This window comes from Magnolia sinica, chromosome 16, assembly GCF_029962835.1.
Source record: "Magnolia sinica isolate HGM2019 chromosome 16, MsV1, whole genome shotgun sequence".
Lineage (NCBI taxonomy): Eukaryota > Viridiplantae > Streptophyta > Magnoliopsida > Magnoliales > Magnoliaceae > Magnolia > Magnolia sinica.
This window is the reverse complement of record NC_080588.1, coordinates 69252728-69377338: the sequence shown is the minus strand read 5'-3', so window position 1 is coordinate 69377338 and position 124611 is coordinate 69252728. Positions and strand designations below refer to the sequence as shown.

Below are 124611 nucleotides of genomic sequence, written 5' to 3'. Positions count from 1 at the left end.
GAACGGTTTGGTGAAGCCAAATAGGACACTTACTATTTTTGGCCGAAAACCTTGCGCACTAGTAAACATCACGACCGTCTATAAATAGTAAGTTTACTATTTATAGTAAGTCGCGGATTCTAGGAGTTTGTGTTGTAGTTTGATTATGATTTCTTTCCCATTGCTTGATACCCTTATTTAAAGGCTTGTGAACTCGTTTTTAATTATCAATCAATCAATTCCGAATTTATTAGAATTTATTTCTATTTTCTGCTTTCTTTCCTCGTGGATTCGAGAAGTCTCTGTGAGGAGTCCAGAGAAGTTCTGTGGATTCAGAATAGTTATCCTCTTGAGGAAAACGGTGCTCGACCTCACGTCCTCCCCTGCGTCAGTTTGGTATCAAAGCGAGGTTTCTCGTCGGATTGATGGCTTCTAACGACAGGTCGGGCAACAATCCCATGAGCGGTGCTCCATGGAATTTACCTTAACGACGGCAGCTTTCGAAGTAGCACAATGAGAGAATCAGCAAGCCATGCAAGGGCTGCAGGCTTCCATCGACCGCATAGCGGATCTCTTGACGGAAAATCTAAGGCAACTCCGTGTTCCTGGTGGCAATCCTCCACCCCCAATTAATCGCCCTGATCGCAAGATAGTACTGGCAGTGCATCCAAGGGTCATTCCTGAGGAAGGGGGCTCCAGTGAGGAGAAAATTGACGACATAATCTTTCAACACCCCAGACATGGCGGCGATCGAGTAGATCGAACGGATCGAGAATTCAAGATGAGGGTTGAAATTCCTAGCTTCAATGGCCAACTACACATTGGGGATTTCCTCGATTGGCTTTCTGAAGTTGAGCGATTTTTCGACTATATGGACATCCCTGAAGCAAAGAAGGTCAAGCTTGTGGCCTACAAGTTAAAAGGAGGAGCTTCAGCTTGGTGGGAACAACTGCAACTCGCGCGAACCAGGCAGACGAAAGCACCAATCCGCACCTGGCAGCGGATGAAGCAACTACTACGTGCCCGATTCCTCCCTAATGATTATGATCAGACATTATTCCAACAATACCAAAATTGTCGATAGGGTAGTCGGTCGGTGAGAGAATACGCAAAAGAATTTTACCACCTGGCGGCGTGTAACGATTTGGTCGAGACTGAATCGCAGCAAGTCGCCCGATTCAACCGTGGATTGCGTATGGCTATCCAGGATCGGGTCCAGATGCAGTTCGTCTGGACGATGAATGATGCGATCAAGTTGGCTACTCGGGCAGAAGCGCAACTTGAACGTCCTAACACATGGACCTATCCTACTGTAAGGATCCCTGTGGCAGGTCTGCCCCAGGGAACTGCACAGCCTAAGGGGAAGGAGCCCGTAGGAGCACGCACTCAACCTCCTACGTTTGAGAACCGAGATCAGGAAAGCAGGTAAGCTAGACCCCAAAGGGGAGTATCGACTGCTGCTGGTCCAACTAGAATCCTGAACCCCTATGCTCAGCCAAGGCTAGATAACTGCTATCGTTGTGGCCAACCGGGCTACCTATCAAATACTTGTCCCCAACGAAAAGTGGCAAACCTCGCCATCAATGATGGTAGTGCTCATAACGCTTATGAAGATCCAAATATTGAAAAGCAGGAACATACCACCGAGGACGAGGCAGATGATTCAGGTTGGATTCAGCAAGATCACGGCGAGCCGCTCGTCGTGAGGCGACTATTATATGCGCCAAGAAAAGAAGTGTATCCATAGCGGCATAACATCTTCCGCACTAGGTGTATGGTGAATCGAAAAGTTTGTCACGTGATCATTGACAGTGGGAGTAGTGAAAACATCGTCTCCAAGGTCATGGTGGAAAAATTACAATTGAAAACGGAGCATCATCCCTCTCTATATACAATCGGTTGGATCAAGAAGGTCAGCGAAACAAAGGTAACTGAACGGTGCACCATATCCTTTTCAATTGGCAAACATTATAAGGATGAAGTAGTATGCGATGTGGTTGACATGGAAGCATGTCACATACTACTCGGTCGGCCCTGACAATCTGACCGTGACGCAACTCATAAAGGGCGAGATAACATATATATCTTCGTCAGGGACGGCCGGGAGACCATATTGGCCCTTATGGATCCAAAGGGACCACCTGAAACTTCTAAAGTGGAGGGCCATTTTCTTTTAACCATACGGGACTTCGTGGAAGAATCAAAGGAAACAGGACAGACTTATGCATTGAGTAAAAGGGGAAGAGCTCGAGCCTACCAACATCCCTGAAAGACTAAGGCCCCTACTACATGAATTCAAAGAAATCTGGCCCGATGACCTTCTCGATGAGTTACCCCCCATGCGGGATATCCAACACCATATCGACTTTATCCCTAGGTCCAGTTTACCGAATCATCTCCATTATCGAATGAATCCGAATGAGTGCGAGATTCTGCAGGGACAAGTAGAGGAGTTGATCCGTAAGGGTCTTATTCGAGAGAGCATGAGTCCATGTGCTGTACCAGCTCTATTAACTCCAAAGAAAGATGGGAGTTGGCGCATGTGTGTCGACAGCTGGGCCATCAACAAAATCACCATAAATATATAGGTTTCCTATACCACGGTTGGACGATATGCTAGACATACTAGAGGGTGCAAAAATATTCTCTAAATTGGACCTAAGGAGCGGCTACCATCAGATTCGAATATGGTCGGGTGATGAGTGGAAAACAGCCTTTAAGACCAAGGAAGGATTATACGAATAGATGGTCATGCTCTTCGGTCTTTCAAATGCGCCTCGCACATTTATGAGATTGATGAACCAAGTTCTGAAACCTTTCATTGGGCGGTTCGTTGTGGTTTACTTCGATGATATTTTGATATATAGTCAAGACGAAACCACCCATATAGAACACCTCAAGAAGGTCCTTCAAGTGCTCACTAAAAATAAACTGTACCTCAATTTAAAAAAGTGCAGCTTCATGACTGATAGCCTATTGTTTCTAGGTTTTGTCGTCACATCCACGGGCATTCGGGTGGATGAGGAAAAGGTGAAAGCAATCAGAGAATGGCCGGTTCCTACAAATATTCACGAAGTGCGAAGTTTTCATGGACTGGCGACATTCTATCGTCGGTTCGTGAAAAATTTCAGTACCATTGTGTCACCAATCACAGATTGCATGAAGAAAGGGCAGTTTCAGTGGACTGATGAAGCCGACAGGAGCTTTGCCGAAATCAAGTGCAGATTATCCACGACCCCGGTTCTTGTACTTCCCAACTTCGACAGATTGTTTGAAGTCGAATGTGATACCTCATATGTCGGAATTAGGGGAGTTTTATCTCAAGAAAGTAAGCCGGTAGCCTTCTACAGCGAGAAACTTAGCGATGCATGTAAGAAGTGGTCTACATATGAGATCAAGTTATACGCGGTGGTCCAGGCACTGCGGCACTGGCGACATTATTTGATTCAAAGGGAATTCATACTTTAAACGGACCATCAAGCTCTCAAATTCATTAATAGTCAAGCTAACATTAACCGTGTACATGCTAGATGGATCTCGTTTTTGCAGGAATTCACGTTCGTACTAAAACATAAGTCAGGGCAACAGTACAAAGTAGCTGATGCACTGAGTCGTCGTGCAACTTTGTTAGTCACTATGAGCAATGAGGTTGTCGGGTTCGAGCACCTTAAAGACATATATGCCGATGACGACGACTTCAAGGACGCATGGGTTAGATGCCAAGAAGGTCACCCCGGCGACTTACATATGCAAGACGGGTTCCTTTTCAAGGGAAATCGACTGTGCATCCCAAACAGTTCGCTAAGGAAACAGATAATCCAAGAGCTACATGGAGGTGGCTTCAGCGGACACCTTGGGCGAGACATGACACGATCTCTTGTGGAAGAATGGTATTACTGGCCGCAATTGGTACGTGATGTGGGAAAGGCAGTCCAACGTTGTTATATTTGTTAGACCTCTAAGGGGCAATCTCATAATACGAGCCTTTACACTCCGTTACCCGTGCCTGACGGCCCTTGGGAGGATTTATCTATGGACTTCGTGCTTGGTCTCCCACGAACACAACGCGGCATGGATTCGGTGTTCGTGGTAGTAGATCGTTTCTCCAAGATGGCGCACTTTTTTCCATGCAAGAAGACTCTCGATTCAACACACGTGACGAATCTATTCTTTAGAGAAATTGCGCAACTACATGGGGTTCTTAAGACTATTACTTCTGACTGTGACACGAAGTTCATAAGCTACTTTTGGCGGACTTTATGGACTCAATTCGATACACGACTTCAGTTCAGCAGCGCCTACCACCCACAAACTGATGGTCAAACTGAGGTTGTGAATTGCACGTTGGGAAACCTCCTTCGATGTATTTCAGGAGAAAAACCGAAGCAGTGGGATTTGGCCTTATCTCAAGCGGAGTTTGCATTCAACAACATGATGAACCGCTCGACAGGAAAATTCTCGTTCCAGGTTATTTATGGACGAGTACCTTGCCACACAGTAGACTTGGTCCCTCTGCCCAAGCTCCCAGGCATGAGCATTGCAGCGGAACATATGGCCGACAAGATCATGGGCATTCATACGGAAGTACAAACCAAGCTACATGCCTCGAACGAAAAATATAAGGAGCAAGCCGACAAGCATCGGCGACAAAAAGTGTTCGAGGTGGGTGACCAAGTAATGGTCCATCTGCGCAAAGAACGATTTCCGACCGGAACGTACAACAAGTTAAAGAATAAAAAGATTGGACCGGTACCAATCATCCGAAAGATCAATGACAACGCTTATGTTGTTGATCTTCCAGATGACATAGCAATCTCACAGACTTTCAACGTCGTGGACTTGACCGAGTATCATGAACCAGCGCAAGATGAGAACTCGAGGACGAGTTCTTTTGAAGTGGAGGGGACTGATGTAGAGCGAGTCGCGGACAGTTTCATGGCCAAGATGGATCAGAAAAGGCCCGGTCGACGACAGAAGTGATCCGGGCCATCGGACCTTAGATCGGGCGTATCTCGCAATCTGAAATGAGTTATCTGATGTTAAATAAATGATTTTGGGGTAGAACGAGCTACTTTAGCCAACCAACCCAGCTATGTCGGGTTGTGCAGCCCATAATTGTGAAAAACCCCTTGATCGACGGTCATTTCCCTGTTTTAATTTCGTTTTTACTATAAATAGTAAGTTTTAGTTTGATTATAACTCTTCATCCGTCGGGCTTTAGGAGTTGCGCCCAACGTGAGAAGAGCTTAGAATAATTAGGAGAACGGTTTGGTGAAGCCAAATAGGACACTTACTATTTTTGGCCGAAAACCTTGCGCACTAGTAGACATCACAACCGTCTATAAATAGTAAGTTTACTATTTATAGTAAGTCGCGGATTCTAGGAGTTTGAGTTGTAGTTTGATTATGATTTCTTTCCCATTGCTTGATACCCTTATTTAAAGGGTTGTGAACTTGTTTTTAATTATCAATCAATCAATTCCGAATTTATTAGAATTTATTTTTATTTTCTGCTTTCTTTCCTCGTGGATTCGAGAAGTCTCTGTGAGGAGTCCAGAGAAGTTCCGTGGATTCAGAATAGTTATCCTCTTGAGGAAGACGGCGCTCGACCTCACGTCCTCCCCTACGTCAATCTCCAATTTGTAAAGGTAACAATTGAAAGGAATAGAAAAGATAAAATGGAAAAGGAATAAGAGAAAAATATGCTTTAAAAAAATACGAGAAAGGGGTTGTTGGCTTTGCAGCGGTAACAACCTGCCACACAATTGTTTTGTATTATAGTTAAGTCTCCGCTGCATCTAACAACAACAGCCATTACCACCGTCACTAATAGGCATGACAACAGCAACCATCATTGACCACAGCCACTGGAGATGGGTTTTTCTATGAACCCTAAGGGAGAGATATGAAGAAGGAATTTGGGGCATGGGCTATAGGCCTAAGATATTGGTTTTACCGGCCTGCTCGAATTTAGGTTTACTCCAGCTGGTTTTCTCACCTCATTTTCTAGACAAAATTGTAGTCTATCATGGGTCACACTCATTTAAGCCCATGGGCGACAACATCAATGTCTAATCGCTATACATGGGATGTTTAACATTGTGGCCCCAAATCTGGGCTTGGGACCATCAACCTTTAATGTGGCATTTTAATCTTCTTTGATACCATTTATTTCCATTTTCTAAGCGAAAATTAGGAAACATAGTAGGTTGTCCATGGGCATTGGCGTAATGCAAGTCTGCCCCACATTTATGCATAAAATGCATTGGGCCCATATTGTCTATTGTCTTTCTCTAGTCAAGATTAAGTGAATCTTGTTAGAGCCTTTAATCGGTCATTAGTGGGCTTATTTAGGACTTGACTAGAGAAGTGACTTAGAATTTTAACAAAATCTAACCAATGGTGTAATCCTGCTTGTGATTACTGGTTCAAGTCTCTAGTGATAATGATGATCAATATATAAATTAAAAATGAAAGGTATTAAACAATGAAATTGTGGATTCTATCAATATAATAATAGATTTTGATACTGTAATCATGTCTCTATGTGAAAGTAAAAAGTCGGCCACCCAATTGTACTTTGGCAGAGTGGTGATAAGTGCTCCACGCCTCGCAGGCTTTAGTGAAGGAATTTTCTACAGGGTAGGCACAAACGATCGAGGAATTTAACCACAGTATCTTGAGACGGTGTAGATCGGTGCTTTGACTATCAAAGGTCTCAAAATCCTTCAATTTTTATCCTAAAAAGCTTGGTATCCCACGCTACTAAGTAAGGGAAAGCAATAAGGATTAAAATATGGAAAATACTTGCAGAAAAAGGTAGCCATGGACCATGGCTTTTATTAAATTTTGGTTGCATAAATGGTCCCCCCGTGTTAACCTTGACTTCGGGGCAAGATGGAAAAGAAAATCTTCTTGTGTCAACAACCATTAAAGGGTGACATCACATAGTAGATGATCGATATCAACGGTCTAACATATCCCCCGGCCCGGGCCATCTGGGGGAGGCTAAATCTGCATAAACTTAGCCAGCAATATGTTATTTGCTTTCTCCTCAGTTTACGGTGTTGGGACAAATAACAAGGCTGAGCTCCGTGCAATTCACGACGGGATGATGTTATGTGTCTCTCATGGATTCACGCAGGTGATCTTAGAATCTGATTCTATATTTGCAGTGGATGCATTTAGGGGTATTTCTAGTCCCGCGTGGAAGTGGAAATATTGGTTGGTCAAGATAGAGGGGCTCAGTAGAAAATGCAACTTTTCCATCTCCTTGATTCCTAGGGAAGGGAACGGGCCGGCTAGGAAAGGGGCGACAACTCAGAGGAACGTTCTAATTAGGGATGTAACTGTTTTACCTCGCTTTATTAGAGGTATGATCATGTTGGACAAGGTTGGTTTGGGTGCTATTAGAGAGGCTAGCGCATAAATAGGCTCAGGTTGGGGAGGTGTGTTTTTGTATATGGATATGATAGGCAGCCCATGTGGTTTTTCATTTGATCCTCGGGTTGCCCAAAATATTGTAATGTTTCCACTGATATATATATATATATATATATATATATATATATATATATATATATATATATATATATATATATATGGAAAAGGTACTATGCACTCGACCTCACGATTTGCTCCCATGAGGTTGAGCTATGTGGGCCCCACCGTGATGCATGTCGACCATCAACACCGTGCATTTGATGGGTACCCTCTAAATTATGGGATATCCCAAAAATCAGCCGTATACGGAACTCAGGTGGGCCATACCATCTAAAATCATGTGAAACACCGTTAAAACATATAAAAGCACTTGGTGGGGCCCACCTGAGTTTTGAATGCTGTTGAAACTTGGTCTGAACCCTCATGCAAGTGGGACACACATAATGGATGGGCTGGATTTGCAAACCACATCTCGGTGGGCCCAAAAAATGGATTATGAATGTTTTAATGGTGCACGGCCCCTCCCCACTTCTGTATGTGGTGTGGCCCACACAAGTCACAGAATGACTTGATTTTTGAGACCTAGGCCCACGATGGAATGGTGCATCTGACTGATGGGTTAGATGTTCAAAACGCATCACGGTGGGGCCCACACAGCTCGACCTCATGGGATGGGCTCGTGAGGTCGAGCGCATAGTACCTTTTCCCCTATATATATATATATATAAAGGGTCTAACATATCTAGTGTCATCAACATGGATAATCCATCACCAAACCATTGATGAAATGATTAGGATCATTTACTCAAAACAGTTCTTACAAGGATTTTCCATCAAAGGATGGTCTCACATGGTGAACGGTCCACATCAATTATGAAATCTTTTCTACCATAATCAATATGTTCCATCCATTCTCCAATACTACGTAGTAGGGCAACCTCGCAAGGGCCAAGCGAGATGGTGGATTGATGCATTCTAGCCTTTCAATACAAAGGTTCATTCATGAATAGTTTTTATGGTTCACCATTCACTTGATCACGTATATTCCAAGAAAATAACTACCAAAAAGAACTTTAAAAAAATAATAATAACAATAATGCAAACTCCCAGTCATACACAAGTGTAGGGGTGTACATCGAGTCGAACCGAGTCAAGCTGGCCTCAGCTTGACTTGGCTCGGCCACTGGTTGACCTCAGCTTGGCTCGGTCCTTGAGCCTGACTGGCCAGCTCGGCTCAGTTCGGTCAGCAGCTCAGGCCGAGTTCGAGCCAAGATCAAGCTGAGTTCGCCATTTAGGCATTTCCACAAACACCTGTACTGCACCTTCAAAATCCCTATGTATGTGAAACAGAAGCAATGGTTTTATAGGTATTTTATCAAACACCTTCTAAGCAACATAAAAATTAAGAAAACCAAGAAAAAAAAAGGGTATTTGTTTCATGTACTTACCTTCTTTGTCACCACTATGACCTAATCCACAGATTAGATGGCAAATAAACGTTACAATGGGCCCTGGGAAATTTTTAATGGTGTGCCTTCAATCACCTCTTTTCCTGTGATGTGCCTCACCTGAGATATACATCGGCTTCATTTTTGGCCTACGTGTGTGTTAATATCAACTGTCCGCTTCGTGGGGGCCGTTGTGGGAGATGAGAATGACATGGTGCAGCTATTCAACGGCCTAGTGAAAAAAGAAACTCTCAGTTCTCCAATCTCATTAGGGTACAGGTGGACGTGACTTTTGGGTAACCCCACTAAATTAGGGAGTCCCTGTAGGTGGGAGCTCGGTGGGACCCATATGATGTGGTGGGACATCTACTCCACCCATCAGTTTGGCTAGCTCATGTCAGTGTATGAGCCAAAATGATATGGGATTCGCCATACGAAAAAGTTGCATTAAATCTCTGCTATTGAAAACTTTGTGGGCCACACTTCGTTGAGTTATTTTATCAAACACTTCAGCAATATCAATGGCAAAGTAATTGAGTCACCGAACTAGTTTGATCCGAATTCAATTTAAGCTGGATTCAATCCAAGTCGAGTCGAGTCAAGCTAGGGCCTGCTTGAACTTGGCTCGAACTCAGCTTCGAACCAAGTCGAATCGAGCTTTTTCGAGTCGAGTCGAGTCGAGTCGAGCTAACCGAGCTAGCTCGGTTTGTGTACACCCATACACAACTGAAAGAATCTATTACTAGCTCCCAAATAGGTCTTATATTACATCAGTTTTTAATGCAGGAGCAATTTCACACCGGGCTCGAATGGGGTGGCCTTTGGGTTGCAGGCGCACACTCGGGGTGGGTGGCTCGTAGAACTCATGAATTTAGGGGCCATGTAAGGCGGGTATTGAGGGTCAAATATTGCATATTAAACCCTAGTTATTATCATATTTTAGGAACACAATACTGTTTAATGCCTTATTTTAATCATGTTTGTGTTGGAAGGTGAATTTAGGAGCCTAGACCGAAAAATGGTACTAAAAGCATGGAATTAATGCTCTGAAGTCACCAAGGCAAGGGAGGGACTCCAGGGAACCGAGTTCGAGGAAAGTACATGCCAGAAATTCGAGGAAATCTGGCCATTCACGTTATACGGGCCTGAAAAGCGTCCAGAATGCAAGATCATAGGGTTTCCACCATTTGTTCCGCTTAAAAATTTATATCTAGCCTGAGGACCATAAATGAACCGTACATATAGAATTTCAGCCACTAGATCTCTGTGGAAGTGGCCCAACAGACAAATTAGCCCATAAACTATTGATTTTGGGCCCGCGTGATACCTAGATACACTTCAAATTTTGTCTCAACATCTTAATTGAGGTGGTAAGAGGAATGGACGGAGCGGATCTCTATGAACATCTCCGTAGGATCTTCACTTACATCACGTGTGCACAGTACATAAGTGCACCGGCGATGCACCAAATCTCTCAAAATCGGTCAGCGCACCATGACCGACTCTCTTCTTCCAAATCAAGAAAGGCCACAGTGTCTAACGCACGCAGGCCATTTTTATCTTGTGGGACCCACTCATCACGCATTCTGATGATCAGAACCTTCCATTGTGTCCAACGGGTGTCTATGACCCTCAAATAGGTGTCCTTTTGGACCCATGAATGTACGGACATGCAAATTATCGTCCAAACGGAAGATGGACGGCAGAGTAAAAGAACCTATGGGCCACATCAACAGATGGCCAAAGACATCCATTTCTGACCATAATTTCGAGCCTCATCCAATGGAAAGAGTGGATTTTTCCTTCGTCACCAATCATGGACGCCACCAATCATTACAGTGCAAGAAAGTGCGCAGGCCCCTGTTTTCGCAAGCCAGCGAATTCCGGACGTTCCGGGATGCTGTGGGCCACCATCTTGGGACGGTTGGCAAATCCAAACCGTCCAGAGGGAAGCCCAGTCAGAGCAGATCCCATCCAAGGAAGCAAAATGGAGGTTGAGATGGTCCGCTATGTCAAAAACAGATCCCAAACGCAACCCTGTTTGCGTTTTCCATTGCCGTTATGCAAGTGCTGCATAAACCGACTTCACCACCGACTGGAAACTCCTATAAAGGAGGATGCACGAGCATGTAAGAGAGGATCGTTGGGAACGTGGAGCAGCCATGGAGGCATTTGGTGCACTAGGAAGAGTTTTTTTTCTTTTCTTTTCTTTTCATTTTTATTTAAGAGATTATAGCTTGATCATATCCATGACTGGCTAAACCTCTTAGCTAGGGCGAAGAGGTGAAGCTTATTTTTATTTAAGAGAGTATAGCTTGATCATATACATGGCTGGCTAAACCTCTTAGCTAGGGCTAAGAGGTGAAGCTTGTAGTGTGATGAGATTCTGTCTACGGTTTTGATTCATGTTGAACTGATTTTGATGCTAGTTTGATTAATAGGAATACTTTCAGTGTTTAATGGTTTGTTGTGACCAAAATTACAATAGATCTCCGATGGCTTTAAGTCTTTCCTTTCTCTTTTATGATTATGAAATCAGGAAGCCCGGTTGTTCACCATCACCCCTTGGACATGGTTGGATAATGAAAACCTTCCTAACATTCATACATCACTCAAATTGGCCATGGATTGGTGTAATTCCGTTGTTTACTTTGTCTCATGGGCATAGTCTTGTGATGGAATCCATTCTAATTTACATCAGTCTTATCTCTTGAAAACTAGATTAAAAGAAGTTCAGATTGATTTTCATGGTTATATCTTCCAACTAGATGAAGATGGGACTCGAAGACCAGTTGTATTCATGAATCAAGTGTAGATCTCCCTGATCTCAACAAGTGGATCCTTGACATCCTAGTTTCCTACCTTTAAATTTCACTAGTTTTAGATTAATATTTTCACCATTATTCCTTTATATTCACTTGGTTTAGATTTCATCTTATTCTAGTTCTAGTTCTCATTATTTTCAGAATACGTACAGGTTTCAGTCCCTGTGATTCGACCTCGGTCTTACCGAGTTTATTACTACATCACAACCCTTTACTTGGGGTGTGAACAGCGGGTGGCTTATGTGAGGTGAAAAAGATGGATTTGGAGCTCATGAAGGGGTAGAACCCATGAATTTGGAGCCCCATGAGGAGGGTTCGGTTGAAAACCGAACCTATAGATTTGAAGCCTGGTTTATGAGATAAATGGATTGATTTGTCATGCTCTATTAGTTTGAACTTTTAGAGCAAGTGATTAATTGTCATGCTGTTGGGATTTATGCTGCGGAATCACATAGATCTAGATCTAGGATAGCAATACAATGACACCAAGCACACACAAGAGAACACAGATTTAACATGAAAAACCCTTATAGGAAAAAATCACGGCACAAAGCGACAGATCTCCACTATGAAAATAGAAATTACAAAGAAAGAGGACTTACCCGATTCGAACAACCTCGAATCTCACCCTTGCTACACCCTTTAATTTCCCTAGAACCCCTTTAGAAAGCCTTAGAATTATTTCTTATACCTTAGAAAAGCCCTAGCAACACTTATTTATAGTTTAGGCAACTTCCCTTTCGCATCCCAGTTGTGAAGGGATCCTTTCACATCCCAGTTGCGAAAGGACTCAGATTTAAGACATATTGCAACAATCTTCACCATGTCTTCAATCTTCAACCGTGTAGCTTTTTGACCTCTTCTCTTATTTCTGCATCACATCATAGCTTCTCTTGCACACTCTGTCTTCCTTTTACACCATCGCCAAGCCCAGAAACGTTTTACAGACCTTGAACTTCTCTATAGGAACGATCTAGGAGAGCATGTCCATTGGATCAGAATCCACATGCCCAACCATTTTTGTTCCTAACTTCTCAAAAGGAAAGACGCAGTCTTCTTACCATCTCACCGCTACCCAATATTGCTTACTGGGGTACTTGCTCACAACACTGACAGCCTATGAAATAACCGGTCTAATCCAGACTATGGCATACACTGCCAACCACATTCGAATAAGGTTCATGAGATATCCTGTTTTTTCTCATCTGTTTTAGGACATGTCCTAAGGAAAACTTGAGGAGAGACGTGTAGGGAACACTCTTCGGCTTTACCTGACCTATCACATCCCTGATCAATACCTACACACAAGGTATTCCTCTTGTGATTACCAAAACCTACTTCTTCAGTCTCAATGCCGAGAATCATCTTTGCAGCCCCCCGATCCTTCATCCTGAATGTCCCACTTAACCAAGTCTTTAGTACATTGATTTCAGACATGTCATAATTGGCGATCTATATGTCATCAATTCCTGACTCACCATGAAGGAATCAAACCACTGCCTAGGCGACAGGTCAAACCACGACCTCCTGCAAAGTCTTTTCTCAGCCCCTTTAACTTCGAACTGCTCTGGTTGCTTCATGTAGATCTGCTCTTCACTTTCCCTTACAGAAGTGAAGACTCCACATCCATCCTTTCAGCTCAAGATCACATTGGCCAACTAGCGCCAATCACGGATCTAATAGACACCTGCTATACCGTCGGCGCGAATATCTCTGAGAATCCGATCTCTTCTCTCCGAGAATAACCATTCGCTACCAACCTCGCCCTGTATCTATGTTGTATCCTCCTGAAGATCCACCTGCATCCAACCGCTCTCCGGCCCACTGGAAGCTCCACCCGCTCCCATATGTCAGCCTGGTACAACAAATCCATCACATCGCCTATAGTCACCTTTCACTTCTCAGCATCAAGCTCACCTAGAGCCATCTAAATAGAAGATAAATCCCTTGCGATATTGGAGTCGTCCATGTACCTTGCCGATATCTTATGATCATGCCGTGTGATTCTTCTCACAGGTGGCTGCTCCACCTGCTCTGTGTCCCTGTCCACGCGTCTCAGCCTTCCTGCCCTGCCTGCTCATGTGGCCATGCCCAACATGCCACACACATGCAAAGGTGAAATCCGTTACATCCACTGCAACGCTCCACCTTTTGAAGTGCTCCCGATCAACCTATACATGTTACCGAGTCGTTGCGCTTTCATGATTACATGTGCCCTCTTAGATACCTTAAGAGTAGTATCAATACCTGTGTACTTACATCCTTTTGTCTCAAGTACACCAAGAGAAATTAGATTCTATTTCAAATCAGGAACGTGCTTGACATCAGTCAAGGTACGCTCCACCCCATCAAAGATCCTGATGCACACTGTACCAACGGCCACAACATTACAGGCAAAGCCATTGTCCATAAACACCTGTCCACCATCGCACTCCCTGTAGCTAGCGAACCAACTCCGATGATGAGTCATGTGAAAAGATGCCCTTGTGTCTAGCATCCACTCATGCTTACGATCATCGTATGGCCACATGATAGTAAACACAGAAAAAACATCACCATCACATCCACTCGATTCATCTGACGTGGCAACATTAACCTCCCTGTATGAAGCCTCAGAATCTTCTCTCTTTGATTTTGGATTTTCACAATCCTTCTTCACATGTCCTTCATTCCCACAATTCCAGCACTTTACCTTTCCTTTACCCTTACCCTTGGATTTGGATCTAAAACCTGAAGAACCTGTACCTTGTTCAGAATTCCTACCCCCTATAAACAGTGCATCAGAAGATATCCCCATGTCGACGTTGAGCTTTCTCATGGCCTTCCCTTGAAGGGCCGAGATAACGGTGTCGACACTCAGGGTTTTATTCGCTGAGCACATTGTGTCCTTGAATGATTCATAAGACGCCCGAAGAGAATTCAGCAACATACATACTTGTTCTTCATCTTTCATCACTTCTTCCATATCCAGTAATTTGCAAACCAATTTATTAAAGTTACTGATGTGAGCCTCCAGATCTCCACCCTCTGCCATCTTGAAGTTATACCACTACCGCTTCAAGTGCAGGCGATTTTCAGAGGATTTTTTCACATAAACATCCTCTAACTTCGCCTATAACTTAGCCGCAGTTTTTTTCCTCATGACATTGTAGAGAACCTCATCCGTGAGACATAAACGGATCGATGATAAAGCTTTCTTATCAAGAGTATTCCAATCATCATTAGTCATAGTAGACTTCCGCTCCTCAAGAGTACCATCTTCGCCTACTTGATTAAGGAACTCATCATCTTGATTTTTCATAACTCAAAATTATTTTTTCTTGAGTACTTCTCAATCTCATACCTAGTGCTCGCCATTATTACTAATCCCTCAGATTCAGATCTATGCCCCAACGATATTTCTGATACCACTTGTTGGGATCTATGCTGCGAAATCACACAGATCTAGATCTAGGATAGCAATACATTGACACTAAGCACACACAAGAAAACACTGATTTAACGTGGAAAACCCTTACGGAAAAAAACCACGGCACAAAGCGACAGATCTCCACTATGAAAATAGAAATTACAAAGAGAGAGGACTTACCCAATTCAAATAACCTCGAATCTCACCCTTGCTACACCCTTTGATTTCCTAGAACCCCTTTAGAAAGCCTTAGAATTATTTCCCATACCCTAGAAAAGCCCTAGAAACACTTATTTATAGTTTAGGCAATTTCCCTTTCGCATCCTAGTTGCGAAGGGACCCTTTCGCATCCCAGTTGCGAAAGGACTCAGATTTAAGACATATCGCAACACATGCATCAGTTTCCATCACAGTTTCCCAAACTTCATAGTAGAATCTGACTCTCTTCAGGAGGTGAATTTTCTTTCTGGGTTAGCTTGCCAGGTTAAAAATGGAAGTACTGGGTAGATAGAATCAAGAATCTTAGCCTCATTAGCCATGTAAAGTTTGTTCATATTTGTAGAGAAGGTAATGGGCTGGCGGATGCGTTGGTCAGAATGATCAGCGAACAATAAAAATTGGCCCTGTTTATAGCCGAAGTCGACCTTTCTGGCCACTGGAGGAAGTTAGGAGTGAAGGTTGGGGATAGAGCACCACTGTTGTCTGTCGTTTCATTTTTTTCCCTTTCTTTATGATAGCCCTTATTAAGGGTAGCTCGAACCTAGGATTCTGAACATTTAGCATTGTAAATCCTATTGATCCTATGAAATAAATAGATCCTTCTGGAAAAAAAAAAAAAAATGTATCAGTTTCCAATATTTTAACGCAAGAAAAAGGATTTTATTATATATATATATATATATATAGGGAAAAGGTATTATGCGCTCGACCTCACAAGACCGTCCCATGAGGTTGAGTTGTGTGGGCCCCACCGTGATGTGTTTCGAACATCTACCCCATCAGTCAGATGCACCATTCCATCATGGGTCTAGGTCTCAAAAATCAAGTCAACCCGTGACTTGTGTGGGCCACACCACATACAGAAGTGGGGAGGGGCCGTGCATCATTAAAACATTCATAATCATTTTTTGGGCCCACCGAGATGTGGTTTGCAAATCCAACCCATCCATTATGTGTGTCCCACTTGGATGAGGGTTCAGACCAAGTTTCAGCAGCATTCAAAACTCAGGTTGGCCCCACCAAGTGCTTTTATTTGTTTTTGGCATGTCTTCACATGATTTTAGATGGTATGGCCCACCTGAGTTCCATATTACGGCTGATTTTGGGATATCCCATAATTTAGAGGGGATCCATCAAATGCACGGTGTTGATGGTCGACACGCATCACGGTGGGGCCCACACAGCTCGACCTCACGGGAGCTTATCGTGAGGTCAAGGGTTGATGGTCAACACGCATCACGGTGGGGCCCACACAGCTCGACCTCACGGGAGCTTATCGTGAGGTCAAGCGCATAGTACCTTTTCTATATATATATATATATATATATATATATATATTCTATGAATGGACTGGCTGCATAGGGCCCACTGTGACACGTCTACATGGCCCCATCTCCAATTCTACCTGCAACTAAGCAACATATTACAATATTGTAAAGACCCCAGTCAAGCATATCTCTCAGCAACCTCCAAGAGGCAGTCGCACAGTTCTCGAGGCTTTGAGAGCATGACCATGTGATCAGATCCGTCAATCTCCATCACCTCTTTGGGTGGGTTGTTCGCAATAATCCAATGCTGTAAATCCTCTTTTATCAACTCATCTTCCTTGCATACTATGTAAACTCGGCTAACTGACCCGTAATTCTCCTTTGAAAGCATGTTTTCCTTGGATGTGTCTTCTTGGAATGGCTTCCCAGGCCTCACCAACATCGTGCCCAATGTATGATCCTGTGATGCCACCAATCGCACAATGTAAAGAGATTATTTATCTAACAACAGATAGATTAATTAATAAAGTTACTTTTTCATAACCCATCAATCCGTGAGGGGAAACCGCAGATAAGGTTACTTTTTTTTTTTCAGATTTATTTTTTAATTTCCTAAAAGTGCTTTAAGATGTGACACGGCAAATTGTGATTGGTGGCTTACCAGATTGTGCTACACCTTGCCTCAGTGTATCATTTTCCACTTAGTTTGTAAGTTAGACTTAGGTATACTTAGGCATTATCCAGAGAAACAAATGAAGTAATCTATACCATATATAATGGATCAGTCCTCAACATTTCTATCCTTGATATTAGTTTTGGGATGCATGGGCAACCTTGGTTAGGATGGTTCACAAGGAATTTGTGCTTGGATATATCATATCGTCCAATAAAATTGAGGTGAATAAAGACAAAATTAATCTTATCTCTAGCCTACCTCCACCCAAAAGTATTAGCAATCGTGCGTTTCTTTTTATGACATGCCGGATTCATTAAAGACTTCATCTTCATATCTCGTCCTTTGTATAATCTTTTTCAGAAGGATACCTCGTTCGAATGATCTGAAGAATGCCACATGGCATTTTCCAAGCTTAAATGCATGTTGACTAGCACTTTAATTATGCAGCTACCTGACTGACTAGAGCCTTCCTTTTGAATGTGTGACCCGAGCGATTATGCTATTAGGATAGTTTTAGGCTAGAGAAAAGATAAAAAGCCATATGTGAATGTTTTTTTAAAATATTTTAAGGAAAATAAAAATAAAAGCATAAATGGACCCTTATTAAAATCATAAGTAGAATATAAATAATTTATTAGTGCGTGTGGATCACACTGTACCAAAGCATCAATATTAGTCTCTACACCACACTATTTTCATTACCTACTATATACACTAAAGCCTTTGGGTTGAGCTAGGCAGGGCTATTCATTGTTGGCCTTGGCCCAACCCAACTTGGACACTGGGCTTAGATTTTTAGTCCACACCCAGTGTTCAGGCCAAGTTTAGGATTTCAAGCCCTAGCCCTTCAAGGCTAACCCCAGATGCTCAATCCTACAAAGGGTTACTCCTCAAAAGAAGTCAAAGTCATCACCTACAAGATGTTGCCTTTGGTACGGAATGGTTTAGATTTTTCTCCCACACTACAACAGTATGTAGATTGTAGCAATTTTCCCCTTCTTTGGGTGTAGTCCTTTAGGACTCTCCCTCTTTGCATATATCTGGCACAGAAGTGCAGTATAAGGGAGATGTGCAACAATGGATTTGTGGGCCCACTGTGATGGCTGTGTAACATCCACACCAAACATCTATTACAATGGCTTATGAGCGCTAGCTCAAAAATAAGGCAGGTCTAAACTTCAAGTGGGCCAGAGCAATAGAAAAAGTGGAGAATGGTTGCCCATCATTGGAAATACTTCATTCTATCCTCTCTCTCTCTCTGTAGCCCATGCCCTTGAGTAACATATCCTTCCCCTCCGAATCTCTCACCATTTCTCCCTCTCCTCTCTTAGACGAAAATCACCTACAACCAATTTTATGCATACTTTAAAACTCAAAAATTCAACAAGGTTCAAGCTGATTCGACTCACTACTTAATTAACTATAAGCTAAAAATAGCATACTGTTAGAAACTATTTAAATTACCAAACTTTGTATAACTAGTAAAAAATATGAAAACAAACAATTAGTTATTGCATAGCTTACCTCTTTATATTTACAACATGATGGGCCTCACCTTTGTCCTCTCTCTCTCTCTCTCTCTCTCTCTCTCTCTCTCTCTCTCTCTCTCTCTCTCCTGTACTTTAGTCCTACCTACATGCTCCACACGAATTTAGCATTTCTAGTCCAACTAGTGCGTGTAACACAGTTGAAGCGCACCACACATATATGATTTTAGACTAATCATTACTTTAGTAGGGTCCAACGGTATGCCTGATTATGGTATCTAACCCTTATGGGAGATCCAAACCGTTGATCAATTAGGCCCACCTCGTAGAACTCTTACATTTTATTAGTATTCTATTTTACAGATGGCTAATATTAACTACCAAAAGGCAGGTCCAATCAACCGTCCTGCGATCTATTTTGTTGCCCCTTTTGTGGATTGCTTATTGTTTCAAATGATTACTTTTATAAGAACATTGTAACCATTCCTTCAATAGCTTGGAAAATGAACGATTATAAGAAAAGAAAGAAAATCAAATTATAGCGCTCAGAAAGAACTGTAATTTGAATGGTCGAGTTCATTTTCACGTCCATCAATTGCACTATGCAAATGTCCCAATGCAAGTAGGACCAGTAGTTCTGTAGTACAGGATTTTTCTCACATGCGAAGACGTATGAAATCCGACCACTCATCTTCTAGCCCTAATAGACAGTGGTGATCCTTGCAGCACAAGTAATCCCATGGTGACGCACACCGGATGAACAGCCTGGATTTTACATGTGTGCAAAGTGTATAGAAATAAAGTTCTTGATGACTTAGACACAGCGTGTTGATCGCCTAGGTTGGACGCGGATTTGGACTGCCAAGGCCTTTTGCAGGAACTTTCAGGAGTAGCGGGAAGTTAGGTGGGGGCCTATTGTGATTTTTGAGAGAAATTCACCTGCTCATCCATTTTTTTCAAATGGTATAGGCTCACCAAAAAAGAGAAAGATACAAAACTCAAATGGACTAAATGACTGAAAAAAGTGGGCAGTAAAATGCCTACAATTGAAACCTCCCCAAGGTCAATTGTAATATTTATATATGCCATGTATACTCTTAATAAGTTTATTCCTACTGAGATGAATTTAAAACACATGAATACTAGCCTAATCCATAACTTCTTTAGCCCAAGAGTTTCAATGTTGGACATTCAATATCCTCACTGTTTCTTGTCAAGCAGCCCACTTGAGTTTTGGATCTGTTTCATTTTTGTACTCCTGTCTCAACATGATCCAGCAAAATGGATACACATAGTGGATGTTTCACGTACATGGTGGTGGGCGCCACTTAGCTTTCGCAGGCAATACAAGTTGGCCATATCCTCTCTACTTAAGAAGGGAAGGACTTTTGTGTGCTCCCTGCACTCTCAGAAAATGGGTGCAAGTGCCAGGGGGACTAGGATTTTGACAATGCCCCTTTTCAAATTATTAATAAATAATAATTAAAAAAGTGCATCAAAATTCATTTCAATTTGTTGTTTGTAGGCACCACACATGCCCTTCTTTCAGTTTCAAATCATTGTTTTCAAGACCACCCAATGAAATAATTATCAGAAGTCATAGAGAAGGCCAAAAGGTGCAAAAACGTCGCTTTGGCACAAAAAGACTTTTCAGGAGATTCCAAAATAGTCCCCTATCAATTAGAGACGTGACCTACTTTAGCTTCCACATTTTAGTACGTGGGGGAATTGATGTGTCCCACTTCCATTATTGTTACGGCCGTGCATGAACCGAGTTAGCTCGGTTAGCTCTCTCGACTTGACTCGAAAAAGCTCGGTTCAACTTGGTTTGAAATTGAGTTCAAGCCTAGTTGAGCTGATTTTTTAAGCTCAAAAAAATTTTGAACCGAGTTCGAGCTCAACTCAACTCAAATTGAACCCAACTCAAATCAAACTTGGATCAAACCAGTTCAGTGACTCGCTTACTTTGATATTGATGTTGCTCACCAAGTGTTTGATGAAATTACTCAACGAAATGTCAACTGGTGGCAAGGAAGGTATGTATATGAAACAAATACCTTTTTTTCTTGATTTTGATGTGGCATACAAAGTGTTTGATGAAATATATGTAAAAATGTTGTTATTGTTTTACATATAGTGAAAATTTGAAGGTGCAGTCTATGTGTTTGTGAAAATGTTGCACAAGCAAACTCAGCTCGATCTTGATTCGAACTTGGCTTGAACTGGCCTGAGCTGCTGATCGAACCGAGCCGAGCTAGCCAATCAGGCTCAAGGACCAAGCCGAGCTCCAGGTAGGGTAAGCTAGTGGCTGAGCTGAGTCGAGCTATGCCAAGCTCGACTCAGTTCAACTTGTGTACACATCTAATTATTGTCAAAGTTTAGAGGAAAAAAAATTGCTTAGAAATATAAGCCTTTTCTATAAATCAAAGAAAATTGAGCATCATTTTGCAAAAGTTAAAAAATAAAAAAAAATAAAAAAAAAAAATTTTAAAAAAAAGAGAAGGGCTTACTTTGAACAAACTTGTAAAGCGTATATATGTATTTGACTACTTTATTTTTTGTTGTTTACCCCCTAACCTCTTTAGTGTTTGTATTTTACCCTTTGAAATTTCTGCAATTAATAAAAGCCATCTAAAATAAGAGTGATAGAAAAGAAGATGTAGAGAAGATATGTTTTTAAAATGACCCATAAATAGATTTTTATAGACCAATAAAAAGATAAATTCTTGTAATTTAAAAAATCAATTCATTCCCAAATGGCCCATTTGAGAACTTAGATTTGGAATACATCGGAATCCAAATTACAATTATATTGAGATCAAGTTGATTCTAAATCCTCATTTATGTTTGGCTAGATTTTCTCAATAATAACCTGAGAGACCCCTCATAATTTGAAAATCTCCTTGCTGATATATCGGTGTAAACGAAAATTGTCACTATAGTGGTAGGGTGTATTGGAAAATATGAATTGCTCTTTGACACGTAAACTCTTTCTTCTTTTTTTTTGTTTTTTTTTCTTAAATACCTCGGGTGAGCAGCATTGATAAAGCTTTGTTGCCATGAACGTGGGGCCAAAGATCACTGAGGTTAGAGCGTTCTCCAGCCTTTCATCATACTCAAATCGGCAATCCAACAGAGTGTCCAATCTTTGGAATACCTGTCCTTTCACTAACAAATGAGGGTTACATCTTACAAATATAATTAAGAAGGGAATCGATTACATACAATGGTTGTAGGTGAACTTATCCTACAAGGCTACAACCCTTTTCTACATGGATGCATCTTGTTCTAAGGAGATAAGACCATCAGTTAAGTAACGTTACACTGTGGATAATGAACCCAGGTTTTATTTGGCCGTATGTGAGTTTCCTGCAACACCCATCTCAGGAAGTTCATGCAAAATGGAACTTTGGGGTCCACTGCAATTTCTGTGTGATCCAATCCATCCATCAGTTTCATCGGATTATGTTAGGATGAGAATCTAAAACTGAGATAGATCCAAAATCCAAGGCCACATCATAGGAAACAGTGGGGGATGAAAATTTTTGCCATCAATGGAAATGACAAATAGCAGCAAGACCCAAATCTTTTATGGCCCAATAAGATTTCAACAGTGGGTGTTCAGTCCCCAAAATTTTCCCTGCCGCTAAAAAATGGCAGGCTAATTAAACGCCTAAACTGCATGACGGAGGGACATGGTTTGGATAGTAATGTTGCCACTAGCCAGGTCGCTAGTCGTCGTAATGTTTATTTATTGATTAGGTCATACAGACCTGGATGAAGGAAAAAATAAAAAAATAATCCAGCTTGATGTAAAACTTTTGTGGCCCAAGAAGTTTTCAATGGTGGGCACTCAACCAACACTATTTCCTGTGATGTGGTGGAACTGAGATTTGGATCTACCTCAGTTTTGGGCTCCTACCATAAAATGATCTTAAAATATAGATTAACTGCGTGGATGAAACAAATATATCATGATAGCCCACAAAGCACCGACCACTAGCCACTGGCTAGTGGCAGCATCACCAGCTAGTTGGCGTTCAGGACTTTAGTTGATTTTACACGGACATCGCGCGAGATGGTTCCACCAAGGTTTGTGTAAAAAGAGTGGATTAGGTGAGACCCCGGCCTCGCCCAAGATGGTGCGGCCATTACCGTAGGGTTACTATGGGCCCACCTTGATGCATGTATTATGTATCCACGCCGTCCATCCGTTTTTTCAGATCATTTGAGAGCATTATTCCATAAATGAAGCAGATCCAATTTTTAGGTGACAGTGGTGATTAACCATTAATGGGCCACAAAAGTTTTGGATGAAGCTGATATTTGTTTCCTCCCTTCATCCAGACTCATGTGACCTTATTAACAGATTGGATGGTAAATTAACACTATGGAAGCATTAAGGTCTGCCCTATGAATATTTTAATGGTAGGACGTTCAATTGCCACTGTTTCCTATGGTATGGTCCACTGATAATTGGATCTGCTTACTTTTTGGAATAACTCTCTAAATTGATATGTAAAAACGGATGGACAGCGTAGATACAGAATAAATACAACAAGGTGGGCCCCACGGTAAGGTCTGCACCGTCTTGGGTGAGTCCGGTGACCTAATCCGCTCCTTAGCGTCACCACCGATATCTAAAATAGGAAAAGTTCACACAGATTAGTCATGGATGCCTGTACACACGCATGCAGATCCCAGCCCCCATACACGCCCCATGCAAAACATCAAAGCCATTCAAAAGGTGGGACACGATCTTTTTGATGCCATGGCCCAAAAATCAGGCCACTCCTCTCATCAACTGGGCCACAGTGGACCAAAAAAAAAAAAGGACGGCCATACTAACTTTTTTCGTTATCTACTTCTCATGGAAAAGAACCTTTCTCCTACCATATACTTTTATTCTTTCTGATGGATCAAGCAATCATGATAAAACCCACGTCTCTTGTACTTTCTAAGGATTAAAAAAAGAAAAAAAAAAAAAGAAAAACAAGGTGTAGATGATCACATATACCTCTTTCACGATAATGGACGGTGGAGATGCAAGATTCGGCATAACGGCGGTGACGAAAACGGCCACCAAGATCTTTTCTGGAAATCTCTCCATAGCTAGAGAAATGACAACACCACCGAAGCTGTGGCCCACCAGGATCACCCTTTTGTGAGGTGAAAGAGAAGCCATTAAATCCATCAATGGTTGAGTATAGTCGTGGAATGAGCCGATCTCGTTGATTCGCTTCGGGTGGACCCCACAAGCGGCAAGATCAATGGCTGTGACTTGGTGACCGGCTGACGTGAGCAACGTTGAGAGTTTGAACCAGCTCCAAGCTCCATGGCAGCCACCATGCACTAGTACGAAATGTGTATTGCTGTCTGCCTTCATCTTCTACGGTTGTGTTTTGCCTTTTCTGAGATCATATACGTAATCAAATGTATATGTTAGTTTTAGGTGATACAGACCATTGATATAATAGCCCAGCTATGATAGGGACGTGATCGCCTGTGCACTTGGGTCACAAAAAGTTCCTTTGGTTAGAAGTCATCTGGGGCCGCAGTGAGAAATCCACTCAGTGTATCGGTTTCTCAAACTAAGAATAAGATAGGAATAAAAATATCAAGCAGATTCAAAACCCAAGTGGGCCACACGACAAGAAACGGAGGGGATAGAGAGAAAACAAGTCGTTTAGCTGGAGATGGGAGAACAGCTGGCGTCACATGCATCATTGCTTCTGATGGATGTTATCAGATTGTACATATAATACGTGGCTGTAAAGCTATCAACCAGCTCTGAGTGCCTGTTTCCTTCATCATTTATCACAGTAAATGTATGCAAATGGGTAATGACTAGTTACCTGGGAAAATTCATGTAAATTAGGGCTGGAGAAGTTGATAGTTTCATAAAAATTGAGGTGGGGAAGAACGAAATACATAAAATTAATGGCCTACAGTATGTATGCGTCTGATCCAGACCGTACATTCATTAATTATCAACTCATTTTAATGCATTATCAAAAATATGAGGTAGATCCAAAGTGCATGTGGACCATAAAACACACTACAAGAGGTAAATCCAAAGTGGATCTGGACCATATAAAACACACTGCAAGGGAATTGAACACCTACTGTTGAAAATTTTTTGGCGATAAAAGTATTGGATCAAGCTGAAATTTGTGCTGGTGCTTCATATGTCTCTCTAACCTTATGAACAAGTTGGATGATAGATATATGTGTGCCCTACATAAATTTCTTTTTTTAACTGTGGACATTATTATCCTCCGTTTCCTAAGATGTGGTCCACTTGAGATTACAAATCCGCCTCAGTTTTTTGGCTCATGCCCCCAAAATAAGCCAAAAAAAATGGATGGTTGACATAAATAAAAACATATACATCATGGTGGGACCCACAAAATTTATGCAGCTAATGGGCGCGATGCAATCCCGTTTCTTGAGATGTTTATCTCTTAGAATTTCATCTCTCAAAACATAGATTAAAAATAATCACTATCTAATTAGTAGCATTTACCATAGTAAAGGGTTAAAAAACAAGCCATAAGGCCTCATCTTCACCAATGCTTGAAAGCTTTTTTAAAAGGAATAATTAGGGAAATCCACTTTCTTTTAGTCTATATTCCGAGGCCCACCTATTTTTAAGTTATTTAAAGTAATACGGCTATTGTATGAAAAAGATGATGAGAAAATCGCCTAACTGAATTTTATTAACCATGGCAGATGGAAACACACCATTAAGGCATGAAAATGATTATTTTACTATTAATTAAAGGCACATATTTTCATGAATCTACAAGATCTTTGGACACCTTCAGGCATGTTTAATCACTCGAACATGCTAGGCTTAATTGATTGAGGATTGCTTGATCGGTGTTGTCCAATTGATGCTTGGATCAATGGCGCATAAAATTTTGTGGAATTGTGGGAATTGTTTCACGGTGCGACATATATATTGTGTGCAACTTTGTTAAATTGTGGGGATTGATTATTACATCCTAATAGAAGCTAATTGAGGGCTAATCATTTCTAGAATTTAGAAAGATGAAAATGAGGGTTTTATTGACTTTTTCGTAGTGATTCGTTGTCACTTTACTCCATAGTTTTTTTCCTGTAAGGATTTTTGCACATAAAATTCATAAATTTCATGTGTGCTTAAAATTACTTTGTTTACATTTGCTTAATCTTTTATAATTTAAATTTGGGATTTACTTTTGTGGATTCCCAATAAACACAATGCACACTACTGATACCCCAAAACAATCAAATAATCGGCTACAATACTAAAATCACATCAATTAAATGATCTAAATCATCCAAATGTTGGACATGTAAATGAACGATTAAAAACGTCAATGAGTCACTTGTTTGTGATCCTTGCATTAGTGGCCCGCCTAAGGCTCGAAATTTTCTCTTTTTGGCCGACGTATATATTTTAATGAGATTATTACAATCATTCTATCAAATATTACATTATATATATACTAATTTGGAATATGAAAGTTGATTTAGTTAATCAAATCTAAGTCTTGTCAATATGTTAAAGAATTCAAATGCCCTCCAAATACTAGCTCCCAAATGAAAGATTTAGATTCCACTGCATTTCAACCAAACACAAACGAGAATTCGGAATCAAGTTGATTCCAATATAATTATGTTTTGGATTTTAATGCATTTCAAATCCAAGCTCACGAACAGGCCGTTACATTACACATTAAAGGGTAATTAGCAAAGCAAACAGATTAGGGTAATAAATGACCAGTGGTATATCTCAATCTTTTCTGGTCTGCAACTAAATTTACATGTGAGCCCAACATGATGATCCAAACCGTTCTCATGGTTTACCCCGATTCATCCCCTACTTTGGGACATCTAACCATCTCAAGCACTGCTAAATAAATACCATTGGCAATGCTTATTGGATAGCTACATCATTCGCCTGAGGAGATTTTTGGCCATGTAGGCTTAGCTAGCCTACTCCCCAAACATAAATCTGATTTGTAGGCCGGCTGCAATTTGACACTCCGGCCCCATGTGACAGTCGATACACAGGCACTCAAAAATAGTTTACATGGTATATATATGTTAAATTGTTCAAATTTTGAGACCAAATTGTAGGTAGGCCATCATCCAAAATTAACGATGATTGGTTGATCCTAAACTCCCATCAACTATCATTTAGTTGTTGAATCTGGACTCCCAGCTGATATGACCCAGCCCATTGTCACCCTGAAGTCAAGAAACAAATCCGAACCTTTCATCAGAACTGCCGTCGCAGAAAACACATGCGGGTGAAATTTCAGCGCCCCAGGTACTTGACTGGCCCACAATCTCATTTTAATTGTAGCCTTTAGTCCACTTCTCATGCCCTGAATCTTGTTTTTTTTTTTTCCATCTAAAAAGAGAAATTTGAGAAATTTTATTAAAAGCTTGACAATATATAGTTAGTATTAGACATAATCAGATTAAGCATATTTCCCTGCAATCTCCAGGAGACAGGCGCAAAGCTCTTTGGGCTTTGATAACATGACCATATGATCAGATCCTTCGATCGCTTTCACTTCATCCGTTGGATTATTCTTGATAATCCAGTTTTGGAGATCCTCCTCCATCAGCTCATCCTCCTTACATACGATGTAAACCCGACTCACTGACCCATAATTCTCCACCGTAAGCATGTTTTCCGCGGATATATCTTCTTCAAACAAACTCCCCACGCGTACCAACATGGTTGCTAGTGTAAGATCCTACACAAATTTTTTTTAAAATAAAAGAAAAGTGAGAAGATAGAAATTACTCATTGATGCCACGTACGTACAGGATCTGGGCCATTCATTGGGTGGGCCCCATCATGTATGAGGTGCCAAAGTCCTAAAAAAATTACTGACAGTTAGAAATGGATTGACCAAAAGTCCACATTAATGGCCTGTTTGGATAGCATCAAATGAGTTATTTTTTCTACTTACAGCAACATATAGATAAGTAACTTATTTATGATAAGTTTGGTTTATAATCAATTATAAGTAGCTTTTTTATTTAAAGTTACTTAACAAATAGAAATCAAGATAAGTTACTTAAAGCATAAGTAACTTAAGATCCAAACACCTCCTAAGTGGACCAAATGATAGACTGAACGATTGTTACTTTAGGACCATGGTATTTATGGAAAGAGACCCACTTGATGAATGGCTCAGATCCTGCACCCATAGCCTCATTGGCACATGTAGCCAGAATAAGATTAATCCCTTTGAAGGGCAATGAGAGCTTTATTACCTGACGTTGACAGCGTTGATACACCTTGGATGACATGAACTTGTGCCCGAAGGTAACTGATGTTGGAAGGTTTTCTGGCCCGCGATCGAACGTGAATTGGCAATCCATAGGATCATCCAATCTCCCGAAAAACTATATATATATATATATTTTTCAAAATATAATAGTTTTTAGATGAATGAATTATCATAGTTTCGATTGTGTTCGTATAGCAAGATTACTTTGGACAACCAACGAAAGAGAAATTAATTTCCTTTGATTGAGGTGACAGGTAATCAAATCACATCTGGTGGAATCCAAGGGAATCCTGTGTAAGATTTTCTGGCGGAGGCAGAATCAATGAAACCAAGCAAAATAGTACTGCGAAAATGGAATTCAAGTTAGAAAAACAAGGGCTGTTTAGAACGCTGGGTTAAATGGCATGGGAGTGCGTTTAATGGAATTAATACCATTATTTTACAATGATTAAATGTCTTGATATACCATGGTGTTTTGACCATCCAATCATGTTTGGGATCAAATTCATGTAATATTTGAAACTTGCATTTATTAGACCATGAATTTGTAATCAACAAATCAGATTTTATAACTAATACAAGTCACCTATAATCATATGCAACTCAAATATCATGTATAAAAGATGCATTTGGATGGATGGCAAGGATCCCAGCATTCAATGGATTTCAAAATCCATTAGATCCCAACATCTACTATTGAGACTACATGATATGATACTTAATCCAATACTTCCCATGGGATCACATGCAATTTCATACCACCTAATCTGACATTTCAAATAAGCCCCATACCGTGGGAACCATGATTGGCTAGCAAAATATGAACTTTGCGTTCTTTGGATCCACAGGTGAATTTGATCATCATGCATCCAAACATAGCCTAAAGCAAAATCTTCAAATGTGCCATCCTTTCTTACACGATAAGTTGGAAAAAAATGGAAGGTGAAAATAGGGCATGCACGTTGAAGAGTGGGCCACATATGTTAGAATATCCACAGGTGAATTTGATCATCCATGTAAATCTGTTTGAATGTATCTTAACCTCTTGCGTTCTTTCCTCCTTTATCCATATAAATAGGAGTTGTTTATTATCTTTCAGCATATACATAAAGAATAAATAATTTATAAAAATATAGTAGTGTAGTCCTTCAGATTACTAGGGCTGAAATTTGTGCGGGTTCAACCTGACTGACTTGTGACCGACCTAACATTGGGTTGGGATTAGGCACAATGTATCAAGTTTGGTCTCGATCTTGGGCTATATAAACACCAACCCCATAAAATTTGGGTTAAACTCAGGTTACAGTCTCGAGTTTGCTTGACCCAACCCGAATCCGATTGATATATAAATTATAAATTATAGTTGAGTATGGATAGTCTATGTTGAAGGCACAGGAAGTTCTAGTGTCATCGGGTCTCATTGGTCCACACCATTTCCGATGACTCAAGGTAACAAGATATGCTGGAATGTCTCTCCTAAATAGATTGCATGCTACACAACATTACTTTTAAAGGAGTAATTGTCTTATATTTTAGCTTGTTTGTTCAGAAAAATGAAATTCTTTACTATAAATAACTATATATGTAATTAATAAAATCATAAGTACAAAAAATAGGATGTGTATTGAGATATAATAGACTAATGTAATTATGAAAATATTAGCGTATATCCACCCGTCCAAGCTGACAAACCTAACCGAGTCCCCTTGGGTTAGGCTTGGGTTGAGAATTCCCAACCGGACGTTGGGTTGGGTTGGGTTGGGTTAGGGTTGAGGTATAGAAACCTCATATTAAAATAGGGTGGAACATGAACGTGCGTGACTTTCAGCCCCACGCAACCCTATGCTTCTATGTATACAAATAGAAGGGGAAAGAAGAAACTCTTGTTAAGGGGGTTCTTATTTATAGTTGAAAATAAAAGTAAATAAATAATTATTATTTTACTTCATAAATACACCCGCCCATACACAATGACATTTGATTTGACTTGCCACTAATATCATGAAATTTTTTTTAAAGTTTTGCAGGCCCACCAAACCTAAAAGCATACACGTGTTAAACCAGGCTAGGCATGGGTTGACCTAAAATTATCTGAATTCAGTCCGACTCGAAAATTAACCAATGCTTAGAACAAGCCCAATATCCAGAAACCAAGCTAATAGGTCCAACGCTAGGGACCAGACGTGCAGCCTAGCTGACCACAGGCCAAGCTAATAAGTCCAACCATACGGACCAGGCGTGTGGCCTAGTTATTACCCAATAAACAGTCTCCCACCTTTTCTTTTCTTTTCTTTTTTAAATTTAATTTTTTTAATTTTTTTTTTAAAATTTTGGAGTTATTTGATACCTTGACGAAGTGTAACTCTCGGGGCCCACATGCTAAAAAAATGTACACGTGGGATGCATTAATTCAAATTGAACCAATCAAATATTTGAAATGTTTTTTTTTAATTAAAAAAAGAAAAAAAAGAAAAAAAGAAAATCTCCAAATACTCTCACATACTGAGATAGATGATAAGCAGGAAAAATTGGACATGTTGCATACAAATAGTCAAATTAAACCGTTCAAATTATGATACCTAGTGTAAATATATTATCAACTAAAAATTAAACTTATTTGATAATTGGAATATTCGATAGGAGATCATTCATTAGACGGTTAAAAATGAAAAGTTACCAACCATCCTATTTCCACAAACAAGGGTCCAAAAATCAGGGGTTATAAATGTTTAACCAATCTGATGTTGGGATTCTGACTTGGCCAGTGGGATCCACAATCTATTTTGTTTTATTTGAGTTAATATATGACACGTGTATGATTTATGAGTGTACGTGTATCAATGGTCACAGACGGCCTGCGTATCTTATAAATCATCATTTTGAAACTCGTGTTAAAATTCTCATCCTGGTTTGTTAGACGGAAGCGAAGTCTCCGGGCCCACCACAATATATTATTTATCCATTTCATCCATCAGATTTACCAGAAAATTGTAGTTTATACATTGAAAAATCAAACAGATCCATAGATCAAGTGGACCACAATACAGGAAACAATAGCCACAATAACACTCACCATTGACACTTTTCTAGGTTCCACCGTAATATTTATTTTCCATCCAACCTGTTCATAAGGTGGCACATATCTGGATGAAGGGAAAGCACAAATATCAGCTTGATCTAAAACTTTTGTGGCCCCTAAGATGTTTTTGACGGTGGGCATTCATTCACCACTGTTTCCTGTGTGGTGCACATGAGCTTTGGATGTACTTCGTTTTTATCTCATGCACTAAAAATAATCTAACAAAACAGATGGACGGCGTGGATAAAACACGTACATCACGGTGGATCCCACAGCGCCTACCAGGGTCACCAGGAAGTCCGCTTCCTGGTTGGACGGATGGATGTGCCACTGTACCCGGGCAACGTGTGATTTAATTCCGGTAAAGAATAAAGGGGGAAATCGGATTTCGTACTGAGTTACTCTCTTATCGTACTGTGTAAACTCTGTTGGGCCCACCGTGAATGTATTTGGTCTATCCACACCGTCCATCCATTTTTTTCATCTTATTTTAGCGATTGAGACCAAAATTTAAGCATATCCAAAGATCAAGTGGACCATACCATAGGAAACAGTTGGAATAATGATTTCCACCATTGAAACCTTTACAGGGCCCACAGTGATGTTTATTTCTCATCCAACCTGTTCATAAGATCACAAAAACATGGATGAAGGGAAAAAACAAATACAATCTTGATCCAATACTTCCGTGGACCCCAAGAAATTTTCAATGGTAGATGTTCAATTCACACTTTTTCCTGTGGTGTGGTCCAATTGAGTTTTGGATATACTTCATTTTTGGGATCAATTCCTAAAATTATCCGGTAAAATGTTTGGACGGAGTGGTTAAAATACATAAATCAAGATGGACCCCACAGAGTTTACTCAGTACGGTTAGCGTACTGAGTTATTCAGTAGAGTTACTCAGTACGCAATCCACATCAAAGGGCAAAACAGTAGTAAGAAAACGTCAGTGAGGAAATGGTGATAAGGTGTGGGACCCACACATGCAACCGCACTAAATTTCAGTGCGCTCGAGTCGCAATCGCAAAGGATCTGATTGTGTAGGAGATTTATTTAGTGGACCCTGCACACCATATAGCTTACACATTAGGCGTAGGATGGGCTAGATGGATTTAGACCATAGATCTAATGGCCCACTTTCAAAAGTCATATCTATCAAATGATCGAAGTCATCAATCGTCATGTGGAAAGAAATAACTTTTACTGGTTGACATGCAACAAGGAAAAGCTGTGGCTATGATCACCTGATCGGTGTGGTTTTCAATGTGTGATCCATCCACAGAATGGTCCACTAGGTGGTCGGTCCAGATTCATCGATCTCCTGGCCACGTGAACAGCGAAAGGTAGGTTCTAAAGGAGATTCCGGAAGAACATGCCTCCTAAAATACCACCCATTTTAAGTGGATCACGCTGACAATTTTCAATACAGATATGGAAATCCTAAATGGGATCTCCACTACCGGGAAATGATACGGTACAACCGGGAGGACAATAATATACTAGAGACATCTCTCCACATCAGATATGGTAGGTTAATATACCAATCCGGACCCTTCATCTATGATAATATGTCAATCAAGACTGACCGTTCGATCCTTCCCATCAGACTTTTTTCATTTTCAAAGAAGAATTCTGAAAGTTGATTGTTTTGTTTATTTTGATTGGTAAACTGCTAATCGAACGGATCAGATCATTCATTGTGTAGTTTGAATCATGGTCAATTCACAAATCTAGTAAAGTAGCTTTATGGTCTAGATTGCGAATTAACTCTGCCGTGTGTATGGCGTAGTTCTGGCTATACCGTATCCCGGATTATACGCTATTAATTTTCTCTGTTGCCGTCCGAAAGTTAAATGCGTTTTCGCTTATCCACACCGTTCAACTATTTTTTAATACCATTTTATATAATAATATTAAAAATTAGATAGATCCAACGGTCATGTGGACGACACAGACGGTCCAAAAGTCCAGGCGTGACCATCTGATTTCTTCCATTAAACTAAGACCAAACCAATTTAACTTTTTCCGTTGATATGATGGCCACATATTGAAAAGTCTTGACCGTTCAATCTTTATAAGTTTCTTCATCCATCCATCCACAACATGCCCAACAATTTGAACGGCATGGATTTCCGTACGTGTCAGCCATGTGTAAGATGATGAGCCACAAATTGAAAATCATACTATGTCAGCATAAATAAAACAAAGTGAAGAGAAGAATAAATCTACTGTACATAGGGCTATACGTAATTACATGTACCTCTTTGATGATAGCCAAAGGTGGGCCACCAAGACCCGGCATCACAGCGGTGGGAAAAACTGCCACCAAGATCTTCTCAGGGTACTTCTCCATCGCTAGTGCAACACCGATGCCTGCGAAGCTGTGGCCTACGACGATAACTCGTTCATCTGGATTAAGAGAGGCCATGATCTCCATCAACGGCTGAAAATAGTCATGGACAGATTGGACCTCATCGAGTCGCTTCAGATTGATCCCAGATGCAGCAAGATCGGGTACCGTGACCTTGTGACCGTCTGATCTTAGCAGTGTGGCGACCTGGTACCAACACCATGCTCCATGGGACAGTCCATGGACCAAAACGAAATGCATGCGACTCTCCTTCTCCATTTTTCTGTATGTGGAGTTTCGGGTTGTTTTGATTTTGTTTGTGTGAAAGAGAATATATACCGAATGAAGTCGGTGTATATTCCTTAAAGGCTTACAACTGTATTGTGATTTCTGTCTATGAATATGGCTTTGATCCCTATGATTGATGCTTTTGGTGGGCCTAATTGTTGACTTGAAATGAAGAGGAGAAATGCAAGGCTGATGGGTGTGGAGAGAGATTATAGCAATTCAAGGGCGTGGTTTGAGACAAACGTGTGGGAGATTAGGTCCATTCATCTCGTGGACATAAGAGAGATACTCCAGTGCTATCAGATTACTATAATTTATAGTTCTCGTAGTTGCACCGGTTCGCTTGAGCAGTTCAATCGATTGAACACATTTCATTCACTGACAATGCAAAAATTGCACCAATCAGATGATTCCATTCATTCTTTATCCGGGACGCACATTGGGTGATGACCATCCATTTGTATGTGACCGTGATGTATGTGTTTATCTTGAGTGTCCATCCATTTTGCTGGCTCATTTTAAGGCGTGAGCCTAAAATTGAAGCAAATCCCAAAGCTCAAGAGGACCACACCATAGGAAACAGTGGGAATGATGATACCCATAATTAAAACCTTTTTAGGACCCACAATAATATTTATTTACATCCAACATGTTCATAAAGTCTCACCCACATTGATAAAAGGAAAACACGTTTATCAACTTGATCCAAAACTTCCCTATGCTTATTTACCATATGCTACATTCATAAGGTCAAGAGAAAAGAAAAAGATAAATACCAGCTTGATCCAAAATATCCGCTGTCCTTATTTGCCATCTGATATATTGATAAAGTTACACAAAGAGAAAGTAAATATCAACTTGATCCAAAAATTGTGGCTGAAGAAGGTTTCAATGTGTATGTTGCCATCCTCATTACTTCTTGTAAAGGGGTCATCTTGAGTTTTGGATATTTGCCAATTTTAGGCTCATGCTCTAAAATTAGAGATAGGTACAAGATGACTCAACTCATCCGACTCATTTAGATCTAACTCGATCTGGCCAAGTGGGTGAGTCAATCTGAATCGAGTTAACTTCATCCAATCCGAACTCAAATCGAGTTGAGTTCGAGTCACCCAATAACTCTACTCAACTTGACCCAAAATTCCAACTCCATATTGACTCGATTTGATCCGAAACTCAACTCGTGTGATTTGACTCGGTGCTGACTCGCCCCGACTCGGTACTTGTGACCAGATCCGATTCGGTTTGGATTAGTTAAGGTCAGACCTGCACTTAGATCGAGTAACGCATGCTGAACTTAATAAAAAGTTGCGTCGAGTTCAGGTTTAGCTTATTTCAAAATTAAATCAAATCAAGTTAGCACTAACTTAGCCTGACTTGACTTGACTTAATGCCCACCTCTACCTAAAATGAGCCAACAAAATAGATAAACTGGTGGCATGGATAATATATATATATGGGAAAAGGTACTATACGCTCGACCTTACCATGGCACTCCGTAAGGTCGAGCGCTGTCAGCTTGCTGGCCGTCGGATGGAGGCGATTGCATCCAACGGCTGATGATTTAACGTCACTTGGAAGAGAAAAACCGGTGATACATATATATATCACAGTGGGCTCAAAGTGGCAATAGTCTCACCACACAATCCGTCCCTTTCTTTGACCTTATTTAATGTAGCACCCTTCTTCCCATTAATAAACAGGATAGTTATATGATTGCCTTATCAGAGTAAATCTTTAGGATCAAGAGCAATCCATGATGGACCAAATTTTTATTGTACCTAGTTTTATACAGATGACTTTGGCAGTCCATGTCAAAGAATATTGATCAAATGGTCAATATTTATAAAATCAATGTGATGTTCGCATGGTAGCCAGTGAAATGTGCTTGGGACCTAATAAACAGTATAGATCAGTGGATTGTATTATCCGGATGCACCTAGGAGCACTCTGACTGGCAGTGTTACGAGAGCATTGGAGCATGTCTCTTTATATAATATTGACCAATCAAAAACACAAGTATCGAAAAATTCCCCATTTGCACCATTACAACGTAGAAAACAGCGTTACGTATCTATCAAATCCTTCCAAAGTGGAAGCAGATTGGCCAGTGTACCACACATCAGCTATATAGCCGTTGTAGGTGCGTGTCGTGCGAAGACGAGCACGGACGCTCCTCGAGCTCTGAGTTGTACGAACGGTTTAAAGGAGATCAAAGTTATATGGCCCCATAGTGATGTATTTATCGTATCTACACCATTCATCTATTTTTAGAGATCATTTTAGAGCATTATCCAAAAAATAAATTATATCAAAAGATCACCTAGACCACACTACAAATAACAGCGGCGATAACGATTTCCACCTTTAAACAATTTGTAAGACCCACCATAATGTTTATTTCCATCCAATCCGTTTAAAAGGTCAAAAAGACCTTGATAAAGAGGAAAAACAAATTTTATATTGATCCGGAACTTCTGTGACCCCAAAAAGGATTTCAGTGGTAGAGTGTCAATCCCCCACTGCTTTTTTCAGTGTGGTCCACTTGATTGTTAGATCTGTCTTATTTTTTGTTTCAAGCCTTAAGACAACTCTCCAACTGAATGGACGGTTTGGATATAACACACCCCTCATAATCAGACCCACATAACTTGCTGACGTCAATACATAAGCTGGTGTGAGGTACATCAGCCAATCCGCTTCCTTCCAAAGTGGAGAATTACATCACATCAAGATATACTGTAAAAATCCATCTCACGTGAGAAAGAGTTTTCTTCACGGGAAAAATGAAATCCGTCTCAACTAGAGAAAGTGATATACTGTAAAAATCCATCTCACGTGAGAAAGAGTTTTCTTCACGGGAAAAATGAAATCCTTCTCACCTAGAGAAAGAGTTTTTCTGGAAGGGGAAAATACTTCCTGCGCCGTCCAAGGACAAAAACAAGGAAGGATTGCCTGTCACCCCATGGCAGGGATCGCAAGCTAGGTGGGGCCACTGATGTCTGTAAGGCAGAGCGCGCAGGCGGATTGGATACTACCCCCACCTGGACCTAGCTAGAGACGGATGGTCCTGTTAGGGATTATGTGGATCTTATGTAACATATATGTTTTATCCATGCTGTCCATCTATTTTCAAAAATTATTTTAGAGCATGACCTCAAAAAACGGGTAGATCTAAAGCCCCAGTGGACCATACCACAGGATGTAGTGGGGATTGAATTCCTATCTTTTCAAACTTTTAAAAAAAAATAAAATTTAACAGGAGCTTTGAATATATACGAGGTAGACTTTACAGCACCATATGAGAGAGGCATCCCAAGGCCAAAAACAGGGAAGCCAGTTAAGAGGATCACCCACCACGGCCTCCCCAAACACCGAAAAGCCCAAAAAGGAAAAACAAGCTATACACTACACATGAGAGGATCTAACTGAGCCTAGCCCTGCTCTGTCCAAGAATAATAGCCCACGGACATAAGGATTTAGCTCCCTGATATGCTCAAAAACTGATGTAACCTGCTTTTGACTACCCTCCCTTGCCATCACATCCGCCGGACCATTACCTTCTCTTGGAATCACCAAAAACACTAAGGACACGATCTGCCCCAGCCTCTTAATTCTGCTAACCGACGGACGCCATTGCCAAGGGACAATGGAATTTGCAGAAATGAGGCCCACCGCCACCGTGGAGTCCGTCTCAATCGCAATATTTTCAAAGCCACGCTCCATGCATAAAATAATGCCATCGTAAATAGCTTTCACTTCCGCCCTGTTGTTCGTTCCCACTCCGTAGCCGGCAGAGAAGGCGAAAAGCAACTTACCATCCTTTTTTTTTAAAAGGAAGAGATTCATTTCATTGATATACCAAAAATTTACAGGTATAAGGATGCTGGTAGGACCAGGGACAAAAAGATCCTGGACCACCATGAGAGAAACAAGCAAACGGGCTCAGAAAGTCATCCTAACTGAACCTAGACTTGCTTTGTCCAGCAGAAAACGACCCTGGAGCAAGCGAGGAAGGCTGGAAACTTGTAGGAAGAGAGAATCTGCTTGAGTTAACTACCCAACTTTGCTAAACCATCGGCTGGACCGTTAGCCTCTCTAGGGATGAGCGAGCATTTAAAGGAGCCTTTCAGGGAAAGCTTTTGGATCGCAGAAAACCAATACTTCCATTTCCATGCAAATGAGGACCTCCCATTGATGTAGTCTACCACTCATTTTGAGTCTGATTCAATGGAGACTCTAAGCAAACCGCGGCTGATGCATAGCTCCAGGACGCCGTACAACACACGAAGCTCGACCCTATTGTTCGAAGAGGACCCATAACCTTTGGCGAATGTAAACAGAAGGTTACCGTTGCTATCTCGGCAGATACCTCCTCCTCCCACTAGCCTTGGGTTAGACAGGGCAAATCCATCAACATTGAGCTTCAAGCTGCCCGCCATTGGTCTGACCCACCTAATAATAGTGAAGGAGAGAGGAGTTTGGTGTCGGCGTGTAGGATCCACGGGTGAAGAAGAGGAGTGGAGGGAGGAGGACCAACCTCCAGCGTGTTTGAGACGAGACAGGGAGTCCATCCAGCTCAACGATTTCCTGAAAACACCTGAAGAGGAGACGGACGAACTGTCATACCTGGCAGCGTTTCAAGCCTTCCAGATTTCCTTAAGAAGAAACGCAGGGGCTAGCCGAATGATCTTGGATGCGAAAATCCGAGGGGAGGCTAGCTGCCACCACCAGAGAAGATGGTCCATGAGACAGGAGTGAGGAGGCAGCGGAACACCAATAAAATCTGCCAGCTGATTCCATGCACCAACAGCCAGCGATCCTTCCTGGAAAAGGTGGAGCAGGGATTCGAGTAAGGGGGAGGAGCTCTGACTTACCAAGCAACATGAGCATCTAGAAGCAAGCTGAATGCATCTGGTTTGGATCCCGGCATTGACTGGGAGAGCTCCAAGAATCACCCTCCATAAGAACAGGGAAATCTTTGGAGGAATGAGAGGGTGCCACACCCATTTAACCCAAACCTTCTTCCGCCCGACAACTCTAATCACCCCCCAGGCTGAATTGACAGTGAATTTCCCATTGGGATTAAATGACCAAATCCGATTATCATCTGAGTTGGAAGTACAAAATCCGCCCTGCATAATATGCCTCCTTAACCAGCTAGGAAGATGTAGAGGAATCATCAGCTTCAGTCCATCAGTGTCGATGAAATCTGATACGGAAAGGGGTCTCATCTCCTCTGGAATCACGAGGGAAGGGATTGAAGCTAGAGGGCCCAGCCCAGTCCAGTTGCAGCTCCACATATTGCACAGGCCCTTCCCAACTTCTCATTGAATCAATTTGTCGAGGATTGGGAACAGCTTAAGCATTGTTTTCCAGATTGGAGAAGCCAGGCGCAAGGCTGAAGCCGAAGGAGTGGAACGGGCTGAGGATAGCCGATATTTAGCTGACATGTAAGAAGCCCAGAGGCTGCCCGGGGACCTAAATTTGATGCTCCAAGCCATCTTCAGGTGAAAGGCCTTTAAAACATCTGAAAATTTTCTGATGCCAATCCCCCCCTCTTCCTTAGGGACAAAAATGGACGCCCATCTGTTCCAGTGGAGTTTTCTTTTACCATCTTTCCAGCCCCAGAAAAAGTTGGCAAGTAACCTCTCCAGGGAATGGAGGACTTGAACCAGGATCATCGTGGCTACCATAGAGTGGACTGGGATACTGCTAAGGACCGAGGAGGATGAGAGTGAGTCTTCCTGCTTGTGAGAGGAGCCTATCGTTCCACCCTTGAATCTTAACTAATATCTTCTCTAGAAGAGGGCTGAAGAGGCTGCACTTAATCTTGCCTTGAGCAATCGGGACCCCCAAATAAGTGAAAAACCCTGTAAAGTGACGGAAACCCAGGACGTGCTCGATGCTCCTAATCCGACTGATTGGAAGGTTTGAAGTGCAGACGAAAGAATTTTTCCCCACATTAACCCGCTGGCCTGAAGCTAGCTGGTAGGCAGACAGGAAGTGATGGAGGGTGGCCAGGGATCTCCGGGACCCGTTAGAGAAAATAATTGTATCATCAGTGTATAAGAGATGGGAAATTAGAGGACACCCGGCCTTCACTTTGAATGAAGAGTATAACCCTTGACCCAGTAGGTGGGAGAAATCTCTGCCAAAAGCCTCCGCTACTAGGATGAAAAGACTAGGGGATAGAGGGTCTCCTTGCCGTAGGCCTCGAGAAGATTTGAAAAATCCACAATTTTCTCCATTGACAAGGACCGAGAACCAATTATTATTCCAGCATGCTTCGACCAACCCGATCCAGCTAGGCCCAAATCCAATTTTTTGTATGACTTGCTTTAGAAAATGCTAATTCACCATTTCATATGCTTTTTCCATATTGAGCTTAAGGACCAGATTGCCTCCCCGGACCTTCCTGTTAATATCTCTGAAGACTTCTTGGGCGATGGCGATGTTTTCGGCAATGGAGCGGCCCTTAATGAAAGCCCCTTGCTCCTAGGATATAAGTTTCGAGGGAAGGGAACTTAGCCTATTAGCCATCACCTTGGCGAAGATCTTGTAGACACAATTACATAGGCTTATTGGCCGAAAATCGGAGAAGGATTTTGGGCTAAGAGATTTTAGCACTAGGGCGATGAGGGTGGAGTTGAATGCCCAGGAGAGAGCACCGCCCTAAAAGAAATGAACCACCGCAGCGACGATATCTCGCTCCACAATCTCCCTGCAGTTAGTGAAAAATGTCCCAGACATCCCATCTGTGCCGGGAGCACCATCTTTTGGGAGGGACAAAGCAGCTTGCTTCACTTCCTCCCTGGATGGGAGACCCATTAGGATACCGTTGTCAGCCTCGGAAACTAACGAGGGGATGTATGATAAGAGGGGGGCTGAAACGGATGAGGGAGAGGACTGGTCTGACATTAACTTTTGGAAAAAGGAAATAGCTTCCTTCTTGATAATGGTTTGATCTGCGGTGGAAACTCCTGATTCTAATATGATTTCTTTAATCCCGGATCCTCCGATTTTTTCAACTATAGAAAGGTCGAAGAATTTGGTGTTCCTGTCACCTTCAGACAGCCAGTTGTTACGGGCCTTTTGCTTCCAAAAAATCTCTTCTGCTAGCTCCCAATGAGCCAACTTTAACTTAGCTTTGGAGATGGCTGACGAGCTAATTTCGGAGCCAGGAGATTGAGTTATCGACTCCAGCAAGCACACCTCCTGTTCTGTCAACTTGATGTTTTGGGAGATGTTTCCAAAAACATCCCGGTTCCAAATCTTCAAACGAAGTTTGACTCTCTTGAGCTTCAACAATAGATTTATCATGGGCTGATCAGAAGTTGGGTAGCCCAAGCTTCTTCGATCACCTTTAGGAAGGAGCAATCGAGGAGCCACATCCATTAGAAACGGAAAGGCCTAGGAGGGAGAGGGGTTGGGATAGGAAACGAGATCAGAAGAGGAGCATGATCCGATTGAATCCTAGGCAGAATCTTCACCTGGAAACCTGGGAATTGATTGATCCAAATCCCATTACAAAGAACTCTATCCAATCTGGCCCACACTCTGGAAGAACTTGCCTAATTGTTGCACCAGGTGAAGCAACTCCCCACATACCCTGCATCTATAAGGCCAGCCCTATTGATCGCATCACGAAATTCTACCGCACTTATTGGGTCAAAATTCCTACTACTCCTCCGTTCTGCAGCTTCTGTAACTGTGTTGAAATCCCCACTTACAGCCCATGACCCATTCGAAAAAGCTGCAAGGGACACAATGGAGTCTCAAAGTGCTCTCCTACTAATTCTTGAGCACTTAGCATACACAAATGAGTATCTACAGCTAACCGGGCAATTAGAATGTGAAACATCTATAATGATAAATTGATTAGACATTTCAAAAACAGAGACAGCAAGAAGGTTTCTGTAGAAGATCCATACTTTACCTCCCACTGCATTGCTAGAGATGGAAGCATGAAAGCCAAGCCTTAGGTCGATAGAAACACGCCTGTTATCACTAGCCATGGGCTCCAAGATGGCTACAATAGAAGGAACATGCTCTTTGATAATCCTATTTGTTCTGCGTATTGTGGCCGAGTTGGTCAAGCCATGGGCATTCCAAATGAGGATGTTATCCATTATTAACTAGACCAGAGATACCAGCCCGACTGACTTGCGCTGATGTAAAACTCTCCCTTCTAGGTGTGCGAAGTTTCGATCTAACTAACTGCTTGTTCAGAAGAGCTGTCTTCCCAATCCTGAGGGGAGCTCTAATTTTGGATCTCGGGTCACCTTAGAGGGTAGACAGGACCCCTATTTACTCGACAGTCTGTTCAAGTAATTGAGAATGTGATGGACTGGGACTTGGGAGTTGGTTGGAGAAACTGGGGTCTCTACAGAGTGATCTCTGGTCACTCCATCTGCAGACTGAGGGTTGATGCACCTGATACCCCTATCGCTACGAGTAAGACGATCGGTGAGAAATCAACTGAGAGGTCGAGTTTTCTGTAGACCGAAATTCAGCCATCCATGAGACCTTTGAGAGGCAAGGAAATTCCTTCTTCATTCGTCGAAAGAGAGGGGGTGTGGATAGGGGAGTCCTCGAAAGGAGGGTCTTCTGCGGATTCATAATTCCCCATCGGGCTAATGGGGGAGTCACCAGTTGATCTGCTTAATTTACCACCTTGAACCTTAGGATAGTCTGAACAAAGGGGCTCTACCGGGAATATAGGATGGTGGAAAGGAGGATTTGACAATGTTCGGCCTGGAGGGTGTTGGGGAGCTAACAATGGGACATGGGTTGGGGAAGGAGCCTAATCAGAGGACCGGGATCCTAACTTGGGAGGGGAGGAAGCGTCTGAGGTGTCTTGGGGCTTGAGAGGATGAGGTCGGAATAAACTTAACTGCAGGTTTGGAGGAGGACTGGTGGAATGACTGGTTGATCCTTGTCTAAGAAGGAGGTGGGCAGCAGGGGTAGTAAGCCTTAGGATGAGGGAATCCACAGGGCAAGGAAGAGGGAGCAGGGGTACGAAAAGAGTGGTAGGCTTAGTGGGCTGGGCATTTTCACAAACACCCACCAGGCACTTGCTGCTGAGGGTTGGTGACGGGGAAATGCTTTCGAGACCCATTCCGTTGTGGACTCTTTGGCTGACCTCTGCCTCAGCCTGGTCTAGGAGGGAAAGGACGCTGCTACAGAATGAGAGAGGTCTTCTATTTGGACCAAAATACTGAAAACCTTACCAGAGACTTGTAGGAGTTGTGGTGGCTTGATGCTGGATCCTACTTCCTGCCTCACCTTTACCCTTTGCGAACTTCTGAAAAATCCCATATCTAGAGAGTGTATCGATCTGCAGGACCTGTCTGTAAGCAGTGCCAATATCTCTGAGCATAGATTTAAACCAAGTGTGTACAGGAATCCCGAATATCCGGATCCACACCTCTACCCAGGATGGGTGCATGTCAGGAGACCATGGGGAAATCTCTGTTAGCCCTAGCTCTTGCCAGAGAGGGCGATCCTCAACAAAATCTCATAGCTCAATTTTGGATTTGAATAGAATGAGGAATCGGGAATCTGAGATCCTCGATACGTCAATGGTTGAGGACTGAAATCTAGAGACTCTTAGGTCGTCGATCAGACGAAGGATGGAGACGTTCTCCTTGCCAGAGGTACCTACTAACCCCAGATCTATATCTCTAAGTTTCCTGGCAACTTCAAATGGGTCTGCAACTATCAATCCATGGGGGTAAGGATCCTTTGACCAGTTTACTGCAGGATGCTCCCAGCCTCTCCTGGGCGACTCGCGCGCTGATGCGATGCTCTGGTCAAGAGTTGTGGGCCAGCGTTCGGTGAGAGGAAACGCCGCGCGTGCGAATTTCGAGGGAATCTCGCCGGGGTGTCACAGCAATCAATCAATCCCATCAATCCCATCATGTCAAGTACACATCACTTTTCACCCTTTCCCAAGCAAACCCCAAAAGTCAAAAAGTTCTTACAACCCTCATACCTCTCTTACAACATTTGCCAAAAAGTCATAAAGTTCTTACACACCCATCCCTCTCTCTCCCATCCATCACTCCATCACCCATCACTCCCTCTCTCTCTCTCCCTTACAAGTCTCTCTCATTTTCAACTCTCCCATAAGCAAGAAATCTCATACGTATGAGTCCTCCCATGGTGAGAAAATTTCATTTGTGAGGCCCACCTTTCCATCCTTAGATCTCTCATCTCAACCATCCATTTCTCATCTTCCTCCATCAAAGAGGAGCACAAGGAGCTAAGGAAGCCAAGGGAGCAAGAAGATCAAGTGGTGGGTGCCTTGATAGGGTAGATTTTGATGTTTTTAAGATGGGCCAAGTGAGGCCAACCGATCAATGGTTTGGATCTCACTTTGGACCCTAAGATGTGGCCAATGGCCCACTTGGATCATCATGATCATTCCATGATGGGGCCATTCTCCATGGACCCCATCATGATGTTTATTTTCTTGCATGCTTAGGGTCATCTAGACCGTCTATTTTAGTGGAGAAGGGATCTCCACCGTTGGATTTCAATTTCATGGACCCACATGTAATGGAACCCACTTGATGTATGATTTGGTGCAAGGGAGGGCCCATAGTGCCGAGGTCCCTCCATCACGCGGATCTCATTCTCTATCTCTCTCCTATCTTTTCTTTTCCTTATTTTCTTTATCTTGATATGATTGTGTGGCCCACTTGAATGGACCCCACCATGAAGCATGCATTTTGTTTAAGACATCTATAAGTGGGGCCCACCTTATATGTGTAGTACCCACACCATTCATCAGTGGTGGCCCACCTGAGCAGGCCCACCTTGTATGGCAGAATGGGAAAACACAAATGCTAGCTTGGTTCAAGCTTTGAGTGGCCCATTCATGTAGGCCCCACCTTGATGTAGGTATTTAATCTACCCCGTCCATTCCTTTTCCAAGATTATTTTAGGCGTTGAGCCAAAAGATGGGACCGATCAGATTTTCAGGCGGGCCATAATATGGCAAACAGTGGGTTTACCATTGAAATATCCCATATTGCTTCTATACGTCGAAACAGGCCCAATATTGGGCTTGTTTTGCTTGTCTGGAGCCATGGAGCGCCGTTGGACGGAGTAGATTGTTTGGATGTGGACCCCACTGGTAAAAACCTCAGAAATAACAAAAAAATCAAAAAATGAAACTCAGCAGCAGCAGCTGCTGCGCACAGCGTCCGGGCGGACTGGCCGACGTACAACCCAGCACGGCTGTAGCCGTGGGCCCCACCTTGATGTTTATTTGTCATCTAATCCATTCATACGGTGGGCCCTAAGGTCAGTGGACCACCCTCCAAAAATCAGCCTGATCCAAGACTCAGGTGGCCCACACCGTAGGAAACAGTGGGATTGAGCCTCTACCTTTGAAAACCTTTTTGGGCCCACAGAAGTTTTGGATCAGGGTGAAATTTGTTTTCACCCTTCATCTAGGCCCACTTGGCCTTATTACCGGGTTGGATGGCATAGTAACATTTTGGTGGGCCCCACATGGAGCCCACAAAGATGTATGTGTTTCGTGTCCACCGTCCGCCTGGACGGTGGAGCCCACTGTGATGATTTTTGTGGAGTCCACTGTGATGTTTGGGTGCCTTATGCGTGCGTGTGTGGGTGTGTACGTGTGTGTGTGTGTGTGTGTATATATATATATGGATATACCTAATATTATATTATATATAATATTTTATGTACTATATATATATTATATATTATTTTATGTATATTTTGTTGATGATGGGAGGCCCATCTCAGTACTTATGGCCCATGGTTGAGGTCCACTTTGATTTATGTGCAAGGCCCATGGGTCGAGGCCCATTTGATGTGTTAGGGGCCCATGGGTTAAGGCCCGTTAAGATGTATTAGGACCTATGGGTTGAGGCCCATTTGATGCACATGTGGGGCCCCATTTGGCGAGGCCCATTTGATACACATAAGGCCCATGTGAGTAGGCCCATTTGACGCACTCTAAGGCCCACGGGTTATAGCCCATTGCAATGTACATAAGGCCCATTGGTGCGGCCCATTGATGTGGCCCACTTAATGAATATAAGGCCCATGTGATTTGGCCCATTTGATGTATTTAAGGCCCAATGGGATGTACCTAAGGTCCATTGCAATGTGTGATCCCAACATGATTTATGTAATGATGTTTACGACGGGCAGTACCTTGGGAGCAATGGCGGTTTGACGTCCCCATTGCAAGTATAGTGTTGGTTAAATGTCCGCATTATGACTTTCCCTTGGGCCCATACGTGTAATGTGTAGGCCGTCTAGGCCCATCTTCATTATGAATATCATCTATCCCATATAACATGTTTAATTTCATGATTCATGATCATATGCATCATACGTATGCTTGATATGAGAAATGACTGATCATAGCATATGCCTTCGGGCGATTGTTTAGGAGCTCAGGGGGTGTTGCCTACATGAGCGCACGATACGCGCAGGATTGCCGCATGACCGAATAGTGTGATTCATGCATTCGCATTGTGTGATATGGTTAGTACGCCCTAGCGACATCAGTGGCCGTAGCCTTCCATGCACGTTTATCGTGGTGGCGGGATCGATACCGAAAATACTGCTCTACATGGGGTGCGATAGATATCCCGGGTGAAAGTCCCTAAACCCTTATGGTACCAAGAGGTTGCTCCAACGTCCTAGACCGAGTGGATGCATGAGCGCCGAGTGCCGATTACGGACGGTTGCGCTTTCCACCGTGTCGTAGTCGATTGGAAGGGGGTGCGGCCTTACCCGCCCGAGAGTAGGGGGCAATGCTAGGCCGAGTTGGGTCCGCTATCGACGAGCCGAGCCCAATATTGGCGGCGGATAGTGAGGTCTTTTCCACTCACCTTATTGCGCGCGATGGGGCGGCAATCGGCTTGGAGTGTACTAGACCCCAGTGATATTTGATTTTGAGCTGTATTGATATATGGACTTAGATGAGGATTTGCATGCTTGAGTTGCATTTCGCATTGCATGGCCTTGGTATGGCCGACATCATTCTTTGCACCGCATGGCCTTGGTACGGCTAATGGTATTCTTGACATTCATCGGCTTGTTCCGCATTCACTGCATAACTGTATTATCACCTTAAGCATACACTTTCACCACCCTCTAAGCTTTTATAAGCTTATGCACGACCGTGCAGGTAGTGTTTCGCAGCAGCGCAGAGGCTTGGGCGCGTAGCTTATCTTTTTGAGCTTTTGTTCTATCATCATTGTATTTCCCTTATGCTCATTGTACTTGTAAAGTTTTTGATTATAGTGGAAATGTGATGGAGTTTTTGGTTGTTGTTTGTGGGTTATGCCTTTGGTTATCCTTATTACGAATCAAACTAATGTTGAAAATCCTCCTTGTAGCATCCCAGGATCGGAACCTGGCGAATGGGCGCTGGGAGCCGAGGACTGAAATCTAGAGACTCTTAGGTCGTCGATCAGACGAAGGATGGAGACGTTCTCCTTGCCAGAGGTACCTACTAACCCCAGATCTATATCTCTAAGTTTCCTGGCAACTTCAAATGGGTCTGCAACTATCAATCCATGGGGGTAAGGATCCTTTGACCAGTTTACTGCAGGATGCTCCCAGCCTCTCCTGGGCTGGAGTTTCTCTGTATTGGGAAAGTCGTTGAGGGAGACTAAGCTATCCAGCGCAACTGCTTGTGACCTAGCATCCCTGGATGGTGGAAGGTGAGGGGGAGGAATGGGATGAGCGTCCTTGACAGAGACAATCCTACCGTCAATTTGTTTCCTGTCAAGAACCCCCTTAGCCGCTCAGGTGTCGTCTTCGTAGAAGAATCGAACAAACGCATACCTGCGAGGTTTACCTATACCCGGGAAATGGGGAAGGTAGACGTCTGATATTCTGCCATATCTCTGGAAAATTTTTAAAAGATCAGATGTGGCAACGGAGAAAGCTAGGTTGCCGACGAAGAGGGATTTTACCCCTTCTCTCGAGTGCCTCATCTATTTTTCTCTTTCCAGATACTCCTCAACCGACCCAGCAACTTACCATCCTCACTCACTCCTACAAACACCCCCTCCACCTGAACGGCCTGGATTGCCACATGCCGAGCCATCAACGTTTAATTTTACCCATCCTATGGCTGATTTTCTCCATTTTATGACGTGAATAGAGCAAGAGAGGCCAGCCTTTGGATGGCCACTGAAACTGGTCCCAGAAAGCCTCTGCTGCACTTCATCATGGCCCTCTAGCAGGTTGAGCCCACCACCTGATGCGAGCGATAGCAGCATTCACCGACGTTGGGTGATCATTAAATCTGACCCCATTATGGCTTGTCCATAGCTCTCATATAATCAGGGCCAGTAGAACACGTTTAATGATGGCAGACGCTGTACCTGGAGCATCCGCGCACTTCCAATGTGTGAGTCGATCCTCAACTGCGAGGTGACGGAAGAAGGTGATGCCGCAGACAGCTGAAAAATAGCGCCATATTATGTTCGCCTGCTGACCGAACAAGAACAGGTGTGGGAGAGTTTCCACCTGTGGGCTGGAGGTGGAACTGTCATTACAACAAGAACATCTTGATGCAATCTGAATGCCTTTGCTTTGCACCCGACCATCCACAAGAATAGCTCCCTTCATCAGTCTCCCTTCATCCTTTCAAACTTACTAGGGCCTCCGTTATGTTTATTTGCCATCCAATATGTTCATAAGATTATATAGACCTTAGGTGAAACATGAATATCAGCTTTATTCAAAACTTCTATGGCCTCTTTTTAATGGTAAGCTTTCAATCCCCACTACTTCTCATGGTGTGGTCCACTTAAATCTTTGATTTGCCTACTTTTTTGGCTCATGCCATAAAATCATATGAAAAAATAGATGGACAAATTGAATAAAACATTTATACCATGGTTGCTCCACAAATCCCTAACAGGACAGTCCATCTTTAGCCAAGCTCCAGTGGAAATAGTACCCAATCCGTGTCCTGAGGCAAATCAAAAACTCAAGTGGACCTCAGGACAAAAATAAAAAATTAAAAAAAATGCAGACTGAGCATTGGCAGGGAACACAAGTTTTGGATCAAGCTAATATTTAATGCTTTTCAGCTCATCTGATTGAAAATGACATGACAAACGGTTCAAGCTCCCTACTTTTTCCAGTCATGCAGCCCACTTCTGTTTTAATCTACCTCATTTTCTGGAACATGTCCTACATGGGTCAGTAAAATGGATGGACAAGGTGAATTTCTCACAATTACTGCAAGAGCATCCTGTGGTCCAGGTTCCATTGTCCCGAAAAAAAATCACAGGAGGCTGCTTGTTGATAGAAAAAGATCATAGCTATAAAGAGAAAAGAATATTCAGTGGATCTGAGAAACCACCTAGCATCATGGTCCCTGTCATGATAGAAATTGACTATGTTATTTGACTGGTCACAAGCAGAGGTCAGAAATAACATCAATACATCAAATTTCAAAGTTGCTATTCGATGCTGTATTACAATCTTGAATAGCAGTACATCATCCAATCAAGCCTTATTTTACTTTATGGTCCTCGTATCCATTAAATCCACTTCCTCTAGAGAAGCTGTTCATTCACGCGTTGCTTGCTGTGGTCTACTTCTCGATGGCTTCTTAGGTCAGTAGTGGTGCTGTGCCCTTTGTCGTTCGCCCAAAAGGATTAAAATAAAGCCATGGTTATCATCCGGTCTTATATATACGTTGAACCGGATGAGTCGGGGCGGAGTCACCCCATATTTCCATTTTTGACTAATGGAGTACGTGGTCTGACGTGGAAAAAAAAACAAAAACAAAACAAAAAACCGACGGATATCATTCCATCTGAACAGCTATTGTTGTTATTAATTGTCCAAAGTACATATGGAAATTATTTGGAGGGTGGTCTATCCATAAGGATCCATGAAATATCAACCATTTAAATTGCCAACCACAGGGTCCATTTGCCAAAACTAAAAACTCAGGGTTATAATATAATATAAAACATGGCACCGTTATTTTCCTAGCATGGTTGGACCAAAAGAAGATGGACCATAAATTGATTATAACTTTTGATCAGGGTATCATTATGGGGTGCATAATCTATCAATATTTATTGAAAAGAGTCATCCGAGGTAAACGACCCACTGTCCGTTTTGTCAGAAAACGCACACTTTCAACTCAAAAATAAAATTTTAAGTAAATTAGTTAGTTTTTGTAATTCTAAAATTTTTAACATTTTTTAATTTTATTTTTAGAGTTTTAGATTTTTTGTTTTTTTTCTTTCTTAGAAACAACTTATAATTATGTTAGGACTTTTTGAGCAAAAGTTTATTTGAAAATTTTATTTTAAAAAATTAGACTTTAGAAGAATTTTACTATAATTAGGATTTTTATTAGAGTTAAAATTTTATTATTTTTGATAATTATGAATTTTGTTTTTTTTTTTTAATGATGTAATAGACATATACATATTAGTCCATTATCAAGCAATTTATTTCAAATTTTCTACAATTATTTCTTATTTCTATCTTTTCGTGTGGATTTGAGTCATCCCTATGGCCTTGAGGAAGATAGTGTTCCTCATCACGCCGATCCCTACGTCATAATCGGGTGTGCAAAGTGTCTATGTGGCAGCGCGTGACATTCAAATGAAAGATGCACAGCATTCTGCTATTTCGTATGACTTCTCTGCAGGACTTCTTTGCAGGACAAGTGGGTCAGGTTGGCTCCACCAAATGTCCAAGGTTCGTAAACGGGTAGTTCCAGTCAGCTCCATGAACCGGATCGGCATCCACAGAGTCCGAGTCGACTGGTCAGTTCCGAGTCGCATTAGAATCGGACAAGTTGTGAATACAGTGACCGTTTGTGAAGAAATCTACCTCTCCTTGAACCAAAATCATGCCCAACTCGGAATGAATGAATGACCGTATTTTGATCAGACTACATCAATAAGTGGACCCAAACATCTTCCTCAAGGGGAACTCAGTGGCGGATGCTCTAGCTAGATTGGCTAGTGACGGGTGCCCGGATCATACTTACATCAGCAGTTCCTCTCTCCCGAGACATGTTAAAGGCCTGCTTTTGCTGGACAAAATGGGTTTGGGCGCCATTAGACCTCCATGAGCTGCGCCCTTCGTCCTGCCTCGTTTTTTTCGCTTTCCTTTTGTTCAGTCTGTGTTTACACGATAGGTGTGGTCCCCTCCCTTTTTGTAGGGACCTCCCGAATGGCTGTATTTGTTGATTGATTAATGAAAAATTTATTCACCAAAAAAGAAAAAAAGAAAAAAGAAAAAAAGTGGACCCAAACATCTGTCCGGTAGGGTAGTTATAATTAGAAAAGAAAATGACATGCTTGTTTTATTCAATGTATACGTGTGGAAATAAAATGCCTAGAAATGTTTAATTATTGGTGGACGGTTCCGTGTGAATGCTCGGTTTTTCAAAGAAGTGGAGCCGGTGAATGGAATGTCCGGGTCATGGCTGTGTGCACCGAGTGGATGGTGTACAATTATAAGATTGGATGATTGGTTCAGTCACAGTTCCGGTGCCTGCGAAAGGCTTTTGCCGATAGTTCTTGTGCTGTGAAACTAGGTGGGGTCACCGTAATGTTTATGATAAATTCACCCTATAGATGTGATGTAGAGTGGGTGGTATGCAATTTCATGGCCAAGATGGACCATAAAAGGCCCGAGTGGAGATGGAAGTGATCCGGACCATCAGAACTTAAAATTGATATATTTTGCAAACCGGAATGAGTTATCCAACATGCCATATATGATTTTGGAGTAGGACGAGCTACTTTAGCCACCCAACCCCATTATGTCGGGTTGCCCATGCCGAATTTGCAAGATTCCATTAGATCCGATGGTGAATTTTGGTTTTATTTTCATTTTACTATTTATAATAAGTTTTAATTTGATTATATATAATCTTCATTGTTGATCTTTAGGAATTGCATCCAACATAAAAAGTGCTTAGAATATTTAGGGCCCGTTATTGGAAGGGATTGGAAGTTAAATCTCGGGATTGGCCGGGCATGCCAAACAGAGTCGGTGATCTGATCCCAATCCCATGGATCTTAAGACAATCCACTGACAACACCATCATTACCTTTAAATCCCATCCAATCCACCGTAATCCGTTCAAATTTGCCTGGGACGTGTTTGGTTCGTAGGATTGGAAGGGATGGGAAAGTTTAATCCCCGGATTGGCCGGGCATACCAAACATATGGGATATAGCAATCCAGGAATATAGCAATCCCATGGATCTCAAGACATTCCACTGACAACACCATCATTACCTGAAATCCATGCCATCCACCCTAATACCATTCAATCCCTTCCAATCCACCCGGCCAAACGGGCCCTAAGAGGATAGCATGGTTGAGTCAAATAGGACAGTTACTATTTTTGGCCAAAAACCATGAGGTCTAGTGGAAATCATGACCATCTATATAAATAGCAAGTTTACTATCTATAGTAAGTCACGATATCTAGAAATTTTAGTTATAATATAATTCTGAAACTTCTTCCTCGCGTTTATGTTATTATTTAAGAGTTCGTTTTTTTATCATCAATAAAGTTATTTTGAACTTCTTAGAATTAATTTCTATTTTTCCTTGTGGATTCCAGGCATTCGGAGTAGTTATCCTTGAAGAAGACGGTGCTTGACCTCTACACGTCCTTCCCTGGGTTAAGATTCTTTTCAGATAGGGGAATTTTGACTATACTAACCTTGTAGTACTGCCAAATTTCATAATAGGAAGATTGGAAAAATCTCGCTAAAACCCTTCAATCCTCCATTCACAGATCCAAATGGCTAGTAGAAGGCCGGCTAAATTTTTGATGCAGAACTGGACCAGGGTGGTATGCTTTTGAGAGCAGCGACAGGTCCTATCCCGGACGACCTCATGAAGTGCACCCTCTTGAGGGATTTTTGGGATCCTACTATGTCATGGAACTTCTCTCCTGTCGAGAACTTGATTCAGCTTGCGGCCCTCAACACTATTAAGAATAGCTCCATCTCCATATCTCCAAGGGAGGATAGGTTCATCTGGAGCCGGACTTCTTATAGGAAATTTGAGCTGTCCTCAGCTTGGAATAATGAGCTGAGCCACCATCTTTCAGATAATTCCCTGGACTAAATGGATCATTGCTATTTTTGTGTGGAAATTGATGCATAGAGCATACTGGTCTATTCTTTGGTCCAACGTATGGGAATCTGTCTGGCGTGGGCCACAATCTCGTTTTAATTCTAGCCTTTAATCAACTTCTCGTGCCCTTGAACAAATTTTATTTTCATATAGCAAGAGAAATTTGGGAAATTTTATTAAAATCTTTATAATAGCTAGTATTGTTCATCAAATTAAGTATACTTCCCGCCAATCTCCAGGAGACAGGTGCAAAGCTCCTTGGGCTTTGATAACATGACCATATGATCGGATCTTTCAATCGCTTTCACTTCATCTGTTGGATTATTCTTGATAATCCAGTTTTGGAAATCCTCATCCATCAGCTCATCTCCCTTACATAAAATATAAATCCGACTCACCGTCCCATAATTCTCTGCTGTAAGCATGTTTTCTGCAGATATATCTTCTTCATACAACCTCCCCACACGTACCAACATGGTGGCTAGTGTAAGATCCTACAGAAATTTAAAAAAAAAAAAAAAAAAAAAACAAAACAAAACAAAACAAAACAAAACAAAACAATACAAAAAGAAAAAAAGAAAAGAAAAGTGAGAAGATAGAGATTACTCATTGATGGTACGTACAGGATCTGGCCTCACCATGTATGTGGATGCTTAAGTCCTTAAAAATACTGGCAGTTAGAAAAGGATTGACCAAACGTCTGTATTAAGAACAAGTGGACAACTGATGAATAGAAGTACCAGTTTTACTTTATGACCATGGCATTTATGGAAAGAGGCCCACCTGATGAATGGCCCAGATCCTGCATCCGTTGCTGCATTGACACATGTAGCCAGAATAAGATTAATCCCTTAGCAGGGCTAGATCTTTATTACCTGAGGTTGACAGCGCTGATACACCTTGGATGACATGAACTTGGGCCCGATGGCGACTGAGGTTGGAGGGTTCTCTGGCCCACGATCAAACGTGAATTGACAATCCATGGGATCATCCAATCTCCCGAAAAACTGTTTTTTTTTTTTTTTCAAAAAAAGAAAAAAGTTCATAAATGAATGAATCATCGTAGTTTTGATTTTGTTTGGATAGCAAGATTCCTTTGGAAAACAAAGGAAATAGAAATTATTTTCCTTTGATATGAGAGATACTAAAATCATGTCTGGATATTCTGGAATCCGAGGGAATCCCGTGTAAGATTTCCTTACTGTGGTAGAACCATAATAAAATTAAAAAACATAGTACTGTGAAAATGGTATCCGTTCGAACAGTAACGGTCGAAACAATTATTGGCCAGCTACCAACTTCTCCATTTCCTTCCTTTGGATTTCGTGTATCCAAACATGGCCTAAAATCTTCAAATGTTTCATCCTTTTATTATAAGACAAGATAAGGAAGAAAAAAAATGCAAGGTGAAAATAAGGGGAAAGTGTGCAAATTGAATAGTGGGCCACATATGTTAGGATATCCACGGATGAACTATTTAAGATTGACTCTTCCGTTTTGTGAGAGGTTTAATTCAATGTTTTTGTAATTTGAATTTGATTATCCGTGTAGATCTGTTTGAATATAACTTAAACTCTTGCGTTTTGTCCTTTATCTAAAATCTTAACCACTTAAAGTGTTGTGGAATATTGAGAGAAACATCCCGTAGTTGTTTTGTTATCCATATACATAAGGATGCATAAATTATAAAATAAAAACTAAAGGTCTACATGCATATAGTAATATAATGTATTAGTAATAATGTATTATAGCAATATAATGCGTCACAACACAATATGCTTTTATGTATTTAAATAGAATTGGAGAAGGAGAAATTCTAACTCTAATTCTCACTAGAAATAAAATGCATTTGCGGCATAACTAGAACACATATGCATATTAAACTAGGCCGGGCATGGGTTGGGCTAAAATTATCCAAATTCAACCTAACTTGAAAATTGAGCCATTCTTGCTTGACGCAAGCCCAACTCACAGACCAAGCTAATAGGTCCAACTCTACCTAGGGTTTAGTTCCATGGCCCAGTAGCATACAAGTTGCTTTACAATACTGAGATGATGGGTTCGAGTTCCCATGTAGTGTAGGTGGGCATATGAGTGTGTTAAAAAGAAATAATAATAATAATAATAATAATAATAATAATAATAATAAGGTCAAATTCTATGGATCAGGTGTGCGGCCTAGCTGATTGCCACCCATACACACTATACCACCTTTTTTTTTCTTTTCCTTTTTTGAGTTGTTTGATACATTGGCAAAGTGTGACTCTCCACACCCACAAGCTAAAATAATTATACACCTGGGATACATTAATTCAAATTGAACTAATCAAATTGTGGCTAAGCTAGTGCCAAAATTAGATTTCTATAGAACAACCGTAACTTGTAAATGATGGCCACTTGTTTGTTGAGACAGGGGATTGTATATTTTTCATTTTTATTATATAGCTCATCCTTTAGATTGATAATAAGATGTATTTGTTTACACCCATTTTCAACATATCCTAGCGTGGACTAATAAAAAGCCACCATATGTTGACACAAAGGCCATAGTACTGGTGGAAACCATACTTGCGAGTATCTTTGGTTGATCTTCGTTCGACGATACACATTCTATTATTAATGCATAGGCACATATCCTTACGCATGCCTTTAAATGAATGAATTGACAATCCAACATGACTATGATTAAACGTGCCAATTAATAAGGCAGCATATTCAACACGTTTATAAAAGACTTATCTTATCACATATTTGGCTATGATATAATTGGAGAAGCCATCTCTCACACTCCTTTCAAAATGTGAGATATTCCTAGAAATGTTTGGAGAGTTTATAGCGTTAGAAAAGGTTCTGAGTATCGGAAAATCAGACCAATATCTAAATAAATCCGGCTATGCTTCAGACCCAAATTGAAAAAAAAAAAAGAAGGATAGTTTCTAGCTCAGGTCCTAAGTTGTACATTGATTGGAATAAAAAGAATAGAAGAGCCTAAGAACCCGATCCTATGGTTCTGCTTAGATTGGAGTCAAGAGAATGAGAGAACTAGATGGAAGATCCAGTTGGACCCATTTCTGATAACAAATCAATATTGGGTGGATTATGTCCATCTATTCTCTCAAACACTCTAAACTATCATATAGTGAATGCTTAAATACAAGAGGTGGGCAACCAGATGAATGACCACAGTGAACCCTGTTGCACCTACTAAGGTCACCAAGCAATCCACTTCCTGGTTGGACAGATGGATGTGTGCCTGTACCGGTGTGGTCCACGTGTGATGTAATTCCTATAAAGTATAAAGGGAAAAACAACAGTGAGGGAACATCGATGTCTACCGGTTCACTTACTGTTGTAAGGGAACGCTATGTCTACTAGTTCCCTTACACTTATGCGGGGACAAGGGATACTGATGCTCGGGGAAGCAGATTGGACTGGTTTGGGTCCTCTGTCGGAGTGGGTCCGAGCTCCAATTCCTCCCTCGGCTCAAGGATTTTGGGTTAATGATTTCTTGCAGTGTCAACAAATGCATCTGGTCGTGGTCAGTTTTCGGGGAATTCATGGTGAAATTGGCGCGGAACCTTTGATGTTATGATGTAGAGCGGGTCGCGGACAGTTTCATGGCCAAGATGGATCAGAAAAGGCCCGGTCGATGACAGAAGTGATCCGGACCATCGGACCTTAGATCGGGCGTATCTTGCAATCCGGGATGAGTTATCTGACGTAAAATATATGATTTTGGGGTAAAACGAGCTACTTTAGCCAACCAACCCAGCTATGCTGGGTTGCGCAGCCCGAAATTGCGAAAAACCCCTTAATCGATGGTCGTTTCCCTGTTTTAATTTCGTTTTTACTATAAATAGTAAGTTTTAGTTTGATTATAACTCTTCATCCGCCGGGCTTTAGGAGTTGCGCCCAATGTGAAAAGAGCTTAGAATAATTAGGAGAACGGTTTGGTGAAGCTAAATAGGACACTTACTATTTTTGGCCGAAAACCTTGCATACTAGTAGACATCACGACCGTCTATAAATAGTAAGTTTACTATTTATAGTAAGTCACGGATTCTAGGAGTTTGAGTTGTAGTTTGATTCTAATTTCTTTCCTATTGCTTGGTACCCTTATTTAAAGGGTTGTGAACTCATTTTTTATTATTCATCAATCAATTTCGAATTTATTAGAATTTATTTCTATTTTATGCTTTCTTTCCTCGTGGATTCGAGAAGTCTCTGTGAGGAGTCCAGAGAAGTTCCATGGATTCGGAATAGTTATCCTCTTGAGGAAGACAGTGCTTGACCTCACGTCCTCTCCTGCGTCATGTTACATTTTTAGAGGGCCAGTCCAAGATAGGGAGAGACAATTAGTGGTGGAGGGAGGCTTCGTTGACAGACTGTTTTGCATAATTATGCAACCTTTTACCTTGCTTCACTCTCTAAGAGTTATGGTTGGAGAGAAATGGTAGCTGATTTGAGGGTATCTCCATTAGTTGAAAGGGTAATGGCAAAAATGAAGAATTAGTTATGGATGTTTATCCCTCTCTTTTGTGGAAAATATTTGATATATATATATATATATATATATAATGTAATGTAATGTTTATAAGTATGGTGTTGAGTACTTTACATGTTTGCTTGGTGAATCAGTTGAGTATCGAGATTTGCGTATTCTAGTGCGCATATGCACGCACTTAGGTACGGTCTCGGACAGGGCATGGGCATATGAGGTAGTGTAGTTGTACACATGCGCATTGTGTTGCTCCGTCGTGACCTTATGCAAATCAGTGCGAGATGAGTGCAACTCACGGTGCGATAGTTATGGGTCAGGTGGCTGCAGTGTTGTGGGTAAAAAGTCTGAAAGAAACATGTCCCTCTTACATAGAGGTTGGAATTAGCCGTTTAAGAAGTGGTGTAATTCTTCATGCAGTATTAAACCAAACCATGCAGAAACTGTTGCATGTGTGGCTAGCCAAATAGCTATAAATGACTAGCCACTGAGTCTAAATGGCTAGCATGCAACTAATTTTTTCACATGCAAAATGATCAGAAACTGCCAAATAATGGCTAGTTTCTCGCCAACAGTCAGAAATGGTCATGTGGAGTAATTGTGACCATTGACTAAAACGTTCAGCAATCCTAGGTTATATAAACAGTGCTTAGGTGGTTCATTAGACCATGACCAACCACTTGAATAACTCTCTCAGACAACCCAACAAGAAAAGCTTAAGTGATCTCTGATCAAGTCAGCAAGGTTCAATACGAACCTTAGTCAACAAGTCCTCAAGAAATAGATTAGTTTAGTGGTCTAAGCCAGCAACTTCCTTTCTAATCTTCTCTCTGATTTGAGATTATTTTTATTTTTATTTTTTTAAAATTTATCTACTAGCAAACTTGTATGTACACAGAGTTCCATTAGTGGTTTATTCGTTCTTGCTGAATGCAAAACCACATACAGGCTTGTTGTATCCTAAAAGTTATTTGCCTACAATCTATCAGTAATCTCAATTACTTTGAGAAAGGGAAAATAACACTTTAAGGATAGTGTGATCACACCTGCTTCAATCTATCCTTAATATTTTCGATTTCTTTTAATATTTTACATAAATTATAAATATGTAATATGAGAATATCAGGTTTGTAACACTCTCTTCATTGGCCCAAACCCCTAAGATATAATTGCCAGCTTGCCCTTCAAGCCATGACGGGTATCAACATCTAAGAAAGCAATGTGGTCGGTAGTTAAGTGGATGAAATCGTCCGATAGATGGATCACAGTTAATGTTGATGGATCAATGAAAGGAAAGCCTAGCCAGTCAGGTAGCAAGGGAGTGTGTAGTGAAAGTAGATGGAGGGCCAGATTTGCTTCCCTCAAGCTGGGAGTAAATGTCATTGTTTCTTTTACTTTAAAGGAAGCTAATGGTGTTGCGGACCGGCTAGCTAGGTTGAAGAGTTTCTTTCTTGTTTAAGCCATTTTTTCCCTGAGCCAAAGTTTTTACCCCCTCACATTCAAGGTACTTTTCTTAGATAAGGTAGTGTCTGGTAGTCTTCGTGGGGGCTGATCTCATCGTAGCTTAGGTTTTTTTTTTTTTTCCTCGAGTTTTCATATTATGTGGGGTATAGGATAGGTGGGTTCTGGCGCCTTTTGCAAGTCGTGATCCAACCCAAAAATTCTCATTAAAAAAAACATCCATAAGGTATGAGCGGTACACAAGTCGAATCAAGTCGAGCTTAGGCTACCCTAGCTCGAACTTGACCTGGCTCAGATCCTCGAGCCTGATTGGGTGGCTCGACTCAGCTCCATCAATGGCTTGAGCCAATCGAGCCAAGTTCAACCCGAGCTTGACCTTTATCTTTCAAGCCGAATTTGCATTCAAGACCATGAGTGGAGTTTGAGTTTAGGTTATATATAATTTATTTAAACATATAATTATATACAAAATATTTATGTTAAGTGAACCTGATCCAAGTCAAATCATTTCGAACCGAGTCAAGTCAAACTTGTTCTCGATTGGATTCGACTCAAAAAATAAAAATAAAAATAAAAGCTAAAACAATCAGCTCAATTTACCCAATTTCAAACCGAGTCAAGCCATGCCTTTTCAATTAGAGTCGGACCAGTTAACCAAGGTAACTCGGTTCGCGTACAGCTCTTACTACGAGGAAATGGCGATAAGGTGTGTGACCCGCCACCTCGAAGTGAGGCCACACAAGTCGCACTAAATCTTAGTGCGCTCAATCGCAATCGCAAAGGAGCTGATTGTACGTTAACTTAGCGGACCCCACATACCATTCATCTAGCTTCCACAATAGGCCCAGTATGGAATACGTGGATCTAGAGCTAGATCTAATGGTCCACTTTCAAAGCTTACACACACACACACACACACACACACACACACACACACACAAAATGATCGAAGTCATCAATTGCATGCCTCGCGGTAGAAAGTAATAGCTTTTACATGTTGACACGCAACAAGGAAAAACTGTGGCTATGATCACATGATCGATGTGGTTTTCAACGTGTGACCTATCCACAGTATGGCCCGCTAGGTGAACGGTCCCGATGCACCGATCTCCTAGCCTCGTATACAGCGAAAGGTAGGTTCTAAAGGAGATTCAGTGATTAAAAAAACCACCTGAATCATTACCTATTTTAAGCGGAGAAAGCTGTCAATCTTGTCGACGTTCCACATAAATGGAATTTAGAAATTGACCACGGTTAATACAACCTTTTACCCAGCGTCTTTTCAACATGCTCTCAAAGTAAACCATTATGCATGGGCACACTATTTGCGGTAAAAATACTCTTGCATTCAGGATCTTTAGCTACGGATAATAACCGTAGCCATAGGTATTTAGCCACCGTGAATGCAGGTGCATTTTCGACTGCAAATAGTATGTCCTACAAGTTTACTTTGGAAAAGTAAAGTTTGGGAGCGTACTGAAAAGACGCCGGGTAAAAGGTAGCGTTTATAGTGGTTGGAATTCGCACACCTGGGAAATGATACGGTACAACCGGTAGGACTAGAATATGTTGGAACCGTTTCTCCACACCAGATATGGTAGGGTAACCTACCAATCCGGACCGTCCATCTAGGAGAAACTGTAAATAAAGACTGGGAAAGTAGATGTACGGTGAAGATTGGGAGGTGAATCTGCCGCGTGTATGGCTGTCCCGTATCCCGGATTATACGCCATTAATTTTCTATTTTACCGTCCGAAGGTATGGCTATCCCGTATCCCAGATTATACGCAATTAATTTACTATTTTGCCGTCCGAAGGTTTAAATGCGTTTTCGCTCGACGCGGTTTGGGACAGGCTGGTGCTCCGAATGGTCACCGTGATGTGATGATTTTATCCACACCGTCCATCTATTTTTCCGTATCATTTCAGATTATAAAATAAAAACTTAGGCAGATCCAGGGCTCAAGTGGACCATGCATATGGAATTAAACGTTACCATTGAAAACTTCTTGGGGGCCACAGAAGTTTTGAATCAAGTTGATATGATGACCTTATGAACAGGTTGGATAAAAAAAATAAATAAAAAATAAAAAATCAAGGCGGGCCCTAGGAAGGTTTCAACGGCGGACGTCATCAGCACCGCTGCTTCCTTGTGGTGTGGTCCACTTGAGCCTTGGATATTCCTCAATTTTAAATTTATTTCTAAAATGATATTAAAAAATGGATGGACGGTGTGGATGAAAGACATACATCATGATAACCTCTTAGAGCCCTAGGTGATACCAATCCGCGTCCATATTGGCTCGCATGACATGTACCTATGTCTTCTCGGAAAACTTGTGGACGTGGAAAACACGCACGAGATCAGGACGATTCATCACTTAGATATTCACAATGAAAAAGCCATGCTACAATGATAATGTTTACTCGTCGTCACATGGACTACTTTTACGTGTATATTTTGATGAACGGTCCATATCTCACGAAACCGAAAACGAAAAAAACCACTTCAAAATTCCTCTACATGGAAAGAACCCCAACCACGGAAGAAACCGAAAACGACACAGTACCCACCTATTAGACTCTTACCGAACATGGAAGCGGGTTAGGTGGGGCTGCGAAGCCCACCGTAATGTATGCGTTTTATCAACTCCGCTCATTATCCACTGTTTCTCGTGGTGTGGTCCACTTGAGCTTCTGATCTGCTTCATTTTTGGGCTTACATACTAAAATGATCTGGAAAAATGGATGGACGGCATGGATATAAAAAAAATACATCAAGGTGGACCCCAAAGCGTTGAAGTCACCACCCAATCTGCTTCCAGCATGGTCAGCATGGCATGGGCCGTTCAACCGCTGGGCCCCACAATGGATTGGTCCTAGGCCAAAAATCGCTTTGTTCGATCAATCATAACAGTACAATGGAAGGGCTTCACTCGTGCCGTTCATCATACAATCAACGGTGGATTAGCAAAGAAAGAGAAAACACATCTTGCCAATAGTTTCTCGGTAGGCTACAACGAACCTTCCGCCCCCACTTTTTAGATGGCCGTGATTCATCTCTTTAGAACATGGAATCCATGTAAAGCAATCTAGACCGTCCAAATCATTTGCCCTATTATGGACAGAACAAAGTTAAAAAGTCCAGGAGCGACCATCTGATTTCTTCCATTAAACTTAGACCAATCCAACTTATCTTTCTCCGTTGATTTGATGGCCACACATTGGAAAGTTTTGACCGTTCAATCTTTATAACTTTCATCCTTCATCCACAACAGGCCCAACAATTTGGACGGCATGGATTGCCTGTACGTGTCAGCCACGTGTAAGATGATGAGCCACAAACTGAAAGTGATACAAGATAATCAGCATAAAAGCAAGGTGTAGAAGAGAATAACTCTACTGTATTACCTCTTTGATGACATTGAATGGTGGGCCACCAAGACCTGGCATCACAGCAGTGGCGAAAACTGCCACCAAGATCCTTTCAGGGTACTTCTCCATTGCTAGTGCAAGACCAATGCCAGCGAAGCTGTGGCCAACAAGGATCACCCGTTCATCTGGATTAAGAGAGGCCATGATCTCCATCAACGGCTGAAAATAGTCGTGGACAGATTGGACCTCATCGAGTCGCTTCAGATTGATCCCAGACGCGGCAAGATCGGGTACCGTGACCTTGTGACCGTCTGATCTTAGCAACGTGGCGAGCTGGTACCAACACCATGCTCCATGGGATAATCCATGGACTAAAACGAAATGCACGCCTCTCTTTCAACATTTTTCTGTATGTGGAGTTTTGGGTGGTTTTGAGTTTGTTTGTGTGAGAGAGAATATATACCGAATGAAGTTGGTGCATGTATATTCCATAAAGGCTTACAACTGGATTGTGATTTGTGTCTATGAATGTGGTTTTGACCACTGTGATTGATGCTTTTGGTGGGCCTAATTGTTACCTTGAAATAAAGAGAAATGCAAGTTTGATTGGCGTGGAGAGAGATTATAGCAATTCAAGGGCGTGGTTTTCGATAAACGCGAAGGATATTAGGTCTATCTATCTAGTGGAAACAAGAGAAATGCTCTACTAACATCAGATCACTATAATTTCTCGTTCTAGTTGTGCCGGTTCAGGTGGCCAGTTTGATAGATTCAACACATGCATTTCTGCACTACCAATTCAAAAAATGCACCGGATCAGTTGATTACTTTTTTTTTTTTTTCAAAAAAAAAACAACACTTACAGCATTATGTAAGTGACTTATTTTATATAGGTAACCGAAATTGAAAGTCTGAATCTGAAATCAGTATCTAAAGTCTAAACTTGAAGTCGAATCCCAGTATTGAATTTAGAACAACCCGTTTGTTAACCGATGTCTGAAATGTTTGGAATATGTTAATTTGACACGTATGCCCTCGTGAAACAATCATGATTGAATTCCTACCATTAAAATCTTAATGAATTTGATCAAAATGTTTATTTACCAACCTGTTAACAAGGTAAAAAAAAAAAAACACCTAGATAAAGATACCGCATAAATATCATCTTAATCCAAAGCTCTTGTAGCTTGCAAGAAATTTTTAGTAGTTATTTACCAATTTTTCTTGTATCGTGGCTCTAGATTTGGATTTGCTTCATTTTTTGGATCATGCCCAAAAATGAACTTTCAGTATGGTTGGATAGCATGAATGTAGTCACATACATTACGGCAGGCCTCACGGTCCCACCCAACTCAGTGGATCCAGATTGCATACTAACGACGCTAATAGCCCCTAGCTATTGGTCAGTATAGTGGTCCCCATCATAATGTTTGTGTTTTATCCACGCTGTTCATCCATTTTTTCAAGTCATTTTATGAATTGATCCCAAAAATGAGGATGATCCAAATATCATGTGGCCTAGAACTTTATTGGCTCATTAATAGTCACTCACCACTATTTCCTACGATTTGGCCTACTTGATAATTGGATTTGATTCATTTTTTGTTTAATGCCCCATAATGATTTGAAAAGATGGATGAACCGAGTGGATATAGGATACAAACATGGAGGTGAGCCCCACGGTCAGGGCCAAGGTGGGTGGCATGTGGCACAACACGCAATCCGCTAAACCTAATCGGGCGTGGATTAGTTGTTGTGAGGTTGAGTATCCATATGGAAGTGACGTCAAGATCCCATCATGATGTATATGTTGTATCCACACCGTTCATCCATTATGAGAATTCATATTAGGGCATTATCCAAAGAATGAGTAAGATACAAACCTTGAGTGGACCCCACCACAGAAAACAGTGGGAGAGTGACGCACACCATTAAAAACTTCTAAGGGCCACAAAAGTTTTCGATCAAGCTAATTTTTTCCATTCTTTCATGTCTGCGTTAACACGTGAACAGGTTTGATCTCAAATAAATATCATGGTGGACCTTAGGGAGGTTTCAACAGTGGGCATCACTCTCCCCACTATTTTCTATGGTGGGGCCCACTCCAGCTTTGGATTGGCCTCATTCTTTGGATAATACCCTAAAATGATCTCTCCAAATGGATGGACGGTGTGGATACAACACATACATCATGGTGGGCCCACATAACTTGGTGACGTCACTTCAGTAGGAGCTTGCTACTCAACTTGGCAGTAGCTAATCTGCGTCCCTCAAAATCCGGGAGCAAATTAGGTGAGATCCAGGATTCACCACCGTGGGTGGGACCCATGACTATGGGCTCACAATGATGTGTATACCTTAAATCCAAACCATCCAGCCATTTTGAAAGTTCATTTTAGGGCATTATCCCAAAAAAGAAGCTGACACAAATATCATGCGGACCACACCATAGGAAACAATCTTGATTTAATCCTCACCGTTAAAAGCTTCAAGGATTCCACCCAAATGTTCATTTGCCATCTAACCTGTTGATAAGATGAATAGACCACACAAATATCATTTTGATCCAATACTTTTGTGGCCCACAAGAAGTTTTAAATGGTCAATCACTGCGGTTTCCTATACCATGGTCCATATGTGATTTGGAGTTGCTTCATTTTTTTATCACGTCCTAAAATGAGCTTTCAATATGAATGGACGGTGTGGATGTAGTCACATACATCACAGTGGGCCCATAGTCAGGGTCCCACCACATCGTGGATGGGGATCTCACCTGATCCGCTCCCCCAGATCCGCGTGGGATTTCGTACTACCCCCACTTGGTATGGCTAGAGATGGACGATCCTGTCAAATGGCTATATGGGGCGTACCATGATGTAAATGATTTATCCACACCGCCCATTCATTTTTCCATATCATTTTAGGAGAAAGGACAAAAAACAAGTCAGATCTAAGGCTTAAGTGAGCCACACTACAAGAAATAGTGGGAGTTGGGTGCTTACCATAAAAACTTTATCGGGACCACGTGAGCCTTTGATCAAGCTGATTTTTGTGTTTTCCCTTCATCCAGGTTTGTATGGCCTTATGAAAAGTCTAGATGGAAAATATACTTCACAATGGACCCTAAGAAGGTTTTAACGGTAGCCATTCTATTCCCACCGCTTTCCATGGTGTGGTCGACTTTAGGTTTGGATGTGCCTCATTTTTTTGGTATCATGATTTATCACGATATAGAAAAGTTGATGGGCGGTGTGGATCTAACACAAATCATAGTGGGCCTAGAGAAGTGTCACACGTTAAAGGTTAGGTCATGTTTAGTGTTGGACAATTTTGCAATTAAAAAAAATACACATAGCCGCATTTTCCATTCACCATTAAGCTACACCTTCATTGCCAAAAAAAAATTCAGCCAAAATACACAAAGCACCTTCCACGTTCCATATTAACAAACATGACTAAATGCCGATTGCTTTCCAATTCTGCATTAGGTCAAAATTTCTAGCGTTACCAAATGGGCCTTAAGTTTGGTTTATGATTAGTTATAAGTAAATTTTTTACTTAAAAGTACATAACCATTATAGTTAATATTTTTTTTAGCTTTTTTACTTTTTATAAGTTTTCGAAATAGGGCATTAGGAGAGAAAGGGAGGAGAAGCTGATGAGTATATTGTTTACCACTTACACTCATTTTCTTAATAAGTAGAAACTAAGATAATCTAGTTCCGGCATAAGTAGCCAGAAGTAGCTTACATAGGGGCATGACCCCTCCTTTTGGTTAAAAAAAAAAAAAGTAGCTTATATGCATTAATAAGCAACTTCCGGTACAAATGCTCCCTTAGTGACCATTCATTTTTCATATGTATGTGATATATGTGCTTTATCCAAGCTATCCATCCATTTTGCTAGCTCATTGTAAGGTATGAGTTTAAAATTGAAATAAATCCAAAGCTCTGAGTGGACCCCACCATAGGAAACATAATGCTACTCATTGTTGAAATGGTCGGGGCCTAAAATGATACTGGATAAAGGGAAAACACCAATATCAGCTTGATTCAAAATTTTGGGAAAACACAAATATCTGCTTGATCCAAAACTTCTGTGGCTCCAACACGGTTTCAACTGTGTATGTCATCTGCTATTTTGTGTAATGTGGATCATCTTAAGCGTTGGATATGCTTCAAATTTGGGCTCATGCCCTACAATGAGCTAGCTAAATGGACGGATTCACATCATGGATAAAATACATACATCGCAGTGGGCCCCACAGTAGTGGTGACAGTGTCACCACACGATCCATCCCTTTTTTTGGCCTAGCCACCCTTTTTCCGAGTAATGAATGGGGTGGTTATATGATTGCCTTATCTGAGTGATTCTTTAGAATCATGAACAGTCCGTGATGACCTAAAAAATAAATAAATAGATGGACCAAATTTTTTTATTGTACCTATTTTATATAGATGATCTTGGCCGCCCATGTTGAAGGATATTGATCAAATGGTCAATATTTAAAATTAAAATCAAAGTGATGTTCGCATGTTAGCTGGTGAAATGTGCTTGCGACCTAATAAACAGTCTAGATCAGTGGATTGTATTATCCCGATGCCCCTAGGAGCACTATGACTAGCAGTGCTCGAGCACTGCAAAGACTCCGAAGATTTCCCCATTTGCACTATTTCAGCATAGAAAATTAAATAAATACCTCTTAAATCCTTCCCAAATGGAGAATTATATCACATCAATGGATTCTGTAGAAATCATTTTCTCACCTCCAAAAAGAGTATTCAGGTTGAGGAAAGGACTTTTCTACGCAGTCCAAGGATTAAAATTAAAAAGGACCGATTGCCTGTCACCCCTGTTGGGGATTTGATTTGCGGAATTATACAGATCTAGATCTAGGATAGCAATTCAATAGTAACAAGCAATCTTAGAAGAACACAAAGTTTTAAGGTGGAAAACCCTCGCAGGAAAAAACCACGGCACAAAGTGACAGAGATCCACTATGAAATAGAAATTACAAGAGAGAGGACTTACCCGATTCGAATAGCCTCGAATCTCACCCTTGCTACACCCTTTGATAACCCTAGAACCTTTTAGAATGCTTTAGAATTATTTTTCATACTATAGAAAAGCCCTAGTGACACCTATTTTACTTTAGGTAAATTCCCTTTTGCACCCTTGCTAATGAGGGTCGAATATTATATATCAGACCCCAGTTATTACCTGATTTTACATACATGATAATGTTTAATGTCATATTTTAATTGTGTTTTTGTTGCAGGGAGTAATTAGGAGCGTGGACTAAAAAAGAGTACAACAAGCATGAAATTAATGCTCTGAAGTCACCAAGGTAAGGGACGGACTCTAGAGGACCAAGATTGACTGATTCACACACCAGGGATCCGAGGAAATCAAGCCGTTCACATTAAAGAGGCCCGAAAATGGTTCATAATGCAAGATCACAAGGTTCCCGCCATCCGATTGGCTTGAAACTTCATACATTTACTGGGGGCCATAAATAACTGTAAATATTAAATTTCAACCATTGGATATCTCGGGAAGTGGCCCAACGGACAGATCAGCCCCTTAATTCCCTAAGTGGGGCCCACCTACTATTTGGATATGCCTCAACTTCAGAATCAATGCCTTAAATGGGGAGACCAATTAAATGGATGGATTAGATTTCTCAAGAACATCGCAGTGGACCCCACCAGAACAGAGTGTGCATAGTGCACTATTTCTCCAGCCGTGCACGAAAACAAAGAGTCAGTCAAACCGACTCTTGACCGCATCATCCTCTTTAAACGGAAATTTCCATTTTCGCTGCTGCGTAACGAACGGACGCTGTCCGTTTTGCGGAAGCCAGTGGGCCACCATCATGGCCCGTAAGAATGATCCAAGCCATCCATCTTATAGAGGGCCTCGAAAGTAGCGAACTCAACTGATATTTTGTGCCTATGCACACACACATGTGCACTACAGAGGTCACAAGCGGACTGCCCTGCGACGTTCAAAAAGATCTCAGCATGATTACTTCTCTGGGCCGTGTCAATGGGCATTCAAAACCAACTATTCCTAACCAAAATTTCATCCTGAATCCAATGGACTAGGTGGATTTCCTCGAAAACACTCCTGTGGGGCCCACCGATCACGTCAGCGCAGTCATGTGCGTAAGCTTATGCACGTCCGTGAAAAACGGATTTCCAGGTGGTTATGGCCCACCACCTTTGATCAGATGGAAGATCTGATCCATCCATCATGTAGCTCAGTCAAAAACGTCCCAGGAGACATTGATTTTACGTACATAATGCAAGGAATATGGGACGTGGGAGGCTCCGATTTTTGTTGCGTAAGAGTTATACACGAATTCGATTTTTATTGTGCGAAAGTTCCACCGACTCCAGCAGCTATAAAAAGAGCTGAAAAGCTTGGAGAGAGGGGGATCCGAGGGAGAGGCAGATCCTGAGAGCTCGGCTGGGAGGAGTAAGAGAAGAGAGAGAGAGAGATAAGGATGTTTTTCTTTTATCAAGTTTATTTTTCTCTCTTTCTAGTTGATTTCATGGATTGTTAATTTTCTAACTAGGGCTGAGATGAAGCCCCTAATTTGAATGACTCTTGTTTATTGTTGATTTCATCTGAGTTGATTGATTTGTTTCTTTCTCTAGTGTGCTTAACTGAAAACTCTGTACTTCTCCATTCTATGAGCTTAACCAAAGTCTAAATATGGATGTTGTTGTTTAGAATCTTATTCTAGGTACTTGTGTCTAACCATGAACAGGTTTTCTTATAGAGAAAGAAATAGGAATTTACATCTCTTCATGCCTGACCATGGATGGAAAGATGTGATCCTTATGCTTTAAGGGAATTATACATTCTGTGTGCCCGACTAAGGACATAGAGTGTGCTTTATTTATTAAATTTATATCAATCTGAATTAGGGTGAATCAACAGGTAAAACAAGGGTTAGGATAATTAGGGGTGGATTCAAAAGTCTTAGTGTTCTCCTTGATTGAATTTTCCTCCTTGCTCTCAGTTATTTTCCATAGATTTTTGTTATTAGTTCGCTAAACTATTTGTTGGATTAGTTAAGAAGAATCGTAAAAATTCGAATTGTGACAACTAGTCCTCGTGGGAACAATCTCGTAATACGTACCATATCTACACCTGATTCATATACTTGCGAGTTTAAAATCATTTAAATCAGGTTAGATTAAATAAAACATCAAGTTTTTGGCGCCATTGCTGGGGACTGTTTCGGTCCAAATTGGATTTAGGATTCTTTCTTATCATAATTCATAGCCTTAGGATTTTTCTAGCATTATTTTAGAAAAATTAGTTTATTTTTGTTTTTATTTTGTTTACAGAAATTGAGGAAGGAAGCTACAAAATAAAATTGTCTTCAAAAGGAGGAGCTCCCAAATCTTCGGTCATCGATCATCTCCTTTTCCAAGTTCTTTCTTCCTCTTCTTATTTACATAGTTTTATCTTATTTTTAGGAATTCATAATTGTTAGTTCCAGTTTTATTTCTCTTAGATTGCATCTTAGTTTAGTTTTCTTTCTTACATTGCAATAACATAGTTTATACTAGGGCGTAGATCTCTGAACATAGAACTAGCACCTTTTGATCCTGAAATAGAAAGAACATTTCATAGAAGATTTAGAAATATTCTATTTGAAATGGTGGACGAGAATGGAATTAAAGCTCTTAGAGATTATTCAGCTCCTATCCAATTTAATGCGCCTTCATGCATAGTGTTGCCAGCCACCACGGCAGCACACTTTGAACTTAAACCTGGAGTCATACAATTGTTGCTCTCCTTCTATGGTTTAGATAAGGAAGATCCATATCATCATGTAAAAGAATTCCTAGACATTTGCTTTACCTTTAAGTTCTAAAACTTTTCAGATGATTCGATCCGTTTGCGCTTTTTTCCTTTTTCTTTGAAGGATAAAGCGAAAGCATGGTTGAATTCTCTGGACGTTGGGTCTATCACTGCATAAGACCAACTATCTAAGAAGTTCTTAAACAAGTTCTTCCCTGTTCACAAAACTAATGCTCTCCGTAGAGAAATTACTAATTTTACATAAAAAGAGGGTGAGCACTTTCATAAATGTTGGGACATGGTTTTGAGAAGTGGCAACAGGTTCAATACTTTTATGACGGTTTGACACCCCAAAACCGTCGCATGGTTGATGCCACTAGTGGAGGGTCATTCATGACTAAAAGTGATGTCGAAGCGTGGAATTTCTTTGAAACCTTATGTGAAAACTCCTAGCAATGGGACTATTCAAATAGAGGTGAAAGAAGTCCTCAACCACAGAAGAAAGGTGGTATATATGAGTTAGGAGTCACGCCAGATCTTTATACCAAGATTGATAGCCTGGCAAAGAAAGTTGATGCTTTGATGTTGAATAATGGACCTCCACAAACAACTCAAATCGAGTCTTGTGCCATATGTTCCAATCCTGCCCATCCTACGCAATCTTGTCCATCTAGTACAGCATTTCTAGAATTTCTCTCTGAACAAGTGCATGTTATGATTACCTTTCGGAGACCGGGGAATAATCCTTACTAAGACACCTACAACTCAGGGTGGGCTAGACATCCAAATTTTTCTTGGGCAAAAGGACCACAACAAGGAGAACCATCTGGAAATCCTCCTATGCAACCTTACCCACAAGTTGGTAGTCAACAGCTTCAACAGTTTCCGCAATATCAACAACTTCCTGCACAATCAAGGAAACCATCTCTTGAAGATACACTCAATCTGTTTATGCAGAGTTCTCTTTAATTTCAAAAAGACACTTAACAAACTTTACAAGCTAACTAGCAAAGCTTACATGCAAATGCACAATCTATTGCCAAGCTGGAAGTACAGTTGGGTCAACTTGCTGCCACATTGAGTGAGAGAGAGAAAGGCAAGTTTCATAGCCAACCTGTGGCAAATCCAAAAGGACAATATGAGATTAGCTCTAATTCAAACCAAGAACAATATCATGAGCAAGCCAAATCAATCATTACCCTTAGGTCTGGTACACAGATCGAGAACAAAGTAGAGATGCCTAGGAAAGAATCAAATTCCAAATCAGAAGATCAAAATGAAGCGGAGAGACATACTAATGAATCGAAAGCCCAAAAGCACTCTGACTCTCCAGGTACCACTCACGTGCCATCCTATATGCCTAAAGCACCTTTTCCTTAACGTCTAGCACCAGTTGAGAAAGGAAACAACTTTAGTGAGATATTGAACATGTTTAAGCAAGTGCAAATTAACATTCCATTGCTTGATGCTATCAAGCAAGTCCCTACTTACGCTAAGTTTCTTAAAGATTTATGCACTTAAAAGTGTAAGATGAATGTTCATAAGAAGGTCTTCCTTGCAGAGCAACTCAACTTCATGATTCAAAACAACACCCCTCCTAAATTTAGGGATCCAGGAGCTCTTACCATTTCTTGTGTCATAGGAGATCATAAGGTTGAGAAGGCATTGTTTGATTTAGGGGCCAGTGTTAATTTGTTACCATATTCTGTATATGAGTAACTAGGACTTGGTGAGCTGAAACCAACTAAAATAACACTACAACTAGCTGATAGATCTGTCAAGGTGCCCCGTAGTGTTATTGAGGATGTGCTAATCCAGGTTGATAAGTTTTATTTTCCAGTGGATTTCATCATTTTAGATACTCAGCTTGTCCAGAATCTTACTAGTCAAATCCCGATTATTCTGGGACATCCATTCTTAGCCACATCCAATGCTATCATAAATTGTAGGAATAGAGTTATGAAGTTGTCTTTTTGTAACATGAAGATTAAACTCAATGTTTTCAATGCTGGACAACAACCAGCAAACTCGGATGATATATTTGAAGTGGACATGATTGAGAGTCTAGTGCAGGAATCTTTCCTTCAATCTTCCGAAGACGCACTTGAGACTTGCTTATCACATTTTGGCATGGATTTTGACATAGAAAGTTTCATCCAAAAAGTAATGGAGACTACAAAATGGAAGCTAAAGTGGAACTTCTTCCATCCTCTGAGTCTAAACTGGTCCCGTCTGTTGAGAAACCACCTGACTTTGACCTTAAACAATTACCTATAAATCTCGAGTATGCATTTTTAGGTCCTTCTGAGACTCTGCCTGTCATCATAGCTTCTAACCTTGAGAAGGAACAGGAGAGCAGGTTGCTTAATGTTCTTAGAGAATATAAGGCAGCAATTGGGTGGATGATAGCAGACATAAAGGGAGTATGCCCCACTGTATGTATGCATCATAATGATCTTGAAGAAAATGTGAAAACGTCGCGTGAAATGCAAAGGAGGCTTAACCCTAATATGGAAGAAGTTGTTCGAGCGGAAGTGCTTAAATTATTAGACGATGGTATCATTTATCCCATTTCAGATAGCACAGTTCAAGTTGTTCCCACAAAGTCTGGGATTGGTTAATCAAGGTGTTGAGGAAATTTAGTTGGTGGACTCAGGTTATCAAGATTGATTAATTCATGGTCCATTCTTGTCTGGCTGAAGACGTTAAACTTAGCGCTCCTGGGAGGCAACCCAGCTTTTCATTCCATTTCATTTTCCTAGTTCAATGTTTGTGGGTAACATTGCTGCAAACCCTCACGAGACTACAACTCGTCCACTAGGGGCAACCTAATGGTTTAAAGGCTTGTTGCATACGCTAAATGCTATCGAGAGCACCTGCTAAAGTGGTATAGGTAGGATCTTCTTTTTATGATTTTATTTTTGTTACTTTGCTTTTGTTGATTTCTCTCCTGTGTTGACTCACTTTTACGTTGATATTTTTGGGAAAGCCTCTTGATTCTCCATCCAGGTGTTATCTTTCCATCACTCTTTTATTTTCGTTGTCCCATGTGCATTGCATGCTTATTTCTTTTACATTGAGGACAATGTAGATTTTAGGTTGGCGTGGGAGATTAGGTTACCTATCACGCCCAAAACTCGGAAACCGGGCTCACAAAATTCCCGATCGCCGAATCCGGCGCCGACAGCCTCCGTAGAATCCCATTCTCGGCTCCCAGCGCCCATTTGCCAGGTTCCGATCCTGGGATGCTACAAGGAGGATTTTCAACATCGGTTTGATTCGTAACAAGCATAACCAAAGGCATAACCCACAAACAATAACCAAAAACTCCATTACATTTTCACTATAATCAAAAAAACTTTACAAGTACAATGAGCATAAGGAAAATACAATGATGATAGACCAAAAGCTCCAAAAAGATCAGCCACGCGCCCAAACCTCAGCGCTGCTGCGATCCAACGTCACCTGCACGCAACGGTCGTGCATAAGCTTATAGAAAGCTTAGAGGGTGGTGAAAGTGTATGCTCAAGGTGGTAATGTAGTTATGCAGTATCAGAGTAATGCGGAACATGCTGATGAATGCTAAGAATCCCATTAACCGTACCAAGGCCATGCGGTGCAAAGAATGATGTCGGCCATACCAAGGCCATGCAATGCGAAATGCAAGTCAAGCATACAAATCCTCATCTAAGTCCACATGTCAATACGGCTCAAATTTGGAATATCACCGGGGTCTAGTACACTCCAAGCCAGATTGCCGCCCCATCGCACGCAATAAGGTGAGTGGAAAAGACCTCACTATCCGCCTGCCAATATCGGGCTCGGCTTATCAATAGCGGACCCATTCCTCGAGCTGGTCAGACTCAGCCTAGCATTGCCCCCTACTCTCAAGTGTAAGGCCGCACCCCTTCTAACCGACCACGACACGGTGGAAAGCGCAACCGTCTGGCATACGGCCCTCGCGCTCATGCATCCACTCTGTCAGACGTTGGAGCAACCTCCCGTACCATAAGGGTTTAGGGACTTTCACCCAGGATATCTATGCACCCCATGTAGAACAAGATTTCTGTTATCCAATCCCGCCAACCACGATATGCCTGTAAGGCTACTACACTGATGTCGCTAGGGCATACAAGAACCATATCACACAATGCGAATGCATGAATCACACTATCCAAACATACAACAATCTCGCGCGTATCGTGCGCTCATATAGGGCAACACCCCTGTGGGAGCCCATAAAAAATCCGCCCGAAGGCATATGCTATGATCAGTCATTTCTCATATCAAGCATACGTATGATGCATATGATCATGAATCATGGAATTAAACATGTTATATGGGGTGGATGATGTTTATAATGAAGATGGGCCTAGACGGCCTACACATTGCACATATGGGCCTAATAATGGGCCCTCGGGAAAGGCATAATGCGGACATTGAACCAACACTATACTTACAATGTGGACGTCAAACCAACATTGCTCCCAAGGCATAGCCCTAACGTAAACATCATTACATAAATCACGCTGGGTCTGCACATTGCAATGAAACTCAGGTATATCTCATTGGGCCTTCAATATATCAAATGGGCCATATCATATGGGCCTCATGTTCATCAAGTGAGCCACATCAATGGGCCGCACCAATGGGCCTTATGTGCATTGCAATGGGCTATAACCCGTGGGCCTTAGAGTGCATCAAATGAGCCTGATCTTATGGGCCTTATGAGTAGCAAATGGGCCACCCCAATGGGACCCCAAATGTACATCAAAAGGGCCTCAACCCATGGGCCCCAAAAGATTTTTAATGGGCCTCGACCCATGGGCCCCAAAACATTTTTAATGGGCCTCGACCCATGGGCCTTGCATATACATCAAAGTGGGCCTCAATCATGGGCCACAAGTAATTGAGGTGGGCCTCCCATCATCATTATATTAAATAAGATATAATATAATATATATATATATATTATATATATATATATATATATATATATATATATATATATATATATATATATATATATATATATATATATACACACACGCCCACAAAGACACACACCATCACAGTGGGCTCCACCGTCCAGGCGGACGGTGGACATGAAACACATACAACTGTGTGGGCTCCATGTGGGGCCCACCGAAATGTTGATTTGCCATCCAAGCCGTTGATAAGGCCACGTGGGCCTAGATGAAGGGTGAAAACAAATTTCACCCTGATCCAAAACTTCTGTGGACCCAAAAACGATTTCAAAGGTAGAGGTTCAATCCCACTGTTCCATATGGTATGGGCCACCTGAGTCTTGGATCACGCTGATTTTTGGAGTGGGCCCATGTCAAGGGGTGGCCCACCCTATGAACGGTTTAGATGGTTTATAAACATCAAGGTGGGACCTACATAAGTGGACCACCCTCCTTGGCTTGAAAACAAACTATTTGTGTTTTCCAAAAAAAAATGTCCAGCGTCCCTGGACGCTGGACTCTCTGCCGAGCTAGGTGGGCCTCCTCATGTGGGCCACCACTGATGGATGGTGTGGTACAATACATGCACAGTGGGCCCCACTTGTAGGTGATTTGGATGGAACACATACCTTGTGGTGGGGTCCATTCAAGTGGGCCCCACTTGTAGGTGATTTGGATGGAACACATACCTTGTGGTGGGGTCCATTCAAGTGGGCCACACAACCTTCTTATCATCAAGCATAAAAAGAGAAATAGAGAGGGAGAGAGAGAGATAGAGGGTGAGATCCGCGTGATGGAGGGACCCCGGCACTATGGGCCCTCCCTTGCACTAAATCATACATCAAGTGGGTCCCATTACATGTGGCCCATTAAAATTAAATCCAACGGTGGAGATCCCATCTCCACCAAATTAAACGGTCTAGATGACCCTAAATATGCAAGAAAACAAACATCATGATGGGGTCCATGGAGAATGGCCCCATCATGGAATGATCATGGTGATCCAAGTGGGCCATCGGCCACATCTTAGGGTCCAAAGTGAGATCCAACCATTGATCGGTTGGCCTCACTTGGCCCATCTTAAAAATATCAAAATCTACCCTATCAAGGCACCCACCGCTTGATCTTCTTGCTCCCTTGGCTTCCTTAGCTCCTTGTGCTTTTCTTTGATGGAGGAAGATGAGAAATGGATGGTTGAGATGAGAGATCTAAGGATGGAAAGGTGGGCCACACATGTAGCTTGGGGGGAAATGGGAGAGGCTAATACGTATGAATTCTTGCTTAAGGGAGAGCTTGAAAATGAGAGAGACTTGTAAGGGAGAGAGAGAGAGAGAGAGAGAGAGAGAGAGAGAGAGAGTGATGGGTGATGGAGTGATGGATGGGAGAGAGGGATGGGGGTGTAAGAGATTTTTGACTTTTTTGGCAAAAGTTGGAAGAGAGGTATGGGTTTGTGTAAGAACTTTTGACTTTGGGGCTTGCTTGGGAAAGGGTGAAAAGTGATGTGTACTTGACATGATGGGATTGATGGGATTGATTGATTGATTGATGTGACACCTCGTAGAGATTCTCTCGGGATTCGCACGCGCTGCATTTCCTCTCACCGAACGCTGGCCCACAACTCCCGACCAGAGCATCGCATCAGCGTGCGAGTCGCGGCATCGGAATCGCGGCGACGACGCGGTCGCTAAGGTATAAGCCCTGGGTTGAGTCGACTCAGGTTGACGGCATGAGAATCCAGGTCGCGCGCAAATACCGGGTAAGGGTCGAAGGTTGTCGGAATTCGACCGGGAAGACCGCGGAAGCCTAAGGAACGGTACGGTCTAGGATACGGGGCTTACATTACCTAATCAGTATTTTCTTGGTCTTCAACAAAAAATTGTGAAAATTTTTAAATTTTTGTGAACTTTCTTGTGAATTTGAAGTGATTTTAATGGCCACCTTGGATTTAGAATTAAAAGATACGTGATGCTGGTAATTTATGACTCTTGGATTCAGTTGTCTATTAGATTTCATCGTTAAGTTTGAGTTATTAATCCATGATTAGAAGTTGTAAACATTGATTGAGTCATGATTTCACATATCACATCTCGCTTACACATGAAAGTTCCGGTTCGATATTGAATGATTAACTTGGTAATCACTAAGCATGAAAGGAACCAGCCTGATAAATTTTTTTTTATCATGTTTAGTAAGAAGAATTGAAAGGGTAAGTCGCATAATCTTCACCATAGGTTTGCTCCCTATAGGTGTAGATTCGATCCCCCATGATTGACATTTAGAGAAAGTTATGCGACAAGTTTTCACCATAGGTTTGCTCCCTATAGGTGAGGATTTGATTCCCCTCCTTGGCGTTACTATTCATAAAAAAAAAATCAAAGGATGATAGAATGAAAAATTAATATGTAAGGCAAGTATTGGTTTCAGGTTTGGTTGTCATGAATTCTATTGTTAATTACCAATGATAATATGAAATTGACAATTGGATCTCTTAATGATTGTAAGCCGAGATTACACTATACACTCATGGAACTCAATGTTTAGAATTGTTCTAATTAATGGATTAATATTTTGAACTTGATTATAAAGTTTATTGTAAGCTTGATTCCAGGAGAAAATTCTACTCACCATTCATGAATCTTAGAATTCTCACATCTCTACTATTTGTTCACAAGTCACTTGGGTTTACAGGAATTGTCTTTTATTTCTGAAATTATTTTTCACATGTTTTGCTCGGGACTAGCAAAATGCTAGTTGGGGGTTGTGATGAGGGTCGAATATTACATATCAGACCCCAGTTATTACCTGATTTTACGTACATGATAATGTTTAATGTCATATTTTAATTGTGTTTTTGTTGCAGTGAGTAATTAGGAACGTGGATTGAAAAAGACTACTACAAGCATGGAATTAATACTCTGAAGTCACCAAGATAAGGGACAAACTCCAAAGGACCAAGATTGACTGATTCACATGCCAGGGATCCGAGGAAATCAAGCCGTTCACATTAAAGAGGCCCGAAAATGGTCCATAATGTAAGATCATAGGGTTCCCACCATCCGATTGGCTTGAAACTTCATACATTTGCTGGGGGCTATAAATAAACCATAAATATTAAATTTCAGCCATTGGATATCTCGGGAAGTGGTCCAACAGATAGATCAGACCCTTAATTCCCTAAGTGGGGCCCACCTGCTATCTGGATATACCTCAACTTCGAATTCAACGCCTTAAATGGGGACACCAATTAAATGGATGGATTAGATTTCTCAAGAACATTGCAGTGGACCCCACCAAAACAGAGTGTGCATAGTGCACTATTTCTCTAGCCGTGTACGAAAACAAAGAGTCAGTCAAACCGACTCTTGACTACGTCATCCTCTCTAAATGGAAATTTCTGTTTTCGCTGCTGCGTAACGAACGGATGCTGTCTGTTTTGCAGAAGCCAGTGGGCCACCATCATGGCCCGTAAGAATGATCCAAGCCGCTCATCTTGTAGAGGGCCTCAAAAGGATCGAACCCAACTGATATTTTGTGCCCATGCACACACACGTGTGCACTACAGAGGTCACAAGCGGACTGCCCTGCGACGTTCAAAAAGATCTCAGTGTGATTGCTTCTCTAGGTCGTGTCAATGGACATTCAAAACCAACTATTCCTAACCAAAATTTCATCCCGAATCCAATGGACTAGGTGGATTTCCTCGAAAACACTCCTATGGGGCCCACCGATCACGTCAGCGCAGTCATGTGCGTAAGCTTACGCACGTCCGTGAAAAACGGATTTCCAGGTGGTTATGGCCCACCACCTTTGATCAGGTGGAAGATCTGATCCATCCATCATGTAGCTCAGTCAAAAACGTCCGAGGAGACATTGATTTTATGTACATAATGCAAGGAATATGGGACGTGGGAGGCTCCGATTTTTGCTCCACAAGAGTTATACACGAATTCGATTTTTATTGTGCGAAAGTTCCACCGACTCCAGTAGCTATAAAAAGAGCTGAAAAGCTTGGAGAGAGGGGGATCCAGGGGAGAGGCAGATCCTGAGAGCTCGGCTGGGAGAAGTAAGAGGAGAGAGAGAGAGAGAGAGAGAGAGAGAGATAAGGATGTTTTTCTTTTATCAAGTTTATTTTTCTCTCTTTCTAGTTGATTTCATGGATTGTTAATTTTCTAACTAGGGCTGAGATGAAGCCTTTAATTTGAATGACTCTTGTTTATTGTTGATTTCATCTGAGTTAATTGATTTGTTTCTTTCTCTAGTGTGCTTAACTGAAAACTCCGTACTTCTCCATTCTATGAGCTTAACCAAAGTCTAGATATGGATGTTGTTGTTTGGAATCTTATTCTAGGTGCTTGTGTCTGACCATGAACAGGTTTTCCCATAGAGAAACAAATAGGAATTTACATCTCTTCATGCCTGACCATGGATGGAAAGATATGATCCTTATGCTTTAAGGGAATTATACATTCTGTGTGCCCGACCAAGGGCATAGAGTGTGCTTTATTTATTAAATTTATATCAATCTGAATTAAGGTGAATCAACAGGTAAAACAAGGGTTAGGATAATTAGGAGTGGATTCAAAAGTCCTACTGTTCTCCTTGATTGAATTTTTCTCCTTGCTCTCAGTTATTTTTCATAGATTTTTGTTATTAGTTCGCTAAACTATTTGTTATATTAGTTAAAAAGAATCGTAAAAATTCGAATTGTGACAACTAGTCCTCGTGGGAACGATCTCGTAATACGTACCCTATCTACACCTGATTCGTATACTTGTGAGTTTAAAATCATTTAAATTAGGTTGGTTTAAATAAAACATCACTTGCGAAAGGTGAAACAGAAATCCGCAGTCCGCATTAAATTTGAAAACGAATCTGCGTAACTACGACAGGTCGAAGGATAGCCACGACTGGTCGAGGGACCCTCTCGACTGGTTGTGACATCCCCTCGACTGGTCGAGCATCCCGGACACCAAAAAACTGAGCTCGCTAGACTTTGAGTCGTGTATTGCTCGACTGGTCGAGTCGCTCCCACGACCGATTGTGCAAGGGCCACGACCGGTCGTGCAACCCAAAACTCTGAAAAATTGAAGGCTTTTCTGACAACAATCTCCACCACATCTTCAATCTTCAGTCGTGTAGCTCCTTAAGCTCTTCTCTTATTTCTATATTGCATCATAGCTTCAATCAACACTTCTCGTGCACACTCCATCCTTCTTTTACGCCATTGCCAAGCCTAGAGAAGTTGTACAGAACTTGAACTTTTTTATAGGAATGACCTTAGTGAGCATGTCTGCTGGATTCACGCTGGTGTGAATCTTTTCCAATGTGACCCCTCCTTCCTCAAGCACCCATCGGATAAAGTGGTGATGAACATCAATGTGTTTAGTACATGAGTGATAAACAGAATTTTTAGCCAAATTATAACGCTCTCTCTATCACAGTTAACTGGCACGGCCTCCTGCTGAAGTCTCAACTGATTTATCATGCCTCTGAGTTAAATACCTTCTTTAAATGCTTCCGTTACTGCTATATATTCTGCTTCGATCATGGAAAGAGCCACCACGGACCGAAGCTTCGACATCCAACTGATTGCTACACCCGCTAGTACAAACAAGTATCCTGAAGTAGACTTCCTAGAATCTATACTCCCTGCGTAGTTGGAATCCACATACCTAACCAACTTTCTCTCTTTTTTCTCAAAAGTTAAGACGTAGTCTTTCGTATCTCAAATATATCGAAGTAGTCATTTCACTGCCTCCCAATGTTGCTTGCCGGGGTTTGACATGTATCCGCTCACAACACCGACTGCCTGTGAAATATTCGGTCTCATACAGAGCATGACATATATTAAACTGTCAACCGCATTCGAATAGGGCACATGAGATATAACCTACTTTTTCTCATTTGATTTAGGACATTGTTCTGAGGAAAGCTTGAAGTGAGCCGCGTGAGGAACGCTCACCGGCTTTGCCTGATCCATCCCATACTTGATCAATACTTTTTCAAGGTATTCTACTTGTGATAACCAAAGCCTGCTACTCTCCTGTCTCTATAAATATCTATACCGAGAACCCACTTTGTAGCCCCTAGATCTTTCATTTTGAATGTCCTTGACAACTGAGTCTTTAGTATGTTGATTTCAAACATATCATAACAGGTAATCAACATATCATCAACATATAATACTAGGATGATAAATTGTCCATCACTCAGTGTCTTATAATAGACACAATGATCGTATTCACTCCGAGTAAATTTCTAACTCACCATGAAAGAATCAATTTTTTTATACCACTGCCTAGGCGACTGTTTCAGGCCGTACAACAACCTCATTAACCTGCAAACCTTTTTCTCTTCCCCTTTAACTTCGTAGCCCTCTGGTTGCTTCATGTAGATCTGCTCTTCCAATTCCCTATGCAAGAATGCAGTCTTCACATCCATTTGTTCCAGCACGAGATCGTATTGGGCAACCCGTGTCAACACAAATCTAATAGATACTTGTTTAACCACCAACGCGAATATCTCTGTGAAGTCGATTCCTTCTCTCTGAGCATAACCCTTCGCTACCAACTTTGCTTTGTATCTATCATATTTTCTTTTGAATAACCACTTGCATCCGATTACTTTTCGGCCCACAGGAAGCTCCACCAGCTCCCATGTATGATTTTTGTGCAATGAGTCCATCTCATCATCCATAGCCGCCTTCCACTTTTCTGCATCAGGCTCATCGAGAGCTTCCTGAATAGTAGACGGGTTCCCCTCAGCTGTAATAAGGGCATATGCAATATTGGAGTCGTCTCTATATCTTGCCGGTAACCTGCGATCACGCAATGGATTCTTTCTCACAGGTGGCTGCTCCACCTGATCCTGTACCTCTGTTTTCGTATCTGTCTCTACCTGAGTATTATCTGTGTCAATCTGGACGTCTACGATCACCTTTTCTGGTTCCTCTTACTCCTTATGATCATTCTTGCGAAATAGGGAGCTTGCATCGAATCTGACGTCACGGCTAGTGATAACCTTGCGTGTGACTTTGTCGAATAGCTTGTAACCTTTCACACCAATGTCATAGCCAACAAAGATATATTTTTTGGCAGTATGGTCTAACTTATCTCTCTTAACTGACGGTACTTGAGAGTAAGCCTCACAACCAAATATGCGTAGATCTGAGTAGTTGAGTTTCTGACCACTCCATACTTCCTCTGAGATTTTACATTCATTTGTCATTGAAGGAGAACGGTTCACTAAATAACAGGCCGTGTTAACGGCCTCAGTCCATAGGTCCTTGCCCAACGCAGCATTACTTAACATGCATCTGGCCTTCTCCAGGAGAGTCCAATTCATTCGCTCAGCCACACCGTTTTGCTCAGGCGTGTGGTGCACTGTGTTGTGCCTGATGATCCCTTTGTCCTTCATGCCTCGCTCGCTCATGTGGCCCAGACGAGCATGCCACATACGTAAAGACGTGGAGTTTGCAATAACTGTTGCCGCTCCACCTGCTGAAGTGCTCCCAATCAGCTTGTAAAGGTTTCCATGCCTTTGTACTCTCATAACCACAAGTGCCCCTTTTGAAAATTTAAGGACACCATCAATACCGGTGAACTTGCACCCTATAGCCTCGAGTGCACCGAGAGAAATCAGACTTTTCTTCACATCAGGAATGTGCCTGACATTTGTTAAGGTACGCTCCATCCCATCAAACATATTGATGCTCACCGTGCCAATAGCCACAACATTATATGCATTGTCATTGCCCATAAAAACCTGTTCACCATCGCATTCTTTGTAACTGGTAAACCAACTCTTATGAGGAGTCATGTGATAAAACGCTCATGTGTCAAGTATTCACTCGTCTTTATGATTGTCGTGTAAGTGACCAATCATGGAAACAAACAATATCACCACCACTTGATTCTTCATCAGATGTTACCACATTGACCTCCTTAGAAGAAGCCGCTGAATTTGCATTTTAAGATTTTTACAGTCCTTCTTCATGTATCCAGACAACCCACAATTCCAACACTTTAATTTTCCTTTGCCCTTGCCCTTGGATTTGGATCTAGGCCTTGAGGATCCTGTACCTCGCTCAGAATCTCTGCCCCTTGTAATCAGTGCATCGGAAGATGCGCCCATGTCGCAGTTTAACTTTCTCATAGCCTTCCCATGAAGGGCTGAGATAACGGTGTCAATACTTAGGGTTTTATTTGCACTGCACATCGTGTCCCTGAAAGAATCATATGATGCAGGAAAAGAATTCAACAATATACATGCCTGTTCCTCATCTTTGACCACTTCCTCCATATCCAGCAATTTGCATATCAATTTATTAAAGTTGCTGATATGGGCTTCTAGATCTCCACCCTCTACCATCTTGAAGGTATAACACTGTAGCTTCAAGTGTAGGCAATTTTCAGAGGACTTCTTTGCATAGATGTTCTCTAACTTCGCCCACAAACTAGCCGCAGTTTTCTCCCTCAAAACATTATAGAGAACCTCATCCGTGAGACATAAACGGATAGAGGCTAAAACATTACTAGTGAGGTTTTCCCGTTCATCATCTTTCATGGTAGATTTTCGCTCCTCAAGAGCCTTAATCTCGCCTTGCTTGGTTAACAGGCTAACCATCTTAACCTTCCATAACTCAAAATTATTTTTTTCCTGAGTACTTCTCAATATCAAACTTGCCGTTTCCCATTATTACTAATCTTGCAGATTCAGATCTGTACCCCAACGATCTTTCTGATACCACTTGTTGGGGATTTGGTCTACGGAATCGCACAGATCTAGATCTAGGATAACAATTCAATAGTAACAAGCAATCATAGAAGAACATAAAGTTTTAACGTAGAAAACCCTTGCAGGAAAAAATCACGGCACAAAGCGACAGAGATCCACTATGAAATAGAAATTACAAGAGAGAGGACTTACCCGATTCGAATAGCCTCGAATCCCACCCTTGCTACACCCTTTGATAACCCTAGAACCCTTTAGAATACTTTAGAATTATTTTCCATACTATAGAAAAGCCCTAGTGACACCTATTTATAATTTAAGCAACTTTCCTTTTGCACCCTTGCGAAAGGCGACACAGAAATCCGCAGTCCACATCAAATTCGGAAATGAATTTGTGTAACTACGACTGATCGAAGGATAGCCACGACTGGTCAAGGGACCCCCTCAACCGGTCGTGACATCCCCTCGACCAGTCGAGCATCCCAGACACCAAAAAACTGAGCTTGCTGGACTTTGAGTCGTGTAATACTCGACTAGTTGAGCCGCTCCCACGACTAGTCGTGCAAGGGCCATACCGGTCGTGCAACCCAAAACTCTGAAAAATTGAAGGCTTTTTTGACAACAACTCCGATGCCAGGGATTGGAATCTAATAGGGCCCACCGTTATGTTCTTAAGGTAGATCCAAAACTCAAGTAGGCCTCCAGATAAGAAATACAACCACCATTGAAATATTCATGGGCCATACTAAGTTATGGATAGGTAAATATCTTCATGGTTTTCAGTTTTTCATAGTGGAAATGATCTTACCATGGGTTTTGATGGCATATAAACATTACATCAATATGGGCCTAATACAAATTTTCACTTTTAACAATGGACGTTATCATTCTCTTGTTTCCTGCAGTGTGATCTGCTCGAGCTTACAATCTATCTCATTTTTGGGATCATGACCTAACATGAACTGAAATGGATGAACGGCATAGATCAAACATACACAACAGAGTGAGACCTACAAATTTTTTGAAGCTAATCAGTGCAATGCAATTCTATTTTTTCAAACATATTTACCTCGTAAATTTCATCTCTCCCGAAGCAAAGATTAAAAGTAATCATTATCCATTTAAATTATTGTGGTGCTAAATGGTTAAACAAACATGTCCTTAAAGTTTTGATCTGCCTAATTTTTTGGAACATGTCTTAACATGGATCGGTAAAATGGATGGTTAAGGTGAATTTCTCACAAACATTGGAGTGGGTTCCGCTTAACTTCCCATTGCAAGAACATCATGTGGTCAGGGTTGATGGCCAATTCGTGTCCTGAACATCATGTGGGCTCACATTATTGTACATGTACCTGACATCCACTTCATCGATCAGGTAAGCCTTTGTTGTCTTGCATCCGTCCTTGTTGCTAATGCTGCTGTATTTTCTGATACTTCATAGAGCCTTCTTCCACCAACTCCCACAAGTCTTGTGAGATGAATAGAATCTTCATTTGAATGCTCCAATATACTCGTAGCTTCGAATATGGGCATCATATTTTGTGAATAGTTAAAGATATTGCTAAAGCTTGCTACCATATACATATCTCGAACCAAGCTCTGAAACCAAATTTGTTGGAGAAGAGGAGAGAAAGAAGATATTTTTTTGGACTTAGGAGTATTGCAAGTAGAATGCATTTGTATATTTTGAATTATGAAAGTGGATATTACAATGCTTTGAATTGTTGGAATGAAGGATTTTCCTTCTTGTTTCCTCCCATGTACATGAAGTCTCTTTGTATATACTCATAAGGAAGAATCTACATACAAGAGTAAATGAACTACAACTTCCTATAAAGAGCATTACTTACCTAGGAAACTCAAAAAACACTTTCTAAACTAGACTAGGGACACTTTCTAGACATTTCCTAGATACTTTCTAGATAGTTTAAGCATCCCATTTTATTTTTTTTTCAAAACAGTAAGTATTCCAAACCCAACCAATCCCTTTGGTGTGGCCCACCGTAACTTTAGATTACTTTCATTTTTGGATACATGCCTTAATTTGGGCAAGCAAAATAGATGAACGGAATGGATTCCCTGCAACGCCACTATATAGCTCATTAGGTTAATAAATAAATAAAATATATAACAAGTGATGAACCAATTTTTCGAGTTTTTCTCTCCTTTTCCATTTTCTTCGTTCACAATAAAAAGCTTCTGGAACCATCTATTACCTCCAAACCATCGAGAAAGTGGGCCCAAGGTCATGATCTGAACTATTCATTCAGTGGATCTTGTCATTTTAGCCCATCTTTAAAATTTATAAAAAAAAAAAAAAAAAAAAAAAAAAAACACACACACACACACACACACACACACCCACACACATAATGTACGACATGTGTCACTACCAAATCGATATCCCGAACTTCTCTCTCACTTCTCCCATCTTCATTGCTCGACAACAAGATAATTCTGCACTCAAAGCCATTCCAACCATTCATCTTACGAAAAGAAATAATAATAATTATTATTATTATGATAATAATCAGCAACGTGCATTGTGCATGAACGCTACCTCAACTACGAAGTCACAAACCTCTAAAACTACTGACAAATCTCTATTAAAGCCTTAATCACTCACTTCTCAAGTTTCCTACATTAAACTTCATCATCCTGAAAAAGTGAAACCGTCGGAAAACCATCGATCAATAAGTCACCATTAGAGAAGGTACCATCTTCCTCGGTAAGACCATTAACCATTGAGTTATATTATAGCCGTCACTGAATATAGGTCACGCATCAGGTAAATGATCTAATCCACACCTAAACTGACATTTATATGTAAATATCATAAGTATGGAATGATATTCGGCTTGCAAGTCGGTAAACATAAAAATTCCTGTATTTTTGGTTAACATGCATGAAGGCTTAAACCGCTGTACACTTTAAATTACTTTAATTATATATGTATAAAATTATATTTTAGGTGTATATGTGAGTTATTTAGTAATTACTTGTTTTTTAAACCAACTGTACACATACAATATTAATGGTGCATTGTATAGTATTATTAGATTTACATTGAATCGTTTTGTGTTGATGCATTGTTAAATAATGTACACATTAGATTGATGACTACTTGTGCATAAAAATCTTGATTATATTATGTTTGTTTTTCCCTCCTAGTATATGCTTTCTTGAGTTACCATCAAATGGTTATTATTTTTAATAATAAAATTTATTAATTCTTTTTTTTTGTTATTAAATAAGGTGCACATTGGATTGGTGATTACTTATTCACAAATATATTATGTATATTTTCCCTTATAGTGTATGCCTTCTTTGAATTACCATCAATTGGTTATTATTTTATTTATAAATTCAAAATTATTTAATAGTATTTTTGTTGTAATTGTTTCTACATGAATATTGAACTGTTATATATGTGATATGTCAATTTTTGAGAGATAAATTGTTGATGTAGTATAATTGTAATTAGTTATATATACAAAAATTATGAAATTTTAGTGTGTATGACTAAAATATCGTGATATGGATGCTCTGCCCCGAGTCATTCCCGAAAGATTGGCATGGGTGTTCTGCCGTGGGTAATTTCGTAAAAGATATACACACAGGCGCTCTGCCTGGGGTCACTCATTAAAGATCAGCACGGGTGCTCTACTTTAAGTAATTCCCTAAAAGATACAAACACACGTGCACTGTCCTGGATTAAGTTCTAAAAGATATCACGTGGTGATCTGCCCATAGTCATTCCCTAAAAGATATCACGTGGTACTCTACCCAGGGTTATTCTCTAAAATATCATCAAGGTAGATATATTCTCCAGTTAATTGTAGAGGGGTGTATTTTTAATTCAATTATTTATGGAATCATTTTCTTTAATTTTAAAATATTTTTTTGAATATTTATTGTCCTCTAAAATATTGATTTTTAAATTATTATTGTGATGTTGTATTATGGTATTAACGAACAAATTTCAGTTGGAATAAAAATGATCATATTGAGTTATCGTCCTAAAGGTGTTTAAACTATTTCAAATACTGCGTATCAATAATTCGATGAGGCATAATATTATTGATGAGCCAAAATCATACTTAGTCTTAGGGATTACTTTTGTTTTAGTTTTAGTTTAAACTTAATGAATTATGTATTTCCTTTTACTCAGTTTTATTTTAGTGAAAAAATGATGCATTAAAGTTGAATTGACTTTATTTAGTTATTTTGGAATTGTGATATGGAATTTTTATTTGTGCTTAATTAGTTGATGTAAATGATGTTATGAGAAATCTTGGTATATTGGAAATGAAAATAGTTTTATAGACTTGAATAAAAGTGAATCTTGTACCTCATGGGATGGGAGATTCGGATTCGGGTTACTCTATTCGGATATCCGAATTTCAGAGCGTGATAGACACTCTTTAGACTGACTAGGGATACTTTTTAGACATTTTCTAAATACTTTCTAGATACTTTATAGACTAGAGTAGGAAGAGCAATTATTTTCAAATTATATTTTTCAACACTATATGTAGGATACTTGTGATTCCCAGAATGTCAAGAAGGTTTCTGGAAAAAAAAAACTACATCCACCATACATATTGGAATCACCATCCCACAGAGTTAAATTTTGGAACCCCCGGTACTTGAGTGGGCCACAATCTCATTTTAATTCTTCCACTTCTCGTGTTAAGCCTGTCCATAGAAAAATGTATTCAAAAACATTTTTGTGCAATTAAAACACGCCCTAAACCATTTATTCATCAAGAGAGAAGTTTGGGAAATTTATTAGAAGAATGGCAACACCTAGTATCAGCGTTCATAAAATCAAGCATCTTTCCCTGCAATCTCTAAGAGAAACAGGCAAAGCTCCTTGGGGGTTGATAACATGACCATATGATCGGATCCTTCGATTGCTATCACTTCATTTGGTGGATTTTCTCAATAATCCAGTTTTGGAGATCCTCCTTTAGCAGCTCATCTTCCTTAAATACAATGTAAATCCGACACACCGACCCGTAATTGTCAGCCGTAAGCATGTTTTCCACGTATATGCATATTTCATAGAAGGTCCCCTCACGTACCGACATGGTGGCTAGTGTAAGATCCTAAAAAATTGAAAAAAGAAAAGTGAGAACATAGAGATTACTCATCGATGGACAAACAGGATCTGACCATTCATTAGGAGGGCCCAACTTAGTATGTGGGTGCCAGAGTCCTTCAAAAAATACTGACAGTTCAAAAGGATTGAAAAAAAAAAAGAAAAAAGAGTAGATATGAAGAGAACAAATAGATCAAGTGATGAACTAAACCAGCCTTACTTTAGGACCATGGCATTTATTGAAAGAGGCCCACCTGATGAATGGCCAAGATCTTGCACTTTTAACCGCTTTAGGCAATCGCTGTGTATCCACGTCATCCATTCGGTTCTTTAGCTCATTTTAAAGATGAGGCCAAAAAACCGATCCAAATCCAAGGTAGATCAAACCATAAGAAACAATGGTGACTGAACTCCCACCATTGAAAACTTCAATGGACCCACTGTAATGTTTATTTTTCCATCCCACCCGTTGATAAGGTCACACACACACACACACACACATATATATATATATATATATATATGAAGGGAAAATATAGATATCTGATTCGAAACTTTGTAGTCCACGAGAAATTTTTAATGATCAATTATTAATATTTCCTTTGGCGTGGTCCACCTCATATTCGAAACTTTGATACTCTGACAGAATGTGATGGATGATCCCCAGGCACTTGCAGAAACTGAATACTTAGCATACAACTAATTCACATTAAACTGTCCGAATTATGGGTCCCCTTTAGATGTATTGTGATAAAAACATTTAAGCATATTTGATTACCTGACAATCAGATGGATGGAAATTTATTGGACGGTTAAGAATATAAATATCCAGTTGTCCTGAGGAATCAAAGGTAGGGATTGTCCAACCAATCTGACTATGGGACTACCACCAAACAATACTTACAATTTAGTTGGTTTGATGTGAGTTAATGTATGTCGCCAGAATAATTCCCTGACCCGCCTGTGAATGCATATATCAAGTGACGTACTCTGACAGAGTATCAAATATTTTTAAAGACTAATTGCATTCAATAAATCAACAGTCCAGCTGTATTAGGTGAGCTGACTTGGTTTAAATATACATTTTCTGTCTTATCCCACCGCCATCAACGGGACAAGGCTTTGGCACGAAGTTCCTGCGCTGGGAACCTATCTGGGGCCCACCGTGATGTTTGTGAGAAATCCACCCCGTCTATCCGTCTTTTGAGATCATTTTAGGACTTAATGCCAAAAATGAGCAGGATCCAGTACTCAACAGTTAAAAATATCATATATATATATATTATGATTATTACTTATTTATTTATTTTTAACAAACAAGGCCAACGTCCAGGGATCCAGCGTCCAGACCCTGGACGCGGTGGGCCTACGTGGGTCCCACCTATGTAGGGAGCTAATTGGCTGGTGTACGACTACACTAGCTATATAGCTGATGTTTTGATGTCAGTAAATTCTGTGGGACCCACCTGATGTGTGGATTTTATCCACACCATCCGTCCATCTGGACGGGACCCACCATGATGTAATGTTGTATCCAAACCGTCCAACGAACGATGGGTTCCAGCAGCTTGAGCTGCTATTGACGTCTCCAAGTTCTGTGGTCCCCATGAGGCATGTAGTATACTACACCGTCCGTCCATTTAATTTGTGGGCCACATGTGTGGACCCCACCATGATGCATGCGTTATATCCCACTGTCCATCATCTGGACGGTGGGCCAACAACTCCCCACGGGCAACCCCGCTACTGTCAGACGCTGGCAAGTTCTGTGGGCTCCCTCGCCGATGTATGTGTTACATCCAAACAGTTCATCCAACCGGCGAGCTTGTGTTAAGGGCTGAGAATAAAAAATGAGGCAGATCTATTTATCAAGTGGACCACACTGCCAAAAACAGTGGGTACCATTGAGACCCCTTTTGGGGTCACGGAAGTTTTGGACCAATATGGAATTTATTTTCCTCTTATTTCAAGTAATCGTGACCTTATGATCATATTGGAAAATAAATGTTTCGGTAGGCTTGTGATGTGTTAATAGTAAAAATTATTATCTCCACTACTAGTTGTAGTATGGTCTAGATGATCTTTCGATACGATTCATTTTTTTTAGGAATGTGTGCGGTCCACTTGATGTTTATGAGGCCCATTGGTGTGGCCCATTGATGAGCCCCACTTGATGTTTATGAGGCCCATTGGTGCGGTCCATGTGATGCTGCCCACTTGATGTATATGAGGCTCATTATGATGTGCATTAGGCCCATGGGTTATGGCCCATGTGATGTATTTAAGGTCCATGTGCAGTGCCCACCTGTTGTGTATTTGTGCCCCATTTGACGAGACCCATTGTTGTGTATTTATGACCCATATGGCAAGGCCTGATGTAATATATTTGAGGCCCGTGTGCAGTACTGACCTGCATTGCGAGAACCACCTAATGTGTATTTGAAGCTCATGTGATAAGGCTCATCGTGATGTATTGAGGCCCATGAGTTATGGCTCATTGTGACGTATTCAAGTCCCAGGTGGTGCGGCCCATTGTGATGTATTCGAGGCTTATGGGACGTGGACCATTGTGATATATTTTCGGCCCATATAATGGGGCCCGACTTGATGTATATTAGGCCCATGTGAGCGACCCATTGCGATGTATATTAGACCCATGAGATGCGACCCACTTGATGTATATGTGGCCTATGTGATGCGGCCCATTGTGATGTGTATTTGACTCATGTTATAAGGCACATTGTGATGTATATGTGGCCCATGAGTGAGGCCTATACTGATGTGTATTAGGTCCTTATGTGAGGCCATGGGCCTACGATACGTTTGGTTCTATGTGGGTCACTCCTTAGGAGTAATGATGGTTAAATATCCACATTGATGGGCGATGATGGTTAAATGTCCAGACTATGACCTTCCATTAAGCCCTTTGTTAGGCCGATTACCATTTCAATTGTCGAGGCTGATTCTAATTATCGAGATCAAGGTCGATTCCGATCATCGAGGCCAATTCTAATTATCGAGATCAAGGCCGATTGTCGAGGCCGATTCCGATTGTCAAGGCCGATTATCGAGGTTGATTCAGATTGTCGAGGCCGATTCTAATGCCGATTATCGGTGCCGGTTGTTGATACCGATTATGAGTATGTGATAGCATAGCATCATGATACATGCCCATATGCATCATATGCATGTTTATTATGAGATGTGGTTGACCATTGCATGTCATTGGGAAGGTTGTTATGAGACTCCCTGATAAGCGGAGATTGTCTCACATGAGCGCATGGTATACATAGGATTGATACATGACTGGATTGTATGACTCATGCATCTTGCATTGTGTGTTGTGATTACTGTATGCGCTAGCGACATCAGTGCCGTAGCCTTCACAGGCATGTCGTGGATGGCCAAATGGGACACAAAATCTGTTACTAGCATCGGGGCGCCATAGATGTATCTGGGTGAAAATTCCTAAACCTCCGTGTCCAGGAGACGCCCCAACGTTTAAACCGAGTGGATACATGAGCGTTCGAGTGCCAAATACCAGTAAGTCGCATCTCCTATTGTGTCGTGGTCGGTTGGGAATTGGTTGTAGCCTTACCTACCCGAGGGTAGTGGGCATAAACAGGCTGAGTTTGACCAACTCGTAATTGGGTCCGCTATCGACGTGCGAGGTAGATATTGGCTGACTAATGGCCAGACGGATAGTGAGGTCTCTTCCACTTGCATGATCGTACGTCCAGTGGGCAGCGATTACATGTAAAGTGTACTACATCTGGTGATGATCCTAGAGATGTATGGTACTGATATGTGGATTTATTAAGCAGGAATTGTATGCTCATTCATTCATTTATTCGCTATCCACTTGGGCTGGTGGTGCACAACTAATTGATATGTGTACCTTCGCAATGGCCAGGATTTCGGTCGGGGCGCACAACCAACCTGTGATCAGGAGTTTACCACATTGAGTCTGACTATCCAAATTTTGGTATGAGACTGATTTGGATAGAAGTCCCTTGTGGTCGACCCCGTAGCCTGCGATACTACATACTATCATCCCGACTTCACACTCCAGCTTGGTCATTTCATTCGCATTGCATATTTCATTGCATCCTCAGCACATAGCATTTGGTTTACTGTGCTTCTGTATTGCATAACCTGAATAAGGTTGACAGTATTCATAGACTCGGTATTTGATATTTGGCTTACTATGTCTCCGCATTGCATAGCTGATATACATTGCTTCCTCAGTATATGATATTGACTTATTATGTTGTTGCATCGCATAGCCTGGATAAGGCTGATAGTATTTATGAACGTGCTAGCATGTTTCCGCATTACTTTGATATTGTACGATTTATGGATTGTCAGTATTTCTGCTTACTCTGATATTTATATGCTTGGCACATGCATCGCACACACTTACACCACCCTCTAAGTTTTCTATAAGCTTATGCATAATAGATGCGTGCAGGTGACGTTAGGTTGCAGTAGCGTTGAGCTTTGAGCATGCAGTTGTCTTCTGGAGCTTTGATTTTCAATATATGTATTTCCCTTTCAGCACTGTATTCAACTGTTTATATTAGTGGATATGTGATGATGATGTTGCCTTTGTGATTTGGGTATACTTGTGGTTATGCTTCTTACGAGATAATGTATGTTGAAAAATCCTCTTTATAGGATCCTAGGATCGGAACCTGGTGTATGGGCACTAGAAGTCGAGAATGTGGTACTACGGAGGCTATCGGCACCGAATTCGGCGATCGAAAATTTTGTGAGCCTGGTTTTCGAGTTTGGGGCGTGGCACTTATGGATTGAATATTGCCTTGTGAATTCAAGGCATTTATCAATCGAGAAAGATAGTGATTGACCTTATTATGTCCTTAATTTCCTACATCAGTTGGTATCAAAGAAAGGTTTTTTTCTTGAATTTATGGCTTTTAACGACGAGTCACGCAACATTTCCATGGACGGTGCTCCGGGAAATGTTTCTTTAACAACAACGACTTTCGAAATAGCGTAGGAGAGAATTGGAAAGTCATGCAAGGGCTGCGGGCTGCCATCGATCGCATGACGGAGGCCCTAGGTGCAGCTCCATGTTCATGGTGGTGATTTGCACCACATAAGCGCTAAACTTCGTAACAATGCCGATCACAAGGTGATACCGGTGGTGAATCGTAGGATCATGCCTAAGGAGATGGGATCTAGTGATGAGGAAATCGACAACATGATCCTCCAACATCCCAAACAAGACGACAATTGGGTTGATAAGACGAATTGAGAATTCAGGATAAAAGTCAACCTTCCTCTATATCGAGGACTTCATTGATTGATTGTTAGAAGTCGAACGCTTCTTTGATAATATGGATATTACTGAAGAGAATAATGTTAAGCTCATGTCTTACAAATTGAAGGGCGGAGCTTCAGCTTAATGGGAGCAACTTCAGCTTACACGGACGAGACAGATAAAAGCACCAATCTGCATGTAACAAAGGATGAAGCAATTATTGTGAGTGCAATTCCTCCCTAGTGATTACGATTTGGTATTGTTCCAACAATACCAAATTTGTCGGTAGGATAACCGATCAGTGAGAGATTATTCAAAAAAATCATATTGTTTGTTAACAAGAGGTGATGTAATTAAAACGAGGTCACGACGGGCCTTTGAATTCATTAGTGATGTACAAGTGGGCCCTATGGAAATGGGAAACCAACCCAAGATATCTAAAGTGGAGGGACAGTCTCTCGTAATCAAACGGAATTTCGTCAAACAATCTAAGGAGACAGGAGATATAAATGCATTAGTTAAAAAGAAAAAATATGTGGAGCCCATGAACCTCACGGAGAATTTGAAATCAGTGTCATAGGAGTTTAAGGTAATTATGTCTAATGAACTTCTTACGAAGTTACATCCTATGTAAGATATACAAAACTACATTAATCTTGTCTCAAATGGCAAGTTTGCCTAATTGCACGCATTATCATAAAAAATATAAGATATTGCAAGCATAAGCGGAGGAACTGATATATAAGGGTCAAGTCAAGGAGAGCATGAGTATATGTGTTGTTCCAGGGCATGAGTCTAACGTTTAGTACAACAAATTATGCTAACAAACATTGGTGCCAGAAGGTGTTTCAAGTGGATGATAATGTGTTAGTTCACTTACATGAGAAAAAGTTTCCGACTGTGACATATAATAAGTTGGTGAATAAAAAGATAAATTATGTTCTGATCCTAAAGAAAATTAGTAATAACACCTTTGTTCTTAATTTTCCAGAGGACATGGAGATCTCAAGGATTAATTTCATTGTAGCAAACCAGTATCTGTGTCGTGAACCAAGTTCGTTGAAGAACTCAAGAAAGTTAAACATGTGTCGTGAACCAAACTCGAGGATGAGTTTTTTTTTTTTCAAGTGGAGGAGTTTGATGTAGGATGAGGATCAAGCACGTTCTTAATGCATATGAACCGAAAGAAGCCTAAGGAGAAATTAACAAAATTTCAGCATGGTTTGCTAGCTGATTTTTACTAGTTTAGACAGGTCGCTAATCTGTTGCCAGGTCGAAATACTATTTGACATGTCGAAATTCAAAGAATTTATAATTTTTCTCTCCAAATGTTTTTGAATCATTTTGACAGGTCCACGACATGTCGAAAGATGGTTGAAATTTACATGTTTTTTAAATTTTGTTTTCTTATTTGATTATGACTCTTTTAATTATATTTTAAGATTTGTTTAGAGTTATTTAAGAATGTTAAACTCATTTTTAAGGGAATCTTATCAATAAAATTTCTTTAGTAACTTTTTTAATTTCTCGTGGATCCGAGAATTTTCTTTTATGTATTCAACAGTGACTTATGGATTAAAGGTGTTTATCGAGCCAGGAAGATGGATGATAGACCTCATCACGTTCTTCCCTAACAAAATAATACTCACAAGATGGAAACTCTCGTGCCTTTGCTGTCGAGAGGAATTTTGTATATATATAGCAGTTTACAGATGATATAGAAATTATGTCCTAGAGTAATTGTAGGAATTGAAAAAATTATAGGAGAGATTAGCATATAGCTATAATTACAATCTTTACATAAATGGAAAGGAGTGAATGAATAAAATTCCTCAGATCATGGAATGGAATCGAGCTTACTGTCATCTGTTGACTTAATCTTGTTGTCATCTGTTTTGGAAGGTGTTTCCTTAATACGCCCTGCAAGCTCATCGAGGAATGCTGCACGTTGAGCTTGGACCGAAGATGGGAAAACCTTGTAGAGACTAATGCCTTTGTGAGGCCATCGGCTAATTGGTCCTTGCTTGATACAAAACAAACTTCCAATGATTTCTGCTGAACTCTTTCACGAACGAAGTGATAGTCGATTTCCACGTGTTTTGTACGTGCATGAAACACTAGGTTTGTTGTAAGATAGGTCGCCCCTATGTTGTCACACCAGAGAACGAGGCGCTGGGAAAGAAAAATGCCGAGCTCACGTAGTAGAGATTGGAGCCAGATAGAATCAGACGTGGCATGAGCAACTGCTCGGTACTCAGCTTTGGTGCTTGATCGAGTCACAGTCGGTTGTTTTTTAGAGCTCCATGAGATTAAATTGTCACCAAAAAATATGCAAAAACCAGAGGTTGATTTCCGATCGTCGGGGCATCCGGCCCAGTCAACATCGGAATAAATTGAGAGCTGTGTAGACATGCTAGGCCGAATGAGTAATCCAAAATTAATGGAAAACTTGAGGTAACATAGTATCCTTTTCACCGCTGTCCAATGTTCATCAGTGGGTTTATGCATAAATTGGCACACTTTATTTACGATGAAGGAGATATCGGGCCGTGTCAAAGACAAGTATTGCAAGGCTCCAACTATGCTTCGGTAGGTAGAGGGATCAGAGTATGGAGCACTCGAAAATAGTTATAGCTTCTGGGATGAAGACATGGGTGAAGAGACAGGCTTGCAATCGAGCATTTTCGTGCGACTAAAAAGATTATATATGTACTGACTTTGAGATAAGAATAGCTCCTCTTTCACGTGATGAGTTGCAACGCCCAAAAAGAATCTTAGAACACCCAGGTCTTTGACAACAAATTCACTAGCGAGGGCGGATATCAATTTAGATATAGCTTGCGAGGTGGAGCCAGTGATGATTATATCATCAACATATACCAGCACAAAGAGAGTAACCAAAGCTTGCCTAAATGTGAAGAGAGAAGTATCAGAGCTTGAGTTGACAAAGCCTAGTGATTGAAGGTGCTCATGTAGGCGATGGTACCAAGCCCTTGGGGCTTGTTTCAAGCCGTAGAGTGCTTTGTGCAGTTGACATACATGATTAGGAAAATTAGGATGAACATATCCAAGAGGTTGATGCATATATATACCTCCTCCAATAGATTCCCGTGAAGAAATGCATTTTGTATGTCAATTTGATGAATTGGCCAGTGTTTGGAGACTGCAATGCTTAGAACAAGCCGGATGGTTGTGGGCTTGACCACTGGACTGAATGTGTCGTCGAAGTCGATTCCGGGCAGTTGGTGGTAGCCCTTTGCAACCAACCATGCTTTATGGCGTTCGAGAGTGTCGTTGGCATTGAGTTTGGATTTGAAAATTCACTTGGAGCCGACAATGTTCATGTTCGGTTGTGATGACACTAGAGACCAGGTGCCATTCTTCATAAGAGCTGTGAATTCGTCATCCATTGCATTGCGCCACTCATTATGTTTACTTGCTTCTGTATAATGCATGGGGGAGTCAGGAACACCACCTGCAACAAAGAAAGACTGCGGAAGTGGGTAGCGAACTGTTCCATCAATGAAGGTCTTTGGTTTCACGATGTGGTTCTGGGACCGTGTGGTCATTTGGTGGGAACGGAGTACCGGAGGTTCTGCAGCAGCGGCAAGCTCTATTGACGGTTAGGTGGCGGACATGTTTAAGGGAAGAGCAGGGGAAGGTGGTGACAAACCAGAAACAGGGGAGTCATTTGAGTGGGAGACGACATGTGATTGGATGGATTGGAGTGGGACGACGTCGTTGCATTAAGATGTGAGGTAATGGGGGACATGTCATTGGCATAAGGAGATGACTCATGGGAGGATGAGTGGGTGTCGTTGATGTTGAGGGGAAAAGGTAGAGCAACAGTTGGGCTGTGTACGGGCTGGGGGAGAGTGGGTTTGTGTGATGTGCTGGCAAATGGGAAGATGGTCTCATCGAATATAACATGCCGAGATATGAATATTTTGCCACTTGAAATCCAAGCACTTGTATCCACGATGCATGTTGCTAAGACCAATGAAAAGACATTGCTTTGAGTGAAAATCAAGTTTGTGCTGATTGAAGGGATGGAGGTAGGGAAAGCAAGCACACCCAAAAATTTTAAGTAGTGAGAAGTCAGGAGCATGTTTATTGATTTTTTCAAATGGTGAAATACCAAGTAGAGTTGTGGGGAGACAATTTACGAGATACGTTGCCATTAAAAAGGCATGATCCCAATAGGCATGGGGAACACTACCGTGAGATAGAAGAGAGAGTCCCGTTTCAACGATGTGACGGTGCTTCCTCTCAACGGACCCATTTTGTTGTGATGTGTGAGGACAAGTTACACGATGTTGAATGCCAATTTTGTAGCGGTATTCTCCTCCCCAATCCATTTGTACTGCTTTTATTTTGCTTTCAAATTGGTGTTCAACTAGTTTTTGAAAGGAATGAAAAATTTGCATCACATCCGATTTGTTGGGTATGGGAAAGAGCCATGTGAATTTACTAAAATGGTCAACAAATGAGACATAATATTTATTTCCAGTGGTTGACATAACAGGGGATGGACCCCATACATCAGAGAAAATTAATTCAAGAGGAGAATGGGAACTAGACCTTGAATCAAAAAATGGAAAACAATGACTCTTTCCTTGTTGACAAGCGGAACACGCACCCGCCATTTTATTTGATGAGAGTGGTAGAGAGAACTTGGAGACGAGTTGCCGAACGGTTTGATAAGATGGATGGCCCATCCGACAATGCCAGACGTCTAGAGGAGCGCGGTGAGAAAGGAATGATTGGTGAGATGTTGTTGGTGTAGTTGATGGTGGGAAGGAGTAGAGGCCATATTTAGTTTTGCCGCACATTAGAATTCTCCCCGTGGTTCCGTCCTTCACCAAAAAGAAAGATGGGTGAAACTCAATATAAACATTATTTTCACTTGTAAATTGACTCATAGATATCAAATTCTTTTTAATCTGTGGTACATGTAATAATTGAGATAAAGTGAAAGAATGAGTTGGAGTTGATATAGTAGCAGAGCCAATATTCTTTATAGGCAAACCTGCCCCATCGTCGACATGGATTTGATCACCTCCATGGTATGGCTCCGAGTGTAAGTTGAGGTTCTATAAATCATTTGTGAGATGATTTGTTGAGCCAGTATCAGGGTACCAATTTGTGTCCGGAGTTGATGAGGACAAGGTCATGTATGCTGTCATGGTTGGAGGGGCACGTTGGTATGCATGATCGAAGCGATAGTAACACTGTATGGTAGTGTGACCAGTTTTGCCACACACTTGGCAAGATGGTCTCGGGTTGGGTGGGTTACTCTGATGTGAATTTCCTCACCCACGTCCACCACGACCTCTGCTTCTGGAGTTAGAATTGTTGTAGGATTGTTGAGGCTGTGATGAACGTTGGTTTTGTTGGGATTTTCCACCACGATTGCATTGATCATTCCGAGTTGCCACATCCACCGAACCTACTGTGGCGTCAAGAGCAGATTGTTGTTGCTCTAGGCGTAACTCAAAGCTGAGGAGATGGTTAAACATCTCTTCAGAAGTCATTTTGTCGACTTGAGTTGAAATGGAAGTCACAATGGCATCATATGAGGTATCGAGGCCTCCAAGAAGGTAAGTAGTGAACTCATGACTTTGTAGGGGCTGTCCAATGGCAGCAAGGGTGTCGGAGTAGGATTTCATTTTCTGCAAATAGTCAGAAATGGACATATTTCCTTTCTTAGTGAGAGCCAAGAATTGGCGAGTCTAAATTGCTCGAGCTGAAGAGATGGAGGAGAACATTTTCTCAAGGGAAACCCATACTTCTCTAGAAGTTGAGAGACCTACCATCTGAGCTAAGATGGCCTTGGACAGAGAGGATACCAAGGTACTGAGAACAACCTGGTCTTGATCATACCAGGAGTTGAATTTTGGGTTAGGAATTTCTGTGGGGGCAGAGGTGGAGGTGGCTGTATCGGGGTTGGGTATGGTTGGTGGGGGTGCAGATATGGTTCCATCAACATATCTAAACAGACGTTGGCCACGCAAGTAGGGGACGATTTGTGTTTTCCAAAAGAGATAGTTGTCTTTGGTGAGCTTGATTGTAACCAGACTATGGATACTTGCAGGGTTAGTAGGAGTATTGGGTGAGGCCATGGGATCGAGCTTGGAAAAAAAAAGACAGAGGTCACGGTTTTGCTCTGATACCATAACAAAATAATAATCACAGGATAGAAATTTTCATGCCTTTGCCATCGAGAGGAATTCTGTATATATAGCGGTTTATAGATGATATAGAAATTATGTCCTAGAGTAATTGTAGAAATTTGAAAAATTATAGGAAAGATTAGCGTATAGCTATAATTACAATCTTTACATAAATAGAAAGGAATGAATGAATAAAATTCTTCAGATCATGGAATGGAATCGAGCTTGCTGCCATCTGTTGACTTAATCTTGCTGTCATCTGTTTTGGAAGGTGTTTCCTTAATATTCCCTGTGTCAATTCCCCAGTGTCATGCACATTAAGCTTCACACACGGTTAAAGTATCAAATAAACACATGGGGAAAAATCAGTAGAAAGGGTAACTTGATGCACATAAAAGGCATGTACCTGAGCTATTTGTGTTCACATTATTTTGCTCTTCTTTGTTTAAAATGTACTAGCACAGTACTCGTAACCTGGTTAAATCTTCGATTGCTCTACAATTATTTAAGTGGGCTCCACAAAAAGAGTTGAACCTCACCAACCCTACAGCCGTCGTTTCAGTTAATTATAAACAATGGAACTGGCCTGACAAAAGGGGATATGCCACACCCAGGCTTCCCAACCACCAAAAACCAGCAACTGAAACCACCTTACCGGCAGCTGAGAAGGAAGGCAGCCACCCACACTAATCAGCATCGGATCCACATCAGGTGAGCCCCTTGATTTACAGACCTTTGTGGTGAAATATCTGCCCAATCTATCACTTAGGTGGGCCACACCCTAGTGAATAATTTGAATAGGATGTCAACCATAGGTTTATACTCTAACCTGTTAATCATGTGGTAATAACTTAGATAAAGAGAAACCTAAAAAATCAGATTGACCCAAAAAACTCAGGTGGGTCAAGACACTGTAACTCAAAGGTTTCAGCCATAAATTGACATTGTTCCTTGGCTGGTGGCCAACTGAAGTTTTAAATCAAGCTGATTCTTGTGATGTACAGTGATACTGAGGGGCTGCATCTGATAGATGGAGTGGATGTCAAACAACAAAATGGTGGGTCCCAAAAAAGCTCAGTTGTTGTACCCACTTTCTACAACACATGAGTCTTCTAATATGCTCCAGTTTCTAAGGGGGGAAATCTCAACTGCATGTTGAGAAGCATGCCGTTGGATCCACCTACAAATGACTTAAATATTAGTTAATTTATTTTTCTTTGTAAACAAACTCACCCCACATCCTTTAATAAGCATGTGGATTGGATACTATGGAAGGATTTGATTGACCCAACGCTATTATATATTAAATATGGGCCACTCAAAGTATATTTGAAAGTTGCTGGGAAGATTACATCTATACAATAGTCTGCCGTCCAATCAAATCATATCCTACTTTTTATATAAAAATTAATAATAATAATAATTAAAACAATTTCAAGAAAATATTTTCCCTGTTTCTGGCATTATACACAGGCCAGATGAGCCTATGTATGAAAGATAAGCAACAACTCATTTCTCAAAAACTGTAAAAGCTACTTATTTTTGGAACCCACAGGGAAGAAGATAATCAAGCATATTTCTCAACAATTTCAAGCAGGCATTTGTGCAACTCCTGTGGCTTTGACAGCATGACCATATGATCAGAATCATCAATCTCCTTCACCTCCCTTGGTGGGTAATTCTCAATAATCCAACGTTGGAATTCCTCTTTAAACACTAAATCTTCCTTGCATATGATGTAAACTCGATTAACAGTCCCATAATTCTCATTGGAAAGGATACCACCCTTTGACAGGTCTTCAATGTACAATCGTGCCGGCCGCATTAACATGGTGGCTAGTGTAAGATCCTGGCATGATATGAAAATACATAGTATGTGAATAAAGCCATATATAGTTAGTGATTATCGTAAGTACATTGGATGATTAATCCTTACCTCATGCTGGCAACATTGATATAAATGCGATGCAAGATACTTGGGGCCGTAGATGAATGAAGTGGGAAGTTTGTCCTCTCCTTTGTCAAAGAACATCTTAGAATCAGACAGCGAATCCAATGGGTTCCTCTTCAAATTCTAATTTTCACCGATAAAAACGACTATTAGAGAAGAGTGAATCAATTTTTATTTTTATTTTGTTTATTTTTGCTTTTGTTTTTATAGTAAACCAGTTCTTTGAATTTCTCATAAGAACATTTTGAAAATAAAAAATCATGCTTTTATTTCTATTTTCTTAGGCAAGAGAACTTAGACTTCTTACCAGCCTTTCGGAAAGTTCAGATCTGCCACATGTGTTTCGTATTTGCATCTGTGGATTTGTAGGGCTCTACATGTGTGTGTAATTAACAAATTAATATCTGTTCTAATAGATGGTATTAAGGGTGAATATGGAACCGGTAGAACCAGTAGAACCGGTAAACCAGACCGGAACCGATCAGACCGCACAGCTTGATCCGGTTGTGAAGTGAACCAGTTCCAGTTCGGTTCCGAAAATTAAAGAACCGGTTGTTCCGTTCAGTTCTCAGTTTGGGATTCTGCTGAACCTGGAACCAGAACCATTGATCAATAAACATTTAAATTTTATTTTTAAAACATAAAAAACTTTACCATTCATCAAATGGATCATAACACGAATAGACATTGGCAGCAAAATCATTTTGGAAACACGAAAGGGTTATAAAAATAAACAATTGCAAAATTACTCCCTGTTTCGGTAGAAGAGTTTGGGCAACATTATAATAATAAATAAATAAAAACTTGCAATTGGGCTGTACAAAGCCCAGAACCATGGAGCTAAACCAGAACAGAACAAGTTCTTTATGATCCAGTTTCAATTCAGTTCTAGGGTGCAAACGGTCCAGTTCCGGTTCTAGCTTTCTTAGAACCATTGGAACAGTTCAGTTCCAATTTCACCCCAAAACTGGACCAAACCGAACCAGTGTACACCCGTAGATGGTATAGCTACAAAACCACCAAGGAATTAGCTATTAGAGCGGTCTTAACCCTCATTTGGGGTCTGGCCCACTTATATGCTATCAGCACAATCAGGACTGCTCATCGCCAGCGCTCCATTGAAAACCACCATGATCCTGACCATCCAATTTCTAACCTATAAAGAGATGGTCAATCAGAGCAACTGTTCACCCACATGATGAACGGTTCAGATCTTCTTGGGGAAACATGAGTCAGTCCCCAGTCATGAACTTATCATCTTGTATATAGATGATATTTATATTAAAAGACTTCACATGAGAAATGATGGAGCCTAGAGCAAATCTCATACTATAGCTAATCACAAGTACCTCTTCCATTAAGCTAGCAGGCGGATTTGCCAGGCCTGGCATCAATGCTGAAATAAAAATGGCTACTGAGATCTTTTCAGGGAACCTCTCCATGGTTAGTGAAAGACCAAAGCCACCGAAGCTATGACCGACGAGCACCACCTTTTCTTGAGGAGGGACTAAGGCCATTGTTTCCATCAAAGGTTTTACATAGTCGTCGATTGTGTGGAGCTCATCGAGTTGAGTGGTGTTCACCCCACAACCAGCGAGATCAAGCACGGTGACTCGGTGGCCCACCGACCTTAGCAATGTCGCGAGCTTATACCAACACCATGCACCATGGCATACACCATGCACCAGAATGAAATTCTTCTTGGTCATGTTCTCCATCACCTTCTTCTTCTTTCTTCTTCTCTTCTCTGATAATAACGAAGTTGTTTTGATTATTTGTATGTTTTATAACATTTTATGTATATGAAGACAAGCACAACCTGGTTTATCTGTCCAAAATAACGGAAATGTTATTATCATCTGTTTATTAAGGTTGTTGGAGTAAATAAATCCTTCACAGGCTACCCTATGGAAAAGTTTCATGGGCCTACACCATGATGTAAGTGTTTTATCCACGCCGTTCATTCATTTTGGTAGTTTATGTTAGGGCATGAGATGAAAAATGAAGCATATACAAATCTCATGTGGACCACACTACAGGAAACAGTGGTGATTGAATGTACACCGTTAAAAACTTCCTAAGGCCGGCTGTAATGGTTATTTGCCATCCAACCTGTTGACCAAGTCACATGGACATGGATGAAGGGAAAACATACGTATCATCTTCATCCAAAAAATTTGTAGCCTATAAGAAGTTTTTAATGGTAGGCATTGAACCTCTACTGTTTCCTATAGTGTGGTCCACTTAAGATTTATATCTGACTCATTTTAGGGGATCATGGCCTAACATGAGCGGGCAAAATAGATGGCCGTCGTGGATTAAAAAGCATAAACCATGGTGGGGCCCACAGAGCTTTTCATGTAGCACGTACGGACGTTGGTGCATGATCTATTTACTTCAATTTTGGCCCCATGACTGAAAATAATCTTATAGAACGGATGGACAGCGCACACAAGACACATATTTCAACTGTGGGCCCCACAATTTAATCACCCGCTGTCCTTCCTGTTACGTCGTGCCACAATAATATCGGCGTGGTTCCTCGTGACTGACGCTAACCCAGGCCTTGTCGGCAGAAATTTCTGGTGATAGATTCCGCGTGTGACGACGTTGCTCAAGCTGTGGGGCCCACCGTGATGCAAGTGTTTTATCCACACCGTCCATCCCCTTTTCCAACACATTTTAGAGCATGAGTACAAAAACACCCAGCACTGAAAACTTCCAACGGCCCACCGTGATGTTTTATTTTCCATCCAACCTTTGTCGGCTTCAATTCCCATTGTTTTCTGTAGTGTGGTCCACATGAGCATTCTATCCGCATCATTTTTTAGTCTCATGGACGGCATGAATAAAACATATATATATATATATATATATATATATATATATATATATATATATATATCACGGTGGACCCCACAGAGCTTGGGCGACGTCCTGCCACAGGAATATCGACAATCCGCTTCCTCGTCACTCACGCTAGCCCAGAAGCAAGTGGGCGGAACCTTCCAAAGATGGACTCCGTGTCCATCAGGTAAGCTGCCTCGTGTTAACCGTCAAACAAAGAGATAATGTTCCAAAGCTCAGGTGGGTCATGCCACTTCATTTTAGAGGTTTTGACTATAAATTTACACTGTTCAATGTACGTTGGCCCACGTAACTATTGGATCATCTTGTTGATCTCATTCACATGGAAAATGATTTCTCCGGCATTTGAGATAGTCACCAGCAGCAACTCCCAGCAGCCCCATATGGCTGCATGAGAATAAACTTTCATCCATCCATCATGTTGGTCCAGCTACTTGCATGTTTTCCCAAAAATAAACATTTATTTTGGCCATCAATAGAAAAGTTTAGCCAATTTTTTCATATTCATACATTTATTTTGCAAACCGTGGCCCACCTGACAAGTGCCATGGTGACCCATGTGTGACGCGTACATGATCTTTATTTGCAAGGCTTTCCTAATTTAATTCCTCATCATGAGTGTACGGATGAGCCCTACTTAATGGCTTCAGTTCAGACCAATTAAGAAATTGAGTCAGGTTTAGGTCTCACCTTTTGAACCCAGTTAAAAATCAGGCTTAGTTGAGTCTTGGTTGGGTCCATCCGGTTAGATTTGGATCAGGTCAAGTTGGTTGGTCCTTTCAGGGTAGTTTTGATAATAAAATTACATATATATAGTATGCACTAATTACACACATGAAAGAGAGCTCATTTATATATGTGCATGTGTCAAAGTGGCACATGTAGGCACCATCTAATCCAACCATCATGTACGCTCAACCATGTAAATTCTCTTAATTGTATCGAAGCCTACTCGAAACCTAGAACCAAAGATCCGATAATACCCGAACCCGATTAACATCCCTATGTCTAGCTTTGCTAAGGGCACACGAATTGCGCAATTAAGCTCATGACTAACCTTAAGTTTATGAAGCAGGAGAAGGAGGCGGGTCCTTGAGCTCTAACAGCAGCGGCGCCTTAGTAGAAGATACTGAGAAACAAATGCACTAATGCTGAGAGTAAAACACTGAGAACACAACTTTGCATTTACATCAACCTCAAATGCATGCCCCAATGGAAGGAATGTTTTCTACACAAGGCCACAAGAAAGAGTTCTCTCTCTTTAAACATCTTCTCCCCATGGCCAATGATACAACAAAACAAACAGGTGAAAGGAGTTGACTGTATGTCATTTCTCTCACTAGAGCTGTAATCATCCTCCAACACATGGTCTACACCATTCTCTACCACTTAACATCCAATGTTAGAGCTTCTGGAGGAAGAACAACTGACGGGAACTGAGTAAAAGAAACGTTGGACATCAGATTGCTCCATGCTGTGGTGTCCACCTCGACAAAAGGCATCACCTTCTTTAACATGATAGGCTTCAGCCTCCCTCCTTCCAGCCTTGCCACGACCTCAAAAAATGGATGGACAGGTAAAATTTCTCACAAACGTCACAGTGGGCCCCACTTGGGTTCCAGCCAAGGAACTTCCTCAAAAGTAGTCTTTTGCAATAAATCTGTCCTTATTTTCTTAAGATAAACAATTACCTGTCCGTGGCCGGGTGCGTTCACGGCCTAAATGGAAAAACATCCGCTAATGGATCTCCGTTGGAAGAGCATTTATTGGAAGGAAACAGTCTATTAATATCCACCAATGTAACCAATGCCCTTTTACCATGTCATTTTAGTAGCCTTTTGGCCAGAAGTGTTCAGTATCCAACCCGCTCCCACCACCGAATACAGGAATCGGAAATTAGTTAGCCCATGTGATGTGATGTTTGTGAAAAATCCACGTCTTCCATCCATTTTTCCAGCTCATGCGGGTACATGAGCCTAAAATGAGGCAGATTCAAAACTCAAGTGGGCCTCGTGAAAGGAACTAGTGGGGATTAAATGCCCACCGTTTAAACATTGATGGGGCTACAGATGTTTCATATCTGCGTTTCCGGTTCATCCTAGTGGAAATAATCTTAATAGTATTAGTGGCAGAGAAGTAATTCAAAATAAACTATTAATGTGCTAATATGGGTCCTAGTTTTAATGTTTCATGAATAACAATTAGGCTTATTTAATTATCAATCTATGGAGTTGGTAGATATTTATTGGACAGCTAAATAAAAATATCCATGGTCTTTCAACAAATGTCTTCTAATCAGTTGTCAAGATTGCTCAATCAATCATTCTGATTTTGGGGATGTAAATTATGGCAATGGATTCCACAATTTAGTAACTTTAATATTTGAGTTGATGTATTTCGGGTGTACAATTCCTGAAGTAAAACGAGGATCAAGGACATTCCTAACACACGTGAATCGGAACAAGCTTGAGGAGAAATTGAAAAAAATTCAGTGTAGTTTGACCAATTGATAGCTCTAGTTGACAGGTCAATATTCTGTCAAAAATTCCAAATTGCATGCTAGCCAATTTCTACTAGTTTAGACAGGTCGAAATACTATTTGACAGATCAACTAACCAAGTTGACATGTCAAAATTCACCGAATTTTCATTTTAAGTCTCTAGATGTTTTTGAACTATTTCAACGAGTCAACGACAACTCAATAAATGGTGAAAATTTACACTTTTTTTTTTCAAAATTTATTTACTTATTTGATTATAACTCTTTTGATTACATTTTAGGATTTGTTTAAGGTTATTTAAGGATGTTTAACTCAATTTTAAGAGAAGCTTATCAATACAATTTTCTTAGTAACTTTTTCTTATTTGTCATGGATTTGAGAACTCTTTTATTGTGAGGCTCGTATTCTATACCGTACCATTTCGTGGGCTTCCGCAGTCCTCCCAGTCGAATTCCGGCGACCCACGACTCGTAGATATCAGTTGTGCACGACCATGAGTCGTATCCTGTATTCCAAAGTCGGCTCGACCAGATACTTGTACCCTTGCGACCGCGCCGTCGCCGTGGTTTCGACGCCGCATCTCGCTCGCTGAGGCGATACCCGGGGCCAGGAGATGTGGGCCTACATTCAGTTCGAGAAAAACACCACACTTTGTAATCCCAAGAGAATCTATCACATCAAATGTCAAGTACACATCCCATCACTCACACTCATCCCCAAGTATAATACCTATCCCCAAAGTCAACTTTCCCTCTTACACATTCCTTACATGTCAAGTACATACATCACCTTTCACTCATCCCTCACCCATCACACCCATCTCTTACAACCCTCTCTCTCATTTCTCCATCCATTTTCCCAAGTAACCATCCTAGCAAGAGAGCTTCCATGAGAGAGAACTTTGTATGTGGCACACCTTCCTACCACCCAATCCCACCCTCCATGATCAATCTCAACCGTTGAATCATATTCCATTGGAACTCTAGCATACATTGGCGGAAGAAGGAAGAGGAGATCCAACGGTGGGTGTCCATAGCATTTGATTTTGATGTAGGGTCCACATGATTTGGGACCCACTTGATGTATGCGTAGTATAGGGAGGGCCCATAGTGGCGGGATCCCTCCCCTTCACCGATTTCTCTCTTTTTTTCTCCATCTCTCTCTCTCTGTATCTCCCCCTTTTTCCTCTTTTGCTGGCCCACCTAGGGATAATCTGGACCGTCCAGCAGGTGGGACGGCCTTGCTGTCCACCCTGCTGAACTGACCATCCAGATGGACAGTCTGAATGATGGGAAAACACAAGTATCAGCTTCATCCAAAACTCTGGTGGGCCACGTGTATGAGACCTACCTTGATGTATATTCCATGCCATCCATCTATGGCAACTCATCGTCCATTTGGACGTGAGGCAGATCCAAAATTCTGGTGGGCCACGTGCGTGGGACCCACCATGATGTATGTATTAAAAATCCACACCGTCCAGCGTCCAGGGTCTGGATGCTGGATCCCTGGACGCTGGCCTTGTTTGTTAAAAATAAATAAATAAATAATAATCATAATAAAAATATAATGATATATATATATATATGCGGTGGGCCCTACGTGGGTCCCACCTAAGTAGGGAGCTAATTGGCTAGTGTACGACTACACCACTATATAGCTGATGTTTTGATGTCAGCAAATTCTGTGGGACCCACCTGATGTGTGGATTTTATCCACACCAACCATCCATCTGGACGGGACCCACCATGATGTAATGTTGTATCCAAACCGTCCAACGAACGATGGGTTCCAGCAGCTTGAGCTGCTATTGACGTCACCAAGTTTTGTGGTCCCCATGAGGTATGTAGTATACCACACCGTCCGTCCATTTAATTAGTGGGCCACATTTGTGGACCCCACCATGATGCATGCGTTATATCCCACTATCCATCATCTGGACGGTGGGCCAGCAACTCCCACGAGCAGCCCCACTACTGTCCAGACGCCGGCAAGTTCTGTGGGCCCCCTCGCCGATGTATGTGTTACATCCAAACCGTTCATCCAAGTGGCGAGCTTGTCTTAAGGGCTGAGAATAAAAAATGAGGCAGATCTATTTATCAAGTGGACCACACTGCCAAAAATAGTGGGTACCATTGAAACCCCTTTTGGGGTCACAGAAATTTTGGGCCAATATGGAATTTGTTTTCCTCTTAATTCAAGTAATCGTGACCTTATGATCATATTGGAAAATAAATGTTTCGGTGGGCTTGTGATGTGTTAACAGTAAAAATTATTATCTCCACTACTAGTTGTAGTATGGTCCAGATGATCTTTCGATACGATTCATTTTTTTAGGAATGTGTGCGGCCCACTTGATGTTTATGAGGCCCATTTGTGTGACCCATTGATGAGGCCCACTTAATGTTTATGAGGCCCATTGGTGCGGTCTATGTGATGTTGCCCACTTGATGTATATGAGGCTTATTACGATGTGCATTAGGCGCATAGGTTATGGCCCATGTGATGTATTTGAGGTCCATGTGCAGTGCCCACCTATTGTGTATTTGTGGCCCATTTGACGAGGCCCATTGTTGTGTATTTATGGCCCATATGGCAAGGCCTGATGTAATGTATTTGAGGCCCGTGTGCAGTACCCACCTACGTTGCGAGAACCACCTAATGTGTATTTGAAGCCCATGTGATGAGGCCCATCGTGATGTATTGAGGCCCATGGGTTATGGTCCATTGTGTCGCATTCAAGTCCTAGGTGGTGTGGCCCATTGTGATGTATTCAAGGCCTATGGGACGTGGCCCATTGTGATATATTTTCGGCCCATATGATGGGGCCCGACTTGATGTATATTAGGCCCGTGTGAGCAACCCATTCCGATGTATATTAGACCCGTGAGATGCGACCCACTTGATGTATATGTGGCCTATATGATGCGGCCCATTGTGATGTGTATTTGGCCCATGTGATGAGGCCCATTATGATGTATATGTGGCCCATGAGTGAGGCCCATAGTGATGTGTATTAGGTCCTTGTGTGAGGTCATGGGCTCACGATACGTTTGGCTCTATGTGGGTCACTCCTTAGAAGCAATGATGGTTAAATATCCACATTGATGGGCGATAATGGTTAAATGTCCATACTGTGACCTTCCCTTAAGCCCTTTGTTAGGCCGATTACCATTTCGATTGTCGAGACCGATTCTAATTATCGAGATCAAGGCTGATTGTCGAGGCCGATTCCGATCGTCGAGGCCGATTCTAAGTATCAAGATCAAAGCCGATTGTCGAGGCCAATTCCGATTGTCGAGGCCGATTCCAATTGTCGAGACCGATTCCGATTGTGGAGACCAATTTCGATTGTCAAGGCCGATTGTTGAGGCCGATTATCGAGGTCGATTCTGATGCCGATTATCGGTGCTGGTTGTTGATATCAATTATGAGTATGTGACAGCATAGCATCATGATAGATGCCCATATGCATCATATGCATGTTTGTTATGAGATGTGGTTAACCATTGCATATGTCATTGGGTAGGTTGTAATGAGACTCCCTGATAGGCGGAGATTGTCTCACATGAGTATATGGTATGCGTAGGCTTGATACATAACTGGATTGTATGACTCATGCATCTTGCATTGTGTGTTGTGATTACTGTACGCCCTAACGACATCAGGGTCGTAGCCTTCACAGGCATGTCGTAGATGGCTAGATGGGACACAGAAAATCTGTTACTAGCATCGGGGCGCCATAGATGTCTCTGGGTGAAAATCCCTAAACCACCGTGTCCATGAGATACCCCAACGTTTAAACTGAGTGGATACATGAGCGCCCGAGTGCTGAATACCAGTAGGCCGCGTCTCCCACTATGTCGTGGTCAGTTGGGAATGGGTTGTGGCCTTATATACACGAAGGTAATGGGCATAGCCAGGCTAAGTTTGACTAGCTTGTAATTGGATCTGTTATCGACATGCCAGGTAGATATTGGCTGACTACTAGCCAGGCGGATAGTGAAATCTCTTCCACTTGTATGGTCGCACGTCCAGTGGGCAGCGATTACATGTAAAGTGTACTACACTCTGCTGATGATCCCAAAAATGTACGGTACTAATATATGGATTTATTGAGAAGGAATTGTATACGGATTCATTCATTTATTCACTATCCACTTGGGCTGGTGGTGCGCAACTAATTGATATGTGTACTTTCGTAATGGCCAGAATTTCGGTCAGGGCGCACGACCAACCTGAGATCAGGAGTTTACCACATTGAGTCTGACTATCCAAATTTTGGTATGGGACTGGTTTGGATAGAAGTCGCTTGTGGTAGACCCCTTAGCCTGCGATACTACGTACTATCATCCCGACTTCACACTCCAGCTTGGTCATTTTATTCGCATCGCATATTCCATTGCATCCTCAACACATAGCATTTGGTTTACTGTGCTTCTGTATTACATAACCTGAATAAGGTTGACAGTATTCATGGACTCGGTATCTGATATTTGGCTTACTATGTCTCTACATTGCATAGCTGATATACATTACTTCCTTAGTATATGATATTGACTTATTATGTTGTTGTATCGCATAGCCTGGATAAGGCTAATGGTATTTATGAACTTGCTAGCATGTTTCCACATTACTCTGATATTGTACGATTTATGGATTGTTAGTATTTTCGCTTACTCTGATATTTATATGCTTGACACGTGCATTGCACACACTTACACTACCCTCTAAGCTTTCTATAAGCTTATGTATGATAGATGCATGCAGGTAACGTTAGGTTGCAGAAACGTTGAGCTTGGAGCATACAACGGTCTTCTGGAGCTTTGATTTTCGATATATGTATTTCCCTTTCAGCACTATATTCAACTATTTATATTAGTGGATATGTGATGATGATGTTGCCTTTGTGATTTGGGTATACTTGTGGTTATGCTTCTTACGAGATAATGTACGTTAGAAAATCCTCCTTATAAAATCCCAGGATCGGAACTTGGTGTATGAGCACTAGAAGCTGAGAATAAGGTACTACGGAGGCTATCGGCACCGGATTCAGTGATCGAAAATTTTGTGAGCTCGGTTTCCGAGTTTGAGGCGTGACACTTATGGATTGAATATTGCCTTGTGAATTCAAGGCATTTGTCAATTGAGAAAGATAGTGATTGACCTTATTATGTCCTTGATTTCCTACATCAGTTGGTATCAAAGAAAGGCTTTTTCCTTGAATTTATGGCTTTTAACGATGAGTCACGCAACATTTCCATGAACGGTGCTTCAAGAAATTTTTCTTTAACAACAACGACTTTCGAAATAGCGTAGGAGAGAATTAGAAAGTCATGCAAGAGCTGCAGGCTGCCATCGATCTCATGACGGAGGCCCTAGGTGCAGCTCCATGTTCATGGTGGTGATTTGCACCGGATAAGCGCTAAAATTCGTAACCATGCCGATCACAAGGCGATACCGACAGTGAATTGTAGGATCATGCCTAAGGAGATGGGATCTAGTGACGAGAAAATCGACAAAATGATCCTCCAACATCCTAAACAAGACGACAATTGGGTTAATAAGACGAATTGAGAATTCAGGATAAAAGTCAACCTTCCTTGCTTCAACGACCAACTCCATATCGAGGACTTCATCGATTGATTGTTAGAAGTCGAACGCTTCTTTGACAATATGGATATTGCTGAAGAGAATAATATTAAGCTCATGTCTTACAAATTGAAGGGCGGAGCTTCAGCTTAATGGGAGCAACTTCAGCTTACACGGACGAGACAGATAAAAGCACTAATCTGCATGTAACAAAGGATGAAACAATTATTGTGAGTGCAATTCCTCCCTAGTGATTACGATTAGGTATTGTTCCAACAATACCAAATTTGTCGGTAGGATAACCGATCAGTGAGAGATTATTCAGAAAAATCCTATTGTTTGTTAACGAGAGGTGATGTAATTAAAACGAGGTCATGACGGGCGTTTGAATTCATTAGTGATGTACAAGTGGGCCCTGTGGAAATGGAAAACCAACACAAGATTTCTAAAGTGGAGGGACAGTCTCTCGTAATCAAACGAAATTTCATCAAACAATCTGAGGAGACATGAGATATAAATGCATTAGTTAAAAAGAAAAAATATGTGGAGCCCATGAACATCACGGAGAATTTGAAATCAGTGTCACAGGAGTTCAAGGTAATTATGTCTAATGAACTTCATACAAAGTTACATCCTATGTGAGATATACAAAACTACATTAATCTTGTCTCAAAGGGCAAGTTTGCCTAATTACACGCATTATCATAAAGAATACAAGATATTGCAAGCATAAGCGGAGGAACTGATATATAAGGGTCAAGTCAAGGAGAGCAAGAGTATGTGTTGTTCCAAGGCATGAGTCTAACGTTAAGTACAACAAATTATGCTAACAAACATTGGTGCTAGAAGGTGTTTCAAGTGGATGATAATGTGTTAGTTCACTTACACGAGAAAAAGTTTCCGACTATGACATATAATAAGTTGGTGAATAAAAAGATAAATTATATTCTGATTCTTAAGAAACTTAGTAATAACACCTTTGTTCTTAATTTTCTAGAGGACATGGAGATCTCAAGGACTAATTTCATTGTAGCAAACCAGTATCTGTGTCGTGAACCAAGTTCGTTGAAGAACTCGAGAAAGTTAAACATGTGTCGTGAACCAAACTCGAGGATGAGTTGTTTTTTTTTTTTTTCAAGTGGAGGAGTTTGATGTAGGATGAGGATCAAGTTTGTTCTTAATGCATATGGACCGGAAGAAGCCTAAGGAGAAATTGACAAAATTTCAGCATAGTTTGCTAGCTGATTTTTACTAGTTTAGATAGGTCGCTAATCTGTTGCCAGGTCGAAATACTGTTTGACATGTCAAAATTCAAAGAATTTATAGTTTTTCTCTCCAAATGTTTTTGAATCATTTTGACAGGTCCACGACATGTCGAAAGATGATTGAAATTTACATGTTTTTTAAATTTTGTTTTCTTATTTGATTATGACTCTTTTAATTATATTTTAAGATTTGTTTAGAGTTATTTAAGAATGTTAAACTCATTTTTAAGGGAATTTTATCAATAAAATTTCTTTAATAACTTTTTAAATTTCTCATGGATCCGAGAACTTTCTTTTATGTATTCAACAGTGACTTATGGATTAAAGGTGTTTATCGAGCCAGGAAGATGGTGATAGACCTCATCACGTTCTTCCCTAACAAAATCATACTCACAGGATGGAAACTCTCGTGCCTTTGCTGTCGAGAGGAATTCTGTATATATAGCAGTTTACAGATGATATAGAAATTATGTCCTAGAGTAATTGTAGGAATTGGAAAAATTATAGAAGAAATTAGCGTATAGCTATAATTACAATCTTTACATAAATGGAAAAGAGTGAATGAATAAAATTCCTCAGATCATGGAATGGAATCGAGCTTGTTGTCATCTGTTGACTTAATCTTGTTGTCATCTGTTTTGGAAGGTGTTTCCTTAATACGTCCCTGCAAGCTCATCGGGGAAGGCTGCACGTTGAGCTTGGACCGAAGATGGGAAAACCTTGTAGAGACTAATGCTTTTATGAGGCCATCGGCTAATTCGTCCTTGCTTGATATAAAGCGAACTTCCAATGATCTCTGCTGAACTCTTTCACGAACGAAGTGGTAGTCGATTTCCACATGTTTTGTACATGCATGAAACATTGGATTTGTTGTGAGATAGGTCACCCCTAGGTTGTTACACCAGAGAACGGGACGCTAGGAAAGAAAAATGCCGAGCTCACGTAGTAGAGATGGAGCCAGATAGAATCGGCCGTGGCATGAGCAACTGCTCGGTACTCAGCTTCGGTGCTTAATCGAGCCACAGTCGGTTACTTTTTAGAGCTCCATGAGATTAAATTGTCATAAAAAAATATGCAAAAACCAAAGGTTGATTTCCGATCGTCGGGGCATCCGGCCCAGTTGGCATTGGAATAAATTGAGAGCTGTGTAGACATGCTAGGCCGAATGAGTAATCCAAAATTAATGAAAAACTTGAGGTAACGTAGTATCCTTTTCACTGTTGTCCAATGTTCATCAGTGGGTTTGTGCATAAATTGGCACACTTTATTTACGGCGAAGGAGATATCGAGCCGTGTCAAAGATAATTACTGCAAGGCTCCAACTATGCTTCGATAGGTAGAGGGATTAGAGTATGGAGCACCCGAAAATAGTGATAGCTTCTAGGATGAAGACATGGGTGAAGAGATAGGCTTACCATTGAGCATTTTCGTGCGACTGAGAAAATTATATATGTACTGACTTTGAGATAAGAATAGCCCCTCTTTCACGTGATGAGCTGCAACGCCCAAAAAGAAACTTAGAACACCTAGGTCTTTGACAGCAAATTCACTGGCGAGGGCAGAGATCAATTTAGATATAGCTTGCAAGGTGGAGCCAGTGATGATTATATCATTAACATATACTAGCACAAAGAGAGTAACCAAAGCTTACCTAAATGTGAAGAGAGAAGTATCGGAGCTTGAGTTGACAAAGCCTAGTGATTGAAGGTGCTCATGCAGGCGGTGGCACCAGGCCCATGAGGCTTGTTTCAAGCCATAGAGTGCTTTGTGCAGTCGACCTATATGATTAGGAAAATTGGGATGAACATATCCAAGAGGTTGATGCATATAAACCTCCTCTGATAGATTCTCGTAAAGAAATGCGTTTTGTATGTCAATTTGATGAATTGGCCAGTGTTTGGAGACTGCAATGCTTAGAACAAGACGGATGGTTGTGGGCTTGACCACTGGACTGAATGTGTCGTCGAAGTCGATTCCGGGCTGTTGGTGGTAGCCCTTTGCAACCAGCCATGCTTTACGGCGTTCAAGAGTGCCGTTGGCATTAAGTTTGGATTTGAAAATTCACTTGGAGCTGACAATGTTCATGTTTGGTTGTGATGGCACTAAAGACCAGGTGCCATTCTTCATAAGAGCTGTGAATTCGTCATCCATTTCATTGCACCACTCATTGTATTTGCTTGCTTCTGTATAATGCATGGGGGAGTCAGGAACACCACCTGCAACAAAGAACGACTGCGGAAGTGGGTAGCGAACTGTTCCATCAGTGAAGGTCTTTGGTTTCACGATGTGGTTCTAGGACCATGTGGTCATTTGGTGGGAACGGAGTACCGGAGGTTCTGCAGCAACGAAAAGCTCTATTGACAGTTGGGTGGTGGACATGTTTAAGGGAAGAGCAGGGGAAGGTGGTGACAAACCAGAAATAGAGGAATCATTTGAGGTGGGAGATGACATATGATTGGATGGAATGGAGTGGGACGACGTCGTTGCATTAAGATGTGAGGTAATGGGGGACATGTCATTGGCATAAGGAGATGACTCATGGGAGGATGAGTGGGTGTCGTTGATGTTGAGGGGAAAAGCTAGAGCAACAGTTGGGCTGTGTACGGGCTGGGTGGGAGTGGGTTTGTGTGATATGCTGGCAAATGGGAAGATGGTCTCATCGAATATAACATGTCGGGATATGAATATTTTGCCACTTGAAATGTCCAAGCACTTGTATCCACGATGCATGTTACTAAGACCAATGAAAACACATTGCTTTGAGCGAAAATCGAGTTTGTGCTAATTGAAGGGACGGAGGTAGGGAAAGCAAGCACACCCGAAAATTTTAAGTAGTGAGAAGTCAGGAGCATGTTTATAGAGTTTTTCAAATGGTGAAATACCAAGTGGAGTTGTGACGAGACGATTTATGAGATACGTTGCCATTAAAAAGGCATGATCTCAATAGGCATGAGGAACCTTGTCGTGAGATAAAAGAGAGAGTCTCGTTTCAACGATGTGACGGTGTTTCCTCTTAACGGACCCATTTTGTTGTGATGTGTGAGGACAAGTTACACAATGTTGAATGCCAATTTTGTAGCGGTATTCTCCTCCCCAATCCGTTTGAACTGCTTTTATTTTGCTTTCAAATTAGCGTTCAACTAGTCTTTGGAAGGAATGAAAAATTTGCATCACATCCGATTTGTTGGGTATGGGAAAGAGCCATGTGAATTTACTAAAATGGTCAACAAATGAGACATAATATTTATTTCCAGTGGTTGACATAATACGGGATGGACCCCATACATTAGAGAAAATTAATTCAAGAGGAGAATGGGAAATAGGCTTTGAATCAGAACATGGAAGACGATGACTCTTTCCTTGTTGACAAGCGGAACACACACCTGCCGTTTTATTTGATGAGAGTGGTAGAAAGAACTTGGAGACGAGTTGCCAAACGGTTTGATAAGATGGATGGCCCATCCGATAATGCCAGACATCTAGAGGAGCGCGGTGAGAGAGGAACGATTGGTGAGATGTTGTTGGTGTAGTTGATGGTGGGAAGGAGTAGAGGCCGTCTTTAGTTTTGCCGTGCATTAGAATTCTCCCGGTGGTTCCGTCCTTCACCAAAAAGAAAGATGGGTGAAACTCAATATAAACATTATTTTCACTCGTAAATTGACTCACAGATATCAAGTTCTTTTTAATCTATGGTACATGTAATAATTGAGATAAAGTGAAAGAGTGAGTTGGAGTTGATATAGTGGCAGAGCCAATATTGTTTATAGGCAAACCTGCCCCATCGCCGACGTGGATTTGATCACCTCCATGGTATGGCTCCGAGTGTAAGTTAAGGTTCTGTAAATCATTTGTGAGATGATTTGTTGAGCCAATATCAGGGTACCAGTTTGTGTCTGGAGTTGATAAGGGCGAGGTCATGTATGCTGTCATGGTTGGAGGAGCACCTTGGTACGCACGATCGAAGCGATAGTAACACTGTATGGTAGTATGACCAGTTTTGCCGCACACTTGGCAAGATGGTCTCGGGTTGGGTGGGTTACTCTAATGTGAATTTCCTCGCCCACGTCCACCACGACCTTTGCTTTTGGAGTTGGAATTGCAGTAGGATTGTTGAGGCTATGATGAACGTTGGTTTTGTTGGGATTTTCCACCACGATTGCATTGATCATTCCGGGTTGCCACATTCACCGAACCTACTGTGGCATCAAGAGCAGATTGTTGTTGCTCTAGGCATAACTCAAAGCTGAGGAGATGGTTAAACATCTCTTCAGAAGTCATTTTGTCGACTTGAGTTGAAATGGAAGTCACAATGGCATCATATGAGGTGTCGAGGCCTCCAAGAAGGTAGGCAGATAACTCATGACTTTGTAGGGGCTATCCAATGGCAATAAGGGTGTCGGAGTAGGATTTCATTTTCTGGAAATAGTCAGAAATGGACATATTTCCTTTCTTGGTGAGAGCCAAGAATTGGCGAGTCTGAATTGCTCGAGCTGAAGAGATGGAGGAGAACATTTTCTCAAGGGAAACCCATACTTCTATAGAAGTTGAGAGACCTACCATCTGAGCCAAGATGGCCTCGGACAGAGAGGATACCAAGGTACTAAGAACAACCTGGTCTTAATCATACCAGGAGTTGAATTTTGGGTTAGGAATTTCTGTGGGGGCAGAGGTGAAGGTGGCTGTATAGGGGTTAGGTATGGTTGGCGGGGGGGCAGATATGGTTCTATCAACATATCCAAACAGACGTTGGCTACACAAGTAGGAGATGATATGTGTTTTCCAAAGGAGATAGTTGTCTTTGGTGAGCTTGATTGTAACCAGACTATGGATGCTTGCAGGGTTAGTACGAGTATTGGGTGAGGCCATGGGATTGAGCTTGGAAAGAAAAAAGACAGAGGTCATGGTTTTACTTTGATACCATAACAAAATAATACTCACAGGATGGAAACTCTCGTGCCTTTGCTGTCGAGAGGAATTCTGTATATATAGCAGTTTACAGATGATATAGAAATTATGTCCTTGAGTAATCGTAGGAATTGGAAAATTTACAGGAGAGATTAGCGTATAGTTATAATTACAATCTTTATATAAATGGAAATGAGTGAATGAATAAAATTCCTTAGATCATGAAATGGAATCAAGCTTGTTGTCATCTGTTGACTTAATCTTGTTGTCATCTGTTTTGGAAGGTATTTCCTTAATATTTCCTGTGTCAATTCCCCATTATCATGCACATTAAGCTTCATACACGGTCAAGGTATCAAATAAACACATGGGGTAAAATCAGTAGAAAGGATAACTTGATCCACATAAAAGGCATGTACCTGAGCTTTTTGTGTTCACATGATTTTGCTTTTCTTTTTTTAAAATGTACTAGCACAGTACTTGTAACCTGGTTAAATCTTCAATTGCTCTACAATTATTTAAGTGGGCTCCACAAAAAGAATTGAACCTCACCTACCGTACAGCCGTCGTTTCAGTTAATTATAAACAATGGAACTGGCCTGACAAAAAGGGAATATGCCACACCCAGCCTTCCCAGCCACCAAAAACCAGCAACTGAAACCACCTTCCCGGCAGCTGAGAAGGAAAGCAGCCACCCACACTAATCAGCATCGGATCCACATCAGGTGAGCCCCTTGATTTACAGACCTTTGTGGTGAAATATCTGCCCAATCTATCACTTAGGTGGGCCACACCCTAGTGAATAATTTGAAAAGGATGTCAACCATAGGTTTATACTCTAACCTGTTAATCATGTGGTAATAACTTAGATAAAGAGAAACCTAAAAAATCAGATTGACCCAAAAAACTCAGGTGGGTCAAGACACTGTAACTCAAAGGTTTTAGCCATAAATTGACATTGTTCCTTGGCTCGTGGCCAACTGAAGTTTTAAATCAAGCTGATTCTTGTGGTGTACGGTGATAATGAGGGGCTGCATCTGATAGATGGAGTGGATGTCAAACATCAAAATGGTGGGTCCCAAAAAAGCTCAGTTGTTGTACCCCCTTTCTACAACACATGAGTCTTCCAATATGCTCCAGTTTCTAAGGGGGGAAATCTCAACTGCATGTTGAGAAGCATGCCGTTGGATCCACCTACAAATGACTTGAATATTAATTTATTTATTTTTCTTTGTAAACAAACTCACCCCACATCCTTTAATAAGCACGTGGATTGGATACTATTGATGGATTTGATTGACCCAACGCTATTATATATTAAATATAGGCCACTCAAAGTATATTTGAAAGTTGTTGGAGAGATTACATCTATACAACAGTATGCCATCCAATCAAATCATATCCTACTTGTCATATAAAAATTAATAATAATAATAATAAATAAAACAATTTCTAGAAAATATTTTCCTTGCTACTGGCATTATACACAGTCGAGATGAGCCAATGTATGAAAGATAAGCATCAATTCATTTCTCAAAAACTGTAAAAGCTACTTACTTTTGGAACCCACAGGGAAGAAGATAATCAAGCATATTTCTCAACAATTTCAAGCAGGCATTTGCGCAACTCCTGTGGCTTTGACAGCATGACCATATGATCAGAACCATCAATCTCCTTCACCTCCCTTGGTGGGTAATTCTCAATAATCCAACGTTGGAATTCCTCTTTAAACACTAAATCTTCCTTGCATATGATGTAAACTCGATTAATAGACCCATAATTCTCATCGGAAAGGATACCACCCTTTGATAGGTCTTCAATGTACAATCGTGCTGGCCGCATTAACATGGTGGCTAGTGTAAGATCCTGGCATGATATGAAAATACATAGTATGTGAATAAAGCCATATATAGTTAGTGATTATCATAAGTACATTGGATGATTAATCCTTACCTCATGCTGGCAACATTGATATAAATGCGATGCAAGATACTTGGGGCCAAAGATGAATGAAGTGGGAAGTTTGTCCTCTCCTTTGTCAAAGGACATCTTAGAATCAGACAGCGAATCCAATGGGTTCCTCTTCAAATTCTAATTTTCACGGATAAACACGACTATTAGAGAAGAGTTAATCGATTTTTATTTTTATTTTGTTTTTGTTTTTATAGTAAACCACTTCTTTGAATTTCTCATAAGAACATTTTGAAAAAAAAATAAAAATCATGCTTTTATTTCTATTTTCTTAGGCAAGAGAACTTAGCCTTCTTAACAGCCTTTCAGAAAGTTCAGATCTGCCACATGTGTTTCGTATTTGCATCTGTGGATTTGTAGGGCATTACATGTGTGTGTAATTAACAAATTAACATCTGTTCTAATAGATGGTATTAAGGGTGCATATGGAACCAGTAGAACCGGTAAAACAGACCAGAACCGATCAACCGCACAGCTTGATCCGGTTATGAAGTAAACCAGTTCCGGTTCGGGTTCCGAAAATTAAAGAACCAGTTAGTTCGGTTCAGTTCTCAGTTTGGGATTCTGCTGAACCTGGAACCAGACCTGTTGATCAATAAACATTTAAATTTTATTTTTAAAACATAAAAAACTCTACCATTCATCAAACGGATCATAACACGAATAGACATTGGCATCAAAATCATTTTGGAAACACAAAAGGGTTATAAAAATAAACAATTGCAAAATTACTCCCTGTTTCAGCAGAAGAGTTTGGGTTACATTATAATAATAAATAGATAAAAACTTGCCATTGGACTGTAAAAAGCCCAGAACCATGGAACTAAACCAGAACAGAACAAGTTCTTTATGATCCAGTTTCAATTCAGTTCTAGGGTGCAAACGGTCCAGTTCTGGTTCTAGTTTTCTTAGAACCATTGGGAATGGTTCAGTTCTAATTTCACCCCAAAACCGGACCAGACCGAACTGTGTGCTCCCGTGGATGGTATAGCTACAAAACTGCAAGGGAATTAGCTATTAGAGTGGTCTTAACCCTCATTTGGGGTCTGGCCCACTTATATGCTATCAGCACAATCAGGACTGCTCATCGCCAGCGCTCCATTGAAAACCACCATGATCCTGACCATCCAATTTATAACCTATAAAGAGATGGTCAATCAGAGCAACTGTTCACCCACATGATGAACGGTTCAGATCTTCTCGGGGAAACATGAGTGAGTCCCCAGTCATGAACTTATCATCTTGTATATAGATGATATTTATATTAAAAGACTTCACATGAGAAATGATGGAGCCTAGAGCAAATCTCATACTATAGCTAATCACAAGTACCTCTTCCATTAAGCTAGCAGGCGGATTTGCCAGGCCTGGCATCAACGCTGAAATAAAAATGGCTACTGAGATCTTTTCAGTGAACCTCTCCATGGCTAGTGAAAGAACAAAGCCACCGAAGCTATGACCAACGAGCACCACCTTTTCTTGAGGAGGGATTAAGGCCATTGTTTCCATCAAAGGTTTCACATAGTCGTCGATTGTGTGGAGCTCATCGAGTTGAGTGGTGTTCACCCCACAACCAGCGAGATCAAGCACGGTGACTCGGTGGCCCACCGACCTTAGCAATGTCGCGAGCTTATACCAACACCATGCACCATGGCATACACCATGCACCAGAATGAAATTCTTCTTGGTCATGTTCTCCATCACCTTCTTCTTCTTTCTTCTCTTCTCTGGTAATAACGAAGTTGTTTTGATTATTTGTATGTTTTATAACATTTTGTGTATATGAAGACTAAGTACAACCTGGTTAATCTGTCCAAACCAACGGAAATGTTATTATCATCTGTTTATTAAGGTTATTGGAGTAAATAAATCCTTCACAGGCTACCCTATGGAAAAGTTTCGTAGGCCTACACCACGATGTATGAGTCTGATCCACGCCGTTCATTCATTTTGGTAGTTTATGTTAGGGCATAAGATATAAAATGAGGCATATACAAATCTCATGTGGACCACACTACAGGAAACAGTGGTGATTGAATGTATACCGTTAAAAACTTCCTAGGGCCGGCTGTAATGGTTATTTGCCATCCCACCAGTTGATTAGGTCATATAGACATGGATCAAGGGAAAACATATGTATCATCTTCATCCAAAACATTTGGAGCCTATAAGAAGTTTTTAATGGTAGGCATTGAACCTCTACTGTTTCCTTTAGTGTGGTCCACCTAAGATTTATATCTGACTCATTTTAGGGGATCATGGCCTAACATGAGCTGGCAAAATGGATGTCCGTTGTGGATTAAAAAACATAAATCATGGTGGGGCCCACAGAGCTTTTCATGTAGCACGTACGGACGGTGGTGCATGATCTATTTACTTCAATTTTGGCCACATGACTGAAGATAATCTTGTAGTAGGGATGGACAGCCCACACAAGACACATATTTCAACTGTAGGCATCACAGTCTAATCACCCGCTCTCCTTCCTGTCACGTCGTGCCACAATAATATCGGCGTGGTTCCTCGTGACGTGACTGACGCTAAGGCGTTGTCGGCAGAAATTTCTGGTGCCACAATAATATCGGCGTGGTTCCTCTTGACTGACGCTAACCCACGCCTTGTCAGCAGAAATTTCTGGTGATAGATTCCGTGTGTGACGACGTTGCTCAAGCTGTGGGGCCCACCGTGATGCAAGTGTTATATCCACACCGTCCATCCCCCTTTCCAACATATTCTAGAGCATGAGTACAAAAACACCCACCATTGAAAAATGCCAAAGGCCCGCCGTGATGTTTTATTTTCTATACAACCTGTTCGTAAGGTCACAAAAATGAAGGAAAACACAAATATAACCTCGATCCAAAACTTGTGTCCCCGGGAAGTTTTCAATGGTCAGCGTACAATTCCCATTGTTTTCTGTAGTGTGGTCCACTTGAGCATTATATCTGCATCATTATAATGGTCAGCCTACAATTCCCATTGTTTTCTGTAGTGTGGTCCACTTGAGCATTATATCTACATCATTTTTTAGTCTCATGGACGGCATGAATAAAACATATACATCACGGTGGACCCCACAGAGCTTGGGCGACGTCCTGCCACAGGAATATCGGCAATCGGCAATCCGCTTCCTTGTCACTCACACTAGCCCAGAAGCAAGTGGGCTGAACCTTCCAAAGATGGATTCCGTGTCCATAGGGCTGTACATCGTGCCGAGT

General features: G+C 41.2%; 5 protein-coding genes across 7 annotated transcripts; all 5 read right to left on the bottom strand.

The window, feature by feature from the left end:
* Positions 1-16679: 16679 nt before the first annotated feature.
* On the bottom strand, positions 16680-24156 carry LOC131229463 (methyl jasmonate esterase 1-like). 2 transcript variants are annotated; one of them, XM_058225425.1, is made up of 3 exons: positions 23772-24156; positions 21780-21911; positions 16680-17051 (listed from the first exon to the last, which is right to left on the bottom strand). In XM_058225425.1, exons 1-3 carry the CDS (start codon positions 24138-24140, stop codon positions 16770-16772), a joined length of 783 nt encoding a protein of 260 aa, XP_058081408.1. In that variant the 5' UTR covers positions 24141-24156; the 3' UTR covers positions 16680-16769. The 2 variants fall into 2 exon arrangements, with proteins under 2 accessions (XP_058081408.1, XP_058081409.1); XM_058225426.1 differs by lacking the exon at positions 21780-21911.
* A 3003-nt stretch (positions 24157-27159) lies between these two features.
* Positions 27160-33941, bottom strand: LOC131229503 (methyl jasmonate esterase 1-like). 2 transcript variants are annotated; one of them, XM_058225467.1, is made up of 3 exons: positions 33396-33926; positions 28037-28168; positions 27160-27510 (listed from the first exon to the last, which is right to left on the bottom strand). In XM_058225467.1, exons 1-3 carry the CDS (start codon positions 33762-33764, stop codon positions 27229-27231), a joined length of 783 nt encoding a protein of 260 aa, XP_058081450.1. In that variant the 5' UTR covers positions 33765-33926; the 3' UTR covers positions 27160-27228. The 2 variants fall into 2 exon arrangements, with proteins under 2 accessions (XP_058081450.1, XP_058081451.1); XM_058225468.1 differs by lacking the exon at positions 28037-28168 and having other exon boundaries at positions 33396-33941.
* A 19080-nt stretch (positions 33942-53021) lies between these two features.
* LOC131228919 (methyl jasmonate esterase 1-like) lies at positions 53022-96580 on the bottom strand. Its single transcript, XM_058224756.1, has 5 exons — positions 96029-96580; positions 70925-70981; positions 62293-62589; positions 53798-53929; positions 53022-53416 (listed from the first exon to the last, which is right to left on the bottom strand). Exons 1-5 carry the CDS (start codon positions 96578-96580, stop codon positions 53135-53137), a joined length of 1320 nt encoding a protein of 439 aa, XP_058080739.1. The 3' UTR covers positions 53022-53134.
* Positions 96581-101832: 5252 nt separating this feature from the next.
* On the bottom strand, positions 101833-104089 carry LOC131229511 (methyl jasmonate esterase 1-like). Its single transcript, XM_058225486.1, has 3 exons — positions 103642-104089; positions 102278-102415; positions 101833-102190 (listed from the first exon to the last, which is right to left on the bottom strand). Exons 1-3 carry the CDS (start codon positions 104008-104010, stop codon positions 101909-101911), a joined length of 789 nt encoding a protein of 262 aa, XP_058081469.1. The 5' UTR covers positions 104011-104089; the 3' UTR covers positions 101833-101908.
* A 16774-nt stretch (positions 104090-120863) lies between these two features.
* On the bottom strand, positions 120864-123147 carry LOC131228649 (methyl jasmonate esterase 1-like). The gene is made up of 3 exons (XM_058224458.1): positions 122726-123147; positions 121376-121513; positions 120864-121288 (listed from the first exon to the last, which is right to left on the bottom strand). The coding sequence occupies exons 1-3, from the start codon at positions 123092-123094 to the stop codon at positions 121007-121009; spliced, it is 789 nt and encodes a 262-aa protein (XP_058080441.1). The 5' UTR covers positions 123095-123147; the 3' UTR covers positions 120864-121006.
* Between the last annotated feature and the right edge of the window lie 1464 nt (positions 123148-124611).

Coding starts and splice junctions, on each gene's coding strand:
- LOC131229511 (XM_058225486.1), bottom strand. CDS start 104,010: ATGGAGAACATGACCAAGAAGAATTTCATTCTGGTGCATGGTGTATGC. Junction 102,416..103,641: donor CTGCTAGCTTAATGGAAGAG/GTACTTGTGATT, acceptor GGTGAAAATTAG/AATTTGAAGAGGAACCCATT. Junction 102,191..102,277: donor ATCAATGTTGCCAGCATGAG/GTAAGGATTAAT, acceptor ATATCATGCCAG/GATCTTACACTAGCCACCAT.
- LOC131229463 (XM_058225425.1), bottom strand. CDS start 24,140: ATGAAGGCAGACAGCAATACACATTTCGTACTAGTGCATGGTGGCTGC. Junction 21,912..23,771: donor CGTCCATTATCGTGAAAGAG/GTATATGTGATC, acceptor GTGAAAGGACAG/GTATTCCAAAGATTGGACAC. Junction 17,052..21,779: donor ATCAATGCTGCTCACCCGAG/GTATTTAAGAAA, acceptor GTGGCATCACAG/GATCATACATTGGGCACGAT.
- LOC131228649 (XM_058224458.1), bottom strand. CDS start 123,094: ATGGAGAACATGACCAAGAAGAATTTCATTCTGGTGCATGGTGTATGC. Junction 121,514..122,725: donor CTGCTAGCTTAATGGAAGAG/GTACTTGTGATT, acceptor CGTGAAAATTAG/AATTTGAAGAGGAACCCATT. Junction 121,289..121,375: donor ATCAATGTTGCCAGCATGAG/GTAAGGATTAAT, acceptor ATATCATGCCAG/GATCTTACACTAGCCACCAT.
- LOC131228919 (XM_058224756.1), bottom strand. CDS start 96,580: ATGTCTACACAGCTCTCAATTTATTCCGATGTTGACTGGGCCGGATGC. Junction 53,930..62,292: donor CATTCAATGTCATCAAAGAG/GTAATACAGTAG, acceptor AAAAAAAAACAG/TTTTTCGGGAGATTGGATGA. Junction 53,417..53,797: donor ATCAGCGCTGTCAACCTCAG/GTAATAAAGATC, acceptor AAATTTCTGTAG/GATCTTACACTAGCCACCAT.
- LOC131229503 (XM_058225467.1), bottom strand. CDS start 33,764: ATGGAGAAGGAGAGTCGCATGCATTTCGTTTTGGTCCATGGACTGTCC. Junction 28,169..33,395: donor CTTTGGCTATCATCAAAGAG/GTACATGTAATT, acceptor ATATATATATAG/TTTTTCGGGAGATTGGATGA. Junction 27,511..28,036: donor ATCAACGCTGTCAACGTCAG/GTAATAAAGCTC, acceptor AAATTTGTGTAG/GATCTTACACTAGCAACCAT.